The 144,179-nt window shown below is 43.6% G+C and overlaps 1 protein-coding gene across 2 annotated transcripts; it reads right to left on the reverse strand.

Moving 5' to 3' along the window:
• Window positions 1–18,457: 18,457 nt before the first annotated feature.
• LOC146178597 (uncharacterized) lies at window positions 18,458–94,166 on the reverse strand. 2 transcript variants are annotated; one of them, XM_084579786.1, is made up of 4 exons: window positions 93,915–94,166; window positions 22,665–22,883; window positions 21,600–21,851; window positions 18,458–19,208 (listed from the first exon to the last, which is right to left on the reverse strand). In XM_084579786.1, the coding sequence occupies exons 2-4, from the start codon at window positions 22,860–22,862 to the stop codon at window positions 18,552–18,554; spliced, it is 1,107 nt and encodes a 368-aa protein (XP_084435912.1). In that variant the 5' UTR covers window positions 22,863–22,883; window positions 93,915–94,166; the 3' UTR covers window positions 18,458–18,551. The 2 variants fall into 2 exon arrangements, 1 of the variants encoding a protein (XP_084435912.1); XR_014700875.1 differs by lacking the exons at window positions 18,458–19,208; window positions 21,600–21,851; window positions 22,665–22,883 and adding an exon at window positions 45,211–45,315.
• Between the last annotated feature and the right edge of the window lie 50,013 nt (window positions 94,167–144,179).

The raw sequence follows: 144,179 nt of genomic DNA on the forward strand, positions 1-144,179 counted from the left end.
TGTCAACTATGGGCCATGCCACGTGGTCCCATGACGTCACACGTCCGTCGATCAATCAGTGAATGAAACGAAACATGATAGCCGCCTCTTTCTGCCGTTTTTCTTCCATGAAGGCTTTAAAGCTCCTTCACTAAAATACTTTGATACAAACCCAGGTTTAAGTGGAAGATACCCATATTTAATATGCAAATCTAAATATATACTATTATCGGCATCATACGAATGAAATTCTCGTATTGGATGCTATTCTATCAATTACTACCTTCAGGCGCCAGTCTAGTGCTAGGTGCCCGATGACTTGTTTCGATATGCTGTGCGACTGCTATTTCGAGATGCCGAATACCCAGCACCTGCTCAGTCTTCACAACCAGCCACAGATAAACCCAGCCCTTGAGCGCTCTCCCTGCAACGACAGCTCGTCGTCCTCTGAGACACTTCCTCGAAGTCACTTCCTCGGAGACTCATATTTAATGCATTCGCGTGGCCAATGTGGACTTGTTTCGGTGAGCGAGAAACAGCCCCTGAACATTCAAACACGCATAAATAACTCAGCCGATTCCTTGAAGGAGAGTCGTGAAGACCAGAAACTCTTCCGTGTTGTAAGAAATTCATAACCGCGTGTTCTTGCAGTGACGCTTGCCTGTTGTTTTTTTTTTTTCGTCCGCTATGTATACACTCCAGAATGTGTACAAATCACATAGAGCTATGCTTCTTCGCTTCGGTAAGGAATGCGCAAACTCAAGAACCTCCGCGACGGGAGTAAGATTGGTCTTCTTCGGTCTGATAATTTTTCCAAAGAGCAGACTTCGACAGGCACTCACGCAATAATACTGAGCTCACCCGATTCCAACGTAAGGAATGTGCCTACAATAATTTGTGCCAAAGTGCTGTGAAGAAAAACAACCCTTGTAAGTTCCTATATTAAGTGAGGGCGCCGTCGTATTTAATAAGACCACGACGCGTAATAACACAACTAATATATATGAGTTCCGTTTGGCGTCTAAATGTGCATATTCAATAACATCCCGGCCAAAGGAGTCACGGAATGGTCTCAGGAAGGCTTTAAAAGGTGGATGTTATGTGGACATAAGGCTATTAATATCTACTGTTGCCATTTTAAGCTGATCAGTTGAGGCTAGCCTACTCGAGTTAAGCAGAATAAGACTAGTATATTTTCGCAACATGGAAAACATTGATACATGAAGCTCTGTAGGCGAAAAATATTTCTATCCTCAGCCGACATGTTTATTGGCACTAAGCAGCTGTCACTCCAAGGAATATTTATTGTTTATGTTTGGCGAAATCAAGTTCGAAAACGCACAAACTGTGCCAAAGTTACAATTCCTAAAAAGCCAATAGTTTACAAGCATTTCATTAACATTCTGTTCCTGCACCTCACGTGATGACTGTTTCTGGCGCGAGTCTTCTCATATGGTGTTGTATAGCTGACGTCAAATGACGAGTTATAAGCGGTCATTGATATTCAATAAAGTGCACATCCTCTAAATCCAACGAAATCCACGGCGATCTTAGTAGACGAGCGGGTGATTGAAATTCGTCCGCTGTATTATGAAGCGTTATTGTAGGCCAGTAGTGAATACTCATTGCTTATATGTTGGCTTTTGTTTCTGACTCAGTACAATGCATTAATTAGTAAAAAAAACCAAACACCGATGAATATATTAACTACTATCTCTGTCCCCTTTGAAGTTATATCTAAACGTGTTGCTGCTGATTTTAACAAGTCCAAAAAAATCTCTTTCAAGGGTTCTGCAAGTTTGTTAGCAATGGTGGCTTCAGCCACCACCTCGATACCAAGGAGATGCTTATGAATCTCTTCTGTCTAATGAACGGTAAGAGGTTTGTTGCAAAGAGGCATATTCGCTTCTATTCGTGCCAAATTACTGTGCCACTTCTAAGCGCGATAGAAGGAAGAGCAGTAATATCGCTACACCTTGTTTCTACTTCAAGTTCGTTCGAAATTTCCAGCTATATATTTCAAAACAAAAGGTCACTGCGCTGTTGTGAGGGCAATGATATTCATGCAGCGCAGCCGATATCATCATCATCATCATCATCATCAGCCTGACTATACCCACTGCAGGGCGAAGGCCTCTCCCACATTTCTCCAATTAACCCGGTTCTGTGCTAGCTGCATCCGCTTGACCCCTGCGAACTTCTTGACCTCATCCGCGTACCTAACTTTCTGCCGCCCCCTGCTACGCTTTCCTTCCCTTGGAATCCAGTTTGTTACCCTAAGCGACCATCGGTTATCCTCTCTTCGCATTACATGTCCTGCCTATGTCCATTCCTGCTGCCTCCAATGTATACAACAGGCATTGCTTGCTGTACAACATGGTCATGGTTGGCAGTCATCATGAATATTCAAACTGTGTCCACAAATTGGTTTTCTATTTTCTGTTCGCTGTTTCTGGTGACCTAATCTGAAAGCTTACTGGAAATATATATATCGGTAGTTGCCGGTTCTCTTATTATAAAATAAGTAAAACTTGGAGAAAAACCTGCAACTTCAAGATGCTAAGAAAGTATAAATTGAAGGCAAAGCCAAGTTCATAACGAAATAAAAAAAATTCCCTAACACGTAATCTCTTTCGTTTTTTGCTGACGCATTACGCTTCTCAAGTCGCACAGCTCTTTGGTTTACGAAGCTATTTATTTATTTGGTTACTATCAGGGCTATTGAGGCGTTACAGATAGTAGTGGTTTAACTACTTATACAAAAATTACAACTAAGAAGAAATTTTAAGATAAGTAATGAAGAAGCGCAGATTTGAAGCTAAAGGAAAGATACAAGGTGAGCGGGAGAAAGTCGCCAAGGCACTCGAGTATTCCACATCAACGCTGATAAAAGGCCAAGCCAGGTAGAAAAAAAAAATACAATTTTGATGACTCGAAAGTATGTTTTATATCCAACGCTGAGCGGCAAAGACGAGGGGAAAAAAGTGGACTTTTACATGGGAGAAGCGGCGACGTAGGTGACTTCGAATGAGAAGGGGACGAGAGATTAGGCTAATATAAGTGGAAATACATTATGATGTACGCAGCGAGCCGGAGCCGGAAGCACCGTCTGGAGTATTAGGAAACCCCTTGACGGTGGCGGGGCTGCCGAGCTAGGCAGGAGAACGTTTCGCGAACGCAGCAGGCGATCAGCAGAAGCTCTGAAGCGATCTTGAAAAATGAGATGGCCATTCCTGAACGCACCTTGACTCTAGGAGGCAACCCTTCCGCTATTTTTTATGGGTCATTGGGCTGCTGCTGTTTTCTTTTTATATGCTTGTCTTTTTTTTTTCGGGCTGGACAGTTTGTGCTACTTTTCTCGCTGTCATCATTTTGTTGCTTCTTTATAGTACGTGCACAGTGTGTTGCTAGATAGCAGTATAACTTCTAGAGTAGATAGTTCAGTAAGCGAAGTTAACTCAGTTGATCGCCTTAACAACTTACGACAGCCGTCTAGTCCGCGTTTACATATGGCGCTGCTGACAACTGGTAGAGTCAACTCTAGGGGCAACTGTAGGGAGCATATGTTTTAATAACAGTGTTATGAATGCACAGTGCCGATTTCCCATATCAAAAAAAGGCAACTTGCATTCTAGCCAAGATCATAAACGTTTAGAACATAATTTGAATGCTGACGAATATGGGAGACACCCCAAATATATGAGTGTTGTAATTACACTAGATTGAGGGTGGGGCGTCGCAGAGTGTAACATAGAAGCCAATGAGCATCATCATAATCATCAGCCTGACTATACCCACTGCAGGGCGAAAGCCTCTCCCATATTTCTAAACTTGAATGAGCAAAATGATCCAAATTCATTTCTCCTCTCAAAGATCCACGCATGAAAGTGACCTTTATTTATTAGCAAACGGTTAATTTTGGAGAGTGCAGGAAAGAATGCAACATTGTATCGAAGTGTGCATATATACATCGAAAAAAATCACCACAAGCCAACTTATTCAAGACAGCTATATTTTCCGCAGCATTTGCATGTGCCTAATCAGCATGGTGGTATTGCACATCGCACAAGTTTCTCGTGCGATCTGACATAATTCCGCACGTGGTATAATTTCATGCAAATAAGTTCTCAGGCTGAACACGCTGGGCAACTCTACATAGGAGACTTATTAAGCGGCATAACACAAGGAACACATACACTATAGCAGCATACGATGCAGACGGTACACCTCACCGCCTCCGGCATCCTGGAGCTTATAGTATGTTTCTGCATACGGGGACTATCAATACTTATGTAGTCTAGCAGTTTATATTGTGTGAATTGACTTCCTGCTCATATAGAAAGATGCTTCTCTAAAACAACATCAGGGGACATCTTAAAGCAGCGCGAAACACTACACTAAAAGGAACAGGAGACGACACAGGTGCTTGTGTCGTCTCCTGTTTCTTTTTGTCTTGTGTTTCGAGCTCCTTTAACATGAATCCAATCCAACTCGCCCAGTTTTCTATACTCGTGTATTCAGGGGACCTGCACGTACACAGCCAGCGTACTGTGGGTAAGCGTGACTGGTCCGAGAAATGCAAAGTTGCTGATTGTTTTTCTACTCGCGGACTTTAGATCCATACCTCAGCTGTCATTTATATACAGTCTTATGGGAAAAAAACAAAAATTCTCTAGCGTTGCAGATATAGACGCGAGGTCTTCCACTGCTGTTGAAAGATCAACAAACTCTCCCAGAAGGTCGGGCTGGTCCCAGAAGGGCCCTATAGTTAATGATAAACCATTTCGTATATTTTAGTGGGATAACTGCCACCACTCGTCATCGAGCCATGGGTACAGTTTCCAGGAACAACTGCAGAGATGCGCGCTCTCCATCGCAGAGACAAGGCATGATCGGGAGACTTGCGAAATTTTCTCCGAATCGAGTAACCTTTGCTATTTGGTTAGCTCAAAGCACAGGAGAGCAGCTCTCTTATGTTCAATTAGCCAAACAAAGGCGTGTTCTTCTATGCGGTACAGTTCGAAGCCCAGTACTTTTTCTCGAATGCTCCGAAGTCGCAATCCATTCATTGCCTTCGGGTACTTAAATTCGATGCACCGGTCACATTCACAGCCAAGTTCTTTTGGGGATACCCTGCATACGGGTTACTGGAGACCTGTGAAAGGAGAGCTCTAATGTGTAAATAGAGCGATCCTGCAAGATTTACCGAGGTGAACTTAGGATCACGAATAATTTCTTTCGCCTGCTATATTATTCACCTATCACGCCCTATTAGTGTAGGGCGCTACATTATTGGGAACACTTAAGCTTAATCTTTAGGTGTATGACACAAGAGCGTATGCTACCAGCTCCGAGATAAAGTCCCGCTTTGACCAAGCCGTATAGACGTCCCTGCTTATCGTAGGGGTAACGAGAATGCAAACAATTCTGGCAGGCTGCTTCTGATATCACCCTCCTCTATGAAAGGAGCGACCCGAATTGGCAGCTCCTGTCCGCGGCATAGGGGTAACATAAATTAAAATGTCATGGCGGGCTGATTCTACTGTCACCCTCCAACATGAAAGGAGAGGCCTAAATTGGCGCCCTTTCAGGCATCCGCCCACACTGACGCTGAAGACTAGAGTTAGTTACTGTAGTGAAGCTTCCACTTCGAAACAAAGATTGTACTACTGAGTCATACCTGCGTCCGTTATTTTCGAAACAAATGTATTTACAGAGGGGAAATATTGTTCGCACTAATGCCCTTATTGTGAAGAATTTTTTCAAATTGTAATGCAGGGGTAATTTCTAAGAAGCGCTCTTTAAGGTTTCAATTACAAACATTTTATTTCTAGCCCCGGTTCTATGTTAACTGCCGGTTGGTACTCAATACCAATAAGACAGCGCTTCTCGACATACCATTGCTGTATAGATGGTGGCAGCAAAAGTGTTGATCGTTGACAGTCACTCTGATGTTGTGAGCTTCTAAATAGAACTTTTATTCTTGCTTTGCAAGTTAGTCAACACTGGCCGGCACTAACGTTCTCACTAAAATTATGTACTTTCTGGCACGAAGCAGATTAAAGTGATGAAGAGAAAACAAGGCGTTTGAGAATCGGCACTCATAAAAAAAAAAAAAAAAAAAAAAAAAAAAAACCCTTAAGCGTTGCAAAGGTGCCCCGAACAGGACGACGAGCTTGAGGCCAGTAGAAACGTTACATGGAACCAGGCTCCTGTTTTCAATGCTTAGGCCCTCTCCTTACCCCCCCCCCCCCCCCCCTCCACATAGTGAGTTTTCTATAAATATAAACTTTTCGCCTAATGGTTTGTAGCTCAGATACGGGCTTAAGTTCGGGGAATCAGCTTTCGTTGACGCTTGTTGATTGAAGCACTTCCCGGTGCATTTTTGGCGTCATTTCTTTACTACGGAAACCGATGCGGCTAAGTGCAAGTGAACTTTCTGTTGTAGAGGGCATCAGCTGCAGCGCAAGTGTAGTGTAGACACGCAAGCACTGTGTTTCGGACTATCGGCACACCATTGCCATTCTAGCGTGCCGCAGACATCGCCGTTGGCGTCCATTGCGCCTGATGTGCATATGCGCTTTCTCGGTTTGCTTCCGTTGTTAGTGCACTCTGTCTGTTTCGCTACATGTTGTTATGCCAACAAAAAGTTTCTGGAAGGATATCTTCCATATCATTAATTTTTCGTTCACGATCAAAACTTCTACCGTAAAACTTTGCCTTATCGATTCAGACGCCTGCCCCAAGCAATGAGCCAGCAGGAACATTTAAGAAGTCTAGAATCAGGTCGAAGCGAGAAAGTGGGCTGCTGTAGCAGACGACACGCTCATCCTGACTATCCGTGGAGCCTCGCGAATCGAGGCACTCTAGGCGTTCCAGACACGCTGCGCCACCTAGCGAGATTGGCACAATTCGGGCTAGCGCAAGGGTTCTCGCGTGGTCCCACCAGGAGCCGCAAACGTGCTCGCTGATTATCGTCCATCATATACGTTGCTTCGTATTGACACATAGAAGGCTTCACATTTGTTTTTCAAACGCTGTTCTGTTGGTCCTATCACTTAGAATTTCTTTCCCCCTCACTTCCAATGTAAGGAAGTTGTATTTATTAGTTCTACATGGAATACGTCCCCTACCACAGTGGTAAAAATCTATCATGTCGATGTGCGAAGTGAAGAACGTGCTAATAGTCCGCAAATTATAAAACTTTACGTTTAGCAGACGTTGGCGGTGCGAGGAAGTACGAGCGGGACTTACTACGTTAGCGAAACCAGCGCTACTGTGGTGAATAGAATACTGGCCGTCGTGCATAGCTGAAGATATTATTCATACAAAAGTACCTTTAGCACGACTCTTCTCCCAGTGATTAATGCTGTGTTCCGCCACCTTACTGCGTTACGGCCTTTTACATATGTCTGTATACATACATATATTTATACGAAGGAACACAGACAACACCCGGCGAGGCCAAGGAAAGCGCGCTGTATTTGTTTTTCTATTTGCCGCAGCACGCAATTAAATATTTTGGCGTCAAAGATAATTGAGTACAAAGTAGAAGAAAAAACATAATAACGATGGTGGGAGCAGAAACCACGTTTCTTCTTCTGCTGCTGCTATTTCCCTTCTTTACATCACACACCTGCTTCTTCACACACCTGGCAAACTTCATTCGTACCAGTACATATCACCAGAACTGTACAACGCTCTCTGCCTCTCTTTTACTATAGATATCCGGCGTGACAGACTCCTTTCCTTGGCATTCTTTCTTGCCGTTTTCCTCCCTTTTCCCCTCTCAACGTGTAATGTACCCTACTGAGCATCGCCTAGTTAACCTACTTGCCTTTCTGTTCTATCGATCTCTCTCTCTACTACACTGCATGACACAATGCCACACAGCCTTACAGTCCACGGCCTACCATTTATCGCCACATCTACCACTGCTCTTCTGGCCCCCCTTCTGAGACATCCAGCCTAAAACTTCCCTCATCTTCGTGTCGTCTAGACCCGGCTATGGTGTCCCTGAGGTTTTAGCACATCAATGGAGGAGTCGCGTACTTTCACTGTCGATTTAGGTATAGCCGTTTTAAAACTTGTAAGGTTCATAAGAGTCAATGGTGCTTTATTTAATCCGTAGAGATAAGATTTCATGAAAACGAAAGAGTTCTTGCAATTTCCGAGGGGGAGTAAAAGCAAAATGTTTACCGGCTTACTCTGCGGGGCTGAATAAAAGCCCGAGTTTCGCAAGTCTAAACTCAGCCTTCCACATGGTTAGTTCATATATTTCTTTCTTTACTTAATGCTATTTACCTAGTTCTGGTTTAATTTCCCAACAGTTAGCTGAGCGCAAATTTCACTAACGACCGTATTAGGCTGAAAGCGCTGTTAATATAACGCATGTCGGCCATACTTCACGCCCTATAGTTCCGGACACCGACTGAAAACGCCGAATGAATGGCATAATCAGCGCAGCACCGCTATAACAAAAATATATGAGGATGGAAGAAGACCTTCACAAATCTGGTACTCTGTCCTGAAAGGGACAGACAAAGGAACTGTGTGTGTTTTGGGTTCTGCTATGAATAGAGTAATTTTACGCCTGGCGTGAAGAACACATAATGCCGTAAAATTATTCATCCCTATTTTAATATCTTTTCTCTTTGCGTTGCCTGTTTCTTCCTTCATTTATTTGTACTACTTAATTTCTTTATTCTTATGGGTCCATCGTGTTCAATATTAAAGCAGGGGTCTTTATAACATGAAATAAGCAATCTAAATACTGCCGCACAAGTTGAAAGGAAGATCTTGTGCTTTAATAGAGGCGTGTGTGCATGCTGAAAGCAAAAAAAATTGTTTCTTCAGAGTTGTATTTAACTTTCAGAAACGAGAGGAAACACTAGAAAAGCCGTGCGCTCAACACGGTTGGTGAATTTTGGTCAGGTTAAGCACTACGCACCGTCGCCCCTTTTCAAAGTTCATGCTAAGGAACTCCCGACATGCATCGCTTACAAAAGAAACTCATTAAGGCCCCGTTAGCTGCTTAGCAAAAAGCACCGGCTACCATGTTGGTGTTCATTTAGAAGCAGCTCTCTGTTTACCGCTCGAAGCTTGTAACTTGTCTAGGCGGCGAGGTTTCATTTCCAGCCAAATGGTCCCCACTGGTATTTCTGGTTACGTATCATTTCTGGTTCTAGAATGTCTTGGCTTTCTTGTTAGCACAGTTTCTGCGGTTCTGTGGATGAGACCAAAGGAAACAAATTAATTGGGGCTTTATCTAGCACAACCATGAGTATATATTAAGAAGCAAATGTTGCAGTCGTTTAGCTACGTTTACTCCGTTGGGCTTTTATTTTCCACGCTTTACCATGTTTAGCTGAGTATTTGACTAGCGGTTGAGGCTTTCTTGGGATTACGGACGGTAAATTAATCTGTTTAGTGCAATTTTGCCAGAAAAGATGATGGTGAAAAAAACGACGTCCTCTATGTGTAGCGCGAGAAAATGACACCGGCGCACATTTCCAGACCGGTAAAAAAGACAACATCCGAAATTTGGTCAGGTTCAACATAGCGAGAAAGAAATATAATCTCTTTGCTCATCCTTGCTTCAAAATGCACTGGCGGCAACGTTTTCTTTTTTTTTTTTTTTTGTACGGATGCTTGAAGAAGGCTTCAAGACCACCAAGGCGAAATTCAACAGTCCAGATAGTAATGCTTCTTCCTTACGTGACTAAGTAAATATTAAACTGATTTAAGCCAGCAGCTGTATAGCCCATTATGAAGATGCAACGCCACCTTCATCCAACGCGAACCAAGCCCCTACTTCCTTTTGTTCACTTCTCCCATTGCAGCACTACTATGCTAACAGTTGAAACCCATCAAGCAACTATTCCGATGCAAATTCAACGCATGTACAATGTGAACACTGCCACAGGTATTCAAAGGTTGCTTTTTTGTTGCTCTGTCGATGCTCTATCTTTACTCCTAGGTCTGTGACTACATAAGGCTCGCTTGCCTCTTTTTAGTGGATGGCAATTTCAGTGATTTCGATTTTTCTTTCTTTCAGGCCAACTGGCCTGTTTCATATCCTCTTATATTATTTCATTTCTAATTCTTGTGTTATTCTTCCCTTCATCCGGGTCGGTTGCCGTGGCCTTTCTTGCTCTGCAGCAGCCGTTAAGATATAAAGGGATTTCAGGCACGTACGGGGTGTTATCGTTCCACCCCTGCCACGCTGTGCCCACGTTCCCACGAGCTATGAAGTCCGCCGGAAGGTTTATGTTTTTTTTGGAACCACTGAAGATTTATTGCTCCACTTCTGGTATCGTTTGTTATTTACCTCTTCTTTAAGGATTCAAATTTGTTGCTTTTCGAGTGTTCAGAAATGGTGGAACTGTAGGGTGATGTCATGGGCTACGCTTACACTTTTTATGAGACACAGTAGTTTATCGTGCGCGTTTTATTAACATGTTGGCTAGACAAGTGGTTAGAAGCCCCACGGAGCCCTTTTAGATCATAACCTGTTCTTGAAGTCAGCAGCAATAGAAGATGACTTTGCTTAGAAGCAAACTAAATATGAATGCAAGAAAGGCCATGCATATGGAAAGCTGCTTAATAACTGTTGAGATGGTTTGGTAGCAGTGAATCGGATTCTAGAAAAACGGGGAGTTGTATGGTTCTTCTTGAAACTCGATCGATATATTGTTCTGATACTTCCCAGTAAAAACTTGTTTTGACTTATGTGCTTTCACGTCCCGAAGGCACGCAGGCTACGAGAGACTCGCTATTGAAGGTTCTGGAAATGACTACTTGTCATTTTTTACGAGCAGTTAGGTCTCGCAGTAAATGGCGCTTCGATTTCCGCCTCCACCGAATAGCGCCATCGTGGCATTTGTTTGATACATGGCGTTACATGGCGTTTTTATGTTTAGTGACCGAGCACCCTAACCTCCTGAGCCACGACGGCTGGGCAGCCTGTAAAGGGTGCTCCGTTGTCAACACTTGCGTTGTGAGGGAAAGCGGAACCCGACAACCATTTTGGATCAAACTGGTGGGAGTGACCGCTAACCATGCTTTCAAGAACTCGGCAGAATACGATGTCCCTTTCACGTGTTTTCTCCAAGCTCACCATTTTCACCTAGTCTTTCTGAAATATCATGTAACATACTCTCGTAGTCAGGCTACGTTACCTCAAACTTATTTGCGCTGTAGAGCTGACGATGACATCATATTGAAAAAAACCGGCGTGCTAATGACGAACTTACTTGCGATTAGCTACAATACACTCAGGAAAAGAAGAGATCAGCAGCAGCAATCAGACAGTTTCACATGATACTAGTTCAACAACTCGCGAGAGAACGCGTCTTAGTTGTATTACGATACATAGTTGCGCTCATGGTTGTGCAGGCAGGAGCAGACGTAAGCTGAGACGCATTGTTAATGCTATTGACACATAAATGGTGTTTGTGATCGCCGGGAAATGATTCATAAAGCAGTCCCAATGCAGGCAATGAGGGAAGAAGGCACACAAAGTCTTTTAAGACGCCGATGTACTTCATCGCCTACAGGCAGCAGCTACCGACTCCACGGTCGTTGGATCGAATCCATGTTATGCATCAGGGTCATAATGGGACCGAGATGTACAAGGCGACCATTGCTCTTGGTTAAGTTGGCGTAAGTTAAAACATACTAGGTGGTGCAAAAAAATCAAGTAGCCCTCCAATTCCGTGCCCCAAGAAGAAGAGGTGCAAAACTCCGAGCATAAGTCCCTAGATAACACATGTCATACTGCATAACCGTTAACCTAGAATAACGACCGGAGTCATCTGTTTGCTGACACCAGCTTTAATCAAGGTTGAAACTATTGTAGACACCAGATGGAGCTACCCCTTTTTTATTATGCGGCCCCCAATGTTTCAGCCGCATCCAGCTTGAGTTGCAGCCAAGGCCGAGAACATGCGGTGTAATTACGTAGCCTACAGCGTGTCACAGCACCGACTACAATGACACTCACTTGAAGATCCAAACTATTTCATGTGAAAACTTGTGCAAGAGAACATTTCCTTCGTGAAGTGAACTCCAGTGTCTATGATTGCGTATATGTTGTATTTTTTGTTTCGCAAAATTTACTCTGTTTACACAATATGGTTCCTTCAGGTTCTTCAGAACATGAATAGAATGCATCCTGAATTGACGAAAGAAAACAACTCTTTCTTTCTCGCCTCCCTTCTTCTGCCCCCAAAATGTTCGAGAAGAGTGAATTCAGAGCAGTTTTAGTGCGCCTGCAAACGTTGTTTAGTATTTTTGGAAATCGACGTGAAATTAGAAATTTGGATATAAGAAATTATTGAACGCAGTTTGAACGCGAAGGGAACTAAGCAGACATAGCGGCGCATGAAAGTACCTACGACGGTTACTTTTGAAGATGTGTGGAGTGCCACTGTGGAGTGCCACTGTGTGGAGTGCCACTTCCAATGTTTTCCGGAAAGAATGGGTGACATGAGTGACAGCAACGGGTTCACTTCTAAAAGGTGCCTGCTAGTTGTTTCGTTGAAAAGGTACTCTGCAGCAGGAAACTCTACTAAAGCTATATATATATATATATATATATATATATATATATATATATATATATATATATATATTGGATAATGCTCTTACTGCCACCATGACTGTTATTTGCACTCATTAACTCATTTTTGAAATATCTGTTCCGTAACTTGTTGGGGCAATGATGAAGCTTGTGGTAGCTTGTGCTTTGTTCTCTTGAATGAGAAGGCATGAAAAGGAGCAATAGACAGACACAAGCTTTGTCTGTACAATGCAGAAAATGAGTACAGCCGACTGCTGTATCGAAACAAAAGCGTCCTGGTGATCTTACTCAGCATTACACGTGCTGCCACCTATCTTCTCAGGTGGGGAACGTCAGGCCAAACATCTTCCACTGGGGACGTGGAGCGGCGGCCTCTGCCAACTCACGCTTTTTCCTCAGTGCTGCGACAATTTGAGTCAGGTTTACTTTGTATTACGATTTTCATCTGAGTATAAATCAAAAACGCATTGGTGGATCAAGCATCAATTTGTTTGGAAATGGTTGCCAAAGGGCGAGGGTATAGAATAAAATATCTGTCTTTTCCTGCACCCTCTAAACCTTGACCGACTACAGCTGCACTACGAAAGGTTAACAATATAAAAAAATACTACTCGAGTTGCTGTATTTTGGTCCTGCCATATGCATACTACTAGGTTTTTTATAGTGCCTGAGCGGTCTTTGTTTCTTGCAGCGAATGTCCGCAACACGAGACTTCATCGGAAGGTAAGAACACGAAGCGCGCAAGCAGTCATGTCGCAAAGCTAGTAGACAGGTAGCCACACTGCAAAAAACCATGAACCGTAAGCCTACTCAGGCATACTGCTATGTGGCAGCATAAGACGAGACGAATTAACAGGCCTAAAGAATATCAGCGCTGATAATTCTATCACCAGACGATCCATGACACGCCTTTTCTGCATAAGGTGTGAGCTACCGTCAAAGATTCAAAGACAGAATATAACGCAATATCGTTAAAAGCCGACTGCCGCGAGAAAGGCCCCACTCAGCTGAAATTCGGCGCTGGCGCCGGCTTAACGCGCACCGATCGTACGTATACATTATGCGTACGTACTGTACATATTACATGTGTACGCAATGTGCGAAAATAAGGCGTACGTGCACCAACTGTATGGCTTCATCATCTCTCACTACAGCTAAGACTATTATTCACTTGACGGTGTACCCAGGACAGAAACTAGTGGTCCAAAAAGAGTCGGCATTTAGTCTGACGTAACTGTTGAGTAAATAGCCAAGCTATATACGCATACTACTCCTTTTATATATCTTCACAAGTTTAATTACCTATACCGGTGATCTTCTACAAATTTGAAGTGCATCTCAATTTCGCCGCGTCCAGAACATACAAGTTCGCGATGATGTCGACTAGGCACAAAGAAAGAATCACAAAGTTGACAGCGCTTTATTTCTTGGGTTTATCTGAACTCGAATTACAGGAACTGTTCGCGCCAGCGCGAACATATAAGCACGGGTTGTGTATGTTTGAAAAAAACTTGCTCATGCTCCTTCTGATGGATCTTGGGAAGACGTCAATTCAGTGATATTGTCCGGTTCACTGGTTTAACAATATAGATAGGTATCATGAAGGCTCCACTAACGTGGGAAGATCACCAGAGCAGTCATCTTCTATCACGTATCATGTAGCTCAGCCGCTTAATAGATTTGCTGGCGCTCCTGCAAGTTGAGTACATACAATACAGAACCGCACTAAAGCGAGACGCCTACGAGTACGCGTCCCAAATTCTCCTAACAAAAGATGCAAGCATTGAAAGTTTCGTACATTGATTTTTTCTCACAGTTTCTTATTAATGTATCCATGCCGTTTTTTACTTGCTGTTTCTCTAGCAAGTTCTCCCGAGAGATATTTTATCTCCATAGTTTGTCATGTATTATATATATATATATATATATATATATATATATATATATATATATATATCATATATTTGGAGATAAAATATATATATATTTTATCTCCATAGTTTGTCATGTATTATATATATATATATATATATATATATATATATGTATGTAAGTATGTATGTATGTGTTAATGTATGTGTGTGTGTGTGTGTGTGTGCGTGCGTGCGTGTGCGCGTGTGTGTGAGGATGACCATCCAATCCAATAGATTTAAGTACACTTAAATCAACATTGTTTAAATAGTTCACTTTTTTTTTTACAGTATCCAGTTTTCCCGCAGCGTGAATTATGTTACTCCGAAATTTTACGCACAAAATGCGTTATGTATCAGGGCAAAATTGAAGATGCCGCGCTGAAATCTGGAAATACGAACGGTTCCGTGATGGCCAAATAGAGGACGACACAAGTCTCACAAAAATCAATATACGGCAACCGTCATGAAATAAAGTGTCGACATCATCGACTTGGGGACGCTACTGGTATTGAAAGCCGGATATGTGGGCGGGAAAAACGCGAACGACCGCAAAAGAGGGCTGTAATATTGTAAAGTAGATGGCGCTACGGGTGCTAGAAACCTGATGCACCGGATGTTTTTGGAATCGTCTCGTCTCTTAGACTGATAATGAGGTTGTTTTAAATATGTGTTCCTATCAATTCCTGTGTTACCATTGTTAATGTTGTTCAAAAGCTTCAACTGGAAGATTTTCCGGCGTGTGGAGAGCAGTTTTCAACCTAGACTTTCCCTGACTTCAGAACCTCTAATTTTGTAGTCGTAGATAGCCGTGACAAATCTTGCAGCCCTTTTTTGAACACGCTCTAACTTATCTTCAAGGGTTTTTGTGAAGGGGTCCCAAGCCACACACGCGTATTCTGACACCGGCCTGATATTAAAGAGGTACAGCCTTTGTCAAAAGTTTAAGCCCAGAGGGTTTGCTTTTAAGCTAGTATATTATAACTTCTTTAACAATCGTGGAAGTCCTTGTCATTGTAGAGGGCAGGACGAAAAATCTTCTTGCCTTCAGCAAGTTTGAAATCCTGTGATAGCATTACGTGCCGCATAGTATGGTCCAGAAGTAGACCCCCTGGGCTTTAACCTTTTGACAAATGCTGTACGATGTTTCCTTCGGGGCTTTTGGTGCACACTTGAAGTTTCTTTGAAAAAGATGTAAAAGGCGATGTTTTAGCGCATGTAGTTTGAATGTGATTGGTCCAGTCCAATGTCGGCGTTAATGTGACGCCCATATATTTGACTTCGACGAGACATTGCACTAAAGCATTATTTATGAAGTATGAGCTAGAGAACTTTTTCTTTTTGTTCGTGAACTGCACATAATCAGGTGTATAAAACTATCATTTTGGAATGCTCGGCTGACCAAGCGTTAAGAATAGCGATAAAAAAAAAAGAGCAATAGCAAACACAGTAAAAAACACGATAGCATTAAGGAGGGAGGATTCACTATCATGACCTGCAATGAATGGGCAAAGCCCTCAGTGCTAAGGATCGCGCTGATATCTTTGAAATGCCCTACATTAAGGTGGTAGGCGGCTCGACCCCGCTTTCTTTTTTGGGAGAGAACACAAATGTTTCTGTTATACACCGCGTACACAGAAAGTGCATTAGCGAAAATGGTCTTGCCGATGGCATAGGCATTACAATCTGTGCAGTAGAGTACAAAAGTAACCGATTAGGGATAGCTTCGAAATAGTAACCACCGCTGTTAAGCTATAAGAGATATAAAGAGTGCCTGTAGGTGAGGTGGCGACCATGAGAAATCGAAATAAAAATTCCTGTACCTAGATTACTGCAACTTAGATTACCGAAGATTACCAGTCTTACCAGTTTGCCAGAGTGCCCTTGCTAATATTATATTTAACTGAACACATTCCTTCTAACTCTTATCTTTCCTGGTTCTAATTCATTCTATGCTTTGCATTGTCTCCCATCATAATGTTTACTCACCTTAGGCCTCGGAATTATCTTCCTCAAGATATGCCAGGGGCAATCTACCGTTCAGTTAAAACTGGAAACTCACATTTGTAATAAAAAAAGGTGGCAAAATTTTTAATAAGTACACTAATAATTAAAAAAGAAATACAGAAAGACTGACCTTCAGTGAGCGTAATACCTGTCACCGCCCATATTTTGAATAATTGAGCGCAGTTTCTTATTTTGGAAACTCAAAATTGTTCAGTTTAGTGTAAATTATCCCTCCAATCTACTTAGCGTCTTCAAATGCTTGAAGACAATGAACTTTTACCTATGCGACTATTAAGCATACCAAGCGTTAAAAGGAACAAGTTGATCCTTCTTGAAAACTCCCAAACAATAATTTCTTTTTAGGAACAATGCAACGATGAACGTATGAAATCTTGACGCATTCATGATACCGACAGACCTGAAAACACTGCTGAACAGCGCAATCTCGCTTTGCATTTTACTCGTTTGTTTGAGCCGCCGTGCTTAGAAACGTATTGAAATGCAAAGAGAACGGTTGCCTCTATGAAAGTTGTTCGTTTAAAAAAGTTATAAGAGATATTTACTGGAGATTTTTGATCCATGACATTTGAGGATCCTCTCTGCTGTTGAATATCAATAAAGTACGGTAATCAATGCTCTGGAAGAACAACAGACAACACTCAATATATAAAGTCTAGTATTCAAAAGGAGAAGTATCGTACATGATGCGTTTACGGCAACGTTTCGCTCTTTGACACAATACCATATATATAAAGTATTCAGAATAAAAGCAAACAATATTTATCTCAATCTCACAGGCATGCGCTCAATATGATAGCGCAAAAAAAAATATGGGTGCATTCATGGCTCCCAAGAAAAAGAGAGGACGATACGCTTGCGACAATCTATCTCTGTGGCAAATAGGTCCGGTATAAATGCAAAGCTCACAAGGCAGTATTTTCGCCTTCGGCTAGTGTAGCCACCAAAGCTGGAGGTAGTTTCTCAAAGCAGGATTTGCATTCGTATTGACTATGGAAGTGCGTTGCAGAGATGATGATGTACAACTTATTCTCAGTGTCTAGTACTCAGTGGCATTATTTCCCCATTTAACTCTTGGGCCACTTGTTGTATAGTTGAATTGGTAAAAATTGCGCCGAACCATCCAGACCACAAGAAAGAAAACGAGACACAGGCTCTGTTCATAACTAAATTTCTATTGAAATCATAAGGTACCTTATATGAGGCGGTTTCAATGGGAAAGGAGGGTGTAATGGAAGAGAGGAAGAGCAAAGACGACCATGAGGGCAACGCAGAGGCAAGGAAAGAGTCTAGAAAACAAAAAAAAAAACAATTAGAATAGCACCTTTCCGAAACTAATTCTGATGCGAAAATAGATAAAGAAGGGATGCTGATACACCGACTGCCAAACTTCTTGATGTAAAATGCCTCCAAACTAACAGGTGCTGTTTTATTTTTACTCTTTTAGAATCTTCGTCTCATTCAACAGCGCCTCGCATCCGTTGCACTTGATTACGTGTGCAACACATGGTCCCCCAAACGCTCGTTCACGCATCGGCCAATTTGGCCAACATAATACTTTCCACACGTTAAGGGAATAGGGTAGACCACTCGAACAGAACACTCAGTAGAAACAGTAAGGATAAAACAGCATGTTTAGTTGCGAGTAGCGTATGTGTCTCGTTCTCTTTCTTGTGGCCTGCATAGATTGGCGCAATTTTTCCCCAGTTCAATTATTTGCGCAAAATGACTCCTAGTTGAGCCGTATCTAGCTCCTGTGAAACCTACCGATGCAGGGCTAAAACTTATTAAATGTTTAAACAAAGATTTCTCGTGCGAAAGTAAGGCTTTTGCAATTAGTCGCGGCGGACAACCGAAACGAGCTCACAAATTATTCAAGGTCAAGGTGAATCATTGAACAAAAAGAAAGCTTACTCCATGTTTTGGTCTTTTACAGATGCATGTACTTAGGAAAGCATGAAAAACATTAAATTACGAAGGTGCTGAAGTTATGCTGGTTTTATTTACAAAGTAACCCAGATGTGCTCATGTCGTTGAACGCATGCTGATCTTTGCTAGTTGCGAAGGAAGCGCTGCAAAACAGTTAGTTTTTTCTGCGTTCCGCGGCGACACGTGTCGTGGCACTCATCGCGACTGACGAATGCGTTGCCACCCAACAGACAGCGATGCTGAAGCAGAAATTCCCAGTCCACCTTGTGGCACTGAAAAGCGGTGCCTTTATCAGTCACCGACGGAACGGCGAAAAACGGTAGCCGGAGCTGCGACGGTTCGCACAATTGGGACGCCGGTAGTTGGCATCTGCGCTCCACACGCGACCGCGAATCATTGCACTGCGTTTCACACGTTGTCACGGTGTCGAAGACAGGTGCCGAGGCAAGTGGACATCTGCCACCCAAGAAGGACCAGGGAACGCATTTACGGCCATCGTGGAACCACCAGGTGCCGCGAGTGTCTACGGCAGTGCAAGCTACAAAGCGTGGGTTCTGCACACAACGCTGTTCAGGCGCCCGCTGGCCCTTCACGCAGGCCTCAAAGCAGTCCTTCAAAGAGGCAAATTGGTTCGGACTGCGGTTGCAAACGTGACTTTTGTAGGCTCTCAAAGCTACGCACGATCCTTCGTCCGGGTCATAGAAGAACTGCGCCGGTCCGCTGGCATTGCAAAAGGACTTATGGACGGCTGGGCAGATCGTGCCATCTTTGTCGTTTGGAGCCTGCAGACAAATATCGCTTTGGTGCTCTCGCTTTGAAGGAGTTCGTTAACACTTTGTTTCTGGCCAATGGATCACTCCGAACGCATAAGGCACCCTTTTGGAAGTGCTTAGTTTTCTATCAAAAATCAAGAAGCCAATGTGATCATCATCGAGCTGACGCTGAATATTGTTGTGGGAGTGAAGTAGTGCATTACTCTTCTACACCTTTAGAGAGGGTCAAAAGTTTAGCTCCGTAAAATGAAGAAACTCAAAAAGGTGGATGCAATCTAAGCCATAGTTAGTTTCCTGATGTCATGTTAAGTACTTGGTGCGCTTTGTCTATGAACGCAGTGAACGAACTCTCGAAAATATATGCTCCACGAAGTTCTTGTAGGCTTGTGTAAAGAAAGTAAACAGCAAGTTTTGATTTTTTCCCAAACAAAAGTGTGGTTACGGTAGTATCAGTAAGCAGGTTGTTTCACCAAAATCCAAACCGGTAAAGTCGTGTTTTATTGGACTAGCTTTCCCTTTCATACTAGATATTATGGGAGCATTATCAACTCTTTCGCCATTGTTTCCGGTACAAAAAGTTCTTTATCTCTATTTCCTGTCCCCGTGCAAGTGGCACCATTAAATCTTGTCGCAGACTGGTGTCACATAACAAGTCCTTACTATGAACAAAACGAAAAAACATGAAGTTGCTTCAATATTAAATGGGCCATCACTGCTCGCTGTATGGACACAATAGCGAAGAAGTATTCGTAGGTCTTGACTCATAAGAATTTTGTGGAAATATTTGATTCCAATCTATAGCCTCAAACAGAGAGCGAAATACTTCGGTACATGCGAGCGATATGCAGAAATAAATTGCAGTCATGAATGAACTTCTTTAGTAACTGCAACAAAACACAGCTCTCACGACAGATTTATGTCGACGCAGTACTGAGTGTAGAAAAATAAAACATGTTGCTTCCGTAGGCTTTCATATACTACACACTATTTAGAACTCTGGTTATGGCTTTGAACCCTGCTCCACTTCAAGCTCAGATGAATGAGTGCTGATCTTTTACTTTGATCCTACCAGAGAAAATATTCCTCATCTTGTGCAAGGCGGACAAATATAGATCCTACTGTCATCTTCGCACGCCTCACTGGATCACATATGTTAAGCTTAAGAGAGCGACATTAAAATTAGATCGTAAGAACGTCGTCACGAACAATGTTATTCATGCTCCACGTCCCGATATGTAATAATTAGTCCATTTTATATGTGGCACTTCTATACGTGCATATGAACTGTGCTAAGACTAAAATAAAGCAGCAGTACATTCAAGCCCACAGCACTCCCAAACGCGTAAAAAATTGCAGCTTCAACCTCTGATTACCCAAGTAGCGCTTTATATTGTGTTAAGGAAAAAAATATAATCTGAGCTTCTGTTGAGTCAGCTGAAAGGACGAGCGGAGAAAAATCACGAGAACAGAAGCAAGAAAAATATTTGTACTGTGCGACAAATTCTTTTAAGGGCGAACGTCCTTGACGACTTCGAAATAGATTTGGTTTCATTTATGCTCCTTTTTCTTTTTCTGGTTATTTTATTAGAATATTGATACTAAATTGGCGTCATTATTTCCAGTTTGTGCCAAATAGACCAAACCAAAAATTGGTTTTAACTCTGCATTGTTCTCACATGCCAATAAAATTTGAAATAATGTTACCTGTGTCGTTTATTATAACGCGGATAAAGGCTTGCTTCATTGGTTATAGTTACCTTACACCTGAGAGGTTATTTCGTACCGTCTCGACCAAATGTTGAATGTGTGCGTGCATCTTTTATCCAATTTTTGTGATATGACTGTGCCGCTGTTTAAAATTGAAAAATATACGCACAATAATACATGTGCTGTTCAATAGCCCTGAATGCTCCATCCATCTGTATTTAAAAGTTGTAGAAGCCTTATCAAAAGTCTACCAGTTCGTGTAAAATTTTTCCACAATTACAGGAGTTTTCCAAACGTACACCGTAATTATTGCACACCCAGAATGTACATTAACTTTCTCCGAGCTTCCTACGCGATGTCATTTGTCTCCGCAGATGCTAGGAATTTCACTGCTTGATTTGGCGCTTTAATTCCAAAGCTATGAATTCCTGCATTCCACACAATATAATGTCTGAGAACATCAGAACTGCGCTTTTCAAAAACCGTTTCAGAGATTTCTGTCTTCGAGGATAGGTCTAGTCACATAACGAAATATCTATGAATTATTGACGATGGACAATCACAGTGTGTTTCATCAAGGACAAAGAAAGCCATGATGAAAACAAAAGGTGTACTGAACTTCAGACGCGGAAATTCCGTCTTGAGTTTCTTCTACGTTCTGACAATAGGTTAATGAAGGGTTGCAATACGCACGGGTGGAGAAATGACGCTGTCATTGGAAACGGGCGGGCTCTGTACTCCCTCCGTGGCGGAAAGCGTCTCGTCCACGCTTGGCGATGATCCGAGCCCTGTTGTTTGATCCGCCGGCTGCTTCTGCGTCGTCTTCTCAGCGGTCAAGTTCCGAAGATTGATGCTTACCGTTGTTAGTTGAATCTTTTCTTTAAGCGGTTGCACGGTCGTATGCGCATCTGGTGATCTGGGCACCTCCATAGTCTTCACTGGGCCCTAGCAAAAAAATAATAAATTACACACAGGTTTATGGAAAATTATATCAACCTCTAGCCACTACGCATCATTTTGCTAAGAGCAGTAATGCACTTGTACTTCTATGATTACACTGGTTTTATTGCCGATGCCCAGAACCCATATACTGTTCTCACTTTGAATTACAAGCACACAGAGGATATCTTAGCTGTTTATTGAAATTGATATATAGCATGGCTATAGATCGCAGAATTGATTAAAAAAAATGTTACAATTATGAAGACAAGCTACCGCAACCGTTGGTCAGGTCATGCCATTTTGAAACGTTTGGGGTAAAAACTGACGCTCAGCCGTCAACTTCGGATCATTTCAGAGCCCACACTGCAGGCTCAAAGCTTAGGATAATTTTGCTTACAATTTGCAAAGCAAACCATCAACGTTTCTTTAGTTAACGTAATTAAAGTTCCTATAAGCTATGTTTCGACGCTGGCTAATGGGGAAATGTTACCCAGTCGAAAAAAACTACAGAACTGTGTCAAAAATACGACAAAATATCCAGTAGTTCTGTCGTATCCATCAAATTTTCTGTAGTTTTGTAGTACTTTTCTGTAGTTCTGTAGTTTTTATGTAGTATAATTTTGTTGTCTGTAGTTCTGTAGCACTTTTCTGTTGTAACTACAGATATATTTGATGTTACTACAGAATTTTCTGTTGTCACAACAGGTTTCCCGTCAGGAACCGCACAGAAATTCTGTCGTAACATCAGAAAATTTTCTGTAGTTTTTTCCGACTGGGTAGAGCTCTACAAAACGTTTCATCATAAAGTCATGGTACCTTGTGTGGCGTAGGGGTGTCCGTGACCGGTGGACCAAGCGTCAGGTCGAGGATGCGCGGGTCTGGTTTGCGTAAGTTGTTCGCTTCGTCGCCGACAACCAATAGCTTGGGTTTCTTCGGTTCTGAAGCACGCGCATGTAGGTGAATGCCGACCACGATGATCGCTGAGAGCAGCAGCATCGCCAGACTGGTGAGCATGCGCACGAGAACACGGGGAACCTGCGAAAATAATAGTACGCCACGTCGTTGTCAGCAGCTTGGTAAGCCCGAAACGATAGAAGAGCTGCATAGCTCAAAGGCCGCTGGGTATTTTTCTTGAAGGCGATATATAATAGTGAAACTTTCATTTGTAGCAATATTACTATGTGAGTAGAGTTGCTATATTATGCAATGCCTGCCTTCAGAACGGTAACTATTTAATATTTAACATATTGTAGCATATTGTAACATTTGAGGTAGCATATTTACATTTCTGACCAACAGAGGGATTTAAAATAGTCGCGACAAAAAACATCAATTTCTATGACGATACTAATATGCGATGCTATGTACGGCACTACAATCAATACCTTTCAAATGACAAAATCGCCTGTCTCTTTCGCGTAATCAAAGGTGTTCTCAGAACTTCTACGATTCTTGAGTGTTCAATGAAAATTTTCAAGTGACGTCAAGGAATCGCTGAAGACGACAAGGCAGACCAAGCCAGTGCTACAGTAGCTATTTCGCACTTTTGCCTGGATCCACTGTTCTTTCAGCATCCGCGGTTGTTGTCGCTAATCTAGATCAAACGCCGCCACTTTAGATAGAACTAAAATGGCATTGTGCGGAATGCCCTCGTCGAAGCATTTTTCAGCATTTGGCCATCACGGAGGTGCATATATCGCCATCCACCCAGCAGATTCCGAAAGATGGAATCTGTCCTTCGCCAAGGCCAGACTGGCCAACTTCTGTCACTAGCAAGGATTAACATTATAAACCCGCTCTCATACCCATGCCCTAAATACCCGACATCCGAGTGAAAATCACGGCTTAACACCCCATGTTGACTTGTTCTGCGCTTAACATGATCAGGACGAGAGCACTTGAAGCCCTGGGCCGCCATCGACCTGCCACCCTGCAGAAGTGGTTTGACCCACCATCGCACATAAGACCCTTGAACTCACGCCGGCTTCGGTGACCTTTCCTAGAATATTTCCAGGAAAACGGAAGCGGTCGCTCCTTTTCAGAACTTACCTGGGAATCAAACAGCTCCGAGGAAGAAGAACAGTTCTCCCTCCCTCACCTCCATAGAGCGACTCAATTCAGTAGTAAGTTGGGCCTAATCGTTGCAATCATCAAATATTTTAAAGAAAGAAAGCAGGCAACGATGTATTTCCGCTCAATATGCTGACATTCTAGAGCCGGCTCATCTATTTGAGGCAACAATCGAGGAGCTATGCTTCTACAAAGGTGCTGCAGGATTTTCATTGAGGGGACTGCACATGAAGTAATTAATCTCAACTTAGCTCTCAGTACAATCAAAATGTTACACGGTGCACTGAGTGCTCTTTATCGCATGTAGAATTGATAGTAGGCAAAGGAGGTATTTTTGAGCTTAAAACGTATACGCACTTTAAGACTCTGCCATAAAACCCAATGCCTACACTGATATTCTCTCGCGAGGCTAGCAGCTGGTAGCTATTCATTGTCCGAAATCTACCTTTCGTATTTACCGCAGTCTTCACTACACGTTCTGAGCGCCGAGCAACCTTGAAAGCAAGGTTAGGCTTGTAGCCAACAGGTTCATGCATTTCCTTAGTTTTGTTACAAGAGTATCGTAGAGCACTCACCAGTTGACCTAACAAATAATGTCAAGAACGCATCCCATTGGCTTTATATGGGAGTTGTACACGCTCAGTACGAGCCCAATAAAAAACTTAAAAGCTACTTTTTTTCTCCGCATGGGGAATTTAGAATGTCGCTTTTAACATAAGAGTAGCGGTATTTTGAAGGGCTATAGTATTGCCAAACGATATTAGTCAATAGCGAAAGCCATTATATTTAAGGCCGGTTTTATCTACTCAGCGCGACCGTAGGTTAGCCCATTCACATAACATATTAATAACAGACCTCTACGGTTAGCAGCATTTGTGTTACAATTAGAAGTAGTGCGTCAAGGAAAGGTTGACTTGTTGCGCTTCTTGGAAGTCTTGAAGTTAACTTTTGCAGCTCTCAAGATTGAGCATGATTAGTGCTGGGTAGCCCTATTGAGCCTGCGTCTAGAAGCGCTATGCGCTCTAGCATCTGATGCTTCCAAGAACTGCACATCTGTGAACTTTATTATAACGAAGAATTTTTCTTCCTTCTAGGATGGAGAAAAGTATTAGGCCCTCATCTGCTTGCATAGATGACTTGGTAATATTTAACTTGGATAATATGCCCTAATGCGAAGCATTCAAATCGTACAGTGACGCATTCGTGCTATGTGGACAGTACTGAGTTTTGAGTGCTATGTCGGTAACCTATAGACCGTGAGCTTGGCCATGCGGCTCATACCTTTGGAACGACATCGTGCGTACCTTGTCGGGGCCGGTGGATTCACTGAGGGCTTCCTCACTGAGTGAGTTTCTCCGGAAGTCAGTCGGGAAGCGTTGCTCAAGAAATTGCGACATGGCGGTGACGTCGGGGTCCATTGCGGGCAACGAGAGATAAGTAGGGCAGATGTTTGGTAGATTTTGCGGAGCGCTTGCCTGAATAACGTGTTTCTTACGCTATTGCAATAGGCTGTTGTTGTGCCCTCAGATACAACCCCCGCCAGAGAAGCAACCCTCTTCTTCATCCTCACTCGGGTGTTGATGCGAAAGCAGGCATACGGACACCAGAGCTGAGCAAAAATCTTGGACCTTGTGTTTCAGCCTAATTGTCATACAAACTTTTCGCAAAAATGAAGATGGACAAAACTGTCTCACGCCTCGGTGGACGCCTCAATCGAGCAGTCAAAACGTCATATCGAAGAAGAAATGAGACGCCCTCTAGTGCGGCATGCCTTTCCTCAAATGCGATGGATACATCCGTCTACATGTCACGGGCAGCGCCAAGTGCGGACACACTATTTCACAAATCAAACCCGATAATAAAATCTTATTCGACACTGTACCTTCACAATGCTCTTTGCAAAACTACATATAGCAATATCCTACCAAGTAATATATACCACCGTAGACCCCCCTGGTTACAAGGGGCATCACGAGAAGTAATACACTTCTTATTTCAGGAAATGGCAAAACTAAAGAGGTGAGAAAGCCTCCGCCCACCTTTAGGTGATGATAGGCTTAGCTTTATTAAACATGAATATGAAGAGGTATGCGCTTCAGAGGTAAACTGAAGAAAAACTCATTTGTTAAACAAAAGTTGTAGCAGAAAAAAATGGCAGAGCGTCAACTGTACGTAAGCCAGCTTTCACGATCATTAGGCATCACCTGCGGACGCAGTCACTGTGGTTCGTTTACGCGCTTGGTACGCTTCTCAGCAATGGCTAGATCGGCTTCTCGTTGTGCGATGGCCTCAAAAGTATGTGGCCACGGCTACGGTCTCTGTCTTTAGTGTAGGGGCATATGGACATGGCGTGCCTACCTAGGTTAAATTAAAGAGAACCGCAGTTTTAGCTTCATCAAGAAGACGACGTTCACTGCACAGCGCGAGTGTGCTTTGCAGACGGAGCATGATGAAGACAATGATGTTTGCTGCCCAGCGCGAGACTGCATTGCAGTTTTACACGAGGCATGATCTGGTACGGCATATACCATAGTTCTCTTGTGCTGTGTCATTGTGTCATAGTGCAGCCGTAGGCACGACGATGAAGACGACAATGCTTGCTACGCAGTGCAAGCTGAAGCAACATACAGCTCACGAATACGTAGTGTCATCCTAGGAACGCGTGGCCTCTTAGGTTCGGGAATAAAGTGAACCTCACAAATCGACGCGATACAGCTGACGCTCTAGCAAGCGCTTCCTTAAGAAGTGCAGTGAGTCATCGACTGGCAGAAGCAAAGGTTAAGTCCGATTTAGCCAAGAAGAGCTGGATAATTTGAAGGTGCCAGGGAGAAGAAACAGCTGCTGAGCTGAGAAAAAGGGCGAAATATATGGTTAAACAGAAAAAGAATAGTCAGACAAAAAAGAGCAGGAGGCCCGCAAGCTATTGCAAGAAAAAAGGAAACAAATTGGAAAGCATAATTTATAATTAAAGTAGAAGAAGATTACGGCAGGTGTCATAAAAAGTGAGAAAAAAGTGTCAAAGTGCCTCTGGCAAGCTTTAGGCTAACGAAGAAATCATCGTCACAAGAAAATAAAATAGAAAAGAAACGCGTTAAATTATGATTTTGTGGGCTGGGAGAACAATAGGGAAATTAGAGCAAAGCCTGCTTCCCTGCGTTGTCCAAAGGCACCTGCATGAACATTTTCCGCTATGATTGTAATGTCCTTTGATTTCTGACCTTCGGCAAACAATTTCACGCGAAGTTGCCGGTTCAAAAGGATAAACTACCCATCAGCAATTTTTGATCTGACTACAGGTGCTAGATGTGTTCAAACAAGTAAATGCGCCAAATGGGTTAGTGCCCCATTGTTCCCAATTTCAGCGCGAAGAGCACGATAATCCATCTGCTTATGAGTGTTCACTGTGAAACCGTCACAAGCCAAAACTAAAGGTGAAGCAGCTGTAGGCAAGACATAGTGGATATGTAAAGGCTTGTTTCTCGGATGCCACTTTCGCACATTTATGCTTTGTGGTACGCGTATGAGATATCCGCTTGGTGGCATGATGCCACATCGAACAACGTCCAACAGCTACCTCTACCCGACAATTCCACCCCACCTCTCCTACCAAACACTGTTAGCGAAAGTCATTCCTCCGATCATGCGTCTGGATTCACTGCAGCCGAAGAGCAGATAGCGTGGTATTCTTGGAGCAGTAATGCATTGGCTGTTCAAAATGCTGCACATATGACAGAATAATTATAGCCTGCACCTCTTAAGCAAGACCTTGATGTATTGCTCATGATTTTAACATAATCCTTCTTGTTGTTTTTTATGCGCTGAATCTCGTGCGATTCCTCAACGTCATGCGGTGATCAATAAAAAATGTGCTCATTATATTCAAATGCATGTTATTCTCTCCAACCAAGCATTTACTACATCAACTTCAAACGATTCTCTCTTCTTGCCTTCTTTAGCTCCATTGCGTCCTGTCAAATATTCATGAAATGGAACCTTACAGCCCAGTTCAGGTATGTATTTTCCGAAAGTATTACTGGACATGGAGCCACAGAAAATGCATTACACCTTCAGTGTGACTTCCCCAAATAAAATTCCTCTGAACTTTTTTAATAAGGACTTCACTGCCCTTATAAATTGTTCTCACTTTTATTCTTGCCGGCAGAAGCCCTGACTACAGCAACTTTTAAAATATATTTTGTTTTATTGCAGCAAATGTCGAGATTCAGCACCCAGTTATGCTAAGCTATAATCCGTGATTTTGGAGCGTACGCAGTGTTTCAGTTAAAGCCGAGAAAATTTTGAAGTTTAGAACACTTCAACTGTCGTTGAAAGATGAACGCGTTCCCGCTTACGAAACTTTCAAGCAATATTGCTCCATGCAACGGCCGGTTCTAGATAAAAACAGGGAAGTGAAACAATCAAAGGCATTTCTTTTTCTGGAAAAAGAAAGCGAAGTGCAACTTTTGTAATCAATGCACTTCATAAGGAATCATAGATGGTGTTTGTGGAATAAATATCACCGGAGAACTGCGCCGCTCTTGCAAAAAGTACTCTTTTTAGCTTTAAATATTTCCTCCAAAAGATACACATTTTATGATATATAATCTAGATGAGCGCTGACGGTTTCAACTAAAACAGAAAGACGGAACAGCAAAATCCACTTAGGTTTTAACTTGTGGAGCACTACCGCGCTTCACAAGAAAGTTGAGGAGTAGGAACTTCCAGGTTGGCCAGAAAATAATAAAACATATTTCCATGTAGTTAGATAATGTTAATCACAGTTTCAACGAGCGGAAGAAACTATGGATAGAGTTCTGGGCAGCTTAGACTGAAGTGCTTAAATGTGGAGTAGTGCAGAAAACATCACGTCTAGACATCGTGTCGACACCGTCTAGACGGCGCAGGAGGAGAGGATGTAATTCATGTCTTGGATGCGGTAGATAAAACCTACATACAAGGTTTAATAGAGGAATCTAGGTTGGTTAAATTTATCAATAAAGAATTCACGAGGCACAGCGACTACACGTTTGAGTTTATAACCTGTTTAACACTGCAGCTAGCTTAGGCTGGACAGGAATAATTGGTCGGAAGGGAACATTTAGTTCAATGTGTGCCTGTGCTACTGAAATTGTGCCGTTGTTTGATGTCTTGGAATATTAGGGTGCTGAAATAACACGACAGTGGCGATAAATATAAAAAAAAAATGAAATACAGGCTTAGGGATTATTGAGCGAAGACAAAAATTCATGAACCTGATACTGTAAATTATTTCTCATGTGGTTGTTGAAAACGTTTAATTGCGAACAGAAATGAAAGTGAACCAATTTTAGCCACAGAAAGGAGACGCACCTTGATGTGCTATATTGTGAGAGCCATCAAAAATAAGCTTAAAACGTTTGCAGTGTTAATTTGAAGAGCGTCAAAAACGAAAAAAAAAAACTAGAGAAGTACCCAACAGAACCATTTCACTGTCCTAGACTAGATAGATGTGTATAGGACGAGCAGTCGCGGTATATATGCAATATCTCGAGGATTTCGCGAACTGCAAACATATTTAGTAACTCTAAAGATCAGATACAGCTCAGAACTTAAGGGTTGATACTTTATTTTCCAGGTAGGGCTGTGAAAAGCTGCGCTCAGCGCTTTATATCTCTTAAAGCTCGTAAAAGGCTTTATATGGTTTTCACTAGCTTCTCATTTAATCAGTAGTACACGCATCGTTCAGAAAACAGTTGTTTACAATTCTGAGAAATTAGTAAAGGGCACCTACAAAGACAAAAAGGTGAGGCCTTTCCGGGGACTAATCACTGGAACCTCGTGGAGACTAGACGCGGCTAAAACGTGAACGCATCTACCCCGTAGGGTCCTTCAGGAAGATTTGAAAATTGTTTCCAAAAGCAGTGCTGAAGTAATGAGAACACAAAATTCTGTACTAATGGATTAAAAATGGCTTCTAATATACAAAACTCCCCATCCGCCATGATAGCTCTGCGTTTAGGCCTCTCAAGCGCGGAATCCAAGGACGCAGAATCAAATTCCAGCTGTGGCGGCCGCTTTTGGATGAAGGAGAATATCAAGGCGCCCATGTACTGTGCGATGTCAGTGCGCGTTATTGAACTGCAGATGACCGAAATTGGTGGAGGCTCTCGCAAATTGGAAGCTGGTTGAAATACGGTACCTCTCATAGACTGAGTAGCTTTGGTACGTTGCATTAATGGCCCCCGTCATGGATATAAAACCCCGCTTAGCCAAGCCGCACGGGCGTACCTGCGTTACATCGGGCTAACGCGTCTTACTCCGAATGCAAGGTTCTTCGAAGGCTGATTCTAATCTCACCCCCTCCCTCTACCATCTGAAAGGAGAGGCTCGAGATGGTAGATTCCGCCGCATCTGCCACTTTTTGTGGTCGCGTGCGTAAGCCATCCCTACGAACAGTCTGCTGTATGGCATTCCATCCAACGACTGCCACTGGTCAGAACCTCGCCCGTGAGTTAAGGACGTTAGCTTTATTGTGTCATTCGTGAACATAATAGATGCCAGGATTTGGTTTGGGGTGCACCACGCATAGACCGCAGCACTCCGTTCTCCCTCTACTTAGCTTCTATTTCTTCTTCGTGCACCTGAAAAACATTATTCGTACCGGTACATATCTCCACAGTTGTACAATTTTACCCGACACAATGCCACACAGCCTCCCAGTTCCTTACCAGGCCTTTCTATCTACCGTCACCGCTACTCATCTAACTCGCTCCTGCGACCTACCCGTTCAAAATGCCCTTCATGTCATCTAGCCCCGCTACAGCGTCCTTGAGAAGCACTAAAACCAGTGCTTCAGCTGCGTTTCCTTGGTCGTTCACTGACAGCCACGGATGACTTAAACCACACCAAAATCTTCCTGGATATGATTAATCGAGCTTCCGTTCAGTAACGCAGGTTCAGCCGGATTAAACACGCCGTAAGCAAGACCGCCACCGCCCACTTGCACCAAGACTGCAGACAATATGTTTGAATACGTACGTGCTAAATCTATGACCGTCTGTGTTTCCAGCGAGATTTAAAAACCGTGCGTGGTCCTATTATTCCCGCGCTCCATGATTTGAGCTAACGCTGGCCCTTTTACTGTCCCGGGTGACCGGACCAGGGAGCAGCCGATTCATTACCGAATTGTAGCTTACCGTCGGCACGTGCGTTCTGCGCCGTGCTGGGCTAAGCCGCGACATTAGCCGTTGAACGGCAACAAGAGGCCACTTGCCTCTACTGGGCCCCATCCAGTGGCCTAGCATTGAGATGGGCTTACCTAGGCTCTACATCCGTGACCCTGCACACACTGACCACCTGGAACGTCTGTACCGGCTCTTCTCACCCACAGACCTTGTGACTTTTGACAGTTTGGGTTTAATTTTTGTCCTGTTTGTTCGTCGCACTCTCGTCCCGTCAATATGTGTGGATAAAAATATTCGTTGCTGGCTTGGTCGGTCTGGTTGTGCGTTTCGATTGGTGTCCCCGAAGAAACTACGGAAAAAGGTAGTAAGTAGATCTAAAAAAAAAAAAAAAACTCGTAAAGAGAAATAACTTTTATTTGTCTAACAGAATTGATACCCTTTCTTCACGAGTTAGGCCCTGACGGTGGGGCCATGCTTAGGTGCAGGACGGTAGTTCTTGGGTGCTGGTGGCCTCTTCGGCCAGTTAAACATTTTGTTATTGGGCTCTAGGGCCCGACCTTCGCAGTAGTTTCTCCCAGGTGTCTTTTTGTAATGTTTTAGCTCTACCTGGTGACTTCTCAAATTCCCATATTATGTGATCGAGCCATCTCCTTTCATTACAAGACGAGCATCTCTGTGATGTGATTTTCGGTCATATGTGGTTGACGAGAACTGGGTTCGGGCACCAGTCAAAGCTGATGGGGCCGTAACCTTGGTTCAGAGGATTGTAGCGGGTGCATACGGCGCTCAGGTTTCGGCAAATTCACTTCATTTCTCAGCAATTCAGGAGGCGTCTCACACGCTTCTGAGCCGTTTAGCGATGCGTATATGTTGCTGTGTCTTACGAAACCAATCTTCGTTTGCTATGAATCATCGTGCTCAACAGCGGTAACAAAATAAGGCTATTTAGTGTTAGTGACGCTCTTTGGATTTGCGAAATTGCAGGCAGGAGTAATATAAATGCAATCTGTCGGTTTAATCTCAAACATTCCCCAAGTTCGTTTTTTAGATTCAATAATAGTGAATAAAAGCTAGTCACACCATACTATTTTGACGATATCTTTCATGCTTTAAACGTGTGCAAGTGGCGAACATTATTTTATTAGGATATTCGCTGATATACAGGGTTGCTAGTAACATTACATTTGCCTCCTGTCGGGATCATAGTGGAGCGATCTGCGATATAGGATCACGCAGTCTTTTAGGGCAGCAGTTCGTTTTGTTCCAGATAATTCGACGTTTATTAATTGATGCAGCTGGAAGGCCAGATAACTGACTATATGCTGAAGATTTTGCACTTCACTTCTTCCAAGTACCCAAATAAAGTTCTTAAGTCGTCAAACTAATTAGACTTGCCTGAGAGTGCCATCTCCTAGAGAGTACAAAAATGTAGCTGCTTTTGCAACAGAGATTATCAAGCACAATATCCATATAATAACTAGATCTGATAAATTAATAAGCTCAGGTACGAAGTGAACATCTTGTACCGGAGTTTCAAATAAACCGAATACTGACAATAATCGCTTGTTTCTATATAGCTCTCGCAGAAAGCCCTGGCGCATATATTGATATAGTTTCTTTTAGAACACAGAATTGACTTCCTTCCATATGACAGTGAGGTCGGTCTTAGCGACCGGATTAGCAGTGAACAGAGTTAGGTACAGAAGAAACGTACATGTTATATAGGAGGCTGTCGGAGGACCTGTACGAGAAGCATGTATTATTGCTAATAATGATTTATGGCCTAAGACAAAAATTATCCTCATGGTGTTTAAAGCGGCATGAAAAAAGATGAGGATTCAGCCACTAACTGAAACCGAAATATACTGTCTTGTACTAGAAGGGAATGTAATTTTTGCAAGCGCTTCTTCCTCCCTCCGCGATACGAAAAAAAAAAAAGAAGCATAAAATGAATGGTTGGTGGTCAGGCTCTTCAAATCATTAATATAGTATAACCTGTGAAAAACGCTGAAGTTATCGTGAGGGAGCTTATTACGTCGGACGAGTTGCATCAAAGCGCTGAGAGTTTTAGGGTCGCATTACGAATGATCCCTGGAACTTCTTGTGTACGGTGCGCGGAACTAGTATACATGAACCACAGCTCATTACAGACTGGAAAAGCATCGAAGGAGTGGGCTTTCCTATATATCTGGTTTTGACAGGTTCTCAATTATCGCTTGCGGAACATGAACCATAGCGTCTATATAAATGACAGCTGCAGCTGATACATACAATTTGCTAGGATCATTAGTCTACATTATTCTGAGAAAGCGCTAGTGCAGAGCGTTGTTCAGTGCGAAAAGCATTAATCTTGAGGAGCGGTACCATACAGAAATATATATTTGTATTTTTTATTGTATTGCAGTTTTACACTGCGAGTTATTATTTCTTGTGCATTTTGGAAAAAGAATAAAACGAATGAAACGAAGCGAAACGACTTTGCGGCTGGTCTAAGGGTGATATATGTTTGCATGAGGAATGGAACTGTGTAACAAACTGGGAATCGGAGGATTGTTTTTTCGGTCTAGTAGTGAAACGTTTATTTTCGTTCTATCACTTTCAGCTGAAAGCTTTGTTGTGATGGTGCTACATAGGAGACAAATAAGTAATTTGCTGCTCATTTGATTAAAGCAGCAGTTAAGCCTCGTGTTCCCTGCCATTCATTTGCAGAAAAAGAAAAGAAAATTATAAGAGTCCCGAAATTAGTACTTCAGTGACCAATATTTCCTATAGCATTTGGCGTAAAGACCCATCGCAAAGAATACAGTTGCAATGTAATCTTATATGGTGATAAGAGGAAAAAGGTCCTACAATGTAGAAAATCTGGCGTCATCGGCGTTGTGAGCAAAAAGTCCGGACTTGGCTCTGACAGTTGGTAGTTGGGAGATAAGGCCTGATACTGAATGGTGGGCAGATTCCCTAGCGTCAGGAGACCACATGACAAGGTAGGCTCTGCCAACTCGTGTTTTTTCTTTGTGACAGTAAGGTGAAACTGAAATGGAATTTTCCAGTTTTTCATGCAAACTTTTGTTGCTCATTTCTGCACTCTATTTAGTGTGTGTGATACAACGAAGACACAAAGGATGGTGGTATTGATTAATTCATTAGCAAAGTGCGTACGAGAGGAAGCATCCGCAACAAGACTCGGAGAGGTGAGCGATTAAGGCGAATGCGTCTTATCCCTAAAGGCGGAGCTTTCGCAATCCGCGGCTAGCTAAAAATTTTTGAAAAGATTTTAATAGTAATTTCGAGAAATGACGAGATACTGTTTAAGACATGTATGTCTAGTGTCCTACATGGAGAACACCACATTTTTTAACAGAAAGCTTAAAAGGCTTTCTGTCTGGACGGTTGCACCCAATAGTATATTTTCTAGAGCGTCGTCACTTTTTTTGTCCAAGAATGTGGAACATTACGGAAGGAGATTTATTTACTCAGTGTATCTTATACATACTAAGCAAGGCAATTTTATGTAACGCGCCTTTAAGCTCTGCAAACTTCTTGCTTCTTTCTTCACGGCGGTGAATATCTTAAGACTGTCAGTAAATAATTACTTTTCTAACATTATGCAGTGGTTATGGCGCTCGACTACTGTGCTCAAAGATGCGGAATCGATATCCGGCCTCGGCGGCCGGTTTTCCTAGGGCGGAAAAGCTAGGCGGCTGTGTGCTATGCGACAGCAATGAACGTTAAAAATCCAAAGTGGTTGAAATTTTCGGAGTCGTCCAGTACGACGTCTCATAGTCTGGATTGCTCTTTCGAAAAGCTTGTTCGTTGGTTCTAATCCCTGGTTCCTCATATACAAAACGTTTAATTTGTTAACAGGTGCCTTTCTTTGTCGCCATATGTGAACTCTTTGGTTGCCTTCTAGAATCAAGGCCACGTACCAGCATCAGTAATGCCAGCGCATGAAATTTATCTCCGGCTTTGGCGTTTTAGCTGCTTTGTGAAAAATCACTGTATTTGCAAGGAATCTAGGGATTTCTATAAACGCTGTAATCTTGCTCCACGTCATGGAGCCCAATCAGAAGGCCGGACATGTGGCCATTGTTCACTGACATGAAAATGGGAACACCGCAGGCAGCTGCGCCCTAAGCTTAGTTAAAAGCACGGAAACAAGAAAAATAGTCTCGATAGGGAGAAATATTGGGCACATGACTTCTAATTTTTAGTAGTACACCTTAACATGGGAGTCTCGGAAGAGATGGTTGGAGGAATGAAAGACAGAAAAAAGAATGAAGCGTAGTAGAGAGACCCAAATTAATGTTTATGGTCTGATATTGCTTAGCGTGTAGAGAATTTGCAATGTAAAGCGTCATATTTTGCTGTCATGATCTGGGGCGAAGTGCAAGATAAAATGCCAGCTGTTGCTTTGCTAGACGTAAAGCGGCACTCTACTGGGAAAACTTGGTGCCGAATAGGGCGTGTCATCTTAGTAGCGTGCATGATAGCACTCAGCCCTGTTGAAGTAAGACTAAAAGCTTCACTTCGTAATGTCGTATGCATTTATTTAGCTCCGATTGCGGGCTCTTGTCGATAAGTGTGAAGCGTTTTACGTGAAGAAAGATTAAGTAGAAAATAAACCTTATGCATGAAAGCAATACATTACAGTCATCATGGTCATCATAATTGTCAAATGTATTGTGCTCGTTTCAGGGCAAATGCTTGTTTTGTATACTTCCAATTAGCCCGGTCCTCTCCTATTTGCGTCCTGTGTACCCTCGTAAACTTCTTTACTTCCTCCCGCCAACTAATTTTCTTGCGCCCTCTGCAACACTTTCCTTCTCTTGTAAACCAAAGTCTTAGTCTTAGCCACTATCGTTTATCCTGCCTCCTTATTACGTATCCCGCCCATGCCCACTTTCTTCCTTGATTATGACAAGAATTTTGGTTAGCCCATGCTTGTTCCCTATCCTAATCAGCACGCTTCTACCTTTTTCTTGAAGTTACACCTTTAGTTTCCCCATCCATTGTTTCTGTGTTGTCCTCAGTATAACTAAGAAACCTTTTCGCTTGCTGTTTTTAGTTTAGGGTACATATATGTCAATATTATAGCCTCAAGCAATATATATGTATACATTTCTCGCCATGTAGAAGGGATCGCTATCATGTCGGACTCCGCAGCTTCGGTCAGTCCTTACGGCTCTTCCAGTATGTGGAAAAGTTTTATATCCGGCCTTCTGAGTTTTCTTCTTCATGGAAACATCAGTAACTTTCATGCGATATCCCCAGAGCGTGGTGTCTAATAATCGAATGCACCTGAGGTAATTCATCACTATTCCAATCTAACATATATTTAACGTATTGGTCTTCATAATGCTTATACTTGGAACTTTTTTCTCATCTTTAATATAGTAGATTTTCCTCTAAACTTCTTTGTTCTCTGCGTGTGTTATGTTCCATTAAAACTAATAGTAGATCTTTTTCTTGCCCTATTCATATAATCACGACTTGCACTAGACTAACTTCTTGAAGGACTAATGTTCCGTTATACATATTTTCTTGGCGTGCGAGCACTTTCTTAACCTTAAAACATAGACACTGCAGAATGTGTGAAGTTTTTTTAGAATGCTGGACGCTGCCACAACTTTACTCCTAATAATCAGGGCGCTGCTACATTCAGATTTACTGAAACTGGCTTGTAATGACGGCTGCGGACATCCGGGGGTGCCCTTCACTTTTCTCATATATTCCTCCATTTTTTTTTTTACTCTAACCCTCCGAAATTGAAATTTGGAGACGTTCTCAACTGTCCTGTAGCGCAGACAATGCGCCTGACATCGCTCGTGACTCATGCTAACGAGTGCCCTCGGGAAGTAAGCCTAAAAAAAATGTGGAAAAAGCGAAAACGTGATGAGGGTACCGTTCACAGTAAACCCGCGTGCAGTGACCGCAACGTTGGGGGTTTCATCATTTGGCCTTCGGCCTTACTCGCTTGCGAAAAAAGAAATCGGGCTTAACAATGCCTTTGCGATCATTCAGGCACACAGTTCCGGTTTGCTGCTGCAGCATACGGTGTGTGCGTCGGCAAACGCTCCCCGCTCTCCCTTCCATCTTCCCCCCGTATTCACAACAGCCACACCAGCCCTTGGCTTTCCTCCCAATCCACCCAAGCTCCCTCTTCAACAAGCTTAGAATACCTCCCTCAGCACTGCACTGCAACGCGCTTGCCCCATCCTCCCTTCTTCACGACAAAACCCTGCCGAAGCCCTTGGGCTACGGCTAAGTTTGGCCAACTTTAAGATACTTTTTGTAAGTGCTGTTTTTTTCCCGAGACCAGTTGAAATACGTCTCTAATGAGTGCACACGACATCAAGGATAAAAATATGGTGTGCAGCAGTTCCCTGCTCTGGGGAATAGGGTTGAAAGGACACGATTCCTGCACGAAAATAATAAAAAGCTAATACAATTTCCGAAGAGTTGCTCACCTCATTCAATGCCATCAACAAAACAAAACAAAACAAAAAAAGCTGCGTTGTTTAGACATTGACGCTCTTTCTGTTTCGAGATAATAATAATAGTAATAAATTATTATTATTATCTCGAAACAGAAAGAGCGTCAATGTCTAAACAACGCAGCTTTTTTTGTTTTGTTTTGTTTTGTTGATGGCATTGAATGAGGTGAGCAACTCTTCGGAAATTGTATTAGCTTTTTATTATTTTCGTGCAGGAATCGTGTCCTTTCAACCCTATTCCCCAGAGCAGGGAACTGCTGCACACCATATTTTTATCCTTGATGTCGTGTGCACTCATTAGAGACGTATTTCAACTGGTCTCGGGGAAAAAAAAAAAAAAGACAGCACTTACAAAAAGTATCTTTTTCACCCTACTGTGTGATCTTGTTGCACGTCCGATTAACCACTGATTATAGGGGTGAATAGTTAAACATATCTTAAATATACCTCTCTTGCGCAGTTCGTCGTGATTGCAGTGATTAAAACCGCCGAAGCACCTCTGAAAATGTGGGTGCACCGCATGTTTTGCGTACGGGTAAGGTTTCTGCACAAAGTACCTTACAACAGAATTTCAATGCATCTTCACAATGAGGTAAAGCTGCATAATTGGAAAGAATAGTAAAAATATTTGTAATAATTCTTCTGTTAAAACGTAAAGTAGGTTCCAATATATTTTCTCTAAGAGAATTTTATTTTCTATAAAATTCCACAAATTTAAAGTGCATTTTTAAGGGACACTTATTGACCTAGCAAGCACTCAGTGACGCACATACAAACAATATAGATGCCATACAGGTTTTTTGCTTGTAAAAATATCATTTATGTGTAGGTTGCTCTTTGGAACCGTAAATCATGATATTAAGACATGTAAAAACACTTGCCTACCCTCCTAGTACGGAAGGATAGGCGCGTTTGCTCTACCGTCCACAACAACCATGAACTTTATTGAAAGTCGTCGTTAATCGAACGATAAAATTCGAAGTATGATATGGCGTAATATTACTGTCTATATGTTGTTCGCACCTGTTGCATCAACGCCAGTGTAAAAAGCAGGAGACGTTGAAAAAGTGACTTAAACATCTGTCAAACGAATTCTAAAACAACATACAAGCAGCTGATTAATCACTTTGGAGAACTATATCTCCAGGATCTTTATATCATGCAAACGGTAGTGGCTATATTATTTCATCATACATAATTTTGCAGAAATATTACAAGCCGAATTCTTGGATTTTGCAAATGCTTTCGCCAAGCATGCCCATATTGCTACAGTGCTTCCCAATGAAGCGATGCGTGCCGCGAGTGCGTGCATGTCGACCTGCGAGATGCGCCGCTCGCTGCCATGAGCGCTAAACTGCTTCCCAACCTCACTACGTGCTCACTAATCACCGGGGCTTAATGTTAGGCCGATGCCGTAGTTTCAAGAAACGTGCCTTTAACAGGTGTCTCTTCAAAAATACATTAAGAAGAAACATAGGAAGCATGATATACGAAAAGAAAGCGATGGTTGTCAGCGGTTGCAAGGGCTGATGCTGGCAGCTCGATATGTAGAAAATATTTGCTGCGTTGCGCGTGACCTCGCCTACATGAAAGCACGTGCTCTCGCTCGTTCGCACTCTTACACGGACCCGCTAGCACGCAACCACAGGTTTGCGAACGACGGTAGGTACCAACAGGCTTGGATCAGGAGAAGGCTGACAAAAATTAACATTCCTCGAAAAGAAGGATCGCCTCTTGAATAAAAAGAAAGTACACCAAGAACGGCACGTGACCTTAACATTTTAGGCAGCAAAAGCATAGGGTTTGAAAGCGGAGGAAATGAAGAGGAAGCGTAATTACACGTGTCACGCACTTGACTATAAGAATAAGAAATTACGAGCGCGTACGCACCATGGCGTACTGCATACTTAGATATTAAGTTTTACAGTTTGAAGCCACACAGGCCACTAATCGTCGCTTGGTGCACGTGGCTAACTTTCATAGCCCTTGGAGCTTCATAGTTATTCTAAAGAGAAAAAAAAAATAAATTCGGGCAATAATTGTGAGCAAGTTCACGGGTACCTAATGACTGCGTTTAAGAGCAGACAAAACGGCGCAAAAAAAAAAAAGGGGCACGAATATAGCAACATGCAATCTCTGCTTCATTAATATGCCGTAATCTAGTGTCTGAAGCGCTCGCAGCATTTGCTCAGAATTAATAGCCAAGGTCGGTTCATTGTGGTTCCTTATCTGTCCATCATGCTCGTTCGTGCTAGAACCAGCATTTAATTGGAGCTTCAAACAGGACTTACGCTTTTAGTGTTTATTTTCTTGCGGTTTTGCATACATGAATGATATAAAAGAACGCGATACTCCATAAAAGACACTGCCAACAGTGAATGAAATATGGAGGTAGCCCTTACAGCCATATTGCAGAAAGGTTCTCTTTGTTTGGTGTGAAACATTATTTTACACGTGTTGAACATCTCAGACGGCTCCCATTCATTATGAGGCTTCGAGTTCGCGTTCTGTGCAACGGAATCTTCCGGTAAAACCGAACAATGTGACACTCTCGCGGAAAACGTATAATGCATGCTCATAAATACGCCCTTTTTTTTTTTTTCAGCTGAAAATGTCATGTGTATAAACCTTTTCAAGCGGCCTTCTCTTCTAATCTCCTCGGAGAAAGCAAAAAAGACGAAAACAGGAAACAACATCCTCGCAGATGTAATCCTGCATGCGATATTCGATCAATTCGTATAAACCTGATTCATTGGCGCTGCTTTTATTCTCAAGAATGCTTATTTCCTTCACGACAAAGAATAAAATAAATTTATAAAATATACCAGTTGTCGTGTAAAATGAAATGATCACCATGCCTCCGTACGAACCTCAAAATATCACCAATTAGTTTCAGTGTGCAACCCGTTCTCTCCTACAGAGATTCAGGGTTTCATTGGACGCATATCCGACCAGAAACAAGAACGCAGTCGGGGTACAGATTGAACGCGAGCCACACACGCGGGGGTAGGAACAAAACAAAAAAATAGTGTGAGCGTTTTTATCTTAGTTTCTCGTGCAGAGAGAGACGATGTTTTCCTTTGTTGAGGGTGCTGCAAGCAACTTCCCCAGTGCGGTGTGCTGTCTCCCTTGCAAGCGTCCTCCCAGAAAATCTTCCCACTTCAATATTTCTTGCTGTTTTAAATTGATATTCACCGATAAGTTCAAGGAAAGTAACGCAAAAAGCAGATCGAAAATTTGCTGCGCGAAACAAATTCTTTCCCGCGCCAATTTAACAGTCGCACGAGTGCTAAGAGACAGTACGACTTTTTAATTTTTTTATTATTTATTTAGTAATACTGCGGAGTCGTTTGACTCCAAAAGCAAAGATACAATTAAAAAAGTACAACAAAGTTACACGAGCTTCATGGAAGGGGAAACAGATGATGCAAAAAACAAACAAGGTTTCACATGTGAGAGGCTCCCAAGCTATCAATAAACATTTCCACATTCGGGCTGTTCACTACACACATCGGCAGATCATTTCACTCTGCAATTGTTTTCACAAAAAGAAAGAATGCTTAACTGTATTAGAGTATGCTCGGAATTCTTCTAGCATTTTTCCATGATTAAAACACGTACTTGCGCGCGAAACAGGAGTAGTGTAATCATGGGAGTTAATTGTAATCAGATTGTTGTATATTAGGCACAAAAATGTCAACCTTGCTTCAGTGCGCCTTGCCTGAAGGGATTCTAAACCTAGGGAGTTGATCCTGTCTGAAGCACTATCTATGCGCTTGAATCTGTTAGATGAAGCTGGCTTCGATCCTTTGCGCTCTTTCTAATTTCGAAATATTCTTGGCTGTGTAAGGGTCCCATAGACAACATGCATATTCGAGACGAGGACGCACCAAAGCCTTGTACGCTGCCAATTTCACGTTTGTTGGAGCCTTTGACACTTTACGCCGCAAACACCAGATAGTCTTCAGAGCTTTCCCGCAAATAACATCGATGTAGGCGTTCCAACCTAGATGATTACTTATCTGGACGCCAAGGTATTTTACAGACGCGGATTCCGGAAGATTTACGCCAGCTATACATATAGATGTATCAGGACAGTTTTCTTTCTACAAACTCAGTGGACCAAGCATTTATTAATGTTAAGAAACATGCCCCATTGGGTGCACCAATTAGATTTCTGAAGATTACTGTTAAGCTTAATTTGGTCCGCTGTGGAGTTAATTGTAAAGTATAGAAGCAGTCATCAGCAAATAATTTAACTCTAACCTCTGGGTCAACTATATTCGTTAAGTCGTTTACATAGATCAGAAATAAAATAGGTTCTAGAACAGATGTTTGTGGGACACCAGATGAAACCAGTAGTGGATCAGAGTACTCATTGTTAGCATTAACGTATTGAAATCTGTCTTCTAGGTAGGCTTTAATAAGGTCAATAATATTAGGATTGATTCCGGCAATGTTAAGTTTTTCTACGAGTTTAGTGTGGGGAACCTTAACAAAGGCTTTCGCGAAATCTAGGAAAACAGCGTCCATTTGTAGTTTGTTAATAACTGGGATAAAAAAAAATTATGACAAGTGGTAATCAGCTGTGAGACGGTTGATAAGCCATGCCTAAACCCATGTTCATTAGAAAGAAAATTGCTGGATCTCGAAAATTCTGTCAAGGCACGGCAAATCACATGTTCAAACATTTTGCTACTGATTGAGAGCAAAGAAATTGGGCGATAATTAGATGCACAAATTGGCTCGTTTCCTCCAAAGATTGGTACGACACGTGCAGTTTCTCATTCTGACGGTACTGCGCACCGAGTCAAACAGGCATTGAAGATAACAAAGAGATATTGGGACAACCATTCTGCATAGCGGCGAAGAAAAGCTGGTGGAATGCTATCAGGCCCACTGAACTTTTTGACGTCAAGTTTCAAAAGCGGGTTAAACATACCTTCGCGGGAGACAACATCTGGCATTAAAGAGGAATAGTCGTCTGACTTAGAAGGAAAACTCGAGTTTTTATCAGCATACACCGATTTAAAATACTCGTTGAATACCTTAGCAATGTTTTTTGGTCCTGTGACAGGTGAACCATTCACTGTTATTGACATATTGCGTTGTTTTGTGCAATTTATGGAACGCCAGAACTTTTCTGGAGCTTCTCTGAGAAAACGACCAAGCGTATTAGTAAAAAAATGAATACCAGGCTTGCTTGATAATACTTCTTAATATGTTGCCCAGCATGATCACAATTGCCTCAATCCATGTACTAGAACGCCGTGTCGGCTTTAATGTACGTTTAGTGTAGAATATGTCCCTTGTAATGCATGGGTTATGTTTCTTTTTCCTCACAATATGTGGGACATACATTGTCAAGCAATCAAGGCATAGTTTTTTAAACATACACCATAATATATTGACATTCTTCTCAGCCTTGAAACTGTCAAAATGAGTCTTTAGAAAATCCAAGATTCCCACATCAGCTCTAATAAAATTTTTCACGACAATGGGTCTTTTTTCAGATTCAACACATGCTGACAGTCAAAAAGCACGCGAAACGAGATTATGGTCAGATACACTTTTCAAAACAACAGAAATACAAATAAGGGCATGGCTACTGAACACTAAATCAAGAATGCGGGATACAGAGGTATATATTCTGGCCAGTCTCTCAACAATCAGCGTCAGATTACACATAAAGGCAATATGCAAAAGGAGCTCAGAATGACCAGAATTGGCACCCATAGCATCCTTGCTAGACCAATCGATATCAGGCAAGTTAATGTCACCAGCTAAAATAAACTTCACTCGGTCGCCACGAAAGCGTTGAACGTAATCGCACAGGTTTTCGAGAAAAGCGACATCCGCATTAGGAGGTTGATATGCTACACCCAATACAATAGTGTTGCCACAGAAATCAAACTTACAAAACAGACTTTCATGATTGGGAATCACAGGCAGAAGTACAACAGGTAAACTTTCCTTAAGTACTATCGTGACTCCTCCTCCGCGCGTCGCAAAATTCTGTAGGCGGGGGGAACAATTACATCGTCAAGGATGTCAGAATGTAGCCAGGTTTCTGTCACAAACGCAACGTGAGGGTTCAGTTCGTAAAGGAGCGCTTCGAATTCAGCTGTCTTATTTGCGATGCTTTGTGCGCTGAGAGAAATTATTTGCAAGGTCTGCTCTTATCGGCCCGTCATTTATAATTCTTTCGTTTCTGACGTCGAGTGACTGCACGTCGCGACGATGAGGCAGCACTGTCACTATCACCAGTTTGGCCACCAGAATTATCTTTATGTTCATTCGATGTAGCAAGCATTCGTCTTTCTTTTCTTTCCTCGTCCCATACATACGTGTTCCTATTGATAACTAGCTTGTCAAGTTTTAGGTATACCTTGTTTTCGAGATTGCAACTTTTTTTAACGGTAGACCAGAGCAGCTTTCGTACTTTTTGAATTCGAAGAGGGTAGTCTTCAGATAATGACATCCCGGAACGGTTTAATTTTTTCGCATTCCTAAGGAGGTCCATTTTTTCATCAAAGTCGGAGAACCGTATTATCACTGATCGGCTCTTATCCTCAGATTGCCTGCCGATACGTTCAGTTTCCTTCAAACACTTCTGTTAACCCAGCATTCTTCAGGCTCTTCGAAGTTTCTGTGATGTCTTCCTTGATCAAGAAGATAATCAAGTTATTACGCCGTTAGCGGTACTCTAGGTCTTCAACTTTGCTACACAGTGATGAATTCTGCTCCTGTAGCTCCAGAATTGAACTTTCGCATTCTTCTACTCCCTTTACTGTTGGTGCAAAGAATTCTATTTTTTTCTTCGATGGCAGTCAGCCTGCGATTTGACTCTGATATATGGCCCTCTAACTTCTCTCTGACACATTTTAGCTCACTAGATGACATTTTCTGATTTTCGATCATGGTTTCCAGCTGTTCAGATACAGTCAATGGGCCTGGATTGGTCTCTACGTCCCCACTTAGCAAAAGCACTAGATGGCAGAATGAGTTAAAAGAACCCGCCACACACTCACATAGCACCTCTGAGCAAGGGAGCACAACCAAACATAACAAGTCACTCTTACAGTCAAGACATTGCTTATTACTGACCTGCACGAAAAAGAGACTGTTTAGATGCGTGTGCATCTTGCAGCTGCTCCCTTGCTCACTGGCGAAAAACGCTGGGGGGGGGGGGGGGGGGGGGGGGGGGGCATGTTTTGATGCATCCAACGATGTCGATGTCACTCTGACATGACCATGACGCGCACGAAAAAGTTCCGATAAGTTCACATCACTGGCATTTGACGCTGAGCTTTGACGATCGACGATGGGCAATACAGGTACAGGGTCGTCCACTCTAAGTGCGAACACGGCTCCGCGTGGCCGCGCTCCGCGGAGCGCCAGCGGATCCGGCGCGTTCGCGCATCGAAGCAAAGCCGCGCAGGCGCACAGGGGCCCGGGGGAGGAGCTTCGTGTCGTCTGCTTTCCAGCAATGCAAGCGAGGTGCGCGCCAGCGCTGTAGCAGACGACACGAAGCTCCATCCCCGGGCCCCTGTGCGCCTGCGTGGCTTTGCTTCGATGCGCGAACGGGCCGCATCCGCTGGCGCTTCGCGGAGCGCGGCCACGCGGAGCCGTGTTCGCACTTAAAGTGGACGACCCTGTACATACAGTCCACGATGGTTGGTGCACGGTGACTGGCCCAGCTGTGCCTTCATGGAAAAGACCGCCGCATGCAACAAAAGCCTGCACGGAAAAGAGGAGACGGTTTAGATGCGTCTGCACTTGCAGCTGATCCCTTGCTCACTGACTTTTCACAATAAAAAATAAAATAAATTGATGAAATATATGAGTTCTTATAAAAAAAAGGAATGCTCACTTTGCCTCCGTACGAACCTCTATATATCACTAAATAATTTGAGTGTGCAACCTATTCCCTCCTACAGAGATTCGGGGTTTTATTGGCTGCATATAGGACACAGAAACAAGAATGCTGTTGGGTCACAAATTGAACGCGAGCCACACACACGCGGGGGTAGAAAAAAAAAAGTACTAGCGTTTTTATTTTACTTTCTCGTGCCGAGAGAGATGATGTTTTGCGTTGTTGAGGTTGCTGCCAGCGGCTTGCTGTCTTCACTTGCAAGCGTCCTCCCAGAAAAGCTCCCCACTTCAGTATTTCTTGCTGGTTTAGATTGCTATTAACCGATACTTTCAAGAAAAAGTAACGCAAAAAGCAGATAGAAAATTTTCTGTGCGAAGGAAATTCTTTCCCGCGCAAATGTAATAGTCGTACGCGCGCTGAGAAACAGTCCGGCTTAGTTGGAAAAGAAAGCTGCGCACCATGCAGATAATGAAAAGGTGGGAAAAGTTTCTCTCCCCCTTATTTCCGCGAACTATTCAAGTCTTTAGTTGTTCTTTTCTGAGAGCCGCCGCCATGCGGCCTTATCACAGTGATTCTAGCGCGAGGACTGATTCTGTCCTTCGTTTTTGTTCATGCTCGTTGTCGCGGCATGCTGCTTTATTATTTTCTTGGTGGCGCACGACGTTCTAGATTATGCTAATTCCGGTCTACGGCTTTATCTCGATGTTTCCTTGCCACCTTTAAATTTAGCGTTGGCGCTCCCAGCCTCTTCATTTGCTGTCATAGCCTTGTCACCAATACGTGACATCTGGTGGAGGTGCTGCCCCTCGTGTCGCGGTTTACCCTTCAAACCAAAACCACAGCCCTCTTCCTCTCACACTGGGGAACCAGCCAACAGGCCACCGAACCGGCCGCCGACTTCAAGCGCTCCAACACGAGCACTGTTTTATGCCGAACCCCGTTCGACCTCTAAAGGCGTCAACTTTGGCAACGGCCCAGTCAACAGCACCGGTTGTTTTCGCGGAGCCTCGGGAGCCTCCAAAAATCCAACGACTGCCAACTGGAGATGTGGAAGACTGGATGGACTTCTTCGACCTGGTGGCAGAATTCAATGGCTGGAAGGACGCTGTGAAATCCAGGCAAGTTAACGTTGCACTTCAAGGACTTGCACTAGTTTGGTTTGCAAATCACGAGACTCCTTCGAAGGATTGAGAGTCTTCAAAAGGTGGAAATTTGGCGTGGTGGTGCATGATCTGAGGCTAAAAACAGCGCTAACAGAGACGAAGCCGAAAGAGGGACACGATGCTCGTGTCCCTCTCTCTGCTTCGTCTATGTTAGCGCTGTTGTTAGCCTCAGATTGGGGGACATTCAAATAGGAGTTTTTGACAGCCTTTGCCGGTTCCGTTCGAAAGGAAAGAGCTCAGCCTCTCCTCTAATCAAGAATTCAGTACCCCAATGAGCCTGTCTTTGCTTATATTGAGGAGATGAAGCGTCTCTTCGGCCGCGCAGATCCCAGCATGACCGAGGAAATGAAGGTAAAACAGTTGATGCGCGGTGTGAAACATCGGCTATCTGCAGGTCTAGCTCTCTAGCCGCCAACGACAGTCGTCGAGTTCTGCCAGGAAGCAGCAGATATAAAAAAAAAAACCTTAGAAGCAAGGACGCGACACTACAACCGGCCTCTTGAAACGCTGTCTGCAAGCAACTAGGACACCACACCTATAAGCGGAGGTAACCTCCATGACATGATCCGTCAAGTCGTTCGTGAAGATCTACGTCGACTTCTGCCGCCACAAGCGCAGCCGCAGGTTGCGTCGCTCATTGGCGTCATCCGCGAGGACGTCCATCAGGCGCTGGGTGTTCTTCAAGCGACGGCTCCGACGGCTCGAGCACAAGAAGCAACATCGATGAATTACGCTGCAGTATTACGTCGTCCTGCTCCTCTACGTAACGTTGCAAGCCATCGCCGCTACCGTCCTGTTCATGAAAGCTGCCACTTGGCCCCCGCCCGCCAAGCCTACCCATTATCTCCACCTGATGTCACATGGTGGGGACAATGCCGATGACAACAAATGAAGAGCCTGGGATTAAACCTGTAGTGGACATGCTTACCATTTACGTCGACACAAAATACAAGACCTTGGGCGCCATCTTGCCGTTTGTGATCTTCGCGTATAATACGGCCATCCGGGAGACAACCAGAGCGACTCCGTTCAAGGCTGTGTACGACAGGGAGCCCGAGACAACGCTTGACGCGATGCTGCAGCACGCAACAGAAGAAGACAATCTCGACGTCGCCGCATACCTCCAGCATGCAGAGTAAGGCTGACAACTCGCATGGCTGCGTTTTAAAGACCAACAGCGCACCGACACCCGATGATACAACATACGACGACGCAACGCACAGTGGAAGCCAGAAGACCAGGTGTGGGTTTGGACTAATTCGACATCGTGGCCAAGTGGAATGTTAGTACGCCGATACTTTGGGCCATACAAAGTCCTTCGGAGCGTAAGGCAACTTGAATACGAAGTCATTCACGACGGCACGACCACATCCCAGCGGCGTCGGGCACGTCCAGAGATTGTCCATGTGGTGCACCTGAAGCCTTATTTCGTGCGCTAGAGGGCAGTATTTTTAATTTATTAGTATTTTGTCTACCTCTCTGTGTTTATTTTGTAGGCGTCGAGGTGATGCCCATTTAAGAAAGGAGTAATGCCACGAACGATTCAAGTCTTTATTTGTTCTTTTTGACAGTTGCCAGCATGCGGCCTTATCACGGTGATTCTAGCGCGAGGATCGGCTCTGGGCTTTGTTTTTGTTTATGCTCGTGGTCGCGAGATGCTGCTTTATAACTTTCTTTGTCGCGCAAGATGCGCTGAGAGGAATCTAGACTATTCCTGCCACTTGCGTTTGTTTCAGCAATATCCCAAATTATGGTATCCTGCGGCATTATTTCTATGTTTCCTGGCCGCCTTTGAATTGAGCGTCGCGTACGACGGGCATTTGTTCGACGACCGCCGAGCACGATTGCGTCTATCATCGCCCCCAATCGCTTAGTTCAGCTGTGGGCGCAAGTCAGCCCAATAAAGAGATTCTTCAGTGAATTCCCTGCTCTTCATTTGTTGTCATCGCCCTTGTCTCCACCACGCGACAATGTCGATTGTTGAATGCGCCAGGGTAATTATAAAGGATTGGTGCACCATTCACTTTAGATCGCTAGCTTGTTACTTCACTCTGCAGAAGTTCTGGTAAATAATTATTAGGCAGTTAGTTCACGAGAAACATCAATTAACATTTGCGTTGTGTGGGTTGAAGAGTTAAAACACAGGTTATCACTCAGTTCAGTTCAGTCGTTCAGTCGTGTCCGACTCTTCGTGACCCTATTGACCATGTCACGCCACGCTTTCCGGTCTCTCACTATCTTCCTAACATCACATAACTTCATCTGCAGTGCGTCGAGGATGCCATCTAACCATCGCGTTCGCTGCCTACCCCTTCTCCGGCGACCCTCAACCTTTCCCAACATCAAATATTTCTCCAGCGACTCCCCTCTTCTCATCAGATGACCAAAGTAGCTGAGCTTTAACTTTAGAATTTGACCCTCCAATGAGCAGTCAGGGTTTATGGTCGACAATATTGACTGATTTGATCTTCTGGCAGTCCAAGGAACTCTCAAGAGTCTTCGTCAGCACCACAATTCAAACGCGTCAATTCTTTGGCGGTCAGCCTTTTTCACAGTCCAACTCTCGCATCCATACATCACAACTGGAAAGACCATAGCACGAGTTATACGGATCTTGGTTGGCAGACTAATGTCTCTGCTCTTTACTAGGCGGTCAAGGCTAACCATTGCTCTCTTTCCCAGAAACAGGCGTCTCCTAATTTCATGGCTGCAGTGTCCTTCCAAGGTAATCTTGGAGCCCAAGAACAGAAAATCTGTCACAGCTTCCACTTCTTGTCCCTTGATGCTCCAGGACTTGATAGGGCAAGACGCCATGATCTTTGTCTTTTTAATGTTCAGTTTAAGCCCAAACTTCTCACTCTCTTCTTGTACGCGCATCAGAAGTCTCTTGAGTTCCGCTTCACTTTCTGCCATTAAAGTGGTATCATCCGCATATCTAAGGTTGTTGATACGTTTTCCAGCAATCTTCACTCCAGCTGAAGACTCGTCCAGACCAGCCTTCCTCATGATGCACTCTGCATATAGGTTAAATAGGCAGGGCGACAGTATGCAGCCTTGCCTCTCTCCTTTATAAATCGGAAACCAATCAGTAAGACCATGCCCAGTTCTGACTTTGGCCTCTTGCCCTTCATACAGGGGAGACAGATGAGGTGAATTGGAACTCCCACCTCTTGGAAAGCTTGCCACAATCTGCTGTGATCTACGCAGTCAAACGCTTTCGCATAATCAATAAAGCAGAAGTAGATGGGTTTCTGGAACTGTCTTGCTTTTTCCATGATCCAGCGAAGGTTGGCAACTTGGTCTCTAGTTCCTCTGCCCTTGCGAAACCCAGCTTGCACGTCCGGAAGCTCCCGATCCACATACTGCTGCAGCCTACCTTGGAGGATTTTCAACATCACCTTGCTACCATGCGAAATAAGCGCGATCGTGCGGTAGTTGGAACAATCTTTGGCACTGCCTTTCTTTGGAATGGGGATATAAACTGACCTCCTCCAATCCTGTGGCCACTGCAGGGTTGTCCAAATCTTCTGACATAATGTATGCAGAATGTTAACAGCGTCATGGTTGAGGTTTTGAAGCAACTCAGCTGGAATGCTATCAATTCCGCTAGCTTTGTTCTTAGCAAGGCTGGCTAAGGCCCATTCAACTTCACTCTTCAGGATGCCCGGCTCGAGATCAGTGATCACAACCGTCTTATGTTGGGTTTGCACATTCGGGTCCTTCTTGTACAGTTCTTCTGTGTATTCCTGCCACCTCTTCTTTATCTCTGCGGCTTCAGTGAGGTCCTTGCCTCGTTTCTCCTTTATCGCGCCCATCTTAGCACAGAAGCTTCCTTTGATATCTTTGATTGTCTTATACAGAGCTCTTGTGTTCCTTAATTGGCTGTTGTCCTCAACTGCTTGGCACTGTATGTTCAGGAAGGCATTCTTATCTCTCCTTGCTATTTTTGAAAATCCGGATTGAGAACATTGTATCTTTCTCTTTCCCCATAATTTTTGCCATCCTCCTTTCCTCAGCTATTTGCAAAGCCTCTTCAGATAACCAGTTTGCTTTCTTGCATTTCTTTTGCTTTGGAACTACCTTAGTAGCAACTTCTTGTATTATATCACGAACATCAGTCCACATCTCTTCGGGCTCTTTGTCTTCTAGATCTAATTCTCGAAATCGATTCCTCACTTCCACAGCATATTCTAATGGAACTTGATCCAGATTATACCTGAAAGGCCTTCTAGTTTTCTGCGTTTTCCTCAATCGAAGCTTAATCTTGGGAACAAGAAGCTGATGATCGGTGCCACAATCGGCCCCAGGCCTTGTTTTTACTGCTTGTATAGCGCTTCTCCATCTCTGCCGGCAAATAATATAATCGATCTGATTTCTGTACAGACCATCCGGTGAAGTCCATGTGTACAGGCGCCTCTTGTGCTGTTGAAAATGAGTATTCGCTATGGTCAGGTTGTTTTCTTGACAAAACTCTACTAGCCTCTGCCCAGCTTCATTTGGCTCACCATGTTTATCAAACATTAAATATTGTTTTTTGAATTAAATGAAATCTTTTTGTTACATAAATACCGCAGTACAACGGTTGGTCGGTGAACGATGCCCGTTTAGAATGACGAAGCGTTGTACTGCGGTACTTATGTAACAAAAAGATTTCATTCAATTGAAAAAACAATATTTAATGTTTGATAAACATGGGAGAAAACAAATTTGATAGGAGTTCCTATGAGACAACAAGGCGTAAAAGTATTCTCTAAGCTTTGCGGTAGAATGGGCGCTTTCGAACACAAGCTGGAGTTTTCATCAAGAGAAGCGAAGTATTGAGTTCATATAATAGTGCAAATGTTATGATAGAATTCAGAATGGAGGAAAAATATTTCGCTTTGAACTGCAGGCGAGTCCTGGAAATGCATATTCGTCAACGCTTCCGGGGTTAAAATTTTCTATGAAACCACTTATCAGCGCTAGTCATCACTTTATGGTGATTCATGGTAACCTGCTTCCGCTCTTCAGTGCTGCATGAAATGGCAGAGAGATTACTTCACACTGATTTTCACAGGTATGTTCGCTAAACTTTGACCCAAGACGATTCGCTAAAACAAGACAAGTCTGGTACATGAGCATGCGCTCATGTACCAGTCTTGTCTCGCTTTAGATAATCGTCTTGGGTCAAAGTTTAGCACGCCTACCTATGATGGAAAACCAACCAGCCGTCATTACAGCATTGCTCACACTCTCTTGTCGCTTTCGGAAAGCTTGATTGAGCGAATTCTACCCAAGCCATTTTTTATTGCCTAATTATAGGAGCTTTTGATGACGGCATCCTTTGCCGAGGCAGAAATTTCATACCAAGTCGTGATCACAGAGTCAAAGTGTACCTGTGCGCAGCTACGAGAATTTAAGTACCAGTATGCTTTAGCGCATGCATTCTATTTTTTTGTCCTATTATGTGCATGAACGTGCTGATAAGTGAAACGTTAAGCCTTTCTGTAGAGCCAGTCTGAATTCGTTGCAATATCCGCGGTAAAACTCCTGCTGGCATAGCAGTGGGAAGCAGTAGATTTAAAGTATTTGATCAGATGCTGAACCTTTTAATTTTCAGGTGGTTTGATGGCCGTGCAACACAGTTGTTTAGCACAGTAGGTCCTGTGAGTGATTTAGTGATTTATGCTTTCTTTTGCTGAAAAAATATTCTTCATTTTTTTAGAATTTGTCAAAATATTTTTCAATATAATTTTGTATGTTTTATTCTGGCTGTTCCTTTATTGGCCTTCTTTACCATTTGCTTGTTTTCGAAGTTTTCCCATGAAAAGTGGTATCGCAAGTTTTGGGGGCTACGAATAAATGATAGTTATTAATTCATGGGTTAATTGATTAGTAACATATATTTTAAGAAATAAGAGACTTAACTACTGTACGAAGCGTAAACAAGGAACTTCAACAGGCAGGTCTCGATAAGTATTGAAGACCTGCAACAGCATTTAAGCCCTACCTCTTGAAAGCAGTATTGTAGCTGACATCAATGTACAGCCTTGAGCTATATAAGAGGGAATAAAGTTTGAGCGTTCAATTATTTATTACTCCATAATTCTGTGTGACAAGCGCAGTTTCTTCACTTTTCTCAGTAGCTTTTTTCAGTACATAACATCCAGTGGTCGTCTTGATATTTAATAAAGAAATACTGACAACAGTCGCCATTTTTGCAAAAATCTTGTTTCCTCTCATATTACTCATGACTATGTTAAAAGAAAGTAGTTACGCCCACGTGTAGTGTTCGAAGGAGGCAGGACTTAGCACGGAGCAGACGTCTTAGCGTACAGACTGTTATGGACGTTAGCCAGGAATCGCATTTTCATAAAAAGAACTCCGTTGGTTTACTAGATTGAAGTGGAGCTAACCAACCTATTTCCTGGAAGTGCTATTTCTTACTGCAGGATGCCCAGGAGTGCGGCTCAAGCTTAGAGCCCATTTAAGTGCTCTACTCGGAACAAGTTCCACGAAAATGAGGGTACCTGGAAGTCTGGAGTCTCCTACGGTAGATAAGTGCGTGTCATCAATGCTTTTTAAGCAGACCTTGTCCATTTTCAGCAGCCCCATATACGCGTATGCAAACTTGTCTCCAAAGTATTAGTGAAGCTCGTACAGGAGTAGGATAGGTGTACGCATGCAATCCGCTTATGAATTCCAAAGAGGCTGCCTACATCACTGAGTATCAGGCGACCTGATTCCATACTACCTCGCCACGTGGGAGACGCGCGTTACCCTTTAGAGGGCGCTTCGCTTAGCCCCGTTCGCTAAGTGCAAAAAGCGAGATATATATATATACTTGGAAAATGGTGCGATTTATGCATGGCTTTTACCTACTTTTACGAGCGAAAGTTCTTTTCAGCAAGTTTCTGCATGGTTTCAAAACGTTGTCCACGGAAGGTACAGGGATGCTCCCATTGCAGCCTGAGTATTATAAGGCTTGCTTTGTTTAGAATTTTGGTTTGTTATAACATGTTCAGTTTTCGAACAAGCACACATATGCTCTTGTGCAGAGGATAAACGAAGTTTGTGCAGTGATACTACAATCTTTCCACTGGCAATCTCCTGGGCACCTTTGTAGTGGACGAGCAAAAAGAACTGCGTACTATAAGGCGTGCATAGAATCGCGAAACATAATCTTATGTACTTCATGCAGTAGTAAGCAGCTTATATCAGGTAAGGTCCCAGGATGATTCGCTTGGCTCTTATGCGATTTGGATCTAGAATATCATGTTGAATTTGCCACATGATGTCCTTTGTTGAAAGACCTGCTCAAAGCCCAATCATGGACGGAGAAAACGTGCCTCCGCATTGTTTTTTCATAAGGCGCCTGTTTAAGACAACGTGTTCCATTACCTTCCCGAGACATGAAGTTAGCAAGATTGAGCGGAGGTTCCCCATCACCAGTCTTTTCCCGGTATAGGTATGAAAATAATTTTAGCGTGCTTCCATTCCTCAGGGATGCTGCCCTCTGTCCTGTACCCGTTGAAGAGGTCCGTAAAAGCCTCTACTTACTGGTCCTCTAAATTGCGCAACGTCTTATTGGTGATGCAATCTTCCCCCGGTGCCGAGGTGTTAATTTGGTTAAGAGCAGCCCTGATCTCTGCTACGATAAAGACGCTATTCATGTGAGGATTATCCAATCCTGAGTACCCATCTGACGTGGGTATATCCTGGGAGGTGTTAACGTATTGATCTTTTAATGTGGTCATGAGCTCTTCGTCGGTGCCTTGGGAAGATTGAGAGATCCTATGTAGGTTCCTGTTGGGAATCGGCCTTAGTTCTCGTAGGATAAAGTAAATATCTAAGTAGAAACCATGTGTTCTTGTTGGTCAGTTGCCCATTAAGGCGGTCGCAAGTCTGATTCCACTGTTCTTTGCTAAGTTCCCACGAGTAAGCCTCGATTTCCTTTTCAAGCCGGGTTAACCAAATTTTTAAACGTCGGTTGTGCTTATTTTACGCCATCGAGCATGAATACTCATTTGTGCTTCAATAATGTGCACTAGCTTAGCATTCGGGCTGAGACTGCTGTCCTCCTGTGTCACTGTTTTTGAAGTGTTTGCGGCGTCTTGCAATAGATGCTCCGTCCATTGTCTTACATCTACTATACCTTTCGCAGCCTTTGCGAGCGGACATATCTGAAGGCGTCCCAATTCGTGTGCTTCACTTCCTGGCGACGCAGTTTGCAATTTTCCAGCCGGGGGTAGCGCGCTGCTATAGATGCACTCGCTCCTGGCGCCATTCAGGTGTCCACAGAAACAAGTGTGACACATACTACGCCTTTTCTTCCCTCTGAATTTCTGTGGACACCTGCACCGCCGAGCAACAGCCCCACTCTCACCTTGCCTGCATGTTTATAGGAAAGGAAAGGTACAGTATCTGTCCATTGTAAGGCGAAAGCCTTTCTTGGCTTCACGTCAAAATCTCGCGTGCACGAGATCTGTTCGCGAGATTCTGCGAGATGTGTTCTTGTCTAGCGTTGCTGCCGTCAGAGATCCCACACTTGAACGCGCGACAGGAGTGGCGGTGCACCGTCCAAACACACACGCCGGAAAAAGTGCAACAGATGCAGCGCCATTCCCTTCCTGTAAACCAATTATAATTATAAATAACACTTCAATGAGTTGAGGTCACCTACAACGAACGCGCCCCAACGAAATAAATTTCTACTGCGCGGCACGAGCCCCGGCCTTGCTAGCAAAGGCGCCCATCGATATACACCGATGTTAGCAGGTTAATGTAGATATAACGACAAAGAGGAATTTCTTACCACTTATACGGGAGAACAACTCATTCCTCTCGCTAGTAATGCCTCTCACGGCGGTGACAACCTCGCGAAATACTTGAATAGGTCTCGACTTTGAGAACCAGACTTTAATACAGCAAGTCGAGCATATATCCATATATTTCTTCGACCAGAAATCTTCCTTCATGACAATCAAAAACTATTAAAAGGAGTGTTTCATCAGGAAAGATTAGTGTGAAAAATACATAGTTATCCGTAATTGTGCACAAATGTATTGCTCGAATTCTTTGCCTCAGTCTATGGAAAGGTGCAACAGCTGATGAGCTGAGCTCAAAATTTGCTTTAATCGCCGGCACTTTTTTCTGTTTGGTACTCTGTATGATTTACTAAAACGTCCTTGAATGAAGCACAGTGTAGGGCGTTGATGTGTTTATGTCAATCTATTTTCCATTTCACTGCTAAAATAAGGCGAGGACCATTTTAGTGTACCTGTTGTGTAGAAGACGTCTGATTTTAAGGCGCCAAGTTTCTTAATTAAGTGGATGGGATTGAAGAGTAGTATCTTTGCTTGTCGTGTGGTCGCGCTGCAATAGCGTTTCGTGTGCTTACACCCGAACAATACCTCGGTCCACAAGCGCACAGACCTCTGCCTTTTTACTGCGAGGATGCCGAGATAAAGTCGACTCTAGATGCAGACCTGTCAGATGTTAATGTAGGCGACCTACCAGCCATACGCATCAGCGAATTAGTAGCCGTTCGCAGGCTTTCAGCTGATGAGCAACAAGAGACCGATGTACGCAAATGGCGTGGGCAGCTTCTCGGCTGCCAAATGAAGTGCGAGATTTGACTGCCTTAGGCGCTGGGCGTCCTCCCCACGAGACAGCGCCTTGCCAGATGGGGTGTTGTACCCAATGACCAGTGTGCCAACTGCGGTGCTCCCGAGAGCCTTGCGCATGTTTTTTTCGAATGGGTAGTTGCGATAACAATGTGGCGGCTCGAATATAGGATGTTTAACGTCCGCATGAACCCCGGCGTCAGGCTCCAGCACAACCCTTTTGAACACCTTGTGTTCAGTGTCGTTCTGTTTGTGTAGTATTCTGGTTGTGTAGGTGCCGCGCTGAGGCGCGTCGAATTCCCGCCCGAGCAATGTACCTAGCCTTGCAGAGGCTGCGCCTCGTCATCTGGAAGTATCTGTGTGGACAGTTAGAAACGGACATCGAGATGCGGTTTCTGCGGCGCTGGCACACGCGCTTCTATGTTGTACGAGGCAGCAGACTTGAGATGCCTGTCGTCCTTTATTAGAACCCTCCTCGTTTATACTGTTTTCCCCTCTCTGGGGAGTCATGTTATTTTTAGTTTATTATGCATATGTACCCTATAGTGTTTTGTATAGTGCTTTGTTGTGTGAGTAATGTGCGTTTTTTGTATGTATGTATGTACCAAATAAATTCTCTTTATGTTCAGACTTTTAGCAAATACTGACATTTCTCTGTTCATAAAGAAGATTAACAGTTATAGAGCATTTCTGAGTCATTTTCACACATATAGCTCCTTGTCAGCTGCACGCCTCAATCCAGCAAAAGCAAAGCACTGCGTTTTAAAGCTCGCAATGCGGAAATTCTTGATGGAGTCGTCTGGGTAGGCGGTGTGAGTGTGCTGGGTGTCACAATCCTGGCGTCTGGTGTAGCTCCCACCACCTGGGCCCGTATTCCGAGTTTGTGTCGTTATTGAAATTGTCGCTTTATTCACGGGACCTCGAGTCATCGATTGGTGGAAATGCCGGAACATGATGTTGCCACCTCTTCCGGTTTTGTAGTGGCAGCACCCGGTTCCGATATTTCGATCAATCAGATGACTCGAGGTCACGTGGGATAGCGACACTTCGATAACGACACAAACTCGGAATACGGGCCCTGGAAATAAATAAATTACGAGGGACTTTAGTGACTAAAGCATCTCATCTTGTCTAGAGTTCCCGCCACCTGCAATTCCACACTTGAACGCGCGCCAAGGAACGACACGCGACAGGAGCGATGGCGTACCACCCAAATGCACACTTGTCTGAGAAAGTGTGACAGATACTGCGCCTTTCCTCTAGCAGTCTCATCTTGTGTAGTGTTCCTGCCATCTGCGATCCCACACTTTAACGCGCGCCAAGGAACGCCACGCGACAGCCGCCGCAATAGCGGGACACACTTTGTCCACGAGGCACTGTAGTATGAGCCACAGTAAGTGGCGCGTTCTGGTGCCATTAACGCCATTTATACAAAATTGATACAAATATTTCCAAGGAAAAATCAGTAAACTCAAATCCACATATAGAATCCCAATTCTAGCATTATGTCCTAGATAAAAGTAAAATGAAACCTTGTTAAAAGAATCCTGCTTAGAACAATATGTCGGCTTTAACAGCGGAATACCGTGGCACAATTTGTTTTTGTATGTTTTCTCTGTTAACGAAACTGCTCATCACAACGCTGTCAAATCGCATTGTCGGATTTACGAAATAAATATCATCAATGCGAGCCAACATTGAAAAATGCGAAACCACAGCATGGAAACAACCGCGATCAAATCTCATTCACAAAGTGGAAGCGCGTTACATGGTTTCACTCGACGTTTGATTGCAATAGGTGTAGTTGCCGCGCATACTTGTTTGAAGTAAGTGCTAGCACCTACTTATACAATAAAAAAAAGCTCACTAGCTCTTATGTTTCTTATCAAAATGCTTTTAAGCCAAGTATTCTTTCTATGCATAGTCGTCAAATTTAAACTTGCGATTTCTAAGAATATTCTCCCGTTTTTTTTTTTTATTTTTTAGGAATTAATAAATAGCGGAGCCAACGTATGCATGTTTGGCTAGTTAATTTTTAAATGATTTCTACCCAGCTATAGGCTACAGTTAAGGAGGTACGCTATTGTCGGGTAGGTCTTCTTTACCTACCATGACTATAGGTTGATTATGACTGTCTGATGCTTTTTACAGCGACTGAGTGCAATATCTGCCCTCTGTGGATGTTTTACATGCGGTGAAAATGCAAAAATTCTGGAGGTCAATTGTTTCGGCCTGCGTTTAGAGATATGCGCGGTGTTTTCGATCTCTACATGAGTGATGCAGTGTCAGTTGGGCCTCATCCCCCAAAACGAGAATAAAATTTCAACTTTGAACTCTCCTTGGCCATGTATACAAAATGAGGAGAAAGTATAAGGCAATTTACGGCAGCGAGCTTGTTTATGTAATCTTCAGCTGGTTTCAAGCTAGGCCCTCCGCAATAGGGTCACCTTGTGCTGGCCTTAACACTTGCTGCAGGCGTTACATTACACGGGAGCCGCCCGCTGAGACCCTCCTTAGCGCGTAATCCAATCTTCTTAAGAGTTGCGCAGAGGCACCCAAAATTTCCTAACCTCGAAGGCAGGCTTTGATGAGAGTGGTTAGGTTAGTGATAGTTGGGGACATAGGAGATTAGCGAGGAGAGGAACGCTGTTATGCGGCAGAAGAACTGAAGAATAATGAGCTTCTTAAGGGGCAGTAGCGCAAGAAAAGTTTCTGTTACTTTAGGAGTTGATAGAAAACGGAAAATATACCACTTATAATAATTGGACGTTGTTTAACGTGAGAGGCTGCGTGTAATCAAAGAACAGTGTTTTCTTGTAACAAGGGATAGCGATGCAAAAGTGTTACCGGGTAAAGTTTCTCGAAAGTGCAATGACGTGATCGGAATGCTTTTTTCCACCTTCACAGGCGTCTCCAACAGGCACATCAAATATATTTCTGAGGCGATTCATGAAGCGAGTCACTCTATGCCCAGAAAGCGGTGAACTTTGGAAAGGTAAAAATGAAAAACTAAAAATTAATCTCTGTCGAAGTTTCTGGGAATACTGAAATATATGCGGTCTCTAAATGTGCTAAATATATAAGCATTTTATCAATTAGACAGTGGGTTACGCGGTCTCTAGTAGGCATAGATTTATTTATTGTGTCCGCGTATAAAAAGTTCTAAACAACCTCTGCTTGGGATTAAAGCGCTGATGACTTTTAATCTGTGTTAAATGCTGCTGAAACAACTATCTTTAACCCAGTGATCTTTACGTCGTTACAAGGAGCAAGCAAGACGATCAAAACTGCGAGACAGTCTTGCTTGCTTGGCAAGAGAGTGCGCTAGAGGTCATGCTACTTAATTTTTACACCCTTATAGGGTAATTTGTGCTTAGAGCATATTAATTCCCTTTCGATCGTAACCCTTCGCACTGTTGTGAAAATTTTCTTGCTGCCAGTTGACAGCGTTGTCGCAAAGCATCCTCTGTTCTAGGTTACAGTTCGGTATGTTTAGCTTCCAAGTACGATTTATGAGGTTTACAGAGTAGAGCACTGTTGAAGCGTGCGCATCATTTTACATTATAAATCACGAGGACATCAATGCAATAGATCAATATGCATACAAAACAAGGACACATTTCGGTTATCAGTATGGTCATTGGTGTTTCGCTTCGAAATGTAGCGGAATCTTGACAGTTCGAAATTCATGTGTACTGGTAGTTCGTTGTAATCCTACACATTGCAAACTTTATGTGGACTGGTAGTTCGTTGTAATACTAAAGAATGATAATAGAGCTTTTAATGTTCACAATGCAAAAAAATCATTTTGGTCTACGACAGAGAAATTAATTAGGTTGCGATCTATATTCCTAATAAATGATATTTTTCTTATCTTCAACTCTGTGTTAGAGCACCGGCATTATTCGAAGAACTAATTTAGGAAGCGTTTCCCATCTGCATGTCTTGAAGGTGCAGTGTCCACATTTAAACGATAAGACTTTGAGAAAACATTGCAGGCGCTTTTAAAGAAAATTGTCTTCCGACTGGGTAGTAGGAATTTTGTTTATGATCTGGGGCCATTCTTACTTTTCGATTCGCGCAACGGACATTTTAAATCTTTTTTGTCTGTTTATGGACGCTGGCCATAGACACGGCACAAAAAATTCCATGTGAAGGAATCAATGCAGGCTCTAGTTTCACTATAGCAGCCATTAAATATAGCTGTTGCTTTTGCTCGACCCAGCCTGTACGTATCCCCATGGAAGGTCGTGGCTCTTTAGAGTTATTGAATAGAGGAACATCCCTTAGCGCACAGACGCTGTCGTAGCAATACGTTTAATTCAAAACACTGTTTTTTATGCATGCATACATGCTATCCACAAATTTAGTAATTGAAAAATTACAGGATTGCATTTAGCTTCCCTTAAGAGCTTAATAGCGAAAGCCTATCCTTTTCGTCTACCTCTTTTATCTACCTATTTTCCTCTACCTCTATTTTGCTTATTTGTGTACTTGTTGCTTCATATATTTCACTTCTTTGGCTTCGTCATCATCAACATCTGCATGTCACGTCCCCTTTTCTATAAGGGCGAGAATGAAGGTCTAACAGCCAGAAAGAGAAAATTATTTCAACGTTAGACCCCATAACTTTGCGTTTCCTGCCGCAGATTTGGTACCATAATGATGTGTCAAATTTCCTCTCCACTACAGCATTGTCGGTCATGACGTGGTTATTGCTTTCATAATAATTTCAATATTGCGGAAGGTCTATTTTCTTTGTTGGAAAGAAAAACTTCGGTTAAAGAGAATAAGATAGAGAAAGTTAGGAAAATAGTCAAAACGTCAGGTGCGAGTTGAAGATGTTAGAAATGAATTGCTTATTACGAACTGGACACTGAAGCAGAGAAAGCGCGTTAATTATCCAGTGAATATGCCACGCTATTTAGCTCGCCGTTAAATGTACGTTCACCACATCACTCTCTGAAGCCACAAGATCATCAAGCTGTGCACAGTAAAAAAGAGGGAAGTGTATATTTGCTATATGTTGACACTTGAATACACGGAAGGAAAAGGAAGTACAAAAGGACACGAGTTGTCAACATAAAAAAAAAAGTGGAACCACGAAGCAGTCGTTTGAAGGTCTAAGGTTTTCCCCTACGGCGCCACCTGTGGCTCATTGGATGGCCACTTTAGCTCCTATTGTCCACACTGTTGCAGCTTCGTAAACCGTAGCACTCACGTATTGCGATTTTTAAACTGCTGCCAATTTTCTGTGAGAGAGCTTATTAATCAGGCATATCCTCTTCAGCTGTGCAACGGCATACATGAATTTTGGTGGGCCGTATGTACGATAGGTCTAATATTTACCAAGAGAGCCGAAAAAATGTAATGGGGATTGTCAGCGAACGCAGCAGCGCTGATCTGTGAAATTTATGTTATTTTCTAGAGGCTCTTCTGTTGAATTGAAACAGAATACTCACTGTCTAGTAACATCTAGTGCCCAGGAACACACATCCTAGCACTTGGCTCCACCGCGTTCGTCTTTTAAGGAGCACAAGCAGTAAAATATAAAATACCCCTCCTTCCTCCCCCGAAAGGGTGCTCATAAAAGGGCGCATAAACGCACGATGCTGTCAGTGGTATTTTATTTGAAGAATGCATAAAACTAACCAAATCATTTAGACTCCAGCAATAACTTTATAAGGGTTGTCCATGCTGCAGAACTATCAGGGGGTGAAATAGTTCAGTACAACTGTATTTTCTGTATAGCACCAGTATTTATTTGCTCAGTCCGTATTAAAAAGCATTGATTCAAGATGTCCTTGTTCTTCACGGCTGGCATTAAATGTGCTCATAAGCTCCTCGAAAGGTAGCAATCAATATATTTGAACAAACGAAACACAGGCGACATGGCTGTAACAGGGCTTTACAAGAAATGTGTGCAATACATACTTCGAATTTTCTCTCTGGAAAGCAGGCTGGATACGTATCGCACGCCGAGCCAAAATTGAATTTCAGACAATCTGTTCGCTGGGTTGGATGAAGAAGGTGAACACAGTCGAATGGGCAATCAGTTGCCAACGGTCAGGTTTTAATGGACGAGCTTGCCAAGGAGTGCAAGCGGATTATATTTTTTTCTATGTGAAGGGCACATTGTTCCTCAATATTATGAAGGATGCTGTTTATTTGGTACAACTTTGGAAGCTTGTGTGCACCGTCTGCACACCCTGCCCTTAAAAAAACTTCTGTCCAAAGAAAGCAGATTTTAAAATATTTTTTTCCCTGTTTCCCTCAAGCTGGAATGCGGGACACAGATGAAAGTGGTGCAGATTCAATCTTATATCCATTTATTGGGCCCTCATCTGGACCCTAGTCACGCACACGCATTCTTTCAGTTTTGCTAGAGATTGGAGAAAGTTCTTATATGTGTTGTTCAGTTTCCAAGCGTAAGTTACACTGAAAGTAAAATGGAGCCGACAGCTCAAGTAGAAACTATTTAGGAAACAGGCTGTAAATAAACTAAGTTAATTTCTATATGGATGTTAGTGAATGAGAATAAATAATCTATAAGAGGTAAGAGAACATCGTGAGATTCCAGTCGGGCATAGCCGAATATTTCTGCCCAAGCTAGCTCTAAAAGTAAACTAAAAAAAGAGAAATTGAAGTCTTTTTGTAGCTGTCTGTAAATCAGGTTGCCTGCCAAGCGGATGTACAAACCGCGTTCAGAGAGCAAGTCAGACACCATAACTAAGGCTCCGGCCAATAGAAGTGAATGAAGCTACTAAAATAATGCGACTGCAGAACTGATTTCAGCGAAACTGAGAGCGGAAATTTTCCTAGATTTTGCTGGGAAGATCACTTCCGACTCCTTAGCTCTATCATCACTCCTAAACCTAGACTCTGCATAGAAGCTCTCTGTATGTTTTTGCTTAAAATAAAAGCATCACCGTAGTTATCGAGAGTAAATCTAAAATATTTTGCAGCGATATTGCGTCCAATGCATGATTACTATTCATGTTTATAGATATGCATATATACACTTTATCAAGTAGTTCTATGACTTTGGCTGGCCAAGCTTTTAAACCAAACACACTAAGAAATATCGTAATATTTTTATATTTCAAAATTGTTGAATTGTTCTGTGTGAGCGGACATAGGGAAGACAGCTCGTTTTCCTTGGTGCAAAACTCCCAATTTTAAAAGGAACAATATACGGTTTCTTTAGTCTTCTTTTCTTTGCAAGCATATCGTTTAATTCTTCTCGATTCGTCGATCTTTTGTTTTGTATGCTTGCTAGAAAGATTTTACGCGGCTGTAATATAAAGGGTATGATACACAGTGACCATTCTGTGGAATCTTAGCGATGTGTCTGTGAGGAATTAGAATGCATAAATTCTTATCTTACATTGCTTTGTAGTGTAAATATTCATTTCGCGAGAAACTAACGCTTCAATGCTTGCACATTAGTCCTTCTAATTGTTTTTTTCCAGTGATCATAATTTTATTTCCGCGTTTAGAACACTGCACAAAAACACCGGGCTCAGTGATGTTTTTTCTAACGTCTTTTCCCCGAACCCGGTTCAAAAATAAACGATCGTAAGTGTCAGTGTTTGGGGTTTGTCCTTCAGCAGTTATGTTTTTGTCACGACAACCACAGGACTATAAATCTGGTTTCTCTCCAAATATTTCGCCCTCATGAAAGTACATGACGGCTACATTTTCGTAACATTTCATGTTTTTCACAAAAACTCATTTTTCGCCTCTTAGTGTTAGGGCCATAACAGTTTATTACCCTTTGATCCAACGTGCTCGCCTAGTGATATGTTGCAACACGTGGCTTACAAACTCATATTGAGCCTAAAATGATTTATGGGTCTCCGCAAGAATTTAATTTCGGTTTCTGGCTCAGACAAACCTGTGTGCGTGTACGGTATAAACCAACGTCTGGGGTCGTTTTTTAATGCTTGGTTGCAAGCTTCAAACCATGCCTTCATGTTACGACTTTGATTACCAGAAAGGTAATATGTGACAGGAATGCTAAAGCGTTCTCGAAATTTCAAGCGTTTATGAGCACGTTTCACGAAGTGTAATATTAACAGCGCCGCCGCGCATCGTTTCCATCCAATATTGCATCGTCTCGTTTTCCTGAAAAAATAATTTTGAGCACTTTATATCTCGTATATATTATGCGAAGTATTTGAAAGAATTCAATATGTATGTTGCAAAATTCATTAGACATATAAAACTCTAAGTAACGAAGGTAATAAAGCCGCGACGTTCTACCTCTTCGTTATTTTTTTACGCCAAAGCAGTCTTAGCAAACTGACGGGAGGCTAGGTCGTGTTACTCCGGAATGTTCTATTAACCTATAGCGTTGAATACTCAACATCAAACTCAGTATTGAGATCGGTCTTCTTTTTGGCTAAGGCGAACGGAAAACATATAATTTAAATTGATACGTGAAGGCTACTTATTTTAAACCGTGCCCCTAAAGTTTTCTCTGTTACTATATGCGCAATAGAAACTTTCGTCATTTCTCCAGTGTCTGCCTTTTATACATTTGCAACGTTCTCGTCTGAAGAATCTTAGGCCTGGTTCAGAATAACTGGAGATCCTAAATGCAGTGCCTCTCAGAAAACGTTATGGGCATCATAACGTTTTAAAGCACCGAGTATTATCTTTGTCGATTTCATGTTGTTGTTTCCTTGTTCATAAAAATAAAAGCGTTGTACACGCACATATGCAGATAATATGTAAACATGACAGAATGTCAAGACCACATCACATGCAAACACACAAGCATATACAATGCTTGTGGTTTAGAGTTCGATTTCCAGTTAGACTCGAATTCACGACTACTGCCAGAGGCGCCATATCCAGGCTTCCAGAGAGATGCACACTGGATTGCAGGCAGAATGACACCCAGTTCTGGATTTCCTGGAGGGAATACAGTAGCACTAAAGGTAAGTAAAAGTGAGCAGTATCGGACAATGTTTCCTACCCTCCATTTATTGAGAAAATTAATCACCAAACATACACGCAGGCAGAAAAGAATAGCGGTTTCTAAAATACAAGGTTCTATTTTTCAAGAAGGTGTAAAAGTGATAGTCAATTCCGTCCTTGCTGGTATCTCACCGACCGCAGGTTGCGGTTTTATACATGAGTATCTCGTGACCGGTTGGATACTGCATTTATTATAAGGTACTTTGCCACAACTATTGGGTGTCAGCTTAGAACTATTGATGCTCAGAGAGAGGCTTTGAGTTTCTGAAGGCGGTCTAGGCTCAAGTAAATACAGCATTATGAGGAGCCTGGAATATTTCAAAAGTAGGGAAGCAATAATCTTGCAGAATTTGAAATGCGAGTAACATATTTTCAAACCAGAACAAATACGAACCCCTCAACAAGACCACCAAATTAAAATGAAGAGCACTGTAAAATCTAAAATGAGCAGGAAATGAATGGATATACAACCGAATCTAATACGTCTGAACTGTTGTATTATTATTCTCTACTTACAAACATATTTGCACGCAACAACACCGCATCACCCACTGCGGCACACCAATATATTCAGTTAGGATATAGCTGTACAAAAACTAAACGGCAGCTTTCCAGGGTAGGAATGCAACACGAAATTTCTATATTATGTTCCTGATCTTGGTGTCATGCGTGTAAAAAAGCTACCCATTTTCCCACTGTCGACGAGGCTGGACAAGACATAGATAAAAAAAATGTCCCGCACTAAGGCTGCATTGATAAATGGGGCATCCAATTCTGGTAATCAATCCTGAAAATTACAACGGCCAGTACATGAACGGAGCATATCAAGACGCCGAAACTTGAATTTATCGCAGGCCGATTCAGAATGTATAGAGTTCTCAGTCACAAGCGAGCCAAAAGTTATGTATTCGTCGACAAAATGACAATACTGGCCTTCTTTATTCGTACCTTAAGACAGATATAATAATAAAAGAAACAGACAGCAGATTTGATTAAATTTCAATATTATTAACGTGCACTATAAGATACTTTTGGAGAATCGATTAGCAGATAATTCGATTTGCTCTTCGCAAAAGTAGAATATTTCGTTATTCCCTGTTGTGCCTTGAAACCACCTCCAAAAGAATTATCCGCTACATCCCTCCAGTATTCTAAATGCTTTCGGGATTTTTTAGCATTCGTTTCCTTTCTTTTTCTCATCTAAATAAGAATCATGTTATAAGATGCTGAGATGTGGAGCAAACAGGTTACTATTTTGTAATGCATGTAAAATTGCTTACGTGGTATTTTTCTGCTCACACTCCGTGCAATAAATACCATCGTAACGATGCGTGAATTTTATTGAGTATGAGGTTGTTACGCCGCCTAAAAAGTAACGAACCATTTGGGTAGTTGCTAGAGAGACATTCTACAAAAGCCCCAACTTTCGAGGTTTCCTTAAAAGCAAGTCGTCTGCCGGGCGGAAAAGCAAAGTTCTATGTTAGCCTATGCTCAGGGGTCTTGCATTAACATTTCAAGTCGTCAAAAAGCCACGCCGTCCGCACTCAGTCAGCGCGTAGCTCGCAGATCAATATTCAATTAAACATCACAGACATGGCACGGACCCAGCTGGAGTTGTCCAGCTCTGCTGCGAGCGTGTGTTCATACTTCGGCGCTCGGAGAATTTTAAAGACGACAGGGATCTTCGAAACTACTGGAAACACTCAGTTTGAACCTTTGCGCATCATAAGTTGTTTTTTCGGCATCAAAAGATGGCTCGAGTATAGTTCTCTTTTCTGACGGTCGTAGCGACATTTTTTTTTTCCTTTATTTTTTCTTGAAAATACAATAAAGATGTGTCCAACACTGTTTGGACCCGTAGCCATAGGCTAGTTATGGGTCCAAGAAATGAAATACAATGATGCAGACACTTCGTCACATGCATAATACAAACTAGAAACAGCGGGGAGTAGGATGTATACATCAATACAGATTCTAAAAAGCAAGCAGAACGATACGTTACAACAGTGTGACGGTTGTAACGTATCGATCAGTGTTGTAACCGTGGCTAAACTAAAAAACAACATTTATCGAAATATAGAACTTACGTTTTCCAACTCTAAATTTAGCCCGCTTACCAAACACCAAACTGTTTGTAATCCGTTTGCTCCCAATAAGTATACACTCGAAAGATCCGCTTTTTTCTTTATCCTATCCAGTAAGCTTCCTGATTGCTTAATGGCAGCCAGATGCAGGCGTTGACTGCCATAGAAAAGTTTAAAGCCCTATGAACAGTTCTAGTTTATTACTAGATATTTAGGACACACCGAGCTTAATAAATGGTAGTTTGGGAACAAAAAAAAAAAAAGGATCGGGCAATAGTGGCATTCATCCATCGGCAACGCCTTATCATTAATCGTTCTAACCGCTTTATACTATACATACACGTAACAAAACCAGCTTTGAATGCCACACACACAAGAAAAACACAAGATTGGTTTAGTTTGATTTGTTAGGTTTAACGTTCCAAAGCGACTCAGGCTACTAGAGACGCCGAAAATTTCAACCACCTGGGGTTCCTTAACTACACTGACATCGCACAGCACACGGGTGCCTAGCTTTTCGGCAGTGCCGAAATGCGGCCACCGCAGCCGGGATTCGATCCCGCATCCTTAGGCAGCGTAGCCGAGCGGCTTAACTCCTGCACCACAACGGCGGGGAACAAGACTCGTATACTACATATGCATGTCTCAGCAACTGCTTTGTACTGTCAAAGGCCAAGAGAACTGCTTTTTAATTCACTCACACGACACACGAATAATAAAAACTGTTCACTTATGTCTATAATATCTGTTTTCCTTTTGGGACAAACATTGCCTGATATTTGTATGCCAACCTCTTTCGAGTTTTGAGACATGTTTCGCAGCACCAATATTATTCCCCGTAATCTAAGACGGTGCCCGCGAGGTACCTAATATTCCCAATTTCGTTGCTTGTGCCGGTTGCGTATTTCTCTCGTAGATGTGGACCAGGGCCAGGCGCGAGGGGTGTTCCTTTGCAGCAATGCGCAGTCAGCCGCTCTTCGATGTGAGGACGTTTGCAATTACATCTTAAGGTGCCTGTTGGATTTACCAGTAAAGACTTGTTATTTTTTCATTGTGAGGGGCAGAACTGTGTTTATCATAGGGGAGGCTTGGTGTTTGGTAGCATTGAGAGGGAATGAATCACGGTGTGCGCCTGCGCACTCTTACCACTGTCAGAGGCCGCACACAAGCGCTACTGTCCAACTTGACCAGGAAATGTGACATGGCCACTCGCACATGCTCCACGGGCCTATGACATTTGGGAAGTACTTTTAATGGGAAGAGGCGTATTTTTATTTTTTGGGCTGCCTCACCATAATATATGTGGAAAACCAGAATGGTCTCTCTCGGATAACCATCATCATCATACTCATCACCATCATCAGTCGTAACAATTAGAGCGCCCGTCTCGGCTACGGGAGGTGGTTAGTTCGAAACCCACCGCCGGACACCCACCGGTAAAAATGGGTACAAGCGCCCCCCGGCCTGGCGCTCGGCTTTTATAGAGGTATGCGGTTGGGAGAAGCTCCGTAAACTCCGCTTAAATCTTAAATCCGCATCTTTTTTGTGATGAAACTCATCCAGCAGCCACTATTACGTGGCTGTTGGATGAGTCTTACGCCATGAATGAATTACGGATGAATTCTTACGTCATGAGCAGAATTATCCGCATTGTTCCGAATGCCGCTGGTTTAGCTTTGCATGGTAAAAGAAAGCAAGAGCAAGCATTTTAACTCGTACGACAAGCTTTCTGGTTGAGAGCTATTTCAAACCTCGCCACAAAGACATGCGCCAAAGAAACCGAGTCAGAAGGGAGTACCTTCATGCCCTTTTGTTTTTATTGCAAAAGCAATACTTCTCTAGGTTTCGAGCCTTAAGCGTAGCGTGGCCGGTAGCCACTTCTTACCCACGTGACGCTGTGACGTCACGCCCCACGTGACACTAGGGTGAGAGCTGGGCTAACAACTCAAGCGGTCGGCAGGAGCTGCCAACTTGGGTCTCTCGTTTCACATGGGACGGTTATATCAGAATCAGCCTGCTAGGACCCTGGCATTCACGTTACCCCTATAGGCCACTATAGGGCAGGCTCATACGGTCTGGTTAAAATGGGGCTTTATAATGTGGGCTGAGGAAGAAGAAAAAGAGAAGAAGAACGCTCGGTCTCCCGAAGGTAATGTTTTCGCTCAATATTTGGTTCAGCAGCGTTGAACCCTTGTAATTTTTTTTTTCAATTGGACCGGTTTATGCCGGTTGCTTCTCCTTGACCTCTGGAAGATTTTCAACCTCATCCACCCTCCTAACGTTCTGCCGCATGCTACGCTTGCCGGACCTTGAAGTCCATTATGTTGCCATTTGCAAGCATCGGTTCTCTTTCTTTCTTATTTCATGTTTTGCTCACGCCCAATTAGTTTCCTTGATTACGTCTAGAAAGTCAGTAACTCAAGCTTGTTCCCTGATCCATTCTACATGCTTTCCTTTTCTTAAGGTTATACCGACCATTTTCCGTTCCATACCTCTGTTGTCATTATTTGAAGTAGACCACTTGCGTTATAGCGCTTCCCTTTCTGCCGCGTACGCTGCTACAGGGGAGATATCGCTGTTATATACTTTGTTTTGAGGGATACCTGTAACCTATTAGACACGTACTTGTTATATGTGCACCATCACAGTCTGATTCACCTTCATTTTCCCATTCGTGGTCCGCATCTGCGGCTGCCGCCTATCCTACCGATTATTCCTTTCTCAAATCCAGCACCTCGTTACCTATTGTAAACTGCTATTATTTACTGAGGCTGTTAAAAAAAGCTAGTATTATGCCTGTTAACCTCTGGGCCTACCATTGTGCTTCGCATTGTGGACCTTTAATCATTCTTTGAATTATTTTTCCTGAGCTACTGAACAAGGCAAAGTCACTGCCAGCAAATCACAGTTTACTGAAGCCTTTTCACAGTTTATTGTGCCTTTCCTTTCCTTTGAACCAGTTGTTATAAATAATAATGAATGGATGGGAAAACATTATAATCGGCTTTAAGAGGTCAGTGTTCAGTTTGATTGCTGGCCGCGCCAGATGGCCACCAGTTGCGTCCTGTCGGCGATCTCTTCGGCCCACTCAGTGACCCGAGCCTGGATAGCCGGGCCAGAGCACGCAGCATCGCCTTCCACTCCTCCAGAGATGGAGCTGGCTGCAAATTGGCGGGTGGCGGATATGTTCTTGTTGATTTGGCTGTAGGAATGAAAAGAAAATGCACGGGCCTGCTACAGGCTCTTTAGCTGACCCACCTCCGCTGCCTCGTGCGTACGGAAGAGGAAATAGACAAGAAAGAAAAAGAAGAAGGAGAGAAAGACGCGGGCCGCAACAGTCGTCGTCCAGCACCGAAGCGGTGGCGCGTGCAATAACGGCCTACAACAGATAAAACTTCGGTGGCAGGCTAGCCCCCCGCCGCAAGCGGTGGTGACTTACCTGTCCCAGCCCCATCAGGGCCAGGAGCAGCCACCCTCCGATCCCCAGAGGAGCGGACACCGCAACGAACGGCCATAAGAGGCAAATGGTGAGAAGCAAATTATAGGATTCGAATTGTAGGCTTTCGCCATTCTCCGCTCAACAAACATCTGAGACCGCCTCATTAATTTGACAAGTTTGAACCTCCTTTTCTAAAATTCGTCATTTAATTCCTAACTCGTCGCCGGCTATCACACAGCCTTCAGTCTTGAATCGCTACTTAGCACAAGTTACCGTAATATATTTTTTACGCAACCCCCAACTATTTTCGGCACACAGTGCCGACCACTACCACGGTGTCGTCGGCCTTCTTGAGTAGAGGGAATCTATTATCTTCCTTACACATAGGTACTTTATACACACACACGCACTGTAGTCATCGGAAAGCCCCGGATCTGCCCATCACAGGCAACTTTTCTCAAGAGTTAAAAGTTAAAGTTAAATTGGTTCACAGGAAGGGAAAGGCGCAGTAACTGTCACACTTGCTCTGTGGACACCCGAACCGCGCCGTAAGGGAGGGGAGGAAGGTGGGAATGAAAGTGGAAAATCCGATGACAGGACAAAAAGTGCAAGCGACAAGGGGCAACCCTGGCGAACTCCCCTTGGTACGGCGAAAGGAGGGGCTAGTGAGCAGTTCAGAACAAGTGCATTACTTAGGTTGCTGCACAAAACTAGTATCCTGTCAATAAATACCGGAGGCAGACCGAAGCAGTGGAGGACAGCAAACAAGTAGCCGTGCTCGATTCTGTCAAATGCCTTGGACTGATCAAATGAGAGAAAGACCCCGTCTACTGCCTTCTCTTTTGCATAAGCGAACACATCTCGTGTAAGCGTGAGTGACGTAAAGACGGAGTGACCCGGAACTGCACATGTCTGATACTCGCTTACAAGAAATGGTAGGACGGGGCGCAGGAGTTTGACCAAAAGGGAGGCGACCAACTTGTAATCTGTGTTAAGTAGCGTAATCGGGCGCCACGCCTCCGGTTCCGATAACGTCGCATCATGCTTCGGCACTAGCGCGATACGGCTTGAAGAAAAGGATGCTGGCTTTTTACCCTCTTCGAGGAAAATCTTCACAAGGCGCGTCAGATACCTTCCAATGACATCAAAGAAAGTGCAATAGAACCCCGCAACCAATCCATCTGGTCCGGGTGCCGAAGCTTGGTGCATGCTTCGCAACACGCTTACAATTTTCTCAGCCGTTGCTGGGGCGCACAGCGTGTCAGTCATGTCATCCGGTGGGTGGGGTAATGTTCCATAAAAGTCTGCAGTCACTCTCCCAAAACCTTCGCGCTCGCAGAGGCCTTCCGACGCGAAGATCGCTTTGAAGTAGCCTCGAAAAACGCGGTCGATATCTGCAGGCTCCACGGACGTTGTCCCGTCTTGCATGCGTACTTCCTCGATGCGGGCAGGTCTGTCATTTTTGTGCCGACAGCTGCGCGCGTACATTTAGTCGTCCGTATCGTAAGCATGCAGACGCAGGTCCGCAGCGATGCGCGAGGCTCGCGATCCCTCCGCCAGAATCTTGTGATACCGCATGCGAAAACCTTCTAGATACTCACGCATCGCGAACGTCAACTCGTCAGCGTTTCCAACGATTCTCATGTGGCGCAGCACGTCGTTCAATGCTGCAGCGTTGCGCTCCCGCCTTTGCTTACCTGCACGGACCACAATATCGCGCCATTCAAGCTTCAACGAATCCCACACCTCAGGACTGAAACCTACAATCTTACCAACTGAGCTGATCTAGTCTCGGCGGATGTCGCGGACACTGACGAGATCGTGGAGGACGTACGCCAAGTTCCAGACGAGTCCGGACGGCCCGACGCACTCCTCAACGACACAACCACCGGGAGGTGGTCGCTGAGGTGCCCGACACCAACAGGTTGAGTAACCACTTCGCAGGATACCAAGACAACAAATGCGGCCTTATGAACTCTCTCCTCTTTTGAACGTCAAGTATGATCAATGCAGCATTTCACAGACTGCTTCTTTCTTACAAATAAACGTGTGCGGAATCATCTGGAGTACATCTGAGCATGTTTCGATTATTATCAAATCTTCGATCTCGCATTTGCTATCTCCGGGTACAACATTTCTTTGCTTCTGATGCTCAATTATTTTATTCTAAATAACAGATGTGATGCTGCACAAGAAATACAAAACGCATTCATACAGTCGTTTTTGTTGGAAACAATAATATTAATAATTGGTTCACAGGAAAGGAAAGGAGCAGTATATGTCACCTTAGTTCTGTGGACACCTAAGCCACGCTGTAAGAGGAGGGTAGGCTAACATAATTACAGAGATAACTGACTTAAAGTGGGAGAAAAATTGAAGAGCACTGCAGAGTCTGCATTGGAGTAATGCGAAAGCACGGACGCTGCTGTTGGTTCCTTCTGGTTGCTTCCAGTTTTAATTCACTTCTTGTTTGCCCATTTTAGTCTTGGGTACTTTTAAATTGCGCGCCAATCCCTTCTTATACCCTTTTTTCGACTCTACTTCCGGTTGCGTGACGTCACATCCTTGACGTCATATCCACTAGGGCACCTCTTCCTCTTTCCGCTTTCACTCTCACCTTCCTCCCTTCCGTTCGCGTGGTTCAGGTGTCCACAGAACGTGTAGCAGATACTGCGCCTTTCCTTTCCTGTGAACTATAGTTATTCTAGTTAATTACCTAATTAACTTATTGGCCTAATGGTTCGGTCGCCTACTTATACAACTATATGACGTCACAACACCTGTGGCGCTCCTCGTGGAGAGATCGGGAGTTAGGCCGCCGCTTCCATGGTCTCCGAGATCACCCTCGCGCGTGTGTTTCTGTGCGCGCGGAGGTAATCTCGGAGGCCATGCCGCTTCATGTGCGCTGCCGCCCCTCGCGAACGGCTCACGTTGGTCGCCCAGCTCTTCAGCGTGACGTCACAACACCTGTGGCGCTCCTCGTGGAGAGACCGAGAGTTAGGCCGCCGCTTCATGTGCACCGCCGCCCCTCGCGAACGGCTCAAGTTGGTCGCCCAGCTCTTCGGCGTGACGTCACACGGGGTTACGCAAAAGGTCATTTCATGTGCACCGCCGCGCTACGCGAACGGCTGAAAAGTGATCTTAGTATTGCTTTCGCAATAAAACAACCCTCGCTTGTGGGATCTGAACCCACGACCTCCTAATAAACTATATAGAGGCATGTGTAGAGCGCGTGCAGTAGTTATTGGTTTGATGAAGGCTATAAAAAAATAAATCAACTCAGTTGAATTGAATGGTATGAAAAACAAAAGGCTTGCACAATTATTACTCCCCTAAGTGAATGCGGAGTCAGAATGGTCGATTGATGACTGAGCTCCGAGTTCACTCCCTATCTATAGTGCGTTAGCTCTGGAAGCGTCATCGAGTGGGAAAGGAGTTCGGTGTTTTACACCTGTTACGTTTGGTACCCGAGAAAACAGCCTACCATGCTTGACAGAGGGGAATCGGAGAGAGCAACATCCCTAACTGCACAGTTTCTCAGCCTTTTTCTCGGCAGACGAAGAAAAAAACCACTAACTATATATAAGAGAAACACACAGCAAGGGAATGAAGAAAATAAGTAGTTTAGATAAGAAGTAGAAGATAAGCAAATAAGCAACCAAAAGTACAAGTGCTAGCGCATGGTAAACACAATGTAAGAGTGGGTTTATTCAGTCGACGCAGATGGATTCAGCTGCTCCGGATGAATTCGCAGCGGAACGTCAGGCGTACCGAATCACAAAGACAACAATCAACTTCGTTCTCGATAGCGCCAGCACGCGGCGCATGTCAGTGGCTATAACGATGAAGATGACCACTACAGCGGTTATATATTGAGACGACAATGCTTTTAAAGAAAGGAAGGCTCTCAATTGAAGTTCGACACGTCTGTTTCTATATTAGACTATCACGCCTTCCCCTGGCTGCGCCAAGAGCTTGGCCAACGCACGGCCGCTAGATGAAGAGGAATTAAAATGGTTTACAGCACTGACAGACAACCGCAGGAAAGATTCAAGTGAGAGGACAGAGTGCTACTAAATATTCACGCATTTTATTTACCGATGAGGCGCTTATATACAGCAGCTGCTCATATCACCAAAACCGCAATGACAGGAAAACACAGGTAACACTTAAAACTGATATCCCATCATTGCACGAAGTGAAGGATTACAACTAGCTCTCTTTGTAGGCCGTCATTGCACCCGTCACCGCTTCGGCGGTGGACGACAGCTGTTGTTGCGGCACGCGTCTTTCTCTCCCTATTCCTTTCCTTTCTTTATTTTCTCTTCTGTCTCTTAAGAGAAGAATGTCGAAAGCCTACCATTCCTCTCCTATCGTTTGCCTCTGATCGTTTGCATCTTATCGGCGTTCGTTGCAGTGGTACATATCATTATATGTTTACAGGAAAGGAAAGGCTCGATATCTATTACACTTTTTCCGGCAAGTGTGAGTTTGGACGGTCCACCATCGCGCCTGTCGCTTGGCGTTCCATGGCGCGCGTTGAAGTGTGGGATTGCAGTTGGCTGGAACGCTAGACAAGCACACATCTCGATGAATCTCGCGCACAGATCTCGCACACAAATCTCGCGCCCAACTCTCGCGCACGGGATTTCGTTCAATAAAATTGCCTTTGGTTTAGCTTCGGTTAAACCTAATTGGAAGCGACAGTTGAATTTCGTCGTTGTTACTGTCGGTATTGACTATAGTATTGACAGAGAAGCGGCGGCGGTCATCTGTGCTGGTTGTCACTCACGCCTTCCAGCACTGTTGCGTTGGCGTTTCACCAGACTCTCCTCACATTGTTCCAGCGTTTCCGCCGCTGTTTTGGCTTCAGTCATTGTTCTTCTCCGCAAACTTTCAGCTCGCATCTTAATCTCTTCTGAGTCGTCAGATGCAGCCAACCAATGACCCTAGCGAGCACGGTAGCTCAATTGCTCTTCCTGTGACTCTATCCTGAGCCGCGTCTGTATATATACCCGAGATTGACGTCAGCGATCATGTGTCTCGCCACGCAGCTCCTCAGGCATTAAGCTATTTCCCACGTCATTTGTCCTTAGAGTTTATCATTGGTGGGAACATAGCTACCCAATGTGTTTGTGGCTTAAGTACCAACGTTACCTCGAAGCTGTTTGAAGGTCATCGGAAGCACATGGCAACCTTGGCTTTACCTCGCATAGTAGAGCTATCGCTTCAAACAAATTTCGAAAGCACTGCAGAATCTACTTAGGAGAAATTCATGCGCATGAGAATTGCTGCTGCACATGGTATATCGCGCGCTGTTAGTAGAGATTTCATGGTACGGAAAATTATATTAGCAGCCGCGCCATTGACGACACTGTGTAGTAAGCTGCGCAGTTTCCCACGAACGTTTTTTCTACCCGCGCCCCTCCTTTCCCAACGAGCCCAGAAATGCTGCGCCATCGGCTCTGCGTGACTTTATTGTTAGATCCGGGCCAGCTGTCACGTCCTTCACTTCTGAGGTCTTCGGCTTACAACACACAACGGCCGGTTTTATTTTCTTTCTCCAGCGTTTGTGCATTATCCGCGCTCTTGGTGCAACCAGAGGAAGGCACTACAAGGGCCGCCCTCTTAGATTGAAATTCGAAAGCGAACTGAAGGCCGGCGGCGTAAGAGGGGCAGCGTGTAGTCGGAAACCACGGACGGGGGTTGCTAATGTCAGGTGGCACTGCGAGGCACTCGACCGTAATCTCCAGGTACGCTGGGTTAAGGTAGTCCAACCTGATCATCTCTTGATGACCACTCTGCTTCAGGGTGCCAGTGTTCGTGGTGCGGCGAGCGACGCGGAATGGTCCATGGTAGGTTGGGGATAGCGGTGGCCGGACAGCGTCGCGGCGAACAAAACAATGTGTGGAAGGGGCTGAATAGGCTGCAAAAAAATTGGCATTGCGACAGGAGAGGCGACGTGTAACAAGCCATAGATTTTTAACGCAATCCACAAGACGCTTAAGGTACACTTGCGGCTGGTCTGGCAGCTACGCTGATGTGAAGAAGTCTCCAGGGAGGCGCAGGGAAGTACTGTCCACAATCTCTGCGGCATATCACTGTGGTTGCGCACGGAGAGTGGCCGTTAAATCCAGGAGCACAAACGGCAAATGTTAACTCAGTTTATGCACTTGAGCCTAATAGCTAGGGCGGGCTTCAAGATGATTACAAAGGTCATACTTTTAATCGGGAACTTTGACTGGTAGACCCAAACTAGTTCTCTCTGTTCACTGAATAAATGCGCCAACGCACGTAATACATGCCCATAGCCCACTTAGTATAGAATAAAATGGTTTGGTTTGGTTTTGGGGGTTTAATGTCACAAAGCAACCCAGGCTATGAGAGACGCCCTAGTGTAAGACGCCGGAAATTTCGCCCACACGGGGTTCTTTACCGTGCACTGACACCGCACAGCACACGAGCGCCTTGCTTTTCGCCTCCATCGAAAAGTGGATGCCGAGGCCGGGATTTGATCCCGCATCCTTGGGCACAGTAGTCGAGCGCCCTAACCACTGCGCCACCGCGGTAGGTCGAAAAAAATGTTCCGCATACCTGCTGCTGTATTAGGCGCAGTGAGAAAGTTATAGGTAGGGGTTTGAGATAACTAAGTTGACTTGTTTAAGAAAAATCAGTTGTAAATATCATCACTCCCTGATTTACGTGCCCAAAAATGTTTTCCCAGCATTAAATAAGGAGAGCTTTGGCAGTAAATTTCATACGTTAGATTTCATCGTTTTTTTTTTTAAGAGATGGTTTTATTTCTGTTAACCTCAACTTTCTTCGCCATAGCTTAGCAAAACAAAGCTAACATTTTACACAATAACGACAAAGGAACAATCTATTTACCCCCCTGTCGCAAGAGCCTGTTTTGTGTTTTATAAAATTGCGGTCCAAAGAAGCAAAAAAAAAAAGCAAGAAGTAATCGCAGAGGGCGTGAGAGAGGGGCTCCTCAACAGCGGTGGGAATTTTTTGGGGGGAAATGAAATCGAGCTGTTTGCGGGGTTTAAACTGCAGGATTTGGCACAGGCCTGGGTAATTAAAGAGATGTGGAAGAACGAGCTTTTCTCAAATAATGTTGAAACTTGCATTCGGCGTTCTGAGCTACGGTCTGCGCAGTTAATCAGATGGGATGGTGACATTTATGTTTATAAATCATCAATAATAAAGTACAGAAGATGGTTGTGCTGTTAATAGTTGCATTACTTGAATTAACAGAACGCATCAACTGCACACTGCTAAATATAATAGTTTTAAGAACGTACGTGTAACAAATCAAATACACAGCTTACAGCTTTGCAAATTTGAGTGTCTCCTTGCAGTAACTCAAAACAAAAAGAAACAATATTTGATGCCTTCTGTAAGTGTGACCGTAATTTGTAATTGAATATAGAGAATGTTTTCTACCGCGGCAATTCTTTGCTTTTACCACCCACCGACGTCTCCACGCGGTCTCGATAAGTTTGACACTCTGTGTAGGCGGAATGTGGAGACGAAGAAAATAAACTCGAGTGGCGCGTATCCGAGGTGCAATCCGAGCATGCGCGATTCGTTCCTGGAAGCCTGCTAAGTTGCTCATCTGCATCTGGCGCTACGCTGCAACCCCGTCAAAGTGTGCAGTGGTAACCCCGACGTGAAGCGGCGACCAGCTTAATATTAGTGAAGAAAACTAAATTTTTACACCTCATAAATTTGCGTAATTCTTGGGTGCACGAATTATACTGGTCACACGCTATTTAACCGAGGAAGTTAATAAAAGTTAGAATACAATATTTTTTTCGTGCGAAGCGCAACATCACAATAGCGCTGCACAGAGAAAAAGGCACCTACTGGCGTACATGCGAATAAGCTTGAAGTATACATTTTTTGTATCAGCTAAAGTAAAAATAAATTTACCAGCTTAATGTAATGTCGCAGCTTGAAAGACGACAGCACATTTAAATATACCCATGGAAAGAATCTTTTCACATCTAGAAAGGAAACACAGACTACAATCTGTTATAATATTGAGAAACCCCTTGGCAGGTGAGAAGGCTGGTCTTGACTTTTGTTCACCATAGTGTTTTGAGAGGTTCCTACTTGTTAATATGGTTAAATGCTTTAATTATTCTACTTGTAGTAATGAAGACGTGGATCGCTATGTGGAAGGCGGCAGTGAATGCGCTTACATGTCGAGCTGATCCTTTATAATTAATTCCGCTAGTACGCCTTCTCAAAGTTTCTCGCCCGAGCATACAAACACGCCCTTGCGTAGTTATTTCAAGCATCTTTGCAGTGACTAATTCTTAGCTTGATCTTCATCTATCACTATCAATTTCTTCATCTAACACTATCACTTTCTCTTTAATTATTCTACTTGTAGTAATGAAGACGTGGATCGCTATGTGGAAGGCGGCAGTGAATGCGCTTACATGTCGAGCTGATCCTTTATAATTAATTCCGCTAGTACAGCACAGAATAGGTGCAATTTTAGCTTATATGAGGCATAAAAAGTAAAACGTAATGTCCATAAGTGTATTGTACTTTGTTGTGCTTTATGAGACATAAGCAACTAAGTTTAAGCGGGAGATTTCGTATGTGAAAGAACGAAAAAAAAAATTACAAGACCTTCATACCGAGTGTTGTTTTCCTCAAGAATTCTCAGCCTCTTTCGTATTGAGTCTCACTAGCAGTCTGGTCCACCATCACGAGAAGACATCATTAAACAAAGCCCACACACTACTGTACTGATCTGGTATGATGTACGACGACGACTCTGCACTAGTATCAGCAACAGGTTCAATCACACGTGCGCAAACTCAAACATACAAACACTAGATTATCATCCTACAACACGCTGGCTTCTTTCAATAATCATGAGTCACTGCTCACAAATCAGGCAAACAATCATGCTATCGACCACCGCCGAACGCACCAACATTAAATATATCATATGCATTCCACACAAAGCGTCTATCATTCATGTTTTTCAGCTCTAGACGCGCAGTTTGCGCAAGCGCCATCTTAGTAAAGACGTACCGTAAAATGGGGTTACTTTGTGACAGATTTCATACGTTTTCATTCTCTCGCTGAACAATTATAAACATAAAGACGAATGAATAGTGGCATAACGCTGCTAAAGCCTTCCCTCACACGACGGTATGTTCTACAAATCCGCATCTTTAATACAAACGGCAATATTCTGGCTAAAAGCTGTCACAATGTTGCCCCGCCGTGTGGGGCAACTTTGTGACAACATTGTTTTTGGCTGAATATGATTGGGAAAAAAAGAGCTGGCATAAAGTTACCCCATCAAAAGTTTACTTGCGTTGTCTACAATTGGTTTCTGCTCCGGCAGCGTTACAATTGTATTACAAATGATTGATACATGTACCTCCTCAATCAAGATCTTTTACTTCAAAGATGCCTCGCTTGCCTACTGGCTAGGGGATTCAATTGTGCACAAAATTTCTTCTTTTGAGTACAAAAAAGGGTCTTCGCGGTCCGGCCATCTCCAATTCTTTTTGGTCCTCTCCATAGTGCTGACGATGTACCCCTCAGGTTTGACTTCCGTCACTCTTCCCGGGAAAAGTTGTCCTTCGAAGTTTACTACGACAGTCATCCCCCTTGAAGGTGCTTTCTCCGGAAACCGTACCGCGAACCCTCGGGACGTTGCTAGTATTTGGAACCACGGAAGTGGTAGGAGTGTCCGTTTCCGATAGGTTGTCAAAACTTTCGGACAGTACCTCGGAATCACTTGTATCTCATTCCGACCACTTTTTGTTGTCTCCATGCCGACCATCTGAAGACGATTCGCTGTCACTGCTTTCTTCTGCGCGGTCGTCCTCAAGAGAAGACCTCTTCCTAGGTCGTCTAGCTCTGATACCGGAGGAAGAGCTGCCCTTCTTTCCGGTTGTCGGATTTCCTGTCCAGTTGGCTTCTTTGTTGGCGTGTCACAAAGTTACCCCGCGAAGTACCAACATTTCAGTTTCCTTTCTACAACCTTATACAAACATGACTTGATTAAATTTATATTACAGTTTATTTTAGCCTAGATATTAGCAATCAGAAGTACATAGCTGTTTTCGCTGGTTTTCTCGTGCGGACGGGTCGAGCACACAAAGTTTACGGTGCTTCACCAGATGGGCGCGAAAACACGATTCAACCTGTCGACGTCTGGGTGGCTCCTGAGCGCGGGAACTTCGGCCGGCTGCCGGTAAGTGGCACGGCATGTCAGGCGAGCTTGTTGAGTGGCTCGTAGCTTTTCGGCGGCGCCTGGGTGTGGCGCAAGATATAAAATACAGAAAACCGAGCGCGTGTCACAAAGTAACCCCTGCAGTCACAAAGTAACCTCATTTTACGGTATCAGGTCAGTTTCGGTGGCCATCGCCGTGGAGAATCCGTTTCACTCAAGTCTTTTCCCCGGAAGGATTTTGATTCTTCGTTGAAAGCTCCCTCTCAAGCTCGAGTACGGCAGCAGCTTTTCGACACAACGAGATCGGTAAACTTCGCGCAAACTCGACGTGACTGTACCACAGTGTGCGCAGAGCACGTATCCGAACGTCAACAAAAAGTTAATAGGACGACGGAGTGTGTGCAATGGCTTTTTGATACCAGTAGGAAAGACCACGGTGACGAAAGCAGACGGGTGATTGAGGACGTGACTTAGCACGCTGCACCAATTGTTTTTGTTTGTAAACTTTGAGAATAGAAGTGAGATGTGTACGATAAAATAGATGTTTCCGTTTCTTTGCGAAGTATTCAGCAAAAAAGTGAGAAGAAACTTTAGGCTGCGTTGTCACTTCTGGAAGTAAGGGCGAGTCGGTACTCCTTACACACCCTTGAGTCTTTCAATGATCAAAAATTGTAATCCTATTTTCAGAAGTTCTCAATAGGGGACGTGCGAGTTCCTCCAATTACTTCTGTTCGAATGAGTTTATAAAACGAAAGCGTGACTTCAGGACTGATGGGTATCTCTACCTATGGTAATGAAACTGTTTTATTACCTTAAGCAAGAAAAAATTGGAAAAATCTTGTTGACATTGGAGCAATATTTTCTTCTATAGATCATCGGATTCGTTTCACAGAACATGTCATTTTTGCCAGCACTTAAGCTTGGTGTGTGTGCATGCTATTTATAGTATGCGGCGTCCAATGACATTATTGTAGTTTTATTATTTCTGGAAAAAATCTTTTAAAGCAATGGTCAATGTGGGCATTTTTATAACAACTTGTACCACGACTATCGCCTCGAGTAATTCGTGAATGTAAATACCAGGATGAGACTATAAAAGAGCGTTCTACCTCCTCAGCATTACCGTATATTGGTCAACTAGAGAGAAGCGACAGAAAGCAAAAATGCATAAAGATTTGTAAGAATTGTAATGCGACCAATATTTGTTGATTTTTTGTTATACCTATCAATGCATTATCCCCTACTAATGTATTTCTTCTTGTAATAAGCACACTTTAAATAACATTCCGCACAAACGTACGCATTGCGTGCTTGTTTACAGCAGTTGCCTCTATGAAATAAAAAATAATGCACTGTGGTCACCTGCGTACTGGTTGCTCAAGGCAGTGCTTATTTGCTCTGACTATTCAGCCCGTATCCAAGTAGGAATTGAAATGGGGCAAACTGCACCAAGGTGTAAGCCGCCGTAGAGCCTTGGAAAGCTTGCGCAAAACCTATGAAAATGCAGTCCTTCGCAAACCCAGTTTATATACGGATGAAGAAGGTTACAAAATTTTGCGTCTTTATTCCATCAAAAAATCTTTCGAATGCCATGCAGAAAAGCCTCCGAGATTTATAGAAGATAGAAGATATAAATGAGAAAGAGAAGAGATAGAAGAAAAAAAGACGTAAAAATTTTTAGGGCCGGGCTCTTTCCGAGCTCTAGCCTTTACTTCGGGTAAACTTTCGTGGAAAAAGGTGTGAGTGTTAGTGGTCAGTGAGTGTCCCTAGGAAACATGAGTGAGGGTAAACGACACGCCTTTCTTGCCGCAGAGTCCATGAGTCAATAACCTGAAACAAAACCATAGCCTGAGAACAATTCTGGTATGTTTGGAAGCAGAAAATTAAATTATGACGGCCATTTAAGATCCTTAATTCTTTAAGCTTTTGATGCGATAGTGTAGACTACGAGCCTATATATAACATCCCCGCTTTAACCAAGCCGTATGAATGTGCCTGTGTAGTCCAGAGGTAACGTAAATCCAAGGATCGTTGCAGGCTGATTTTGATATCGCCCTCCCATATAAAAGACCGGTCAGAGTAGGTAGCTCCTTCCAAACGTAATGTTAGGCAGCCCTACGGCCAGTTAGTGTTCGGCCACGTCGCGTACCGCATGCCAGCGCCATCCATGCTCGGGATTTTTCCCTTATAACGCCAATGCCGGTGGACGGCAGCGGACAGCGTATTTTTGGTTAACGGGGCTTTTAGCGATAAAAATGGGCGCCAAGGTGTAGTATCGCCATAGAAAGTCAACTTAAGATTCTTTGGAAGAGGGGAGGGGGAATTAAATTTGGAAACGACCTGCATCAAAATTCTTTAGAACGTAGCTATTCTCCTGTTGTCTGCAGAGCCCGAAGGCCTTTATTCCTATTCAGAGTTGATTGAGGTGAGAACATTGAAAGAAGCGCCGCACAACATGAACAAGCAATAATCTAGTACGGAAAAAAATATTGCCAATTGTTTGACGTTCAGAATTTAAAATTTTGGTTTTCTCTTCACAATATTACGAACGAATAAATAAACCGACACGACCTTTTTTCAGTAGTATTTTGAATAGTAGAAAGCAGCATTTCTGAGCTAAAACTGGATCTTTTACGACATTATACGTTTACTTGAAGAATCCTACTCTGTTGCCATAGCAGAGGTTGCTGTATTAAACTTTGCATTCGGATTTATATTATCATCTTAATAAGAATCTAAAAATAAATAAAAATATGTTGCATGTCGACTACCGCACCGAACGTAAAGCACTTTCGAAGTTTAGATTTCAGCCACGGAATGAGCCGAACAGACTTCACAGACATGTTGTACAATGTGACCAAATAAATACTGCTGTTGCTCCTCCCGCCGCCATCACCACCACCACGGCCACCAAACCCACCTCAGCTCACAAGAGCCTGTGACCACCTATGAGTTCCTGAGGTCACAGGGGCTCTTGAGTTAAGATATGCCAGCTTACCTCAGTATTTCATCCATGTACGGAGTGATATAAGTCATTAACCTCAATAACCTGTTTCTCAGAATTCTTACGCGTTAAGCACTGAACTTAATGACGTAAAACTCACCAGAGAATTTTCTGTTATCAACAAACTAAGGTTTTTGAATATGAAACTTGTGCTATGGGACGAAGATGTATATTCAATGTACTGCCCGCGCTTCCGCAAGAACCTTCTGTTCTAGTCGGCCTACTCAAAGTTATTTAAACGCGGAGTAGCGAAAACCTGCATGAAAGCAGCTTTGTATAGGTCGTGGAAACAAAACTAAAACAAGCTTTGACGCGCAGATCACTAGGCTTACCGCTGCAGACTATCCGACAAAGATCCTTTCAAGCATCCATATTATCAGAAAGCAGGATTCAGAAGGTTCCATGCGATTCAAATAATAGCAACGTGGAGTGTATTCCGTATTTTAATAAACTTTCGCCCAAACTGAAAAAGACCGTGAGCAAAGCTGGCGTAAAGCTCCTTTTTTCCGCCAGGAATAAATTAGGAGGGTTGTGTAAGAACGTTAAGCAGGAAATTAGAAAGAAGGCACGTGAAAAGAAACACCGAAGGTAATTTTTAAACTGTTGTTGTGGTGTTGTATCCAAATTTCCGCTGTTATGCGGCCGCTTTTACATCGGGTAAACTGGACGGTGCATCAATGAGTCACTACGCGAGCACGCGAAAGACATAGAAAACCGGTCACGCCGAAATGTCCTAGCCATCCATTCAACCGATTGCAAGGACTGTGAGGCGTTTTTAAATCAGACCACAACCATCGCCAAATATAACAATATCTGACCTCATGCCTCATTTCAGAGGCCTTTAACATTCACGTATTTGGTGACACGTGTTATCCAACCATCGGTAGCTTTATTCCCACAACAGCTTCCCTATCTCAATCAGGGACGATTTTGATGGCTCCCTTGTGTATCTAAAGACCATCACTGTGCCACAATTTCTTTTTTTTTTTCATCTGTGCTCTGCTTTATATTGCTCCTTGTGTCGCAATAAATTGTGTCGTTGTTAGTCAGCGCATGTGCCTATATAACCGTTTCACTCGTCCGGTCTGTTAGCGCTGTTTCTTCGTTTCGTTCCACGTGAGACCCCTTAAGAATGATATGGCGAAAGCCTTTGGGGCTCGTTATACTGTAGCGTTTATTCGTTAGGACACTGCCGATGACACATGGAAGGAGAGTGGCTTCTTCAATGCCGGATTCCAAATCAGTATGTCCACTCGACGGCGAAGGCCTGAGCTCATTGCACCGCTTGGTCTTTAGAGCATCGGCGGTGAAGGCGCACACTCCTTGCGCCTCTTGGTCTTCAGACCTGCGGGCAGATTGCGTGCGGTGGTGTACGACACATGGCTGCGGCCGACCATGCTTCCTCCTGAAGATGGTGGGAAAGCCATCGTTGCCATGGAAATGGCAGGAACGCTAGACTAGGAAACTTAAGATACATTTCTCACGTGCCCGGCATGGCATAGTTGGTTAGCGCGTAATTCGGCTGGTGATTGGAGGGGTAGGAGTTCGATTAGCTGTGAAGGACGATTTTCTTAAATGTTAATGGGTTTACTGAATTAGGTTTGAATCAGATCACGGACTATAGCAATAGATTATGACGTCTTTTCTTGGGGTATGGAATAATTGATTCGATTGTGGACTGTTTGGTTATGGACTGAATTCTGGTCTTGCTTGTTATGTGAGTTCGGTTGGATTGGCTTTGGTTTGGTCTGAGCCGATATACAACTTCTGCAGATGCCCTCATGAGCGATGAAAGGTTTTCGCCTTAAGAAAGCACAATTTGACTGTTAATGTTCTGCAATTACTCACAGCCTCTGTGATGAGCTCAAAATTCTTTAGCGCGAGAACTTTAAACTGGAGGCTCAAAGCGTTGCAAAATCGTCTAATGCTTGCATGTTCGCTTCTAGAGTTTTCACACAAAAATAAAGCGTTGTAGCGGAACACGTTCAAGCCCTAGAATATCTTGTGGTCAGCAATCGGGGAGTATCATAGCCGTCGCCTCTTTTGTTTTCTTCAGTATGTAATTTCTCAGATTAAAATAACTTCAAAGGCCGAGAACTCATCAGGTAGTTTAGAAGAACTCCGTACAGCTTATTAGGAAAACAGCATAAGTTCAACTCGATGCACTATAGGTCATACCTAGTGAAGAAAGCTCTAAACAAGCGGCATACAGAAAGCACCACTAAGAGTTAGTGCCACTCCGGCTCGAACTTGGCTTGTTCGTACAATTCGTTTACATAAACAATCATCCTACAGAAACGGACCTTTGCAAAAACAATCGATTTACAATGTTGGTCCATAATGCGCGTCTTCCAGAGGCTATGTAATCCAATTAGAGAGGACATGTCTATATGCCCATCAACAAGTGGTAGCGCAGTAAGGTGCCGAGTTAAGTGCGGTGTCAAATAGTTTTTTTTTAATTCCTTTCTATAACATCCCACAATAGCGTTGCACTTCTGGAAGCACTGAAACAATGTTCAGTGATTGCTGGAGAATCACACTGACGGAACATTACCGCAGCTACAGAAATGCCCTTTTTACCTAACGAGGCTTTAACGAGCAGAGTCTCGGTATGTTGCTTAAATAATTATTTGTACAGGGTGGGAGCAGTTTTTCGTACTCCTTGAAACATATCATGTCCCGCTAGACCAGGATACGAAGGACGGTACGGGGGGGGGGGGGGGGGGGGGAAGGGTATAGAAAGTAAATGCTTGTACAAAATCTTTTTCGACACTGTAAACAGGATCTCAGGAGAACAGGATACAAGTAGGAATAGAACAGCCAAATACACCTCTTGCACGGCACCGCATAAGCAGGCTCCTTACGCCTATTAGAAGACACAATTAGATGTGCTTATACATGAATTAAATTTGCATTCTCAAATTACCGTAACATCGAATGGGAAAATTCACGGAAAGGCATCAAACGTTAAATCAGCTGATGGATATATAGGTGGACTAAACCGTGGTCACCTGCGATTACACGCTGGAAAAGCTTGTCCAGTCCCGTAAATTGAAAAGACGAATCACACACAAAATCAGCGAACACTATGTGGAAGCACTGGAGGGAAAGGCATGAGCTGTGATTAATGTGGAGAATTTAAAATTTTAGTGGCTAGAAACAATACAGGTTTTCGCCCTCCCAAATATAGAGACTATAAAAGAGAACAGTTTTAGCGTACGCTGAAGAATTGGCACATGATCTTTCCAGTAACCCGCACTGTGTTAACAGGCGCTCAAAATCTTTAAGGTACTTAGGTGGTTTAAATCTTAATGCCACATCAGCAAACCAGCAGTTGTCAATCCCCATATGCCAATATGCCAAACCGGAGCCCAAAATTCCTGGAACAGATATTCTGAGCACCTGACACTGAACCAAGGTCCTCCGTTAAACGAATATCTCATCGACACATGGTTCGTCACTGCTGAAAAACGCAAAGTTATCGTAGTAAGCCTTCATTTCGTGACCCATTATACGAAAACCACCAACCTAGGCAAGTGTCTGCACGACAAAACGCAAGCAAGGATAGTGGGCCCACATGTTGCACAGAGGACTGGATGGGGACTTGTGACACACAAGAATTTACAATCAATCGTGTGGAAAATTCTTTGAATCTAATCAACCAAGTGTTCCACAATTTTGTTTGTATAAACGCATTTTACATTACCGCACATCATTTCAACATCATGACCTTCCAGTTTTGACCCATATACGCAGGAACGTTGCGCAAAAGACTGATTCCTGTTTTGTATCGATGCCAATCCTGGCCAAATTCAAGATGTAATGAGCAAAGGAATTTATCAACAAACTTACGAAATTTTAATCCACCAGGATGGAGGATTTGGAGCTTTCTATACGAGTTTAAAAACACAACGGCGACCCTATGCACCCTTCTATGAATGTGAATAAAAGATACACGAGCAGAGTGGACCTTAGCAGTGGCCAAACAAGTCTGCAAAAATTATTGCAATTACCTATCTTCGCATAGGCTTTGTCCTTCCTCGGAAGGGTAAAAAACGTGCAGAGTTGAGGTTTGACAACCTCCTGCTCTAAAGTGACTCAGGATATGAGGGACATCATGATGAAAAATTCTGGGAAATTTGCCCAACTGTGTTTCTTCAACATGCAGTGACATCGGGAAGGACACGACAGGGTGGTTGCTTGCCTCTACCGAAAAGCGACTACCGCGGTCTTCACGGAACCCACACCCTTGCGATCAGCAGTCGAGCATGCTAACTCCTGACCCACCATGGCAACGCACATAGATATTTGAAGGGCCAACACGTGTACAACTGGGGATAAAAAAAAAGAAGCAAGCAAGCCACTTCCCTGTAAAATTTTATGTCAGTTCCCTAACCGAAACTGGTAGCTGTCAGTTGCGTAGGCTGCTAGAAGATGGTTGTGCGCTTTACAGCTAAAACTGTATTGCCCCTTTCTGTCTGATAAGGAAAGCATGATTGAACTTATCAGCTACTAATGTGTGCCATTCATTTTTGTATGTACCAGTACACTATCTTGTCAGCTTAATGTATTGAACGTGCTGTTAAAAGACATTCCTCTAAGTGAAACTTGCTTTCCTTTAGGACAGCGTACTGCGAGAGTTGTGAGGAATCTATATTCAAATTAGAACCAGAGTGAAAACACCCACTTTCAGACCTAAAGAAAGAAGGATATTCTCTACGAGAAAAGGAATTAAATTACAGTTAACTGAGGTAGCTGTAAAGGATTCATACTCAAGTATCATTCCGTGTTGGTCCTTTAATCTCAGTGTAGGTGTATTTTGCGATGGATTATTTGAGTATGAAGCTTGCGTATATGCCATTCACGTGGTATCCAGCGATCTTAAAGAAATCCTACTATTCCTTGCTCAAATATACGTGCATGCCCCACTATAAGAGAGACGGTCTGGTTTCTTATGTTCTGCTTCTTTACCCTCGTCTTTCGTTGGAGTTCTGGTGTTTTCATGAACTATGCACCAATTCCCACAAGTCACGTTGCAGATCCCATTCTAGCTTCCTTGTCACAGCACTTGCGCAAGCTTTCAAGACAAACGTAATGCCAAGAACATGCTTCTATATACGTTGTATCCGAGCAGATCATCTAGACAAAGCAATCTCGAGGAATAAGGTCATCGAACCAGAAAATGCATGTGCTCACTCCATCAGGGCATCAACGGTTCCCAAAGGAATCCCTCCCCAACACTGCATGTCTTCAATGAGCGTAGTGGAAGAGCCTAGTAACGCTCACTGAGCTATTCGGAGAAGTACATGCCTCTGTTCTTACGGAGTGCGAAAATGACTACACACTGAAGCGAAGATAATGATATATGTTCCGTTTTTTGCATTTTCACTTTAAACGTAAATGCCCTGGAGCTCGCTATGCACTCCCTGTAACCGCAAAAGAAACACATTGTGCATATTTACAAGCTGGGTTTCATCGTACTGCACTCAACTTTAGCCAGTTGTTTCCGCTGTTCGTGCTACTGAAAGGGTTCACGAGAAGCAGAGCTCTGAACATTGTGAATGAGTGCGTGGTCGATGGTCTTGCAACACGACACGAGCTCATGCTATGCCCTAAATAACCTCCTCGTAGCGTGATGCATGCTGCAATCTATTACGAGACGCCCTCGTGGGAATATGGCACCCATTCAGAGCGCACAAGATGTTGCAACGTCATAAAAGTGGCAGAAGAATTGGGACTTTCGGTGCAAGCTCTGCCGTCAGGAGGAATGCATTGAGTAATAAATGCGGTGGAAGTTCACTTAACTTGTGGCGCAATGACTATCATTCTTGGAGTGCACATTCCACGTGCATACAGGTTTGCAATGTCATTGAATGGTAGCCTTTACGTTGACTGGGAAATGCCGATTAGTTCTTAACTTGCTGAGGAGGCACGAACGACACTTGTATAAGGCATGCTACAATTAAAAAGCGTCAGCTTTAGAGATTTCAAACATATTAAACGTTGAATGCCCATGAAGAAGCCACTGCGGGACTAACTCCTTGGAATTCCAAGTTATTCCTAATATACGGAGGCCTCGGGGAGTCGGCATTTGATAGTTTAGTGCCAAGTTGTGCCGCGTTCAGATCTCATTATCGATATGTGTATGCCAATAAGAGATGGTTTCCAGTCCCTCTCTGGCCTTGTTTTCAGCTTTGCAACCAACCATTTTCAGATAAATAAAAATTTTAGGACTCTGTTGAAGCTATTTCCTTACTGAAAGTTAAATAAAATATCAATGGCTTTACCAGTCTGCTGAGAATCTGAAAGGATTTTGTTTTAGGCAGGCAAGACGGAAGAGAAAAAAAAATGATGAAGTCAAACCTCTGATCACGCTTTTTTCGGTCGCACTGCACTTGAAAAAAAAAGGGGAGAGCTGATGTAAGAGGATAATATAATACTGACACAAGTTTTGAGGAAATGAGCGGAAAGGTCGCGTTGTAGAGACTTGCGCAGCTAACAGCGCAGCAGTTCGGCAAAAAGGGTAAAAAAATTCGTCAACATTATCACCTTCTATAATTAGATTTAGCCAGTTATTTAACCATTCGCTTGCCCCAAATATTCTTAATTAGAAGAAGGCACAGGTCAGAAATCGGAGCTGTTATGCTTTTTAAAATATCAGCACTTCTGAAGCAAGTAATAACCTTTAATGACATCGCAGGGATAATTCCCTTTCTAAAAGAGCCAGAGCGGTACACCTTGACCAATGTGGTCAATTGCCTACGTAGTCGACTGACTAACGTAACTGTTTTGTCAGGCACACTGGACGCGGGATCGCAACGATAGAAGGAAAAGAGGATAAATAAGTGCCGTCGCAGGTAAAAAAAAAAAAAAAAAAAGAAGCATGAAGACAAACAGGGTCGCTCGACATTGACAAAAAGACTTAATCATTCGTTATTTTTATGCTTAACGAAAAAAAGACAGGTATTTTTCCGTAGTGGTTAGAGGGAAAGAAAGTGAGAAAAAGAAATTGACTCGATCCCTTAAAAACATAGCATTTGTGCGTGGACGGGTCAGTCAAGCAGGCGTGATGAGAAAAGAAAGCAGAGACGTAGCGGAAATAACAGAGGCGTCAGGTAACCTAAAAAGGGGTGAGAAATGAACAGTGTGGTGCACCGCAATGTTCTCGAGCCGCTACACGAGAACCCAATCCACCTCGCCCTATCCCTGTTCACGTCCCCTTCGATCGTGTGTGCCCAGTAACGCGGCATTCCCGGCCGTCAGCTTCCCAAACAATCGCTAAGTAACGAGGCTTGATAGGCGGAGAAAGGTGCCTGGCGCATTGGGGGCAACTCACCAAGCTCAATCTATTCCTTATTTTTCTTCTTTTACTGCTGTCATGTTTTTGAGTTTATAACGGTGCCCGACAAGTCTCCAATTGTTTCTTGTGCTCTGTTGCCGATAAAATTGAGTTTTCTGAGATGTTCCGAAGTTAATAGAATCAAAACAGCCTTAACAGTCGTGCTCAGAAGATATTTTTGTGCATACATAAAATTTCATCATGGCTGAGCGGCACCTAATTGTTACCTTTTGTGAATATTTTATGCTTTAGTTGAAATTTTGTGTATATAGCATTAGAAAAAACAGATATTTCAGTTGCCAGTAGTGCCATGCACAAAAATAGTATGGCCAAGCTGATTCTTGGATGTAACCGGAGAGCACCGGATATAAGCAGCTCTGGCTACTATCAGTCGATTTCACTAAAGAAATTTCACTCTGCACCTCATGTTAGTCTGTTGGGTGCAGGAAGACAGTTACAACTGCTAGCGATACAACTTTCACAGGGTATACCAAGATAGGCGTCCAAGGAGGAACCTACCGTAAGAAAGTGTTTATTGAACAAGTTTGAGATCTCCCTTTCAGAGGCACCAGGTTTATGAAAATAATTTTTCTGTTGATTGGTTTCTTGTTTATTAATTCGCTGAATGTCTCCTTCATGAATTTGGGATTACTGGCAGTACTAAGAAATTTATTTATATAGTACTCAGTTTTAGCTCTTTTGATGTCATTATTCAGTTTATTTCGAGTTTTTTTTTTTTTTGTAGTCGCGGAGATCAGTCTCATCTCTTGTGTTTAAAAATGTTTGAAAGAGGTTATCACGAAACTTCATCCTCTCATATAGTTCAGTGGTTATCCAAGGTTTCCTCAATTTCCTGCATTTTTTGTGAGGCTGGAGGGGAAAACATTGGTCATAATGTGATTTAAAGGACGATATAAAGACATAGGACTTACTGGACTTAGTTTTATTCTTTACGCCCTTCCAGCTGAAATTTGACATAAGATCAACAAACTTTTTCACGTTAGATTAGGAGTATATTCTCTGCGATGGTTTTTCATTTGGTCGAGGTGGTGTTTTCCCAGGGAGAAAACAAAATACTTGGAAGTGGTCACTAATGTCCGATTTTAAAGCGCCCGTTTTTACATCATCAGGATCAAACCGTGTGACACAGAGGTCAAGTGTGGCTTCCGTGGTGAGTGTTACTTTTGTAGGAATATCGATCACATTTAAGCATGTATCTAAAATATCTTTGAAATCTCTCTACATAGGGTTATCTAAGGTTACATTGATATTAATGTCCCCTACCACGACAGTTTGAAGATTTAGCTGAGAACTTTTATCTAGCAGTCTTTCTGTGAAGGATACGAAATCTTTAAAACAAGCATATGGCGGTCTGTACAAAGTAGAAAACAATGTATCTGAACACTCTATGGCTATACATTCGCGACTCTCATTTATTACCTTAAGTTCTGGTATTATTCGATATTGTAAGTCAGAGTGGATATAGATGCACACGCTGCCTCCCCGCTTTTCTGTTCGACATGACATGACATAGTTGTAACCATCAAGTGAAAGGCAATCTTCATCGGAGGAGACCCACGTCTAGGTGAAACAAATCAAATCAAAGGAATGATCTATATTAGAAGTATCTGAACTTCATCAAATATATTACGTAGACTTCTCGCATTTAAGTGAAATATTGACACTTTACAATTGTTTTTGAATTGCGGAACAAGACAAGAAAAATCTGAAACTGAAAGCAACATTTCGAGTTACAATGACAAAGGATTGCTTTCATGGCGTCCAAAAAAAAAAATTCATGTGAGGCGGTCAAGGTCTTCCTTCCCGCGTACAGCAACCGCACTTTCACCGTTTTCGCGCCTTACTAGGACTTTGCCATTGGCATGCCAAACATGTGCATAGCCTGATACGGCTGCCCATTCCTTGGCCATTGTCAGAAGGTTGCGGGAGCTTCTTTTCATGTTTTCGCAGGCATACACGGTATCAGTTCCGCCTTTTAACTTTTTTTGTTTGATAGCCAGTTATCATGCACTTCTTGAACCTGAAACCGCACAATTACTCCGGGTGTCTTGCCTGCTTTCGCATGCAGTCTGTGTACATGTGTGATGTCATTTCGAGTCAGCGGCGGCACTTTAAGTTTTAGTGCTATTTCATTCACTTTCTTTAAGAGATCTTCATTTCCACTAGAAGGAATGCCGTGTATTTTAATGTTTAGGCGCCGGCTACGGTATTCAAGATTATCTATGGGCTGTTTGATCTTGATGAAGTCCCTACTAGGACACTTTTTCAAAGTCGTCCACTCTTTTCGTCAGATCTTTCGTCAGTTTTTCTTGAATCAGTAGCCTTGACTGGAACCCGTCGAACCTTTCTGACAATAACTGCACAGAAGCTTCCAAACCTTCCACTTTGCTAGGCAATGCCAGAAATGCATTCATTTTTCTCTCAAATCTTGTTAGGTGAACCGCTATGATTTTTTCAATTTTTTATCCTTCAGGTTCGAAATCGGACTTTTCGCCTTTAGTTATATCACCTCTGCATGTGTAACATTTCCATGACTTTTTCCTCTTCGCGCTGTACGTTTTCTCAGTGACACCGGATTATTCACCCAATGAAAAAGAAATTTGCACTCACAGCAGTTGATTTGGGGTTCGTCCTCGTCAAGTTCTCGTCGGCACGCACAACAACGCAACTGGGACATCACTATCTATATCAGTCACTGTTTAACATCAAATAAAACTGCGGCAGCAGCGGCAGGGAGCAAATTATTTAAAGGCAGGAAAGCCACCAACCTGCAAAATTTGAGACCAAAGCTCAACCGTGTCCTTAGCGAGCGACCGCTGCTGCCGAATGATGGGATACGCCCCTCGTTGATTTTTTCAGTTGCCGCTGGTGTCGCTCGTATAGGGCGGTGATGACGTTCCCAATTTGGCTGTGGCCTTGTTTTTGAATCTGGCTCAGGCGAGCGGAATGGCTATCCAATTGGTACTCCTGTGGACCGGGAATGGTCCCTTTCGTGGTCCTTGTGATTTTTCCGAGAATTACTTCGCCGAATCAAAAGAAACGGAAATAAAATAGGGTGATGGGGGTTTTCTCTTAGCAATTTTTGTGTTTCTGCGGTCCATTTCGCATTGCGGGAGACATTAGCATTGTACATATTCTAATTATATTTTTTCATTAAGGCAAAACTGGCAAACATTGAGTAGCTCACAATAGTAGCGTTCTTTATGACGCATATATTTGTTTATGATACGCACTCTCACGGCTAGGCTCATGGTGAATAGCTCGCGTCTGCGAGATGTGTCAGCAACATGTGTCAGCGACATTCTGCGACATTCCCGAAATGTGTCACTGAGTGGTGGCAGTAAGTTCTGACGTCAACATAATTTCTCCGATAAGGACGTCGCAATATTTTCTGACGATGAAACCAAGAAAACGACGTATTTAATTTATTACGGGTAGACAAACACGCAAGACAGAGGAAGAAGAAGGGAGGTATAGAAGAGAAAAAAGAGAAGAAAGAGGACACGCTTTCGCCATTAAGCTCTTAAACGAATCTAAGTCCAATCCTGTATATTTTTCAATGACAAGGAACATCTACATTTCCAATTTATAACGGGCGACTTTTATCTTTGATGTGTCATTTCTGTAGGACATGCTTTAACGTTCTGTCATATAGAAATTGGAGTGAAGACGAAGTTGTAGCACTTAGAACAATTTCTAGCGCGGAAAAAAACACACCCATTCTAGAAAATTCTTCGTTACGTATGACGTGCAATTAACATATGCATAACTGCAGCGGGCATGCAACGTATTCTGCTTAACCTTTATTGATATCTCCTTGTCGTAAAGCGTAATATTTCTCTATGAACAATGGTTTCGTTTCGACCTTCATATCGTCAGTAATTTTAACGAAAAAAATATTTGGACGGGGTGGGAGGCGTCTTTAGCTTCGCATTGAAAAGTATATACATTCAATGAGACCCATACAAAAAGTAGGGCACCGTCAAAAACGGGCGGACTTTTTCCGCACTCGACATGTCCATCGGCTGAATACATGGTACGCACCACTAGATGATGAACCAAACAAACAAGCACAATTAGCGGGAAAACACTTCACCACAACGCACAAACACAATGCACGCGTACGGTTTATCATGCTTAAACCTGTTTTCCCAAATCGGAATGCCACTGGTGGGCACCAGAAACAAGGATTTATTGCTTCGGAACACGGTAAGTAAATTTTATTTCCTAATAATTAAACCGTAAGATTGAAAAGCTGGGTTATTGACAGTAACTTTTAGATCGAAGTCAGCAATAAAGATGTCGTATCGGAGACGTGCTTGGCCTTCATGTCACGATTACAAAAATTCTAGTTGTCAAGCATGCGTTTCCAGAGAGCTAGTTTGCGCCATGTGCACTAGAAAGCTCGCAATTACATGTCACTTCATTAGTCACTTGTCATGTGACCATCATGGTTCTCGATCGCGCTAGAGTAGAGAGGAGGCGCTAGATAAGCAGCACTGCTATTGTCACGTATTTAAGCATTCGACGAAGTGAACAGTAAAACAGCGTAGAAGTAAAAGCTGATAGAGCTGACTGTGTGTAGCTCTCAGTCTTCGTGGGAGCACTTGCAAATAATTAAGTGAAGCAGTACGGGCTCAGTAGGTGGGTCCGTTACAATATTATCCCTGTGTATTGAACTAGAAAAATTTAGTATTCTTGCCTTGAGCTGAATGAGCACAGTGTAAGAAATAGCAATATCACCTGCAAGGAAATACGCATAACTATTCGATTTAGCAACAAATTTTGGCTTCCTGGCAATGTAGTTCACGCGCCCTCTTCTGATGCTCACTCGTAACTATGCTAAGGAGGGTAGCTTTAAGAGGCCGTTCAGTAGAAAACTCGGTGTTATTCCGCCTACGTCTGGTAGTCTACCGAGAAAAGTTTGATTGGTCGGCAAGGTCATGATGTCGCAGCCACATAACCTCGTTATTGAACATCAAACAATCCGCATTGTCACGTCAAACATAAGTTCATGCGCTCATCAAAATGTATTAAACATTTATACAAAATGAGAAATAGAATCGCCATATATCCTAATGGATTTTACCAATTAAATAAATTGAAAGGGGGCCTATTGAGTATTTAAACGGGAAATATAATTATCTGCAAACTGAACGCTGAGCAGCACGAAACATAGCCAGTGTATGCATTACCTTAAGAGAGCTGTAGACTCGCGGCGGCACTTGGTCGTTATCTTCTCCGTCTTTCTCAGATGCGGCCGTCATGGTTACTACACGATTATTTTGAGTAAAAAATATTGTCTACAATTTCACATTTTAGGCCGGAGTCTAAGCCACCACTCTTTGGTTTCTGGCTAGAAATAATACAGAATAGGTCACGCAAGGTCCACTTTTATGGAGTGGGAGCAAGGGTTGTAGATATGTAGTAGTTTGATCGTTCCCGTTATGTGGTATCTTAGCATTCTTCGTTAATCGCTGTGTGTGCAATTGGAGAGGTCCACAGGCCACATACTCTTAAGGCGTTATACCTTATTTCTTCGTTACAAGCAGACATCTGCACATTTATTGAGCTATAAGTTGCCTGTGCCCCTTATAGTAAAAAGAGTGCACTTGGACTGCTATCGTAGAAGAGAATTACGGGCATGCATTTGCAGGCAGGATTACGGAAATAGATTAGCGCTTGTGTAAACCACACGCTTGTTTTCTGCACAGCTAAAACGACGGGCATCAGACAGGCCATGTTTTACCGCCTTTGCAATCGATGGCTTGTTACAATGCATCTTTAACAATCCTACCCTCTGAGCAAACTAAAAGGCGTTACTGCCGTTGATCAAGGAAACCAAAAACAGCACTTGGGCGATAGGATTGCACGGTAGCAAATAACTGAAGTCTCAGATATAAAAGATAAATATTAAATTGAGGGGCCCGATTGTACATGCTTCTTGTGTCCTGTCGTGATAGCTGCTGGCGTTAACGACGTCGTTAAACCCATGCTCGGCGCTTGTCCGACACAACAGCCATAAGTTTTGCGGGCGTGCATTGTTTCGGAGACTGCAAAAGGGAGTTAGTTGATCGCATCGTTCTTATGCTCGTGACAGCTACTTCGTTAAAGAGTTCATGGTTGCTGATTGTACACTGCGCGAGGCAATACAACACTTTCTTATGCATGCGTTATCTTCGAAGTGATCTTGCGGAAACAGTGAGTGGGCCGCGTGCATGGCCGTTCTTATCTCTTCTTCCCACCGGCCATAACAGAACTAGAGTACGGCCGAGCCTGTCAAGACGCCTTCTCGGGAGATATTCATATAAATTTCTATCTGGAGCCCACATTGGTAAAAATGCAATTCCGCCTCCCACTCCACCACACTTGCACTTACCTTAGCCCTCACTATAATTTAATTTCAGGGAAATCCACGCCCACCCAAGCACACGTAGCAGAGAAAGAAAAATCCGTTCAGGAGAAATAATGTTCTTGTAGTCACTGCCACGAGGACCAAATTAAATGGAAAAGCGTAGCGAACATTCCTAAACTATAATTCGTGGCATAACATGGCATATTCACCAGATTCTCGTTGGGCTTAGCGATGACGTAGATTTTTCCATACAATAGATTGAAGAGGGGCGTCATGTGAAGCTGGAGAATACGACAGCTTTGGTACTTGGAAAATCTTGTGTCAGAACTAAGGTGGCGGGAGGCATTTCAGTCGTGACTTCATTGCATGTAGGGCATGAGTGGTGTTTACTTATTCCTAAAAAATATGGTGTAACTAGAGAATCTGTCCAGAAGCCGCGCGCATTTCATTGGACAGTTTGGAAAGCTCCTCTTGTTTTGATTTTGGAAAGAATGTTTGGTATTTTACCTGTGTGAAAAAGATAAATGGCACAAGACTGAACCAGAACGTAAATGAAGAAAAGGAGGAGCTGTACTTATACCCGAAATTTCATTTCAGGATACATGTCACCTTCGTACTTTCCATTCCGGCAGTGAAAACCAGCGTAGAAAGACGAAAGGAGCATTAGGTTCGAAAAATGCATATATGCCAACAATACGTAGTTCCACCCGTGAACCTTGCGTGGACAAAATGCATATTAGAGAGATTATTGTAATGCATGTGATTTACGCGGAACCATGATTATTTTTAATGGTGGTTAATCGCTGAGCACGAAGGCTATTAAAATATTCAAGATAGCACCGTGATTTTAAAATAAAGGCAGTAAAGATGAAAGTTTGGAGGTTTAAGCAAACCTCGAACCTAGTGATACAGCGAAAGCTGTGAGTGCTGCAGCGAATTTTTCTGCGGGCATCTGGATTTATTGTGCCGCCGTCACAACTTTCCTTACAACTTTTTGCCTTAGCAACTCTCAGTGGTCGTTCACCTCTACCAACTACCGAGTTATCTGTCTTCTTCTTTCACTTATTTTTCTTTTCCTTCCCTTCTTCTTTTTCATGTTCTTTCTCTTCTTTTTTTTTTCTGCTTCTATCTACTTTTTCTTTCTTCCTCTAACTTTTGGCCCAGCTCTAAGTCTATAACACGTGACAGTTGCTAGGCAACAGTTACGTGGCACGGTGCCACGGTACGCGGTACCGACAGTAATGACGATACGCGGTAATGGTGCGTGATTTTCAGTGCGTCCTTAAAAGCGGGTCTTTTGTGTGCCCTCCCCCCGCACTCTCCAACTTATATTACAGTTCTCGCTTTATTCTTTGGAAGTATGGGTTCTTGAAAGGCGGCAACTCCAGGCGGGGGATCATATTTTTACCTTGTATAAATCTCAATTTCTTCGCGAAAAAATAGGAAGCAAGGGTCTCCCTTGGGAACGAGTAATGAAGCAATCCGCTGCATGTGGAGTTGGATTCCTTTTAAATGCTCATTGCGAACCCTAGGGACGCAAAAATTGTACCCTCGCGTTTTTAAGCGCATTGCAATACTTGTAAAGTGAGCTGAGCTATAACTCAGCGCCGAGAAAACAGCAGCCAAAGCTAACCATCTGCAAAAGACGATCGGCGCTGCTTTGCTTTTCTCCGCCCGAGACACCGGATGAATTCTCTCTTTTTTTTTTTTTTGTAACGTGCTTCTGTGGAAGGAAGTAGAAACTGCCTTCTCGTTTGAAGTGTTGGATGTTTCATATACCCTGTTCTCCTCGCCTTAAGTGCCCACCTATGTGTCGCTTGTTGAGGCACGTGTGTGACCCGACATGATCTCCACGTCAAGTCTTTCCGCAGCCAACGCAGAGCTGGAAAGGCTGCTCGACGCGTTTAGCAATACGTCCGGAACCTGACTTGACTAGTATTTATTTTTCTCTGCGTTGCCTATAGAATAAGAAAAAAAAGTTTATTATTGATATTCTAAAGAATAAAATGCGAAAGGGAAAATTCGTTTCCTATTTTGAGTAATATATATAAAACTGACACATAGAACTGAAATTGACCCGCGATATCGTGGTATGCGCGGCCTCAATTTTCCTTAGCTGAATGGGCGCTTAATACGAAAAACAACCAGGCGCTACAATTTTGTCCATCATGGCCCTAGGGGTCAGCTAACCAGCCTCCATATATAGGGTTGACTGCATGCAACGAAGAGGACTGGAAGCCTTGTGAACACACACGGGTCACGTCGATCGCGGCTTGCTTCATACGCTGGCCAAGGTACGCTGGCTCTGTTCTCGCACTTGTCTCACCTGCTTATCCAACCGAATTACGTGTACTTTCTCCAAGATGTTTACATTGTCTTCAAGGCCGATACGTTGGGGACTGAGTCATTGCTAACGGGAACGATGCCTGACTCAGTCAGAGTTGGCGTCAGGCCTACATAGTCCCGACCATCTTCGTAACTGTGTATGAACGCTTTTGGGACGCCATTTCTCATCTCTCTGTCTGTCAAGCTTAGAAGGCCCTTCTTACACATACACTTTCTTTCTTCCCCCCCACTCTGTTCCCAACAATCCCTACTACAGTTCGTTTCTCCTAGTGTTATTTCTGACGCAAGGAAAGATTATAACCTGTGGACCGTGGCCTAGGCCTGTCTCCAATACTTACATTTTCTTTAATAAAGAGACGGGAATAGGCCATGGTCCACAGATCGATACCTTTGTTCATTTTGTTTCCATTTCTTCTGATTTCCACCTGGACTTCCATAAGTTATGTACTGAGAGGAAAAAAACAGAAAGCATAATGAGACTTTTACTGCCACGCTAAGTTAACACGCAAAAAGGTGAGGCCGTTTGGAGGGTGGCTGCAGATAATATTATGTTACATTAAAAGTCTAAGCAAGTTACGGTGTCTCTTTCAACCAAAAATGTAAGCATTGCGCTGGCTTTCTGCATCCGTATTTCGACCTCCCTGCTGTCTTCTCGCTTACTCCATTTTGCCATAACTACTGAACTCAAATTTCGACCAAGCCGGCCGTTTGGGAGCAGTGCTTAGATTATTCGACTGCGGATTGCAAGGACGCGGGTGGGATCCCGGCCGCGGTGGAGGCTTTTTGACGGAGGCGAAACGCCCTCCTCAACGGCGTGTTTCGAACTTGGGTCTGTTTGGGATGTCAAACCTTGTAAAACATACCAAATCACTAATAATCCTTCTCGATTAATCTCCTAATTTTTCTACCTCAGCGCCAGGGCTTTTTTAATCACTTCTCATACCTTGTGCTTCTAGACATATGAATGACTAATCAATTTACGCGACCCACCATGCAAGATAAACCAAAGGGCAAGATTACGGTAGAATGTGTAAATATCGCAAGCTCGAATTGTTTTTACTCGACACGTATTGCTTCTTAACAGTGCCGTTTCTTCGTAAACTGTAGTGCTCGACGTGAGGCTTGCTTATGCTCCCCCAACGTTTCGGTGTCTCCAAATACATTAAACAAAATTAAAAGCCGAACATTCCAAGACCAGCTGCTGAAGCATCGATCTCCCTTGTCCTCGTGCTTTTCATTTCATTTCATTTCATTTATTTATACTGTCAGCCACTATAAGGAGTGGAAAATACAAAACGAAAATTGAGCAATATAGAACACGATGAAAATCAATAGTCAATCAAAAATTGTCTCTGAATGCACACACAAACAAAACAAAAATGAATTACACAGAAATCGGAACAACAGCCATCCTACACAACAGCAATAGAACCTCATCACCCTGTGGTAGTGCCATAGATGAAATTTTCTAAATGGCGTACAAATTCAGATAATGATGATGATCGAACAGCAGAATCTGGAAGAGAGTTCCAGTCCTTACAAGTTCGCGGGAAATAACTAAACTTGAAGCAATTATTTTTTATAGCCGGCAATGGAATGAACCTACTATGACGATGCCTTGATGTCTCATTAGTTTTGATCTCAAAGTAGTCTGATTTATTAATTTTTAGATAATTATTGATAATGAGGTAAAGAGTTTTTAGTCTTTCATACCTGGTTCTGCTTTCTAACATGCAGCCAGCACAAATGTCAACGAATAAGAACGCTGTCAGAGAAACAGAAAGATAAATAGGTGCGCGCTTTGCGCCCTAATGTATACGCAAACTAAGCTCAAGGTGCGTGAGTATGATTCTAAACGCGTGCGAAAAAACTCCACCGCTTGCGCACTTTTGCCTTCACAAGCATCCATCCAGATGCTCCTTTTTCCTTTTTTGGCGGACGCTTACGTCTACGTGAGCTCCAATTTGCGGGCGGGCGTATACACCCGTTCGTGAATGAATTTTTCAGCAGGTACGAGTTTCTGCGCTCCTCCAGACCTCTGCTGCTTTCAGAACTATCTCTGCCTCTTCTTGCCTGTGTGCTTTTGCAATGGTACGCGCCGTGCTTAGGCACCTGCAGCGAAGTGTAACGTGAAATTGTCCGCCGCAGGTTCTCTTCTAGTATATAGCAGAGTCTGAAAAAGCACTGCCAATTTTAGGTCCAGAGTCGAGTGCAGTGCTAGCCACATAATAAATCAAAATGCGTCTTTAACCCAAGTAGAATAGAATTCTGTCTGTTTAGGTCGGTTTAACAGCCTACAACTCTCTGGCAGCACTTCGCTTTTGCTAGGCACACCGGCTTCAGATTTTTCACCGTGAGTTCGATCCTTGGTGCCACCAAGTATCCATAGATTTTTCAATGGGGACAAGTTTTTCACTGGCCTGGCACTCGGCCTTTCAAGGATAAAATGCATGGGGAAATGGTCGATCAAACTTACGCTGGTAGGTCAGTGATTTGTTCCGCCATCAGCCCACTTCCAAGTCGGTCTCGTGCGGCAGAAGCTCATATCTGTCCCGCTTTATTTGCGTGAAAATTGCTTAGGTTGCAACGAAGGTGAAACTTGTGAACCACTTTTGAAGGCTGCGGGAATCATTCAAAATGGCTCTTTGGGTCGCCAGGGCCACTACGGGGTGTACGGAGCTTCTCCCCAGGGTAAGTTTCTGACGAAAGCCGGGCACTAGGCCAGGGAACGCCTGCGCCCATTTTTATTGGCAGCTGTCCGGCGTTGAGCTTCAAACCAACCACTCCCACAGCCGAGCTGTGCGCCTTTGCCACAAGGCCATGACTGCGGTATCACACCTTGTAATCGAATCCCCTTGCGGATCCCCGTACGCGTTCATTAAGATTGCAAGTCGCTTAATGACTCATTCCTTGATTTGATGCTTTCTTATCTTACTCACACTCTTTAGCATAGTGGCATAGACTATTAGATTATGTGAAAGATCAAAAGAATTAAGAAGAGGGTCTTCGCGTACAAGGTTTAGGTATCCCATCTTATTTGCGATCCCGAGTAGGCAGCTTGGCGTTCTCTTCGAGAGGACCCTTCTTTTCACGCCTCCGCTTCTCTCAGATTTGGCATTCGGTAATATCGTACGCACCCTCAGTAGTTTTTCTTTTCCATTTCATTCACGTTAGAAAACAATATTTTTTTGTGTATTAAAACGATTGCTCACTTCCCAGTATTGTATTAATTATTGAATTCAATTGCGATGTTCTATATGAACACGAGTACTTACAGTGGTACAGTGGCCAATACATCAATATCTTCGCAATTGAAGTTCTTTAGACTGAGGTATAAAAAAACAACATAAAAAGAAATAAATATAAATTCTCAACAGAATAACACCGCATTGCTTTCGTAATAAGAGGTCCTCGAACGCAAAAGCTCAATCTAGCGGCAGCTCATTTTCGAGCTCCGTTTCTGGATGGGAATGTACTGGATATGAACAAAGCTAGGAAGCTGCGCATTATTTCTTTGGTCGTTTCTTTTTTTTTTTGTAGTTCTCCTGTGGCCTTCCCAAATACGTCAACTGGAAAATGGTTCGAGCCATTTCAAAACGATTATCTGCATTTAGCGCAGCACGCGATACAAGGGCAACAAACGAAGCTCTCAACGTGCAGTAGCCGTAGTTATCACTTTATTTTAGCCCCGCAGTATTAAGCACGACTATGCCAGAGAATCAAAACACACTGATATACAACTTCCATACGTTTCACTGATTACGAAATTATCTCACCGGGAGTGCCAAATGCCATCATATCATCCACAGGAAGAATTAAAGAGACAGACGAGCCCATTAAAAGAAGTTTCAAAAAAGGAAAGCCCAGGGGTAGATAATCCGTGCCACAGCGGTTGAAAACCCTATAGAACAGGAGCGAGTGCCTTGACTGATGAAGTTCTCATCGCTGGGGCGGCCAGTCGTTTTGGCTTGTATCTGTGCTGGTTTTTAAGAACCAAAGCAGATAAAAGCTCGTTGTTAGCATGCCCTTTGTTTTCTTTTAGCGGACAAAACTCGAGCGGTTGTGGTCTTGCGGGCCCTCTCTCTCCCAATTAGCGCTTGTGTTCTCTCTCGAGATGGCGGATTTATCGGCGCTTTCAGCCTATGGCGTATGCTACAGGTTAATTAGTCGCAGGTGAGCTGCCTTGATACCGACGGGCGATTTCGGCGCCCCGCTAATAAGACCCAGTTCAAGGGCATTAATAAGACGCTCAGCGACAGTATGTTTTGAGGAGCGATTTGAAAATGCAAACATAGTTTGGCCATTAGTTTACTCGTGTGTGGCTGTTAAATGTTTTGCGACAAATGTGTTCACTTCATTAAACTGGAGTTCCCCCGTGAACAGTTCGTGGACAGTGATCACTAAGGGTTTCCTTTCGCATGCTTCCTCTAGACGATCTTCAAGACTCGTCAATGGCATCAAGAGAAGCGTTTTGAACAGAATTACTAAAGCATTCTGTAAGGCCTATGAAGAGTTCTGGTACTAACATAATGTTATCGATTCACACTTCGTCCGCAACGAACATATAATTAGGAAGCTCTAAAGTATAGGTAAATACAGATTTGGCACTGAAATTATTTATAATGCTGCCAAAAGGCGCTGCTTAACTACGAGCGGCTGACGGAATTGCTAACTAAATAATTGCAATTATTTTATGGGGAAACGATGTAATATGTTTAGTGATGTATTGAAGTTACAACAATATGGCATTTCCGTCATTATGTCAGCTTCAAAAACTCTTAATTCACTGCCATGGTATGTTGACGGTATGACGCTCACCTATAATTGCTGCATATGCGCTAGCTAGAAAACAATGGCAGCTGATTTAGGCAGGACATTCTATTAGCAAGCTGTCTCAGCGCTCGCCAGCTCAAATTTAGCATCCAACGAAAAAGCCCTTTTTATAAACGCAGTACACAACGAAGCCCTGAAGATTATGAAACATTTAGGTGGAGCTAAGAACTGTGAACTATACGACGATGTACGCCGTAAAGCTTCGCAAAGCTTGAATTCATTATTCCAAGCTAACGAGGGTTGTACAAATCCCTTGAGCTCTGAAGCTGCGACACGTTTTATGATCCATCGCTGCCGGGAAACTCAGCGCACGCAAGTACGATGAGTTGAGTGTGCTTAATACAAAGTTTATGTGTTTGAGTACAGTAGCAGAGTTCGTACACAGGCACTCGTGCGACGCAAAGCGGCCGCTTTGTCACTTGCGCCGTCTATCGTCCTCGCACTCCCCTGTCTTCCTCCTTAAAATTATGCGTCCCTGTCAGACGAGAACGGTCTAAAATTTCCAGGGCTTAATTCTCAATGTTAAGGTATAGCTGAGCATTCAATGGTACTTTGAAAACCATGCTCCTTAATTTCTTAAACAAATCCTAACGAATTGCAGGGGGTAGAGGATAAAATGAGCCACTTGCTTGACGCCTTTATACTCAGTTCAGAGGAATACTCCTTAGATCGTGTTCCTAGATTAAAGTGTCGAGCTGTAACTGGCACTGGAACTTCGGGCAGTGGTCATCATTTACATAGAGTATTAGGTACAGCTAGAGGCACAAAGGGTGAGGTTCCCTGTAAAATTTGTACGAAATTTTAACATGGTCTTCACAAAAAAAGAACATTGAAACGATTGCTGAGAATAAAATGATTCATTCTCCACCCTAAAACACAAATCTGAGAAACGTAAACAAACGTTGTTGCTTACCACTTTTCTGTATCATTTGTCCACACAAAAGAAATATTGCATTTAATTCTTTCATTGCTCTTGCAATAGCCAAAATTTATGATTGCTTTAAATGTTTGAGCGCTCAACTCTGTATGACGAAAAACAAAGAGGGGTATATGCAACAATCGCGCTGATGTAATCTTTTTTATGTTAATGCCTGACATGCGTTATGTATGAAGAATTCAGGCTAAGGGGGACCAATAACATTACTTTGAGCATGTAAAATCACAGCGATCACTTTCAAAGTTGCTTCAAGTTCATGGGTTTGTATCGTCACTGCCACTACTCAAATCACAAGCTTATAGAATTTGTAATATTATCAACCCCTGCCTTCCATATTGCGATACCGATTTTTTTTTCCCTTTTTTTTGCGTCACTATTTAAACGTAAACCTAGGCTCCACAGAACTACAAGAAAGTTAAATGAAGCCCTGAGGTTGAAGTTAGTAACCTTCTTTTATAAATATAGAGTTGAGTTTTGTTCTTAGAAAAACCTGGACTGCATGTCTTCATCAAATAGTAAAACTCTTTTCTAACTAAGCATTGAAATTTTGCAGTTTTTAGTGTTTCAGTGGTTTTTAATAGGATTGTTACCTGTCAGCCATAATGAAGGCACCCGCGCTCGTTGGTCTAAATAGCTTCGATATGTAATACATGTCACGACTAGTCGTATCCGCCGCCTGTCTCTTAGCATAGCCATATTTTGTTTTAAAAAGTTTTAAAAAGTTCAGAAATGCGATTGATGTAAATCTAATGGCACGGTACATTTAGGCCATCCTATCACAATATGGATAGGGAAGCTATTTACCTTGCCATCAGCTGCATATCAGTATGCGCCGAGAATGAGGACATCAGAATCGACGCCCTTAACCGGTCATCAAGCGTCATGTCTGTGTTGTAAGTCTCTGGCCTGTTATCGAAACAAGCGCGGCACATCCTCGAATACTGTTCCACACACCAGCATCACTTAATTCAAGCCTTCCGGATACAGGCTCGCGCACCTCTCCCTGGTAATGGCACTAGGTTGAAAGCAGATTCCCTTAATTAGTGGCCTAATGAAATAAGTACTTCTCTATTTTTGGATTTGCCGGAATGCTGCATTTGCAGCATTTCAACAGTTCACTTAATCAGTGCCGTCTAGGAACGACTTTATAATTAGCGCTTAGCAAATGTTGCTAGACGCACAAATGTACAGTGCCCTCGAAGACATTAGTGACGGCGCTCATTGACGCGCCGACTTCACTCCCATACATAAAGCGAGCCATCGCCTCCGAGGCTTTCAACTCGAGTTTCAACCACTGACCACACCGGTGCGAGCCATGATACCCGTGACAAGTGCCCAGACAAGTCCAGCAACGCCATGGCCGCGTTCAACCGATGGGACGACTAGCGGAAACTGATGAACGTGTACTTCCTCAGGTAGCACAGAATGTGGGGTCCCAGTAGGTCCAATGTAAGCAAGTAGGGCTAGGACAACCATAATAAAACCTGCATCGGCCCCCGATGGGGCGAAAGTAGGCAAGCTCCATTGGAACTTGCCCCTGTGTATCAATACCAGTTGTTGGGCGAGTTGGTGTGCACGGGGATCCATAACAATAGCGCGACAGCGCTGTGTTGTCGTCCTTTCTTCCACGTCCCGTCTGTCGCGCTGTTGTTATGGATCACCCCTGTTTATGATACATTTGTCCTATAGCGGCGTTGCTCGGGCTATTGCAGAACACATTCCTGCGTCCAGACCAAAATTGTCCGACAAGGGCAAAACCAACCTAAATGTGGGCTCTTTATGGGAAAAGCCCTCATAGATCTGAAATGAGGCCGCCCACATTAGGCGTCTGTGGAACCTACATCGGCCGTAGTGGGGCAAATAAGCGAGCATGTGCACATGCTGCCCCATTCGGCCCCTTGTAGGTTACTTGAGGGCAGGTGGAATGTGAATGAGAGCTCAATTTCGGCAAGCCCTCGGGCAGCCCAAATGAGGCAGCCTTAGCTAAACCGCTTTAGGTCTCACATCGGCCGTAATTGGGTTGGAAGGCAGGCGTGCAGGAAGATACCAAAATTGGCTGTGATCCCCGGATCAAGACGGATTTTGTTTCTCACTACAAAGTTTCTGAGAAAAATGTGCAGCTTTCCTTTGTAGCCCTTTCCATGCGCTTTGGTTAATGTCAATGAGTAATTACTTCTTTATTAAGAAGTTAGATGGCGCAACGCCTACAGACAGGCACAGCTCACCATCCTGTTTAAGTACAGAACAAGCCGGGCCTAGTGGCCCCAAATGCAAACTTTCCGGGGAGAACGCAGGCCTGTATCACATGGTATGGACCAGCCCTAACAATCCACCTGATGAACCAAACTTGGTTCGAACATTGAGTGGTGGAAAGTTACCTTATCAAGCTCCGGACTCAAGGCCTAAAGTACCCTCGTGGCACGCTCACAGATTGCAGCGGCAGCCGCTGGAGTCCAGAACCAGGAACTGCATTCACACATCCCCCCCCCCCCCCCCCCTAAACTCTTAATGAAGTTTTTCAGGCCCTCAGTGACTGAACAGTTCAATGACCTTTCTGAGTATGCTTCATTAGGTTGAAAAAAAAAACAATAACAACTACAGGCGCCAATTTTACCTGTTTGGTTGGGTAGCACCAAAGAAGCGGGTTCGACTCAGTCCATGGCTGTCATTTTTCGATGGAGGAGAATTGTTGGAAGCCCTTGTACTGGGAGATGACGTTACACGTTAAAGAACCACAGGTCGTCGAAATTTTCGATGTCTTTCACTACCCCGTCACTCGTATTTTGTGTCGCTTAGTGACGTAAAACATTATAATCCAAGCAAAATCATAGTCGGAATAGTCTGGTCGCTCATCCAGCTCGTTCGGATTATCTGAACCACAGCAGCACCGTACTCGACGACGCGAATAGTGGGCAAGAGGACGGCTTTAGTGGGAGTCATTGTAATATAAGGTCGTGGCACCGCAGATCACTGCAATGTATACATCTAGGAAAGCAGTGGTACTGCACGATTTTCCGCAGCAGCTCAGTCGCTCATTGGTAAGGGCGCTCGACTGCTCAATCCCAAGGTGTGGAACGAATCCCGTCAGAAGCATACCGCCTTTCAATGGAGTGTAAAAGCAAGACACCCGCGTTATGTGCGATGTCTGTGCACGTTAAAAGCATATCGTTCGCGTAGAGATTAAGGGCGCTTTTTTTTCATGGCCAATAAACCCGAACGGCCACAGACTCATAAAGCGTATGCGTCAAGCACTATGTTACATTCCACAATGAGATGTAAACCTAACAAAACGCTACGTCTCCTCACATGTTCTTCGGTTTGGTAGAGACCGGCAAATCGAAAGACACTGAAAAACGCTGATTTTGCATGAACATTGCCTGGAGCATGGGGCAGAAATAGAGGGGAGGACAGTACTTCAGTACGAGAAAAGAAATTTACTTAAAAAAAACGAAAATTATCCAGATAAGGTGGTGAGCAGACGCTGCCAAGAGCGTAAGAGGATAATAAAATGGAACGCATGGAAACGTCGCTTTAGAGACGGGGGTGAAAAAGAAGGTTGACCGTTTTAGTTGCAAAGGCACCCACAACATATATCAAATACTCAGGATGAAGTTGTGAATGGTGTACAAACAGTAAAAGGCCGTAGGTCATGACAGCTCCGAAACCCTGCATCTCTCTCTCTCTCGCCCTCGTGTTGAGGCGCCAGATGCTTACACGAAAAGCGCGATGTCCAAACAAAAGAATGTATACCTGCATTGAAAACAGGCCATTCAGCATCGGTCATGAAACAAGTGATTCAGACTCTACAGAAAGGTTTCTAGGAAGCCTAGTCACTTACTGTTCAAACCAAAATAATGCAAGACTCGAATGCTTAGGCGCGCCTATCTTTCTCTTGAATCGAAAGTCGGCCGGTGTAAACAGATCGATCACTACTACGTATGGCCTGCAAGTTTTTTACCGAACCGCGCAAGGAGCACGCACGTGATTGCGGTGGCGATGATAGATGGGCGCGTAGCGTGCGGTCATGAAAGGATGTATGCGACACGGTCAGGCTGCCCGTTGGCATTGTAGTTCGGGCAGACTGTCGCAGCATTGTAAACAATGCCATACCACGATTTGCGAGCAGCCTTTCCTTCTTGACTCCTCAACGATCGTTCACCGACAGCCAGAAGCGGCACGGAGCCTTAAGCGGCACTCTGCGTGAGGGCCTCCACGCCCTGTCATTTTATCCAACTAAGCATTGTTACCGAAATGCTACTTTGTGAAGCACCCGGCATGTAAGCTGAGTGGGAGGGCAGATTTTCGTGCAGTGTTTTTGTGTCTGCTTTTCTACGACGGTGCAGGTGCACTTCTTAGGCAACTTTGACTCGCTTGGGATATAAAGAAAGGTTTTATTCCATGCTTGTGGCATCCCACTGAACCGCACGAGCCGCATCAAACCAAAAACTACTGTACTTCAGTAATTCGAAAAAAATATATATATATATATAATTTCAGAAAAATTATTAATTTATATCGATGTTTATCTCCATGCAATAACTGGTGTAAATGTTTTTTCTCGCCACTGACAGTGAGGAACCGTTCTTCAGTGCAAGCCAGTAGGAAAATTTGCTACCCTTTATCTGCGGTAAAGCTCCTAATATTTGATATCCGCTCCAAAGCAACTATTCAAATCATAAATGGTGGCTTTCTTGTTACAAATGTCAAAATTGTTTTGTTTTTATTGAAGGATTACAACGCTGTCTACGGCGTCGAATCATAAAATTGCAGCCGAAAACGTGCCTGCGCTATGTGAACACACAGAACGCAAAAACATAAAACTCTGACGCAAAACCTGGAAAAAGGAAACGTTTAAAGCCTCTGGAATCGGCGCCAGTGGTTGCTATGTTTTATGCAATGCTACTAACATCATGTTACTAATAGTGTAGCCACCCGCAGGGATGGCGCAGTGGTTAGGGCGCTCGACAACTGCACCTAAGGATGCGGGATCGAATTCCGGCCTCGGCGACCGCTTTTCGGTGGAGGCAAAATGCTAATGCTAGGCGCCCGTGTACTGTGCGAAGTCAGTGCACAATAAAGAGCCCAAGATGGTCGAAATTTCTGGATCCCTCCACTACGACGTCTCTCATAGCATGAGTCGCTTTGCGACGTCAAACATCACAATCAAACCTATTAGTGCAGCCGCTTTGTTCTAGCAATAAAAAGCTTATCGTGCTCAGGAAATCAAACAAGATCAGTTAATGACGGAGTTGAGCCTGGAAGAACCCTTTAAAGTGACATGGTGCTTGGACGTAGGGAACAATTGAAGACTTATGTGCGTCAAAAAATGTTAGAACTCAATACTTTTTTCAATTGCCCAAATGCATGCAATGGATTGCTCATTGGAAGCGGCGGAGCTCTTTTGGCGTCAACATACATTAAACAATGAAATTATCCCACGAGGGATGACTACTGATGTTGAACTATTTATAAATTTGTCATGGTCACAGTTATCCCGTGACTGTGGTATTAGGAGAAATCTGAAAGTTCTTTTTCTGTGGTCATGCATATTCCTCCTGATGATGATAAAAAAAAAAAATCTCTTGAGCCTCTTTTGATTGCTAACATTCACCGACGAGATCTGAGGAAATTGCCTTCGTTAATATTTTGTGCAGGGTACTATGCCTGTTCGCACGTAACATCCTTTTTCCACTCCCGACCTGCGGGTACAATGAGAATCAGCGAACTCTCCCATCCAGAGAGGTTCAATGAAACGTGACCTGAGTATCGGACTTCTCTTGTACGCGACAACCATAACTCGGGCCGGTTTTGCCGCAGACCCTCAGGGCAGCGCCCGGCTTTGTAGTCAAGAAGTTCGCAGTCTGTTAGGAACAGCGGGACTGGCCCTACAAACTGTCTATTTGAATAGGAAGGAAATATACACTGTATATATAGTGCTAATGCCAGGCGGATTGCGAAGGCGTGCAAGTTATTCAATGTAAAATGTAAAATGTAAACTCGAGCGCTCAGCTACGGCCCTCTTAAGTGTCGTCCTAGCATGCTTCTTTGAGCTAAGCGCGTCTTTCTGCTACTCTTGCTCTTCGGTAAATTATTCCAGCGGTTTTATGATAAAATAAATAAAGAAGGATGACTAGGCGACTACAAATTTCGAGATCCAAAGGGGCAGGAAAACCAAGTTTTTGTGTCGTAGTTTTGTCTTGTAGATAGTGCGTAGCTATTCTGTGAGCTCAAATTTAACCAGCCAAAAGACGAGACACAGCAAAGAGGAGGACAGGACAAGGCTGGGCTATCAACTGAATGTTTATGATCGGAAGAAAACAACGAAGACACCTTCCGAAAAGCTCGTGCACAACCCAACCGGTGGAATGCAAGACATTGGGAAGAAGATGAAGACGAAAATACAAAGCCAATTCAAAGTCAAGGCCTAACTAACGACTTTTCTAAAAGGTCAAATTCCTTACAATGAAGGCTAACACTCTAATTCTCTGGGAGGGAAGGCGAGTTCCAATCTTGCGCTGCATGTGCAATCCCGAGAGTGTAAGTCGAAGCATGACCCGTCCCTTTGTGCGCCTGACTTCAATAATACGGGTGTAGTTTACAGCGATGGTAATCAACTCTGCAGGGAGTTGGTTGAGGCATTTTATATTGCTAAAGCCGAGGACAAGTGTGTGGCTAAGGCGTCGGTTAGCCTTCATTGTAAAGAATTTGACCTTTTAGAAAAGTCGTTAGTTAGGCCTGGACTTTGAATTGGCTTTGTATTTTCGTCTTCATCTTCTTCCCAATGTCTTGCATTCCACCGGTTGGGTTGTGCACGAGCTTTTCGGAAGGAGTCTTCGTTGTTTTCTTCCGATCATAAACATTCAGTTGATAGTCCAGCCTTGTCCTGTCCTCCTCTTTGCTGTGTCTCGTCTTTTGGCTGGTTAAGTATGAACCCATACCAACGTGACCAGTCATCAACTTTGTTGTATTCTGTGAGCACAGAACACAGTTTTAGAAGCACGAAATCATATCAAAATGTTTTATTATTGTATTATTAGTCCCCAGCAGCCTCGATTCCAGTTCACAGTTACCGGATTTTTACTTGAAGTAAAAAAAATAAAACATAAAACTGAAACGTCACGTGGCTAAAAACCCGGAACGCAAACGAATAGGCGCGTAGTCTGCTTTGTTTGGTGTGTGCGACCGTCATGGCGGCGTCACACTGCGGAAACAGCTGGTCAAGCGCATCCGTATACATGATGCTTGAGTCGTGTTGGCGATCTTGTAAAGCCGCGCAAACACTAATTATTCTAAAACACGTCGTTGTCGCCCGTCAGCAGCTGTCACTAACTTGCTATCCGACAGTTGCGCAGCACTGTATCACACCACGAGACCGTGTTACTCGTTGCAGCACCATTATCAAGAGTCGCTTGTTTTGTACAATTCCGCCCGAATTCCTAAGCTATACCAAGGGCTGGAACAAGGTAAATAACGGAAGGGCTCCCCTTTAGTCTGAACCCGATTTTAGTATGAAGCAGGGCGCGTAAATGCTCACGTGTTTATAGTTTCCATCACAATGAGGTGCCGCTAGCAGCACAGTTTTGAACGCTGCTTTCACGCGTGCGAATCTGGCAATCGCGGAGAAAAAAAATCGAGTATAGTTTTGGCAACAGTGAACTTTCTAGAAAACGAAATTTCTTTACATCGCAGGACGGAAGTACAATCATTAAGAAGCGCCGGTGTCACCCGGCGCGCCGAGCAATGTTCCAAAAAGCCCACAGCACTCGTCGGCTCTACTTGTAGAGTATATATTAGGCCGACTGAGGACGCTTCCCGAAATGGGATTCCTAGTAAAGCGGTTATAAAAGACGAACGCTTGTTAAAGCGAAGTACCGTTCGGCGACGAGTGGGACATGCAGAGAGCAGCGCAGTTCTTCGCCTGGCGCACAGCGTGATGCGCCCTTGCCGAACGCGCTGCGCTTGTGCTGGCATACTGCTGTTGCACAAGTATAGCAGACAGTCCTGATAACATTTGTCTTTTCTGGTCCGAAGTCAAGGAGCGCAACACTCCTGCGCCGCAGGACCAATCTGGCATCGGCTATCGCGGTGACCGACAACGCGTTCGCCGACAGTCGCCGGCTCGTCGGCAGCTGCCTTCTTAAGTTCTCATGAATGAAAATGGCCTTAAAATATAGTTTTGCTACAGTGGCTGCACCGAGCCGTCGTGTCGTCCTTGAGTTAGAATAGTTAGAACGCAGCCACGCTGGCATAGGTGAGGGAGCAATGAAAAAGCGAAGAGAAGCCAATAAGCAACAGCAAGGTTGCTTAGGCTGATGACATCGATTTCTTGCGTCACAGAACTGTGCAATTGCGTCATAAATACTTGATATTTTGTTTTTGTTCAGCGAATCAACGTCACAGCGTAGCGCTAGCCATGGGTCTAGAATGCTAGTGCGATCTTTTCAACAAACTTTAGTATAGGATCAAAATATTTTGGACGCCTCCTTTCAGTTTAATCAGTTCAGTTCAGTCGTTCAGTCGTGACCAACTCTTCGTGACCCTATGGACCATGTCACGCCACGTTTTCCGGTCTCTCACTATCTTCCTAATATCACATAACTTCATCTGCAGTGCCTCGAGGATGCCATCTAACCATCGCGTTCGCTGCCTACCCCTTCTCCGGCGACCCTCAACCTTTCCCAACATCAAATCTTTCTCCAGCGACGCCTCTCTTCTCATAAGATGACCAAAGTAGCTGAGCTTTAACTTTAGAATTTGACCCTCCAATTAGCAGCCAGGGTTTATGGTCGACAATATTGACTGATTTAATCTTCTGGCAGTCCAAGGAACTCTCAGGAGTCTTCGCCAGCACCACAATTCAAACGCGTCAATTATTCGGCGGTCAGCCTTTTTCACAGTCCAACTCTCGCATCCATACATCACAACTGGAAAGACCATAGCACGAGTTATACGGATCTTGGTTGGCAGACTAATGTCTCTGCTCTTTACTAGGCGGTCAAGGCTAACCATTGCTCTCTTTCCAAGAAGCAGGCGTCTCCTAATTTCATGGCTGCAGTCTCCTTCCGAGGTAATCTTGGAGCCCAAGAACAGAAAATCTGTCACAGCTTCCACTTCTTGTTCCTTGATGCTCCAGGACTTGATAAGGCAAGACGCCATGATCTTTGTCTTTTTAATGTTCAGTTTAAGGCCAAACTTCTCACTCGATCTCTTCTTGTACGCGCATCAGAAGTCTCTTGAGTTCCGCTTCACTTTCTGCCATTAAAGTGGTATCATCCGCATATCTAAGGTTGTTGATACATTTTCCAGCAATCTTCACTCCAGCTGAAGACTCGTCCAGACCGGCCTTCCTCATGATGCACTCTGCATATAGGTTAAATAGGCAGGGCGACAGTATGCAGCCTTGCCTCACTCATTTCTCAATCGGAAACCAATCAGTAAGACCATGCCCAGTTCTGACTGTGGCCTCTTGTCCTTCATACAGGTTGCTGAGGAGACAGATAAGGTGAATTGGAACTCCCATCTCTTGGAGAGCTTGCCACAATCTGCTGTGATCTGCGCAGTCAAACGCTTTTGCATAATCAATAAAGCAGAAGTAGATGGGTTTCTGGAACTCTCTTGCTTTTTCCATCATCAAGCGAAGGTTGGCAACTTGGTCTCTAGTTCCTCTGCCCTTGCGAAACCCAGCTTGCACGTCCGGAAGCTCCCGATCCACATACTGCTGCAGCCTACCTTGGAGGATTTTCAACATCACCTTGCTAGCATGCAAAATAAGCGCGATTGTGCGGTAGTTGGAAAAATCTTTGGCACTGCCTTTCTTTGGAATGGGGATGTAAACTGACCTCCTCCAATCCTGTGGCCACTGCAGGGTTGTCCAAATCTTCTGGCATAATGTATGCAGAATGTTAACAGCATATGGTTGAGGTTTTGAAGCAACTCAGCTGGAATGCCATCAATTCCGCTAGCTTTGTTCTTAGCAAGGCTGGCTAAGGCCCATTCAACTTCACTCTTCAGGATGCCCGGCTCGAGATCAGTGATCACAACCGTCTTATGTTGGGCTTGCACATACGGGTCCTTCTTGTACAGTTCTTCTGTGTATTCCTGCCACCTCTTCTTTATCTCTGAGGTTTCAGTGAGGTCCTTGCCTCGTTTGTCCTTTATCACGCCCAGCTTAGCACAGAAGCTTCCTCTGATATCTTTGTCTTATACAGAGCTCTTGTGTTCCTTAATTGGCTGTTGTCCTCAACTGCTTGGCACTGTATGTTCAGGAAGGCATTCTTATCTCTCCTAGCTATTTTCTGAAAATCTGCATTGAGAACTCTGTATCTTTCTCTTTCCCCCATAACTTTTGCCATCCTCCTTTCCTCAGCTATTTGCAAAGCCTCTTCAGATAACCAGTTTGCTTTCTTGCATTTCTTTTGCTTTGGAACTACCTTAGCAGCAACTTCTTGTATTATATCACGAACATCAGTCCATAACTCTTCGGGCTCTTTTTCTTCTAGATCTAATTCTTGAAATCGATTCCTCAATTCCACTGCATATTCTAATGAAATTTGATCCAGATCATACCTGAAAGGCCTTCTAGTTTTACTGCGTTTTCCTCAATCGAAGCTTAATCTTGGCAACAAGAAGCTGATGATCGGTGCCGCAATCGGCCCCAGGGCTTGATTTTACTGCTTGTATAGCGCTTCTCCATCTCTGCCGGCAAATAATATAATCGATCTGATTCCTGTACAGACCGTCCGGTGAAGTCCATGTGTACAGGCGCCTCTTGTGCTGTTGAAATGCGTATTCGCTATGGTCAGGTTGTTTCCTTGACAAAACTCTACTAGTCTCTGCCCAGCTTCATTTGGCTCACCAAGACCGAACTTGCCTGTAATTCCAGATATTTCTTCACTCCCTACCTTAGCATTCCAGTCTCCTATGAGAAAAACGACGTCTGATGATGGGGTGCGGTCTAAACGGCATTGTAGGTCCGCATAAAATCTCTCAACGTCAGCTTCTTCAGCAGTAGTGGTCGGTGCATAGACTTGGATAACTGCTATGTTGAAAGGTTGACCTTGGATCCGAAGTGAAATCATTCGGTCGTTCTTGGGGTTGTACCCTAGCACTGCTTTGCCCATTCTTCTGTTTACTATGAGAGCGACCCCATTCCTTCTCTTGGATTCGTGCCCACAGTAAAAGACATAATGGTCGCCGGAGTTAAATTCTCCCATTCCGGTCCACTTGAGCTCGCTGATACCCAAGATATCAATGTTCAATCTGTCCATTTCTCGCTTGACGACATCCAGTTTACCTTGCGTCATAGATCTTACATTCCATGTTGCTATGTGATATATCTCCTTGCAACATCGGACTTTCCGGTCGCTTCCCGACACATCCACAACTGAGCGTCCTTTTGGCTTTAGCCCAGCCGCTTCATTCGTCCTGGAGCTACTAGGAATCGCCCTTTGTTCATCCCCAGTAACATGTGGGACGCCGTCCAACCTGGGGGGCTCATCTTCCGGCGCCATATCATTAATGGTATTGTGACTGGCCATAGGGTTTTCTTGGCAGGAAAGACTGGAGTGGGTTGCCATTACCTTCTCCAGTGAATCACATTTTGTCAGAACTCTCTGCCGTGACCTGTCTATCTTGGGTGGCCCTACACAGCAGAGCTCATGACTTCATCGAGTTTCGCAAGCCCCTCCGCCACGACAAGGCAGTGATCCATGAAGGGGTTCAGTTTAATACCTGACTGTAATAGTCTTCATGCACAGGAAGCGCATGACATTGCGAAACCTTCTAATGTAGTGTTTCTACCCCTCTAAACCTTGAACTTAATAAGTGTCAAAGTCTGCTGACAGCGCGCCTTACCGGCGCGTCGTCTCACGCCACTGGTGGTTATCTCCCAGCCTACTGCAACGCAAAAGCCTGTTGTGGCCCCCGCAGAGGGCGCAAATCTGGCAGCAGTTTACTCAGCCGCCTATTTAAGCCCTGTAATCATGGCGTATTAGGGTGAATGGAGCGTGCTCTCGGCTGATATCTTCTAATCTTCGCTGCAATTTTTATTTTGATTTTTAGCTTTAATGTTTTCCGAATGCAACAAACTTCTCAAAAGTTCCGCGTAGAAAATAAATTCGTTGAACTATTTTCGTGTTACTAGGGAAGTTTTTTATACACACTTGAGCCTTTATAGAGCGGTATTGAAAAATTGTTTAAGTTCGACAAATTATTCAACAAAATAAATGTCAGTGGGCAGTTCACATTACCTCTAGAAACACCCATTTGATTTTAGTTCTGGAAAAGGCTTAAAATTTATTTACCTTTGTTCTTTTTAGCTGGGAACATCAGAGCACGAATTACGAATCCACCGAGAAGCTATATATTGTTACGGACTTGTTCTCAAGCGGAGCACGGAGGTTTTGAGACGGAGAGCGTACCGGTCAGCATTGAGCGCAAGCCGAAGAACACTGCGACATGCTGGTTAGGTAAATGAAAAAAGGGGTCTAGTGAACAGGACACCACCCATTATTTCCCGGTTTTGTCTGTTGCCATTTAGAGCAATATGATGCGTATTCTTCCGGTTGTTATCTCTGCGCTTTTAGCAACACAGTCACAACTGAGGGCAGCGTTACACCCCTTCCTTCAGGGCCTTCTCTTTTTCAATCATACCGTCTCTATTTCTTGCATTACAAGGAACAGATTAGTCGCTTTTCAAATAAATGCATAAAGATAATGCTTTCCATCGCCTCTTTTACATTATGCGTTGTTCTTGGAGAAGTAATGAACATAACTTCCAAACGTGAAGCTCCTCTCCGCGCTCCTAATAATTTATAAATACATTTATAATACATATGCACCTATCATCCTAGGCATATTTGCGTCATGTTGTGAGCGAAGATGCGACAGAGTGAATGCAAAATCGAAATGTGAAGCGCCACCGCCGTGGAACGCTCCGGAATAGCTTGTACAAGTCTCATTTTTCCAGTACTGTCATGACACAGTGCACGGTTGCCCATTGGATTTCGTCCCTACCAAAACATGGCTGCTACTGGCAAATAATGATGCGTCTTGGTGAGCACCAGCCCGTTCGTATATTGCGATAAATAGAAAGCAAGTTGAAGACAGAGCTGGATTTTTCATATTAGATCCTTGGGTCCAGGGGCCAAATCCTACAGATACCATTGTCGTCGAGATAGAGATTTGTATTCAACGTTATATGTAGAATCGGAGCAAAATCATCAGCGATAACTTGAGATTAGCAATAGGAAACATCCTTGTTAGAGTCAGCACTTTAGGTCACTCGAAACGCCACCCTTATCTTAAATCTACGTTTTGTGTGTGTGTGGTGAAACACATCCAACAGCCACTGTTACTGCAGTCTGATTCTTACGTCATGTGCAGAAGTACTCCGACTGTCATTGGTTTTGCTTTACATGATGAAATGAAGCAATAGCAATCAATTTATTTTCTACGACAAACTGTGGGGCTGAGAGCTGTTCCAAACCTCGCCACCAATATATGCGCCAAAGAAATACGAGTCAGAAGGGAGTACCGTCGAGCCCTTTTGCCTTTCTTCACCGCTTGCACTCCGCCTACAGCTGTCAACCTTCATCTCACTTCGTATTCAATTCTTCCGTACCGCATCCTGACAGTGCACGCCAAGTAGACTTTGCGTCTTCCTCAATGGGCAGTACATAAGCCAGCCCGGCCTCCTTGCAGCAAGCTCTAGGAAATAAGGGTCATAATTAGGGTTTCTCTGCGGCGCTGAAAGTAGTCTCATGCGTCTTTCGGAATGGTGCTGGAAACAGGCATGCAGGGTTCTACAACGCACCATGGTAGTATGTTTCAGGGGAGGTACTAGTGTCATTCCTCATTTGTGCTGCGGGTAGTTTATGCAGCAACCATCAGCAGAAATGTTTTTGAAGAAGAACATGTGCTTCCCTCTGTGATTAGCACGTGTAATTTTCAGCAGATGTTGCGAAATTAGAGTACAGGATATTATGTGCTTGGATTTTTGCTTCAAGAATAAAAGGCTCTATATGCAAGATTATGTAGCTACGAATCCAGGCATGACTCAAAACAACTTTTTTTTTCATTACGCAATTTTGTCTGGTTGAGGATGCTCGGGTTGATTTATTGTGAGAAAATTTGTCGAAGTGCATCCGGTATTTTAGAGGCTCCGGCATTTGCAAAAAGAAATGTTTGGCACAGATAAATACAGGTTAAAAAAATAGATCAGTAAAGCACAGTTGGAGGCGGCAAGGGCTTCACTATGTGCGTATATGTTACTAGGGACAAATTTCTTGCCTAGAAAAACTTTCCTTAGTCATTTCTTGTATTGGGTTTCGATAAGAAAAATATAATATAGGAAGTGCACACGAACAGCTGCGTGCTACTTTCAAACCTGTTAACGCTTTTTCGGTACCTTACTAACTAATCAACTGTCAGTTGATTACGTACCTGTACGCAATTGATTACTTGAAATTAATTAAATTTACCTGTACTTGTAGAGTCAGTTGATTACTTTTTACAAAACAATGTTTGAATAATGTTTGGTTTAGCTCAATTTTTTTTTTTTTCATCTACTACAGGTAATCAGATATAACACTGCTAACGAGGCTTCGTAGCCGAAGCATTTCTGACCATACGATTGCCCTAAATTGTTCGGCCGCGCGACAGTACTCTTGGCAACCGCAGAAACTGCACACAATTGTGGGCGAAGAGCTGAACCGTCCTCGCTATGGCTCATCACCAAAAACCACGTCTGATGTCCAAACGAAAACACCTATAGACAACTTAGCGAGCTTTCCAGCACTCCTACCTGTAGCGCTTTTTTAAAACGAAGCGCGGTGCTTCATAGTGAACGTAGAAACTGACATCGGAGAATTGTGCGAGGGGTTCATACGGTAGCACACCGCAATGCCTTCAAGCGTCTTTTTTATATAGATGATTATGGGGAAACGGTGCAAAATGAGCGACAGCAATTTTGAAGAACAACTCTTATTGAAATTCAAGTTGTAAGAAACTTTCATTCAAACAGCACTAGTTTATTGCAGTTTGAGCGATGTTTGTGCTGCAGCGATAGAGTTTGAAAAATAGTAGCGCAGTAATAATATATCACTGCACAGTAATCATGCAGTTACTTGTCTGTAGCTGCAGTTGTCCACTCTAATCAGTTATATTTGAGAATTAGTAAAGGTAATCTTTTACCTATTTTCTGTACCATGTACATGACTCGTTCGGTCACACTATTGTAAGACCATCCACTGGAGCTCCAGCCTTTCTTGAAATACTCAAACAAATGTAGAACCCTCAGATAAAGCTCCGCCATCTTCCCAAGCGTACGTCACTTGAAGCCATTTTTAATGTTTTCAGCGGCCCCATACTGCCAAACACTTTCATGAATGTCTGCAGCCTTGTTGGGAATGCATATTTCCACACTGCTGGCACTGTTCTGGCTCCGCCATGTGGCCGAACTATTAATCATGGCGCGTGTCCAAGCGTCTTCCGTTTTCCAATGAGCATGGGGCTTCGGCGAGATTCGCCGCATTGAACAGGGCTTGTTTCCGCTATTCCTACTTTTGTCAGTGGCAGTATGGTTGAGGCCGTAGTGGTTAGATGAGACATCAGTAGTAGACGAAAGCTCAAGCGCGCTTAACAGCAATGTGTAGTCCTCAAAGTTTTCTAAATATGCATTGCAATCAAGTGACATTCCGCTCTTGGTCACCTTTCCAACATAGGCACCGCTTTTTCCGCAAAGGCCTGTGAAGCCTGTTCAATTTTGTGTGTGTTCATGCCAGATGAATGCATTCACGGTACCGAACACAGAAAGCCTTTTATATTCAGCATATCGCATATGCTGTTAATTTGTTTTTACAATGTTGGACATTTTTGCTCACTTTTTAAAATAAAAATGTGGAGGCGCATAACCTCCATAGAACTAAAACGCTTTGTTTGGTTAGTTGGTTCATTCTGGCGTGAATAAAGCTACAGGAATGAAGTTGTCCGAAGGCGAAACGAAGAAGCGCTCAAAATCTCTAAAATACATGACGTGCACATCACTACCCTTCACGTGTACCGAATGCATCCGCAATACATCGCTACCTCATTTCCCTTGAAGGGTGCATTATACGGTTCAAAAAGTTTGTTGTGCATTACCATTAAGATGCCTAGTCACCAATTTCACCTACATTTGCATGGAACGTGAATGCAGCCTCGAATAGAAAGTGACATAAACGCAGCAAGCTAGCGCACATGCTTCGTGTTAGCCTAACATATGCAGAGCGACTGCAATTTTGTTAGCGCCTACCTTCTCCATGCTTGTTTAGGACGTCTCTATACTGATAGCCAAGCTGAACCAGCCACCGACTGGTAGCGATACCCGAGCCACTGGCTAGCGGCGCATGCATCGCGTCTTTCTATATATTTCCATGTATTGCCTATATATTCTCGAGCTGAGAATAAATGGTTGGTCATTCGCCTGGCCACGCTGTCTATTGTGATCGCTTCTCAATGCTGTGGGCGTTGGCCACGCGCGTATAAAATTTGAGCAATTAAAATTAGCTGATGATGCTCTCGATGATGCCTCAATATGGTACGGTATTTTGTGGAGATTACAAGCAGAAAAAAGGGAAGAAAATATAGTAGTTTCAGCTCCCGGGCTTGCAGTTCGAAGCGAATGTGCGATGCAACCAAACGTGTGTGCTCTTATTAAGATGCAGGACCATTTGTTGAGTTAAGAAAGAAACCTTGTTTTATTGACAAACTTCAGTGGCTGCGTTGGCGGAACGGTTGTAGGGCGTCAGCAGACTATAGGAGTTTTTCATAGCAGTTTAAGAGCTGACATGCGGCATGAACGTTTAACATGCAAATTCGGATAATCTATACATATTTTGGCAACACACGGAGTGTTTGAGACAGAAGCGTTTCTGTAAAAGTGGTTTGAAAAGTATTGTTGTAAATGGGAAAAGAGAACTTACACTGATATCCGGGATTGTTTGTTTAGAATTTCACTTTTATTTCTCCCCACTGCCTATTGCCACTGGCTACGCTACGTTTCTCTCTCTTTGAGATACAATCTTTTATTGAAACAGAGTACTGGTTTATACATTTTTTGCAGTAAATGCAGCCTTTATCCTCGCCTTTTTCTGCGAGAATAAAGGCTGCATTATACGTTTAAAATAGGATGCTCCACCGCAGTGGCGCAGTGGTTAAGCACTCGGCTGCGGTCAAGACGCGCGGTCGAATCCTGGCCGCAGCGGTCACTGCGATGGAGGCAAGAAGGAAGGTGCCAGCGTGCTGCGTGGTGCCAGTGTGTGTGAAGAAAACAACTGGTCGAAATTTCCGAAACCCGATTCGCTTCGACACGATAAACAACATAAACCAAAGCAAACCAAACTGGGACACTCAATAAATCATAATTGTTCAAAAAAATGAGTGATATGTAGTGTAGCATATGTACGGACAGGACGCAATTTCCAACTAAAGCATGAAAACTTTTGTATTTTCTTGAAATTAAAAATACCACGCCGAGACTATAGAACTACAGAAAAAAGTTTATCTTGTGCGAGCTTTGCGTTACATTTGAAGTCACCTGAATGACACTGATATGCCATGTAATGTTTTATCTGAAGCAAACGAGTAAAGCTGCGCGAAATAGGGACTGAAGGAATACACAGGCAAAAGTAAGGTGCAGATTTGCAACCAAATTTATTTATGAAGCAGGTGGCTTTTTTGCCTTTTGACTGGTGTTTTGAAAGCTTTGTATTAGCTTCTAGGCTCAGTGCCCATTGTATGCGACAATGTTTGTCACCCCTCAATTATTATAATTTATTAATGAAGCGCCACTATTGGTGCGCCCCCTCCCAGAAACCCTTAGACTGCACGGGGTAGCCGGTTGTTGCACTGATGCCTCTCTCTTTTGTGTGTATCTGCCTGGGACACCTTTTTAACTTACAAATCAACGCCGCTAGATATTGTGCCTATAACAACTTATAACAACAAAGCTTATAATGCTGCAAAACCTGATATGTTAGAGGCTTTGATTTGCAATCAACCGGAGATGCTGCAGTGTGTGAGCACATTTGTGTGACGAGGCGAGTATTTTATTTTAGGCAAATTCTTCACTTCAGGATATCTCTAAATGCTTTTACGGAGAGCAACAAGGAAGAACTAAGCATCTGTAGACCTTAGGATTACCGTTCGGCCTAATCCCAAACATTCCTACATTTCTAGCCTATTTTGCCTAACACACTGCTTTCATAATGAGAAAATGGAGCAAAAGGATTTCTGTCGTGTTAGTGGTTCACACTATTTGTTATTTATTTCGACTCCCATACCTATTAAACCAGATTCAATGAACAACCTGTAACCATACAAAAGTCTATTATCCTTGCTGCTCCTCTCACTCTATTTTCTGTAGCTAAGCTGTTTTATAACGTACTTCTGTTGAGCGCCTAATGTGAGTTCCCTTTAAAGAGTAACCTCCCTAAAGAAAGCGGGAAAAAGAAGCTTAGTATTATGATAATTATAAAGAAATTTTACATTAGTCCAAACCCCCTGCTCTTCGCACTGTTTTTTCAGAAAAGAAAAAAAAAAGAATTTTTGTGAATAATTAACAATTGTATCTCACTATAGCATTTATCAGCATGTTGGTTTAGTGTTTCCAGGTGTCGTTGTTTCAAATATACATTTCAGCTGAATTGCTCTAAAAGAGGCTCTCCTTAACAAATAATTTTATTAATACCACAAACTTTAATTATTTATTTCGCATGATATTATGAACGCTCAGATTCCAAATCATTTCAGCTGCTATAACGCTGAACTCTTGACGACTGTGTATATGTTCTATTACGATCTATATTTTAAAAAAAATTGGACAGCCTTTATTTTTTTCGAGCGCATTAAAGCTAAATTTTACTGAGAACACATCGAAAATTGTTGGCATGATTTCCGTGGAAAATGGAGACGGCACGAAAACGAGGGTAATAATTTCAAATCAAAAAGGCGATAGAACAACGTGAGCAAACTTTCGCTGCAGTGATATTCTGCTTATTAAAAACAAAACAAAAAAAAACGAGAAAGTAACGATGGATGATTTGCAGAATATGGTTAAAAGGTTAAAATGTAAGCTGCCTCACAAGGAGAATATTGCAAAATGCAATAAAAATGCTATTCAGTATGGCATAACACGTCATAAGTATTCCATTACTCTCCGGAAGTATATGCAGATATCAAAGTTTGAACTTATAGAGTTAAGGGTGCGCCGTGCTTCAAGGCGAAATTTTTTTTTTTTTTTTTTGCTGGGTTACGTGCCGCGCACCGCTGAAACCTTGCACTGACGAAGTGGAAATAACGTGGAACTAGGGAATAGATTCTATTTTTTATATCCTGGCCTTTTTGTGCTTTTTGTTCAATCAGGCAATAAAAGCTTGCGAAGAGCTTGCCCTTGCCTCAGGACACAGGTATCCGCGGAATGGCTTCCGGAATGCCTCGTTAGGAGGAAGCGCGGGAAATGGAGATGACTGCACTGGCAGGAGCACGTGAGATAACGAGAAAGTACCGAGGCTCGGCGTGAGTTTGGAGCGCAAGTCACCCAACTCATCTTGACTGAGCAGCAAGATTAAAACCTGATCTCTTCCTCTTTTTCTGTAGCACTTGGCTGTTGGCTCTGCCTTTCATTAAGCTGTCTTTGCTGTTTTCACTGCGTAAAATTGCGTTAGTATTTTGTGTTTATAAATTACGGTAAAAGTGGATTAACAAAAGTGTACTAACAATTGCCGAGAACAATATCTCTACGAGCGCTGCGACGGAGAACAACAACGAGAGAGGAATGACAAGGACAGGCACTGTCCTTGTCATTACTCTGTCGTTGTTGTTCTCCGTCGCAGCGCTCGTAATTTGCAATCATGTACCAACTAGCTCAACTTTCCGTAATATCTCTACCTAACCCTAACGTAAGGCCCTCGGCATATAAGGCCCGGTGCGGGGCGCTGGAAGAGAAATTCCTGTCGCCGCCTCCGTTGTATTCAAGCTGAGCGTTTTCGCCTGGATCACTGGATCGTTGCCCGTCTCCACATAGGTCAGAGATTCTTTTAAATGAACGTCTTACATGCATCTGTGCTTAGACGTGGTCTGTTCAAAATGGCACGCGAACATCTCGCGTTTTGAAGCAGACTGGTCCTAATATAGAAAGAACTAACACCGCCGGTCAGAGAAGGGTGTAAATTGCGAGATTTGTTTTTGTTGGGTTGTCTTCTTTGCCGTAAAATATGTGCAGTTTCTAGTAGAGGTGGGATTAAAATCTTACTGCTCGGTAGGGCTGGTTAATGTTAGATATGGCGATGGATGCAGCACCTGTCTTATTGCAGTTGAAACGAAAATCGCTACATCTGTTCCGAATGAAGTAAGGCACGCAAGCTGAGCAGAAATTATGGAAATGTGCTGCGCCCGTTTCGTGGCTTGTGCTGATTGTCCACGATTCACCATGCTGTCGTGATCAACAATGAAATGTAAAGCAGTATAATATAAATCGCCACAGAAAAAACTTTTGATGACGATTTCATTAAACCGCGCGTATTCTAATTGATGCCTTTTAAACCTTGCTTGAGATCTTAAGTGGCTGTGGAAATAATTTTCCAAGCTTAGATTTTTGTAGCTAAAGAAACATATAAGGCCTCGCATACATGCGATATTAACGGTTCATCGCCAGGATAACAGTTTGTAGCGCTTTCCTCTAGCTGCGCCACGAGCGCGGCCAACGCGCGGTTGCCGGAAGAAGAAAAAATTGAAGAGCACTGCAGAATATGCATTGGAGTAATACGAAATCACAGATTCATTTAATCCACTCCTTCTTTACCCATTTTAGTCTTTGGTACCTTAAATTGTGCGCCAATCCGCTCCAACCCGCTCACTGAAGTCATCTCCGCCCAGTGTCCGCCTATTAGCTTACAACTCCCTCATCCGTCCACTGTTAGAATATGCCGTAATTATATGGGACCCTCTCGCCTTAACTAACATTAATAAACTTGAGCGCATACAGCATAAGGTTGTTAGGTTTGTATTTAATTCATATGGGCGTGCGTCTGTCAGCGAGCTTGTGGAGCGTAGTGGAATACCTTCTGTGACTGAGCGCAATCGTATCTGCCGTATAAAGTTTCTTTTCCAGCTCGTAAAAGGTCTTTATAATATTAACACTTCCAATTATATTACTTACTCTTCAGGTTATAATACGAGACAAAGGCATGCACTAACAATAACCCCTGTGAACGAGTGAAATAACTACTTTAAATATTCTTTCTTTCCGAGGACAATTACGGAGGGAACTAACCTAATAGCGAAACTGTAACTCTGAGTTCTTTACTAATGTTTGAAAAGTGCCTGCAAATTTTATGAATTTGAGTGCGTTTATATGCTTGCATTTCTTTTTGGTTTTCCCACCTGCTTTGATCTGTACCAGATCGCAGTATCTATGAATATTCCCTTTTTTCGCTCTACTTCTGGTTGCGTGAGGTCACATCCTTGACGTCCCATTAATTAACTTCTGGTTTGTCCATTTTAGACTTCGGTACTTTCAACTTGAGCGCCAATCACTTCCTATGCCCTTTTTTTGGTGCGAATTCAGGTTGCGTGACGTCACATTTGACGTCACCTCTTAACTGACTGATTTAATTAACTAGAACGGTTGCTTGGCGGGCTAGTTAGTTCATATCTAACTTCTATTGCAGCGCGAACCACAAAAAGGGACGACGACAGACAGAGTGAAAAGAGCGCTTTTCACTCTGTCATCGTCCCTTCTTGTGGTTCGCGATACAAGTTAATTAACTAGTTCAGTGTTTGCATTCAGATGTGGCGCCAAGCCATTGGCTAATAGACTATTTTCGCCGTTACTTTTACATTTTTTTTCTATAAATGGTTACCTAATTACTTACTGGCCTAATTATTTTTCGGACACAACATTACGTCACCCTTTATCAAGTGACGCCCCTCATTAACCTTTACCACTTCTGATTCACTCACAACTGCTGCGGACAGCTTTTACATTATTCGCCTGTAATTAATTACTTATTGGCCTAATTATTTTTAGGGCACAACATTGCGTCACCCTCTATCGATTGACATCATTCATTAACCTGTAGCACTTATCAATTCCTCATAACTGCTGCAGACATGATTTTGCTGACGCGGTCTGCGGACCGAAATGTGCACATAGCGAATTAACGCTTTCGCATTAATAAAAAGGTTGGTGGGAGGTGGCACGTAAAGCCACGGCTAGCTGTTCTGTCCTGGCCTTGATCCGCGACAGCTGTCTGGTCCTTCCCTCCTGAGGTCTTCGGCCCACAAAGCAATAATCAATATAGACACAGGTCTGAGCGTACAGTACGGTATCAAACATGCACTTGACGACATATGAGAGTACTATCACTTTTTAAGGCAATGTTACTGCACTGTAATAAGGCATCAGAAAAAAGGCAAATAAAGAAGGGACGGCTTACTTAAGCTACGTGTATACCCATGAAAAATTGTTTGGGAACCTTCAAGCTACATTCAATGTTGAAACGGATAGCGTCGATAGAGCCTGCATCAATTGCCATTCAAGTCGTTCCCGTGTGTTATTTATCAACACTTGTGCCAATTCAACAGTTTGACAAAGGCGTGCACACAATTATGTAAGTAACTTACTTCATGGTGATGCAGCTGCCATGTTCTAAGTAGCTGTCAACAGCAAACACTAGTACATGGCTAAAGAGAAGAGAGAACAAATATGACCCCAGCATTACTAGAAGTCTAAATAAAATGTAAAAGCTTCACTAGCGGCGACATTTACATGGATGACATTGAAATGCGGAAAAAATAAAATATCAAGATGTGCTTTGCGTCAAAACCGTGCCCTGCTTGCAAACTTACTTTTATTCTGGCGATGAACTCGGTGGCCAGATTGCACCTATGTCAGAAGCAATGAAACCAAGATTGCCTTTCGAACTGCTTCTATTCAGCAACCTTTCTGTCTATTGGAAAAGAAATACAATTAACTTAGCCAGGTGAATCTTCGGTGATCCCAAAACGTTTTCCCGAACAGCAATGAATGTAAAAGATAAATGGATGAAAAGCGGTTGATCGAATAGAGCTGCTTGAAACTGAACGAGAAAGTCATAAGAAAAATTCATGGCCTCCAATTGTGCAGTTTTTAAATCACGAGGTCCTGTCCTAGCCTTATTATGGCATGAAAGCCTTAATCGGGGGCGCGTTTCTATCAGGAAAGAAAAAAAACAATCGCTCTGCTCTAAAGTGAGGCCGTCAAACTAACAATGACAGACACCATGGAAACCATTCCGCAAAACAATAATCCTACAGAAAAGGAATAAAAATAAATGAAACGGTATGAAATCGCGTCTAGAAAAAAAAGTAGGAAATTGGACGTGACCTGGTTCGGGTCAGTCAACGAAGCTCATCGTGTACGATGCTCTCTGGTCTATTTGTGGAATACAAAGGTTCGTTTACCCAGGTGGTGAATGAGAACACAGTGACTTATATGCATTGAAAGCAGCAAGACACATATATTATGCACCGAATGCTCCTTTTTTATTATTCTATCGTTTTGTGTTTTGGCCTGTTATCGTTTTCACTCTATTTCTGTACCGCATGACTTTATTTCTGTGTTAAATAATACACTAGGTACGATGTATAAAGAGATTCCTTTTCTTTACGGTCGATGCATCAATGCTAGCAAGGAAGTTCAGACTGCTTAATCCTTAATAAACAATGAACAATGAAAAGCAAATATGAAAATAGCGTTAGGCAAACTAATCATAGCGACCTGCCCTAAAGAAAGAGCTGTACCTGGTGACAATATACCAGAAATAAAAAAAATAGCTCGTAAAACTAGTCAACACTCTAAATAGGCAGCAATCTGAGTAAGGCGCCAACAGCATGGTGCCCACTCATTTGCACCGAACCTTGACGCGCTCCCTCTCAGCGCTGCCTGCATGCACGTAAGGTCGCCATTAATTGACAGCCCTTGGCCTCTAGGCATCGCATCCTGCCCAGTTTCTGTCACAGCGAAGCTTTCGCTGGGCGCACCGCCCCAGTCTCGATATGCCACAAATTTACTTTTGTCTTGGTGATAACTACATTTGGTCTTGTCTACGGCACGACGTCCAACCTCGTGACCAGGACGGCTTTTCTCCGCGCCTCCAGTAGCCCTTCAGCACGGCAGGGGCTGTGATGTCAACACGCGCTGGGTTTTCGATTTGTTGCTGCTTCTCCAACCACCCGCAGAGAGAACCTGACCTGAGCTCTCTTGGTAAATACTAGCGCATCAACGGAGCAGTTGTTCGTTTTACTGCTAAAGAGACAAAAAAGCGCGTGTTGAGAGAAGAAGAAGTATCTCCCTGCTAAGGTGGCTTCATCGCTCCTCTGAAAATTCTTGCCGTTCCTGTAAGCACCTGTCCTGTCTCCAAAGAAGTAGATCTTCTATTTCCGAGGAAGCTCCAGACGTCCTCTCCGCGTCAGGTTGCGAGACCTCCGGCGCATGCTACTCATGCATGATTGCAGCTCAGGTCGGCACGGAGGCTAGGCCTAGTGCTGCCGCTGCCACGCTGGCAGAGGCAGCTTCGCCGGAGTTGCTCGCTGCAACTCCTGCCCTGCCGTCGACACCTCAACCTGACCATCGGCCTCAGGTCCAGCTTGGTGCTCCCGGTTCTTCAGCACCAGCGCCCATTCAGCCTTCCCAAAATGGACAACAGCCCGTAAGTGAACTATTCTCTGGGTGGAGCACGGCTATGGCCACTCAGCTAACACGACGAGATGCACATCCAACTGTGCGTCCTGAGGAGACAAGCTCTTCAATGGACCTATCGGCTCCACCATCCGTATCAACGAGCACCCGTGCGCCTCACAAGCGTCCTTCGGAAGATAATCAACCGAATTCGTCCTCGGCAAGTGGTGGCTATCAAGGAAAGCGCTCCTGTTTAACTATCGAAAACCAGGTTGCACCTACACCGGGATCGTCATCTTATAAAGTGGCGATTAAATCTCTTGCCAACAAAAGCCTCACCGATATACCAAACAGGATCATCCAGGCCAACTTGGACGCGTGTCTCGGAACCAGAGGTTTTCGGGGCTTCACGGCAAGGAAGAAGTCAAACACTATAGCTGTGTGGCTCCCGACACTTACTGCGGTGGAACGTGTCCAAACGCTTAGTTACATTTCAGTCACAAGTGAGATCTCAGTGCCTGTGCAAGTGTATCTAGTTGAAGGCTCCGACTTGCAGCGTTGCGTTGTTTACAACGTCGACATAAACGAAGATCAAACCACCCTTCAACGTGAGCTGTACTGCCCAACGCACCGAGTCATACAGGCCCGACACATAGGAAAGGGGCGTTCCTGCATGATCACCTTGCAAGGCCCTCCGACACTCCCAGCTTGTCTGTACTACTACGGCTGCTCCGCTGTACTACTACGGCTTGGAGATAACATCTCCAAGTTGTCCGACAAAGCAAAAGGCAACGCAGAAGGCTCGTCTTCGGAACACTAAGCGTTGGCCAATAGAGGACATGACGCCGGTGCAGACATCCAATCGCTTTGCAGCTCTTCAGTGGAATGATGACGAGTGGCCAGAGCTTCCTGAGCCCGCTTCGAATGCACCTCCAGCTAAGACAAAGTCTAATGATACGGTGCTCAAGAAACGCCGTCGACAACAGCCAATACAGCAGTGTACTGATCTACCAGACGACGATATGGCTGTAGTGGATGAGCAAATCAATCGTCTCTTAGCAGAGGTCTCTAAGCTCCGACAACACCGCGAAATGCTTGCTCGACGTCGGCGAGTTGCAGAAGTAACCGCCAAATCTAGTAATTGCCCAACACAACCGCCTTCATTCCGCGCAACAGGGCCATTTGCTGCCTCTTCCCAGTGTAGCACAACGCCCAATGATAACTCTGCAACATCGCTGCTCCGCTATATGGTCAACCAGTTATCCAACCTGACATCTGTGATACTACAGCGCTTGGACTAGCACACAAAAATGGCGAAATCCGGTCGTCCTGGTGTACTACAGTGGAACTGTAGAGGCATTTCCACGAAGGTTGCCGAGCTCAGGACCCGACTGCGATTTAACAAGCTTCGGGTGTGGGCTATGTTACTTCAGGAAACGAACGCCTTGCCATCTATTCCTGGCTTCAGCGGCTACGTGTCCCCTTCAATGACCGACCGTCGCGTGCAGACTGCTTCTCCCCCGGGAAAGGCGGCGATATATGTCGAAACGAGTATTCCTCATGTACGCCTTTCTCTCGAAAACTGGTGCACATCATACCAAGAGGTAGTAGCAGTTGCTGCGAAATTTCTGAAAGGAACAGTTGTTCTTGTTTCTTATTACGTTCGACCAGCTGGAGGCGCCTCTTCCCGTATTAATCTTGGCTGGTTATTAAGTGTTCGTCAGCAATACCCCGGGTGTCCAATTTTAGTCGGAGGCGACTTTAACGCCCCTCACCCAGATTGGGGGTATCCGACTGCAAGCCCTCGTGGTAGGCGTGTGCGGGACGTCTTCACTGATTCCCTGTTTGTTCTGCTTAATCACCCTGGGACAGCAACATGGCCTGTGCGTCACATACATAGTGCTGCTTATGCTCCAGACTTGACGTGGTGGTTGGGCGCAGGAACTCCCTCATGGTACATGGAGCCGGACTGCTGGGGAAGTGATCACCACCCTATCCTCATCGGTCTCCATCCCTCCCGCCTCCGCCCTTTACGCCGCAAATGTTCTGTGATAAACTGGGACAGCTTTCGCTCATGTCTCGACAGTATGTCTTCAGATTCGCCGTCACTCCTTGTTGACCGTATACAAAGAGCACTAAACAGCGCTACGACTACTACCTGGATTGATGTAGGTCGACCGGCACCAGATCTCGGCCTGCTTAACCTGTGGGCAGCCCGCCGTCAAGCTGAGCTGGCTGCTACACGAGACCCTACTTCGGGGCAGGCACGTACACGACTGAATTATCTCACCGCGAAGGCTCGGAGATATGAACGCGATCTATCGCGACGCCAGTGGCATGCATGGTGTGAACAATTTTCTGATAAATCATCGAATGCCTCACTATGGCGAACGTTTCGTGCAATGGAACATGGTCGTCGTTCTACTGACGCAGCAGCAACAGCATGCTTTGCGGCTAATCTGTCGCCGGGTGATTTCGCAAAAGAAGCTGCTCGAAATTTTTTCCCAAAATACGATATACTGCCTCCTTCAGCTGTAAACCTTAATTTGGCAGGTATCCCTGCAGACGCATGGAAATTACCATCTGCTGCCGACGCAGATGGAATTGCGAGCCCCTTTTCGATGTGCGAGCTGCTGGCTGCAATTGACGATGCGAAACGGAAAACAGCGCCTGGCCTGGACAAAATTCAGTATGAAGTTTACAAGAACCTCAGTACTGCTGCACTTCCTCAACTACTAGACACCATAAACAAAGTGTGGCTTGATGGTGTCGTACCCGAGAGCTGGAAAACCGCTGTCGTGATCCCTATTCCCAAACCTGGGAAGCCTCCAACGGACCTCGCCAACTTGCGACCAATCTCCTTAACATCAACGCTTTGCAAGCTTGCAGAGAAAATGCTAGCCACACGACTTTCTTGGTGGCTTGAACAGCACGGTTTTTATCACCCTGCTCAAATTGTATTTCGTCCATACATAGGTACAGAGGACGGGTTGGCTGTCTTGGCCTCAGCAGTTCTGTCATCTACCCGCAGCCGCGATGTACGTACCATATTAGCAATGGATGTTGAAAAGGCATATGACAACATCAGTCATGCTGCAATCCTGAATCTCATTGACATGCTCCATCTCCCTCCGAGAGTACGCACTTTTGTCGCATCATTTTTGGATGGACGAAAATTTGCAATACGTCTCAGCGGTGACACTGTTGGTTCATTCGTTTCACTACGTGGCGTGCCCCAGGGATCAGTATTGTCTCCGACGTTATTCAATATTACTTTCATCCCATTGGCGTGGCGCTTACATGATATCCCTGAAATCAAGTTTTTGCAGTACGCAGATGATATCACGGTATGGAGCACTCACCATGATCTTCTCACTCAAGAGGCCGCCCTTCAGTCAGCATTAGACGTAACCTCTGATTACGCCTCCTCCATTGGCCTTCAACTTTCTGTGTGTAAAACGTCATACACGTCAGTCGCCAACCGCTGGGGACGCCGTAAACTTGCCTCAAATCCAATTCGTCTCTCTCTATCAGGCACCCCAATACAAGAAAGTTCGAGCCTGAAAATTCTGGGCTTAACAATTCACCAATCAGGATCAGCGACTGCTTGGCTCTCTCAGGCAAAAAAGCAAGCACTTCAAACTATAAGTTTAATAAGAAGAATTGCACCTAAAACGGGTGGCGCTGGCTCGTCTGTTGCACGCCAGTTAGTGAGGGCGGTTCTGCAGCCCCGTATTGTTTATCAGGCCCAGTTCCAGCATCTTACAAGGGCACAATGGGATCGCCTTGAAGCCTTAAATCGAGAAGCTATGAGGACCATAACATGCCTTCCACGAATCACACCGGTCGTAGCGTTACAGGAGAATGCGCAGCTCAACACCATCGATGAATTGGTGCAGCAGCGCCGAGATGCTCGCAGACTCAAGGCCACTTTGTCACATTCCACGCAAGCACTGAGGGCGTATGCAACGTCACACATTATTCTTCAGCCACCTACGCCAGTTCTCCCTCCCTGGAAATTTATACAGTTAGGAGACAACAAGCCAACTGACATCCGCAGACCGACGTCTGCCAACTCTGCATCGTTGCTACGCCAGAGATTTGAAGAGCAAGATGCTAACCTGCCTCAGGATTCCGTAGTAGTGTACGTAGATGGAAGCCTGCAAGGCTGTGAAGCCAAAACGGCAATCCACTGTCCACGGAGGCCTAGCCTGAATCAGACAACTACGTTTCAGCTTTCGGAACCACTTACATCTTTCTGCGTTGAGCTTGTGGCAGTTCAAGAGGCACTCTGCTCCGTGACTTCTATAACCATGCTCCCTACAGCCCACATTGTAATCCGCACTGACGCACTTCAAGCAGTACGTCTGCTCCGACGTGTCAGCCGCTGCCCTAAAATTTGCCAGGACATCCACCAGCTTGCGGCGCGCATCCCACAGTCAATACGCATTGAGTGGGTCCCACGGGATCTGCTGCCTTCCCAAAGTCAAGCTGATTTTGCAACCCGCCTCGTGAACCAAGACGCATCAATCCCACAGCTTCTCGAAGTCGACGACGCTACCCTCCTTTTGTCAAGAAAGGAGCACCTCCGGCGCCGCACACGTGCACTTATCCCTCCGTGTGCGATATCCCTTCCCCGCGGTCTCACCCGTGCAGAGGAGGTTGCGCTTAGGAGGATCCGGGTCGGTGTTGCCCTTACACCAGCTGTAACTAGGACGTGGTCATACTTCCAACACTTATATCCTCGCCCAGGATGCCCGATCTGTAACAACGAAGATGTCGAGGCCGACATCCACCACTTGCTGTGGGACTGCCCAGCACTCAAGCCAACACGATTCCGGCACCTGAGAATAGCTGGCCTTTCAGCAACCAATCCTGCCTCATACGTCACTTGGACGCAGGGACCTCATCATCGCTCACTTCTGGACTTCATAAAATCAGCCAACCTTTTTCCATTCATTTAATCATTTATTCATCCTTCATCTCATAACCTACTGATGCCCTGAGGCAATAAATATCGACTTAAAAAAAAAAAAAAGCAATAAACGTCTAGTTGCACTCGTGTCAGCGATAGATCAAACAGGCGCCCGCACAACGTGGATAGTGAGGGGTGAAAACTGCTGCTTTATTTTGAACAGTACCACGCTGAAAATAGAATTTCACAGTGAACACACCACGAAATAATCAGTAATTAAAGTGGAAGAATCTGGACCACAGTCAGGTATAATACCAAGATGACTAAATGCATACTATGAGTGTTTTGATAAGGAAAGGCTAAACACAGACATACAGGCAAGTCAACCTCAAAAGCGGTTGTTGCGCTCCCATCGCTATCATTTACTAATATATCAACACCAGAAGACGTAAGCTGAAGGTATTGTAGAGTATAACTAGGCACTAATGGCGGGAGATATACTACCTTGAACATTTTGCAATCGTATTTAAAGAACCTGGAATGAGGTCAGAAACATAAGTGGTTCTTGCAGGGCATATGTCGGCAACGTATTTAGCAGAGTTTAAAGAATTCATGGTTCTTTGTCAAGCGTGCCCAGATTCGCCGTCCAGCAATCCAACAATAGGTTAGCTACATGCAGGTGCTATTCTCTACGCCTTCATAGCCGCCAGTCTGCATTGCAATTAAAAACAGAAAGCATATTGTGCAAACCTTTTTCAAAACTCAAGCGGTTAATGAGAATCCCTCAGCTTGCTTTTGGAAGCAGCTTCAGAAGCGCTAGCATGAATACCCGCATGCGGAGGAAAAATTCAAGCTAAACTTATCTCCCCTTATAACGCTGAAAGCAGTTGTGTACAGGGATGTATATAATATATATTATAAAGATATTGTGTATGCGCCACTCAGAACATTTTCCGTTTATGTAGCGCCAATTACGCTTCTCCAAATCGAACGTTTTGCAGCACGTCTAACATCCGAGGTCGACGTAATATGTAGACACAAATGACAGACTCTGTCAGCTGCACTGAGCTTAAACAAATCAAACATTTTTTTTTTTAAATAACGAGCATCTACGTAAATTATATGAAACGACGCCAAACTTCTGCTATGTGATAATAAGTCTTAAAATAATGCACAGGAGCCCAAGGTTTCTAATTACCGGCCCTTCACCGCGAAGAGAATATTGCCGCGATACCTTCAAAACTGTGTTTGTTGTTTTTGAACTGCCGCCGGCATACAGGCTTATCACTCTGATTCTGGATCGCGTATCAGTTCCGTAACCTTTGTTTGTTAATGCTCGATGTCGCGATTCACACCTTTATCAGTTTCGTTGTAGCGCAAGATGCACCGAGATCTATCTCGAAGATTCCGGCCACTCGTGTGTCTTTCCACAATGTTCCAGCCCGTGCTGGTAGCTGTTTGCGACGTTATCTAGATTGTTCTGTGCAGCCTTTAAATTGAGCGTTGACGAGTGTGACGAGCATTCTTTGTTCGACGATCGACCAACACGTTTGCTGCTATCGCCGCCGCCGCCGAGTTGCTTAGTTCTTTTGCGGGCGCAAGTCAGCCCAATAAAGAGTTAATTTCCGTACCATCAAGCCTGTGTCTTCATTTATGTCATCGACCCTGGTCACCACCACGTGACAATATTATTTGGAGCTGCATATAGTCGGCGAAACCCACCACACATTGGTGACATATCCAACTAACCAACCTGCAAGTTCACCGAGACACAATCATCAAAGAAGTGATGTAGTCGAGGGTTCGACGGCATACCGTCTGGTCAGGAATCATGGTTTGGTGATCGATTCAGTGGTCACTGACCATGGTCAATTTTAAAAACAAATGACGTTTCGGGAGCGCTACGGCTCCTATAAACGAGCCCCTATCCCGTACGTATCAGGAATCAGTGAGGCACTGGCACGGATGTTCCGCAAGCATAGCGTCAATGTGGCACATGTCCCGACAAGCAAGATACGAAATGAGCTTGTAAATGTGAAAGATCAGCTCCCACGTGCGAAGTTTCCCGGCGTGGTTTACAAAATTTCCTGCGCAGACTGTTCAGCAGTTTACGTAGGCGAAACGAAAGATTTCACAAGACGTCTGAAAGATCATCAGTACGATGTACGTAAAGGAAAAGTGACAACGAATGCAATCGCAGAGCATGCGCAAGAGACTGGCCATGAAATTAACTGGGATGAAGCAGAAATAATGACAACGGAAAAGAACGTATCAGCCCACCGAAATCTCGAGTCACTAATCATCCAGACAACATCTAACACAATAAACAAGAATGATGGCACACTGCATCCTATCTACGCGAAATCTCTAAGAACAGTACTAACTGCTACAAAAAGCCCGGGACGTCCGGCCGGTTGTTCATTGTGAACAAGGGAGCCGTAGCGCTCCCGAAACGTCATTTGTTTTTAAAATTGACCATGGTCAGTGACCACTGAATCGATCAATCATCAAAGAAGGGGTAAAAAGCAAATCATGCTTCGCAGAGCTGTGTCACGTAACGGTGATTCATAAACCATCCGCCGTTTGTGACATTTGCAATTGAATGCAATCAGTTTCCACATGCAACCCAAAATAAATCCTCCTGAGGTACCGAGCATGCTTAGTACAAACGACAGCAGTCGGCCTGGATGTGCTATAATGCAAAATGTCACTAAAGTGAGGTTATTTACTATTTATCTCGTTTTTCGCTCGTTGCCATTTTTTTCTCCCTCGTAGGCACGCACGTTTCCTTACTGAGACGAATTCGTGAAACTGTTCCCGACGCCTAAATGTGGCTCTATCTCTTCTACCTTCTATGCTTTACGCCTAACTTCAGTGTCATCCCATATCCTACGCACGTTTCACACATTGCATTGACTCAGCACTCAACGTGAGGCCTGGTGGCGCATACAGAACTCACATTTTGACGTGGTTCTGCTGATTTTATAGGGAAACCTCGTACAAGATAAGAATAGATGTACACAGCGCATAAACTTTTTTCCTACCATAACGTTTGGTTTGGTCTGTGGGGTTTAAAGTCCCAAAGCGACTCAGGCTATGAGAGCCGCCGTAGTGGGCGACCATGGAAATTCCGACCACCAGGGGTTCTTATCCTGCGGTTTCCTAGCTAAAGGAATGATGACAGTTTGGACGTTTAGTCTGCATTTTTTGTCTTTGCTTCAAAAGGATAATGTCGCTTTCATGGAAGCTATACGGGGTTATAAAAATATAATTGCACCTGGTAACTTTAACCGCACCTTCAAATAAAACAAATATTGACTTCCACTTGTCGAAAAAAAAGACTTCGGGTAATTAAGGCTGCTTCATAGAATAAAACATGTATGCACACATAGGGAAAGGTTCTGTAGTTTCTCGTACGTCACATCAGCTGAAACTAATAGCGAACAAAAGTAATTTGTTGCTTCTAGATGCCTTCTGGGTTATGCTTGCTCTCAACACAGGGATGACTTTGCTAAGTAAATACTTGGCCATTGAATATAGCTGAAAGATTATGCTTGCTACGTTGAATGATTCTGGTGGCAATGGTTTTTTTTTTCTATTTTTGGTTCAAAGTGGCTGTCTGTGATTTTCTTGTGTAGATTTGGGTCTGTCTACAGAATTAAAATTTTAGAATCATGCAAGGTATACTTACATATATTTAAATGTTCTTCACTCTTTCACTAGTTGCTTTTCTTCTTTTGGCAACAGGTTGTTGATAGCCGGCAAATGAGAGCACGTATATAATTTTAGTTGACGCGTACTTGACGCTAGCCTTCACGTCGGACATGAAGTTATTCGCAATGTTTTTAAGATAGGACCTATATGTAATTTCTGTGTATGCCCCGCAAGCGTGATGCAGGGTTTAGGGCACTCGACTAGTGTGCCCAAGATTGTGAGTTCGAATCCCGGCTTCGGCGCGCGCTTTTCTGTGGAGGCAAAAAGCTAGGCGCCCGTGTGATGTGCGATGTCAGGGACGTTAAGGAATCCCAGGTGGTCGAAATTATTTTGTCTCTACGCCTGGCGGCTTGTACTACGACTTCTACTACGGCGTCTACTACGACGTCTACTACGACGTCTACTACGACGTCTACTACGGCGTCTACTACGACGTCTACTACGGTGTCTACTACGGCGCCTCTCATAGCCTGAGTCGCTTTGAGTTGTTAAACCCCGTAAAGCCCAAACCTAATTGGTGCTGGTGCATTGCTCAGATTGATTTTTCGGCTCTATGTCAGCTTTTCTGCATCGGAATGTTTTTCTTCGGACGACAGATGCTAAGTAAAACGATTTTTATTTACAACAACATATTATCAATGCAGGTATGGAGTTCAGGCACCTAGGCCTACTACCAGGGGTCCAGGCAATGCTTTGTTTTGTTTCTCATTGAAGTATATATCCCAAGTTTTACATTATTAGCTTGTTAAAAGGCCCTTTTAGGGAGCTCGGAGCGGGACTATTACTCTTTATTGAAATGTTTCAAATAATAAATAAATAAAAAATAGTTAGGAATAACATAATAAACTGCTTAGTGTGTCAGTCGTTAAACAGGAAACAGTGGCACTAAATTTTCAGGCCTTATCCGACAGTAATGTTACGAAGAGTTTGTTTTTAGCTCTTCTGCGTTCTTGTTACTGAGGGGGGAGGGGGAGACCAAATTTGGTTATATTCAATTAGAGCTTTTCGATGTTGCTTAACAAGCCACTGAATACCGTCATTCCTATCACCCTATAAACTCGTCGGTCGACCGCAGGAGCTTTAACCGCACCAATTTTCTCCTTGTAGTTAGGCTTCTTTGCAGACAGACCCTTTAGGCAAGGGTGCACCCTTTACAGGAGACAATGAAAACCAGATGTAATGTTTCGATATTCGGACGATATACAACTCTTCGAATGTAATAAGTTTATAGATAAAGTGTGCGAGATAGTTTTGCTCTAGCTTTTAAAGTGACGACATAATCACAGAATCACTGTCAGATTTTTTTCCTGAATGAGCAGGCGTACTGCAGAAAAACTCGTAGTAACGTCATTGTTGCGGAATAGTTAAATTTCCCATCGCTTCGCCCAGATGCTGTCGGGCGTCGTCCGATTCCTCCAACCAATACCTCATAAGGAATACTGTCGGTGCCATTGGTTTTATCCTTCAAGCGTCAAACAACTGTTTCTTCGCTTGAAACATAGTGCCGTTCTACATTACGACATTGTTGCGGCGCCAGCCCGTTGCGGTGCCCTGCGTTGAAGTCTGCATGCATACGTCGTTTTATTTGGCGATCACATCGGCAATTCAAATGCTAGCACAAAAAGATTTCACATTCTTCACCGCCAAGTTTCATAAAATTGTACCTTTTAAGCTTGTCGGAATCTGAAATCTGTTCAACTGTCCTTTAAAGAGGAACAAAAAATTGGAAGTGGCGGCTGCCGAGTGCACTTTTCATTCCACAAAAAGTTGACTTGACACGAGCACTCTAACGACAAAAAAACGACTTGCTTAAACCGTGCGCGTTACAACTAAAAACGCCGGCGAAGGATGAATAGCGGTATCGCTCTCTCAATTCACGTCATATTATTCTCCGCCGTTACCATTCGCTTCGCAGCTTGGCACTGGAATATCGCAACATTAGTGTGTGTAGCGGTTCAAGACACAAGTATAAATCATCATGAGTGTCTGAAAACTTCTTAATAATAAATGTCGCCACCAGAAAGTGTGTTTTTTTTATGTGCTCTTACTTACCGAAAAATAGATAGACAGCAAATTTTGTTCCGAGCAATACTAAGCCGAATGTGCCGAAATTTCCCACGTCGGCAGTTACATGTCATGTTTATTAAGAAAACGCTGTTCTTTGGGTTTTGCACCTTAGTGACGCCTGTAATCTAGAAGAAGACGTCCTCCAAACTGCTTATTTGTATCGACAATGCACGGAAATTTAAATTTTTGTCAATCAGGACACCTCGCTTTTTATAAGGGCGTTATTTTTGACAAAATGGATAGGCAGAACTGTTTCTTTTGCAGAATGATGGTACACTTCATGCGGACGCTCCAATAAAATGCGAGAGAAATAAGGTAGAAAGAATGTTTCTCTTCCTTTAAAGCTGAACAGTAGTCACAGTGCCGCACTTTGTCGTCATTCTTTAACCGCCACCAGCACCTTCTCTTACCATAAACCTTATTTTATCGACTAGAAAAACTCGCAGCATTCCAAGAACATAAACACCCAATCGAACCTGGCTGCTGTTTATGCAGTCATGGCGAACGTACCTTGCAAAGAGGCTCTGAGTCTCTTGGAGAATTTCTGAGAAAGAAGGAAGACGTCACTGTACTGTGGAAAAGAGTATTAAGAAAAGGGTAGGAAACGGCTTCAGACGGCTATATATTGAAGTCATGCCAAAGGTAGTGTACAAGGGGAAAGTTAGAACATTTAGATAGCAGTTTTTGGAAATGTCGCGCTAGCTTGTTCACTCAACATTCTCTCCCGAAACAGACCTTCAAGTGGACTAGTCATGTCAAAGGTACTGTACAAGGCGAATTTTAGAATGTTTAGATGGCATCTCTTTGGAAATGTCGTGCTAGCTTGTTTGGTGAACATTCTCTTCTCAAACGGACCTTCAAGTTGACTTTAAGCCTGCCTTTACTGCAGCTCCACGATCCAGCTTCGCCTCGATGTTATCATTGCAACGTGGAATTATGTCTCAAATGCTGAGGATCGAAAGGCCGATAATTTTCTATCTGCGATGCAGGCATTCATCATTTCGAATCAGGGCCATTTTTATGCACCTGGGACGTGTTCGCCCATCTCCAAGGGGTAGCACCAGGTATACATTGTAACTCGAGGCTTGGTTTGGTGTGATTGTTATTAGACACAAGTGGCTGTGCTTTATATAGCAGATATCGGCAAGAACCGTGCAGCGCATGCAGGATATTGCAATAGGGCGGTTCAAAATGAAGAAATGAAGTTGACCAAACCTTAACGCTAGCGAGACGGCTTCAATAACTGCAAGAACAAAATAGGAGTTAACAGGATGCAGTGCAATACCCGACAAAATTATTTTTAAAGTTCACAACAATCTGTTTGTCATTCCGCTCTCATATACATCATCATCACTTTGGCTATACGAGCTAGTTGGCCACTTCCACCTGACATTCATGAAAATTTTTTGACTTTTCCATAAACATTCGCTGCTTCTGGGAACGATCATATGGGCTTGAACAAAAATGCTCCTCATTTCAATTGAGAGATAATTGCTGCCTGTAGCTACATATTCTAGCATGGCGCTTTTTGGAAATTTATAATTGCAGCTATTATACGGTGGTGTGGAGCTCCTTCTGCCCGCATGCTTCCATAAATATGGAGGAGAATAGGCACATAACCTCCCAGGTGGAATATATCTAAATGATGGCATTCAAGGTAAGTTTTTCTTCCAGATAACTTTTCTTCATTTTACCGTTATTAATTACGACAATGTTTTCCTCTTCGATAATTATTGGTAGAATAGCTTTAGATGATTTTGTGGCTTGTCTTAAGTTTGACTGCTATAATAAGTAAAGGTGTGAATTAAAAAGAAAAGTGGTCGTTGAAAGCAGTTATTCTATAAACATTGTCAGCTAAAAGGTTATTGTGTTTAGTTCATTTACAGAGTCTCTTGTCATTTGACAGATGCACGTAGAACGTTTCAATGCCAGTTGTTTACATGTTGTGGGTGTTGACATTAAAAAAAAAGCGATCACTTGAATATCTTGTTTCCAAACGGAATTCATTAAGAAATGTTGGCTAGCGCTAGCAATAACACTTCAAGTCCTCAGTGAATATATTACGTGAACTTTCCCACTGTATGTTATTGCATTATTTGCATGATTAAATAAGTTACGACTGTCGTTACTGAGGGACTGCCGTTTACACGCTCGTGTATTATACTTTTCAATCGTAAGCCCAGTACGCTCACAATCGCATGGTCCTGGCAACCTTCTTAATGTAACAAAAATATACTTCGTCTTTGCAAGTCCAGAAAATGTTTTTCCTAGCAACAATAAAGTGAGAAAACGGTTTCCATTATTATTCAACAGGGACTTGGTAAGAATCTGCTTTTAGGAAGTTTTTCCTGACAGAAAAGGCGAAGAAACATAAATCTCAGTTGCTTAAAGGATAGAAACAAAATTAGGGTAGAAACGTCAACATCTTTGTGCTCTAAAACCCGTAGGCTCCTTGAAAGCCTAGTTCAAAGAGGCTTTGAATAAAACAGAGGTATCAAGAAATAAATGTTCGAAGTATCGAAAGCCCCAGTTGCTATAAGTATAGAAAGCCCCAGTTGCGGCATTTAAAAACACGTTCATTGCATATAATAACGTGCCTGTAACATTTGCCGTGACTATTCAAAAGGCGGTGCAGCGTTCTCAGCACAGAAATTTAAGTACCTGGTCGGTAAACAACAAATAATAAGAAAAAGAGCTGAGTTTGCGGCAGGAGAAAAAAAAGATATCTATTTTGTCCACTGAAACGTAATTACGGGTCCAAAATAAATTAACCGCATACTATTGCGATATAAAGAAGGTATACTGCGGACAAAGACCACCTGTACTAGCTTAGCGATTTCGATAATGCTGAGAAAATATTACAGATCACAGACAGAAAATCTTTTTAACAGCCACAACAAGAGATGAAATTTCCAGTGAAAAAAAGAACTGTTTACGGCTTAAGCTTCATAAAAATATTCTTGACGTATAATCAAGGATACAATATTTTGTTGATGAAACACATAAGATTT

This window comes from Amblyomma maculatum, chromosome 9 (genome assembly GCF_055883805.1).
Source record: "Amblyomma maculatum isolate TAMU_Amacu chromosome 9, ASM5588380v1, whole genome shotgun sequence".
Taxonomy (NCBI): Eukaryota; Metazoa; Arthropoda; class Arachnida; order Ixodida; family Ixodidae; genus Amblyomma; species Amblyomma maculatum.

What these genes read in the sequence shown, in the direction of transcription:
- LOC146178597 (XM_084579786.1), bottom strand. Translation starts at nt 22,862, where the DNA reads ATGCTCACCAGTCTGGCGATGCTGCTGCTCTCAGCGATCATCGTGGTC. An exon ending in ACACCCCTACGCCACACAAG is followed by an intron (nt 21,852 to 22,664) that starts GTACCATGACTT and finishes TTTTTTTGCTAG; the next exon opens with GGCCCAGTGAAGACTATGGA. An exon ending in ACAGCGTCATTTCTCCACCC is followed by an intron (nt 19,209 to 21,599) that starts GTGCGTATTGCA and finishes ATTTGTCTGCAG; the next exon opens with GCTCCAAACGACAAAGATGG.